The 129,161-nt window shown below is 37.9% G+C and overlaps 10 protein-coding genes across 16 annotated transcripts; 6 read left to right on the forward strand and 4 right to left on the reverse strand.

Moving 5' to 3' along the window:
• Positions 1 to 5,818: 5,818 nt before the first annotated feature.
• On the forward strand, positions 5,819 to 14,532 carry LOC121810037 (vesicle-fusing ATPase-like). Its single transcript, XM_042210927.1, has 21 exons — positions 5,819 to 6,094; positions 6,834 to 6,929; positions 7,008 to 7,089; positions 7,298 to 7,348; positions 8,288 to 8,458; positions 8,550 to 8,704; positions 8,838 to 8,946; positions 9,325 to 9,424; positions 9,496 to 9,551; positions 9,878 to 9,943; positions 10,035 to 10,117; positions 10,229 to 10,362; positions 10,669 to 10,879; positions 11,838 to 11,969; positions 12,037 to 12,097; positions 12,192 to 12,251; positions 12,671 to 12,729; positions 12,808 to 12,895; positions 13,610 to 13,732; positions 13,913 to 13,978; positions 14,100 to 14,532. Exons 1-21 carry the CDS (start codon positions 5,931 to 5,933, stop codon positions 14,241 to 14,243), a joined length of 2,211 nt encoding a protein of 736 aa, XP_042066861.1. The 5' UTR covers positions 5,819 to 5,930; the 3' UTR covers positions 14,244 to 14,532.
• Positions 14,533 to 44,913: 30,381 nt separating this feature from the next.
• On the reverse strand, positions 44,914 to 46,499 carry LOC121808353 (cytochrome c oxidase copper chaperone-like). Its single transcript, XM_042208783.1, has 2 exons — positions 46,195 to 46,499; positions 44,914 to 45,312 (listed from the first exon to the last, which is right to left on the reverse strand). The coding sequence occupies exons 1-2, from the start codon at positions 46,336 to 46,338 to the stop codon at positions 45,085 to 45,087; spliced, it is 372 nt and encodes a 123-aa protein (XP_042064717.1). The 5' UTR covers positions 46,339 to 46,499; the 3' UTR covers positions 44,914 to 45,084.
• Positions 46,500 to 51,492: 4,993 nt separating this feature from the next.
• LOC121809903 lies at positions 51,493 to 53,073 on the reverse strand. Its single transcript, XM_042210749.1, has 2 exons — positions 52,637 to 53,073; positions 51,493 to 52,387 (listed from the first exon to the last, which is right to left on the reverse strand). The coding sequence occupies exon 2, from the start codon at positions 52,317 to 52,319 to the stop codon at positions 51,885 to 51,887; it is 435 nt and encodes a 144-aa protein (XP_042066683.1). The 5' UTR covers positions 52,320 to 52,387; positions 52,637 to 53,073; the 3' UTR covers positions 51,493 to 51,884.
• A 1,344-nt stretch (positions 53,074 to 54,417) lies between these two features.
• Positions 54,418 to 59,244, reverse strand: LOC121806974 (probable hexosyltransferase MUCI70). 2 transcript variants are annotated; one of them, XM_042207156.1, is made up of 11 exons: positions 59,102 to 59,244; positions 58,734 to 58,841; positions 58,282 to 58,601; positions 57,754 to 58,035; positions 57,067 to 57,280; positions 56,844 to 56,953; positions 56,488 to 56,687; positions 56,069 to 56,172; positions 55,762 to 55,949; positions 55,484 to 55,683; positions 54,418 to 54,827 (listed from the first exon to the last, which is right to left on the reverse strand). In XM_042207156.1, exons 3-11 carry the CDS (start codon positions 58,538 to 58,540, stop codon positions 54,612 to 54,614), a joined length of 1,773 nt encoding a protein of 590 aa, XP_042063090.1. In that variant the 5' UTR covers positions 58,541 to 58,601; positions 58,734 to 58,841; positions 59,102 to 59,244; the 3' UTR covers positions 54,418 to 54,611. The 2 variants fall into 2 exon arrangements, with proteins under 2 accessions (XP_042063090.1, XP_042063091.1); XM_042207157.1 differs by having other exon boundaries at positions 58,282 to 58,604.
• A 7,647-nt stretch (positions 59,245 to 66,891) lies between these two features.
• On the forward strand, positions 66,892 to 72,588 carry LOC121807542 (probable serine/threonine-protein kinase At1g54610). The gene is made up of 8 exons (XM_042207802.1): positions 66,892 to 67,875; positions 69,285 to 69,569; positions 69,685 to 70,002; positions 70,280 to 70,507; positions 70,836 to 70,936; positions 71,048 to 71,159; positions 71,257 to 71,709; positions 72,106 to 72,588. Exons 1-8 carry the CDS (start codon positions 67,459 to 67,461, stop codon positions 72,310 to 72,312), a joined length of 2,121 nt encoding a protein of 706 aa, XP_042063736.1. The 5' UTR covers positions 66,892 to 67,458; the 3' UTR covers positions 72,313 to 72,588.
• A 4,287-nt stretch (positions 72,589 to 76,875) lies between these two features.
• Positions 76,876 to 82,350, forward strand: LOC121807541 (protein SPA1-RELATED 4-like). 2 transcript variants are annotated; one of them, XM_042207800.1, is made up of 7 exons: positions 76,879 to 78,381; positions 78,495 to 78,652; positions 79,663 to 80,611; positions 80,698 to 80,844; positions 80,977 to 81,288; positions 81,422 to 81,481; positions 81,976 to 82,350. In XM_042207800.1, exons 1-7 carry the CDS (start codon positions 77,515 to 77,517, stop codon positions 82,162 to 82,164), a joined length of 2,682 nt encoding a protein of 893 aa, XP_042063734.1. In that variant the 5' UTR covers positions 76,879 to 77,514; the 3' UTR covers positions 82,165 to 82,350. The 2 variants fall into 2 exon arrangements, with proteins under 2 accessions (XP_042063735.1, XP_042063734.1); XM_042207801.1 differs by lacking the exons at positions 81,422 to 81,481; positions 81,976 to 82,350 and having other exon boundaries at positions 76,876 to 78,381; positions 80,698 to 80,890; positions 80,977 to 81,125.
• Positions 82,351 to 82,575: 225 nt separating this feature from the next.
• On the reverse strand, positions 82,576 to 86,275 carry LOC121807543 (beta-glucuronosyltransferase GlcAT14A-like). Of its 4 annotated transcripts, none has more exons than XM_042207803.1 (5): positions 86,027 to 86,275; positions 84,596 to 85,396; positions 84,409 to 84,484; positions 84,202 to 84,317; positions 82,576 to 83,292 (listed from the first exon to the last, which is right to left on the reverse strand). In XM_042207803.1, exons 2-5 carry the CDS (start codon positions 85,158 to 85,160, stop codon positions 82,793 to 82,795), a joined length of 1,257 nt encoding a protein of 418 aa, XP_042063737.1. In that variant the 5' UTR covers positions 85,161 to 85,396; positions 86,027 to 86,275; the 3' UTR covers positions 82,576 to 82,792. The 4 variants fall into 4 exon arrangements, with proteins under 4 accessions (XP_042063737.1, XP_042063740.1, XP_042063739.1 ...); XM_042207806.1 differs by having other exon boundaries at positions 86,008 to 86,275; XM_042207805.1 differs by lacking the exon at positions 86,027 to 86,275 and adding an exon at positions 85,975 to 85,992.
• Positions 86,276 to 92,892: 6,617 nt separating this feature from the next.
• LOC121807604 lies at positions 92,893 to 93,634 on the forward strand. The gene is made up of 2 exons (XM_042207870.1): positions 92,893 to 93,381; positions 93,466 to 93,634. The coding sequence occupies exons 1-2, from the start codon at positions 93,056 to 93,058 to the stop codon at positions 93,632 to 93,634; spliced, it is 495 nt and encodes a 164-aa protein (XP_042063804.1). The 5' UTR covers positions 92,893 to 93,055.
• Positions 93,635 to 102,366: 8,732 nt separating this feature from the next.
• Positions 102,367 to 106,382, forward strand: LOC121809905 (proton pump-interactor 1-like). 2 transcript variants are annotated; one of them, XM_042210750.1, is made up of 8 exons: positions 102,367 to 102,475; positions 103,211 to 103,585; positions 103,850 to 104,044; positions 104,147 to 104,326; positions 104,434 to 104,628; positions 105,046 to 105,144; positions 105,333 to 105,836; positions 105,916 to 106,382. In XM_042210750.1, the coding sequence occupies exons 2-8, from the start codon at positions 103,250 to 103,252 to the stop codon at positions 106,225 to 106,227; spliced, it is 1,821 nt and encodes a 606-aa protein (XP_042066684.1). In that variant the 5' UTR covers positions 102,367 to 102,475; positions 103,211 to 103,249; the 3' UTR covers positions 106,228 to 106,382. The 2 variants fall into 2 exon arrangements, with proteins under 2 accessions (XP_042066684.1, XP_042066685.1); XM_042210751.1 differs by having other exon boundaries at positions 102,472 to 102,597.
• Positions 106,383 to 110,238: 3,856 nt separating this feature from the next.
• On the forward strand, positions 110,239 to 110,907 carry LOC121808887. The gene has a single exon (XM_042209450.1). The coding sequence runs from the start codon at positions 110,239 to 110,241 to the stop codon at positions 110,905 to 110,907; it is 669 nt and encodes a 222-aa protein (XP_042065384.1).
• The last annotated feature ends 18,254 nt before the right edge of the window (positions 110,908 to 129,161 follow it).

The following is a 129,161-nucleotide window of genomic DNA, read 5'->3' on the forward strand; positions in this document are numbered from 1 at the left end:
GTTCAATTAAGTTGAAACTTTCCAAAACGGAGGGAGTAGCTAAATGCATGACAACATTATAGGATGCACAAGTTAGTAGTAGTAACTTTTACCATGAGTAAAAATTTCATTTCCCATAATAAACCCTCAATGTCAACAGTAGTACCCAAGGTCGAGGATGTTATCTGCCCTAGACTAGGATTCATCCATTTTGAAAGTATGATGCATTCATATTTAGTTGCCTGGATAATTTTATTTTCAATTCGAAATCAAATCGTATCTAAAAGCATGGTAAAACATGTGTTTGTAACTAATTGAAGTAATTTAATAACAATTTCAAGATTCAAGAAGGTCCACATTATTCGATCCTCACCTAATTATAGTTCATCTGGAATTAGAATTTTGGTATTTGGAGGCTTTTTCAAACGGAGTGCAGATAAAAGAGAGAAATTTGTATCGATGGATTTGAGTTATGTTGGGCTGAAACAACTCCATCCATTTAACAAGTACATTGTGTTGGACTAGATCAACCTTATCCATTTAACAAGTTTGTATGTAGGTGGTAAAATATGAATCTATCAAACATACCATCCAAAGAATTTAAGCGAAGAAAAGATAATAGGGAAAGAAGATAATGTAATTGGGGGAGCACTAAGGTGCATCCTTAATTAGAGTGCTAACGTACATCCAATCACATGATGCCATGTGACACGAAAAATGCAATATTATAAACACAAAAATGCAATACATATTTGTGAAGTTGTACATGCATTTCCGCAGATTGCATTTTAGTTATAGGCAAATTGCATTTTATATTGTTAAGTTTTGCATTTTAACATAAACTGTCTACAATGCAAAATAAACTATATATAAATGCAATCCGTCTATATATAAAATGCAAATTGAATAGTCAATATCTAAAATGCAATTTGCCTAACTAAAATGCAATCTGCCAAAATTCATCTATCACTTCTACAAATGTATATTGCATTTTCGTGTTTACAATATTACATTTTTCATGCCACGTGGCAGCACGTGATTGAATGTACATTAGCACTTTAAAATTAGTTAGCATATTAGTATATCCCACTATGTAACTGATACAGAAATATATATTTAGGAATATATTATTCACTACCAAAAATACGACGTATCTAACCTCTATATTAAGAGGTATAAACCTTTCTACATATTCATTCAAATTTCAATATATTTCAATATAGTATCACGAGTAGGTGTGAACTAAAAAAGGTTCGTTATCGTCTGTAATATACCTTTTCCGACCCTTTGCAACCTGCAAACAACAAAGATGTCATGTTAGAATTTGAAAGTTTACAAACAACGAAGATGTCATGTTAGAATTCGAAAGTTTGCAAACAGAAACACCAAACTACACAGAAACATCAATCCCAACTCCAACAAATCCACCAATTTTCGAAGTTGATCTCGTTGCGCAATTCACCATGCTCTTGAGACAAATCCTCGACTACATACCAAAAAATAAACCACCCAAGAATCATCACCTCGAATCGTTGGGGAAAATCATCGTCAAGATCAAGCTCGATGCAGAAAACTACCCACTCTGGGCCAATCTTATGGATAGGGCGATCGGAGGGAAGAGACTTACATCTCACATAGATGGAGTTTCTGACCCTCCTCGATCCGACCTTACATATCAACGGTGGCAGCAACGAGACCATGAATGAGACATGGTTTAAGAAATTTGGTGACACAACCGCTGTTAAAATTGTACACCCTCCGGCCCAACTAAGTTGAGTCACAAGTTTTGGGCACGGAGATTAAGAAATTGTGTTGAAAAGTAAGAGAGATGAATAAAGTACTCCTATAAAGATAAAGAGGGAGTAAAGAAGGTGATTGAATAAAGTAAGAGTGAGTTGATATTTTGATTTTGTCAATAAAGGAAATGATTCAACTTAGTTGGGACAAAGGGAGTAGTTTTTTTTAGTATTTCGTGTTGTATTCTTTCTGCTTTTTTTGATAAAATGGAGTTTTTCATATAGTGGCCTTAATTAATGTATATTTTGCTATTTATTAGAGCATGTGCATCGGTGCTCGATGCGAAGGATGACATTCGTGCCGTCGGCGCGACACCCTGCTTGACGTTGTGCTCTTGCCGACGGCACGACCCTGCTTGATGCATCGAGCACGTCTGTGCCGCTAAGCAGGGCGACGTGGCGCGACGGTATTGGCCAACGGCATAGCCGTTGGCATTTTCCTTTTTATTAAAAAAATTTGAAATTAATTAAAAAATCATTTTTAAATTAAAAAAATATTTTTTCACTTCCCAATAAATTATATCTTTTTTCTCACAACTTATAATTTATTTTTCATTTTTTTCCCAAAAATTCACATTTTCATCTATAAATACGCTCATTTCCACACACAAAAATTCCCACCACACTACACAATTCTCGTCTAAATTCTCACTCTTTCACTCTTGCAAAAAAAATGTCCGGCTCCGGCGATTACCCCTCCGACTCCTGCGGATGGAACCACGAATGGTTCGGCCCAACACCATTCCCTAGTCCGGATATGGAATTCTCGCCCCCTCCTCAAACCCAAGGTTCTCAAATTCCGGGTGGCTACCGGCCTTACCCGGTTTGTCATTACAAACCATTCAAGTACCTCAACACTTGGCAGGAGGTGCGTACGTATCCGAAGTATAGGGGAGGCTTATCATCCTCCTCCAGCAAACGGTCAAGGTCGTTATCCCTATCCGACGCCGGCGAGGATGAGGTGGCTAGCCAGCTTGCCGGAGCTAACTTGGGTAGCCCCGACGCCGGCCTGAGCAGTTCCCAACGCCGACCGCAAGGAAGGAAACAGGCGACGGCCAACCGCCGTCGCGCCGCGACTCCATCCGCATCGCAATCCCCCGCTCCCGCTCCCTTTGTGCCACCTCAACCCCCCACCAACTCGTTGTGGGCCCTTTTGGCTCAACTCAATTTGGTCGGTACGTCTCACATGTCTCCCGAGCAACTTGATGCACATTGGGGATAGGGCCAGAGAACTAGTCTTCCACGGGGGTATTTTTTAGGCTTTAGAGCATCTCCAATGGCGGACGTCCGGTCGGACATCCGCGACGGGCGACCGGGACGTCCGCCATTGTGGCGTTTCAACTCGGATGCGGACGTCCCATAAGGACGTCGGATGTCCTCGGACGTTGCGGCGACGGGCGGGCGGACGTCCGCCATTGTGGCGTGGGTCGGACGTCCGGTATATTAATTTTTTTTTAAACTCTATATATACGGCTCGTTGAACTTCATTTCATTCGCACCACTATGAATTGGAGGTCGCTGTGGAAGGTGCGATAGATAGGCTGCTACACCAGAAGGAGCAGCAGCGGCAGCAGGCGGCGGTACATCGGCCGATCCGTCGTCGAACTATAATACCCCCGTGACCACATTACTCCACATATTCGGTTGTATCAGGACTACTTCGCTCCGCAGTCGCGTTTTGGGGATGCCTTATTCCGGCGACGTTTTAGGATGCATCGTCCGCTGTTTATGCATATCGTGGGTGTTTTAGAGAGAAGATACCTGTATTTTAGGATCTGGGAGGATGCAGCTGGCAAACCCGGACTCACGCCCTTACAGAAGTGCACTGTCGCAATCAGACAATTGGCGTACGGAGGCGCGGCCGACATGTTCGACGAGTACCTCCACATTGGCGAGTCGACAGCCGTCGAATGTCTGCAGAATTTTTGCGCGGGCGTGAGAGCGATATTCGGTGAGCGGTATCTTCGGAGTTCCAGCCCCGAAGACTGCCAGAGTCTGATAGATATGCATGGGTCGGTGCACGGGTTCCCTGGGATGTTGGGCAGCATAGATTGTATGCATTGGGAGTGGAAGAACTGCCCCGCCGCCTGGAAGGGGATGTACACTACTAGCTTCAAAGCCAAGCATCCCACGATGATCCTTGAAGCTGTAGCTGACTACCGGTTGTGGATATGGCATGCTTATTTTGGAGTCACCGGGTCGAACAACGACATCAACGTTCTCTAGTCGTCGCCCCTGTTCAATGCTCAGTGTAATGGCGTTGGTCCCGCCATCAGTTTCGTCGCCAACGGCAACCAGCACAATATGGGATACTATTTGACGGATGGGATATACCCAAAGTGGCCCGTCTTTGTGAAGACAATCAAGCATCCGCTCGGACAAAAGAAGTCATACTTTGCGAGCCGTCAAGAAGCAGCGCGCAAGGATGTGGAGCGGGCATTTGGTGTGCTCCAGGATCGATGGGCGGTAGTCAAGGGTCCTGCAAGGCAGTGGTATATTCCCAACATCGGTGATGTCATGTACGCATGTATCATAATGCACAACATGATTGTCGAAAATGAAGCTGCGGAACTGACTCAGTGGACCAATAAAGATGATACGGGTGCAGGTTCAAGTCACGGCGTGGCCACCGCGAATGTGAATATGGGGGTACCTCATGGAGAGGTCGAGCGGATGCGTGCATTTACCGACATGCGGCAAACAGATGCCCATGTTCGACTTTAGAACGATATTATCGAAGAGGTTTGGAAGGGTTGACGTTGATATTAGTATATTTTTTTGTTTTATTACTATGTAATTTTTTTTTCAAATCATTTATGTTTTTTTAAATGAAGTTGTTAATTTTTCCCGTTCGTATTCGTGTTGAAATTTTATTTCCGTAAACGTAAATTGCTTTATTTGTGAATTTGTGATTTTTTTTTATTGCGGGAAGTCCTAGTGGGAAGGGCGATGGGAAGGGCGGATTGTGAAGGGGATGTCCTAGTGACGTGGCAGTGGGATGGGAAGTCCTAGTGACGTGGCAGGAGGTGTTTTTAGGAAGTCCTAGTGGATGTCCGAGTGGGACATCCGCCCACTGGAGATGCTCTAAATTATGTTCCCTCCGTTCTTAATAATTCATCATCATTTGATCCGACACGAGTTTTTAGAAATGTAATAGAAAGTGAGTTGAAAAAGTTGGTGGCATGTGAGTCCTACTTTTATATACTCCCTTTGTCCCATCTCATGTTGTTTTTCGGCACGTATTTGTAGAAAATGATAATATATAGTTAAAATTAAGAGAAAGTAAAGTTAGTTAGAGAATAACGTAGATACGACTCTCTTCTATATTATTCGCTCTCTTACTTTACTTTCCCTTCACTTTAACTATTTATCATCATCTTCGCAAAACAATGAACAAAAAGAAATCAATCACTTGAGCTGGGACAGAGGGAGTACGTTTTATAATAAATTGTGAGTGTGAATGAGATAGTGGAATGTAGGGTCCACTAAAAAAATGGTAAAAGTGAAAGGTGACAAATTTTTAGGGACATATGAAAAAGAAAATAGGTGACAAATTTTCAGGGACAAGGTGGGTAATTTTAAATTTGTAGGATTTTAATTATGTAATTTTTATTTTTTAGGATTTTAAGTATGTAATTTTTATTTTTTAGGATTTAATTATGTAACTTTTATATATTTTAAATTTGTAATAGTAGTTCAAGTATTTTTAATGTATTTTTATATTGTGGAAATGTTTTTAGTAATTGAAGTATTTAAATTAAATAATGGAATGATGAGACCCATGAGCATGCTCTTGCAGAAGAACATGGATGTGAGTGTTGTGCTCTTGCGGAATAGCATGAAGTAAAAAATTAATAAATGTGGGTCTAGGCTCTCATCCGTGCTTTTTGAGAAGAGGATACACGTGGATGCTCTTATATTTGAAAATAAATGGATCTTTAATAAAAATATATACAAATATTGATGTAAAATTGACCGTGACGTGGCATTTAAGTAAAAAAATGCCACGATGATCCATGAATTCTTATTTGCCAAGTAAAAGAAAGATCGAAAATCATAAAACTGAAAAAGAGGGAAGAACAATAATCTTAAATCTTAAGAATTTCAAAACATTTACACAAGAAGGATCTCATTTTTTATTAGCGAATCGGAACAATGGTAGGGCGCTCGCCGACGATGATTGTGACGAATACCCCTGCGAAAGACCTCGCCTACACCAATTTCGCCTTCTGCTCCCCCGGCGATCTCCGGGATTTCGTTGTACCTGGATCGGGGAACGCCTACGCTTTGATCGGCGATGTGTTTGTTCTTTCTGTTTCATATCCTTTTTAACCGATCTCTTATTTCTTTTAATTCGAGCTGTTCATTGTGAAGATGTTTATAGTACGGCGGATGATTGTTTTTATTAGAAAATGTGATCTAATTTGACGTTGATCCGGGGTTATGTAGGTGTGTGTACTGGAAATTTGTGAGGGAGGTGATGTGATTGAATTAATCCGCTTTGAATTTGTGTTGCATTGTTTCAAATTTATGCTGGAAACTTAGTGGTTGGTGATTCGGATAAGGTGCTATTTCCTGGATAAAATATGGTTTTATGATTTGCTAATTGTTCAGGATTTAGAGTCTTGATTTTCCTGAACATTTTGTTTATTAATCTGGTGTTTTGTTGCTTCAACGTAGAGTTGCATGTGGTTCAACTGAGTGAGTGACTGGTATTGATTGCAATTTTCAGCTCATGAATTGCTTAGCTGGTTGCAGACTAGAAACTTTTTCATTGATATTAACTTGGATAATTCCACCATTTGGGTATTTTCCAATGCATAATAAATTTCCTAATGGCTAAAGGTCATTATTGTTTTGGAAGCTGTAGTGATAAGTGATGCAAATGTATGTTTTACTCTTTGATTACTTTTGCTGCTGCGACTGCTATTCTTACAGTTTAGCTTTGGATTATCTACTGCCACTGGTAGTTTGTTGAACATGGTAACTCTTTTTTGAATTATTATGATATGGCGGATATCTTCATAATCTAGACATGTAGCCTTAACTTCAATATACTGGACATGATGGCATTCCTGCGGGACACATTGGTTTAAATGCCATTCAACGCCGTCACGCAAAAGTCTCCACTGGGGATACAACGTCTGTCACCAGGTAATGGATTTAGCTTATTAAACTTATGGTGATTATTATCTATTCCACTTTTTTCTGATAGAATTCTGAATATTTTAGATTCACTCCTCCTGAAGATTTCAATATAGCAATGCTGACCCTTGAGTTAGAGTTTGTGAAGAAGGGGGCAAGAGATGAACAGGTATATTACCTTTTACAGGGAACGTTTAATTTTCTTTTCATTCTCTAGGCTGTGTCCACTGCGCTATGTCACTGCATCTATGAGATTTTGTAAATTTTGTTATTTTGATTATTGTATGTGGGTGCACTTGCGAAGAGTGGCTTTTAGTCCTTAGTCAATTTCAAATGGCTTTGGTGCATCCGATCAATGACACTATGTTACCATGTAGGTGGATGCTGTCCTATTATCCAAGCAGATCCAAAACAGATTCATGAACCAGGTAATAGCTTGCCCCGCATTTACAATATACATGCGTAGCTGTGTGTTTTTCTGATCTGCTAGTGTTTTATCATTTTGAAGTTGTAAGGTAAGTGGTCTTGAATTTCCTATTTTTATTATTGAACATTTGACTTGCACTTTTGTTTTCTTCATGTTTCCATTTAGAATGATCTTCTTTTGATGTTTCCTCACTGAAACCACAGTACTTTAACTCCAGTCTGTATAATATGTCACCTTAGATTAATCAATATATCCTGAACATTTGTTTTCTTGCCTTGGATCTTCAAGTCTTTTTGAGTTACATATCTTAGTAATGCAAAATGTGATGCTTGGTCTAACTCTTTCATATTAGAAATAAGCTATCCAACTGGTGCGATAAAATGATTGAGAACTACAATTTTCTAACTAGTTTTCAATGCCTAGGAATCGCTATTCATCGATTGGCCCCAGCAATCTTTCAACTCAAGAATTTAAGATACTACGGTGTCCTAGGCATAGAGGAACTGGACCAATCCATCCTGCATTCTACTTCATAAGAGATTTGTTTTCCTCCATTTAGAAAAAGTGAATTTAGTAGAAAAAATGTGTACACATGTCTGTCCCTAATCCCCTGCATCCCTTAAAATCCAAGAAAGGAAGAAGCCACTAAAATAATACATATACTGGTACTGATACAATTATTATTCACAGAATATCTGTGATATGGCTACAATATTGTCCTGGAACTTCTTTTAGTTGTCGTCAAAATATAACCCTATTAAACTGACATAGCTATAGATATAAGTTACACACGTGAGTAAGCATACACAAGCGAAATCAATATTGTTATCATGTAAGAGAGAAAAGGACATTTTGAAATCATATAAGTTTGAGGAGATCCACCTTATATGGTTGTCGACACCATTTACAATACTGTGAGAATATTTTTTCGTATATGCAGGTTATGACAACTGGGCAAAGGGTAACATTTGAGTATCATGGTAATGGATATATCTTCACTGTCAACCAAGCTACTCTTGAGGGGAAAGAAAAATCTCATGGTATGGAGAGGGGGATGATATCACCTGAGACATTCATTATATATGAAGCATCAAGTTCAAGTGGAATAAAGGTTTCCTTTTGATCTTTTGGGCTATGCTATTGCCGCTGTATGCTATGTAAAGTTCAATAGAGCTAATGATACTTTTGTGGAGATAATGCAGATTGTCAACCAGAGGGAAGGTGCTAACAGCAACATCTTCAGGCACAAAGAGTTCAATCTCCAGTCATTTGGTATAGGTGGTTTGAGTGCTGAGTTTGCTGATATATTCCGAAGAGCTTTTGCCTCAAGGGTCTTTCCTTCACATGTAACTTCTAAGTAATGTTCATATCTAGATTCTTTTGAAGCTGTGCATAATGTATAATCATGAGTGAGATGAAAAGGCTCAACTTGTGGTTGCTGTTGCCTTCAACTTTGTTTTACGGTTTTTATATTGATGCCTTTCTTTTAGACTTGGCATCAAGCATGTTAAGGGAATGTTGCTTTATGGACCTCCTGGTACTGGGAAGACTTTGATGGCTCGACAGATTGGAAAAATGTTGAATGGGAAAGAACCCAAGGTATAAGCACAGGTTCTATCTATATGTTCTGGTTTTGGTTCTTGCTGATTGTTCTTATTGGATGGGACTCCTTTTGTTCTATGCAAATTTCTATTTATTTTTCACACATTATTGGAATACACAAGAAGCAGAGTGGATTTGTAATTTTCTTTTTGCATCAAATAACCTAAGGTACCAATGAAGTATCTATTGGGAGAAGTAGATAACAAAATATGTTTCTTTCATAAATTTTGGATACCTAAGCTCCAAGCAGCTTTCCCTGGGATTGTCTATAAGGGCATGAGCTACCTTGATATAACTCTGAATCCGAATAAGTACCCTGCTTCCCTACATATTGTACTGATCACCTTTTGAAACTGGTTAAATCTGGAATTTTAGATTGTGAATGGTCCTGAAGTGTTGAGCAAATTTGTTGGTGAAACTGAGAAGAATGTCAGAGATCTATTTGCGGATGCTGAGCAAGACCAAAGAACCAAAGGTTGGTGACTCTTTGAGGGCAAAAGTCCATGAATTCTTTATTCTTGGCTCATTTATCTCTTCATCTTTCAGGTGATCAAAGTGAGTTGCATATCATCATCTTTGATGAGATTGATGCGATTTGTAAGGTGGGGATTCGAAGAAGTCATCTTAATACTTTATTGTGTTTTGTCTCCCTATTTGTATACTGATTTTCTGGTGGTGATATAAGTGCCTGTCTGTGTAATATTTCATGAGCTGTTTTGCAAACTTCAGCCCCCGCCCAAATTTGAATCTCATCCAGGACATCTACTCCTGATTTGAACACATGTGGCATATCAATTGGTTCTTTCTGGTGCTTAACGTTATTCACACCTCCCAATATGTGACATAATAGAATTTTAAGTTGCAAAGATCTTCCATTGTTGGTGCTTTATAGCATTTTGTTTCAACTTTTTTAGTTTGAATTTCTCAGTCTAGAGGCTCAACTAGAGATGGGACTGGCGTGCACGATAGTATTGTGAACCAACTTCTCACTAAGGTACCTATGGTTTTAGTTCAAGCTGTTAAGTCATTTCAGTTTTAATTGCTGCTAATATATTTGTCTGACTAAATCTCGCTTAATGTTTTAGATAGATGGTGTGGAATCTCTGAATAATGTCTTGCTCATTGGAATGACAAACAGGAAAGATTTGCTTGATGAAGCTCTTATGAGGTAAATAAATTTAGATTTTCGCACTCATTGTGTGTGTTATGAAAAAAAGCAGTGACCCGGTGCAAATAAATAGCATTTTCCAAGTTAAAAAGTCTGAATCATGATTTTCAGGCCTGGACGTTTGGAAGTCCAAGTGGAAATCAGCCTTCCTGATGAAAATGGTCGGTTACAGATTCTTCAAATTCACACAAGCAAGATGAAAGAAAGTTCTTTTATTGCTCCAGATGTAAACTTGGAAGAGCTTGGTATGTGATTGGCCTGCAAATCAGTAATTGTTTTCTATTCATTTACATGATTTTTGTTCCTAACATTCTAGCTCTGGTTTGTCCTATATCGATATCAATCGGTAATTGTGTGGATTCACTTGTGTATATTAGTAATATAAGGTTTCACCGCTCATGATCAAAGTGGTGATGAATGTTAAACTAACCATTCTTTGTCCAAAGCTGATGCAATGTAGTGTCTGATCTCAATTGACCCATGACTGTGTGATCAAATATGGGTAAATTATTGTTCCGTTTTTAGAACATTAATATTCTTCGTGGATGCAGCTGCTCGGACTAAGAATTACAGTGGAGCGGAGCTGGAAGGTGTAGTAAAGAGTGCAGTCTCATATGCTTTGAATAGGCAACTAAATATGGAGGACCTTACTAAACCCGTTGATGAAGAAAATATAAAAGTTACCATGGAAGATTTTCTGAATGCTGTTCATGAAGTGGTTCCAGCATTTGGAGCTTCAACAGATGACCTTGAACGTAGCAGGTATTTCCAGATACTTGGGGAAAGAGGTTGTTTCATGATTGAATTTACGGTGACAGAACTCCAAGGAGTTTAAATTTCTAGTAACATGGAACTTCAGTTATATGTGCTATTTGTGGTGATACTATGTCATTTCTAAACCATATACCATGTCCTAGACTGCCATCAAGTTATCTCCTATAATTTCCTTCGGTGATTGCCTGTGTTTAGTTATCGATGTTAGGGTATTTCCAGCCTGTCATCCAGCTAGTGGACTAAATACTGCCATTCCTGATATATCTATCTTGCCAGAATATTGTGTTATTACTACTATGTCTTGTGAGGCAGAAGCAACAAGTAATATTTTTTAATGTAAAAGTGATCCTTCTCAGCACAAAAGTAACACTATTGCAAAACTTTTACTTGTATAATTGTATTCAAAAAGTAGATAAATTTTGTGGTTATAGATATTACTTTCAAATTTTGTGGTTATAGATATTACTTTCAAACTTTTACTTACATACATTTGTCTTTTTTAAAAGGAAAAATCTAATTCTGTTTGATTCTAATATATTTAGTGTTCGTAACGAATTGATATTAATGGATAGTGATATTTCCTTCCCTAGAAAGGGAGAGAATACACTTAATTGAAATGAAGAAATAATTTCCTCCTGTAATTTTTTCAACATAGAATATTTTCATTATTTTTCCATCTTCCCGTTACCTAGAATTCAGTGCCTATGTGCAAGCTCTTTTAGTATGTTTGGATTAGATATGTGCTTTAATTGTTTCTGTATTATGTGCCACATGAGTGGTGTTGTTGTAACTCTGTTATCGTTCTTATTTATCTTTATCATCTGGATATATGAGTCTGTGATTCAACTATAAAAGAGTTTTTGTATTTTGTTTAAGTATCAGAACATGCATATGTGATAGGTACTTTTGGACATTTCTTCATCTGACAGCTGATTAATGTTTCCAGACTAAATGGCATTGTGGAATGTGGGACAAGGCATGAACATATATACCGAAGAACTATGCTTTTAGCCGAACAAGTTAAAGTTAGCGAAGGAAGTCCACTTGTTACTTGCCTTCTAGAAGGCCCAAGTGGCAGGTAATTTTCTTCTTCCGTTGATTTACCGAGTGTGAGTACTTTGTAAATTCTCTTTTCTTTTGGGCAGTGGTAAGACTGCAATGGCAGCAACAGTTGGTATTGAAAGCGACTTCCCTTATGTGAAGATTGTAAGTACTTCTACTCTGTGTTATACTTATCTAGTCATCAGTTAGTATGCTATGTGTCTTCATAACTCGTCTCCCTTTTCTGGTCAATTGCTAGATATCTGCTGAAACAATGATTGGACTCAGTGAGGCTACAAAATGTGCTCAAATTGTTAAGGTTTTATTCTATGCCCTCATATTTTGACTGCCTTTTGATATAAAATGTTAGCTATATGCAGGGACGGAGCCAGAAATTCTATGTAAGTGGGGCAAAATTCTATACAAATACATTTTAAGGTTTTGAGAAGGGGCATTTATAAAGGTATTTCAAAAAAAAAATAGTGATCAAAATAGCACAAATAAGTTTTTTTGAGGTGGGGCATTTGCCCCTTGTAGAGTGCATATAGATCCGTCCCTGGCTATATGTGAAGAACATTATTCCCGTAGCACATTCACCGCTGTGTCCTTTTTTATACCTCATGAGCGTGTGTAGCTTTCTTACTGGTGAAAGCATTTCATATATCACACTGTCCATTTATACAATATTACTTGTAATCATTCGGTTGAGGAGTATTTTATCTATGTTTTTCCTTATAGGTATTTGAAGATGCTTACAGATCGCCACTAAGCATAATTATCCTTGATGACATTGAAAGGTAAGTTTATAAAGTAGATGAATGATATTGGATCACTCCACACTCATTCATCCATCTATGTTTAATTGAAATTTATAGGTTATTGGAGTATGTTGCAATTGGCCCTCGCTTTTCGAATTTAATCTCTCAAACATTATTGGTGCTTCTGAAGCGGCTTCCTCCAAAGGTGTCTTCTTTTTTGGCCAACTTTTAATTATAATAATGCAGAACACAGTTACCATATTGCTCATATTTTCTTGATTTTCTCAAGATAGTGTCCACCTACTTTGTTAACTGAGAAATATAGGTGATGGAACCCATTCCAGTGAGGTGTCAACATAGCTGCTGAACTCAAAATTATATTTCTGAATAAATGAAACGTAGGAAATATAGCCCTATAAATAAGAAATCGATTGAACCCTAATAAAACCCTGAGCCCATATACTTATGGGCATGACCCAACAATAAACTATTAATAGAGGACTCGACTAATAAAATACGACTCAAAACCGCTAAAAAAATATCTAATTAATAAGATTAATACACTTCATCCCTATCAGATGCAATATTTTTTACTACTACTTCCGTCCCATTCAAGATGTCCACCTTTCCTTTTTAGTTTGTCTCATTCAAGATGGTCACTTTCTATATTTGGAATTAAATCTCTCTCTCCTCATTAAAATATTCAATTACTTTTTCCACTTTACTTTATCACAAACAACTATTCCACCTAAAACTCTGTGCCACTCAAGAATGTGGCCATCTTGAGTGGGACGGAGGGAGTATTAATTACTAGAGGGATTAGAGTAATAAAGTTGTCCTAGAAAATAAAAACGTGGAATGTAACTTCTATATAACCTTTTTAGACAGACTAATTCCGAGATTATCTTATACTTCTCAGGGGAAAAAAGTCCTTGTCATTGGGACTACAAGTGAAGTTCATTTTCTAGAATCAGTTGGTCTTCGAGATTCATTCTCAGTCACCTACAATGTTCCAACACTGAAGACAGAAGATGCCAAAAAGGTATGGTATTTGTTTGCTATCCCCTCTAGTAACGCTTCTAATTTGGTCTGCTATCAAGCATCTTCGCTGAATGGTGAAATTAAACATATTAAGACATTTACGTCATAAATTGTTGTCAGAAGTGCAGCTCCTACCTCTTTAAAGTGTATTATACCGTCTTCTTTGTGTCCTCCCTCACAGGTGTTACAACAGCTTAATGTTTTCTCTAGTGATGATGTTGAGTCTGCTGCAGAGGCACTGAATGATGTAAGTTTAACACGACATACTTTGTAATGAGATCATCCACGATGTAGCTACTTTCACCCAGCGTTGCTAGTAAAACTTGACCTGAGCCTTTCCGTTTAATTTTGGCTTGATGTGATTCCAGATGCCCCTCAAAAAGCTGTACATGGTTGTGGAAATGGCTGCTCAGGGAGAACAGGGTGGAAGTGCAGAAGCTATTTATTCTGGCAAAGAAAAGATCAATATTTCGCACTTCTACGATTGCCTTCAGGATATGGTGCGATATTAGTTTAACATTGCTATCTACACCAAGTAATATTGCAGTTCCGATTATTATTATTTTTTTCGTATTTTGTTTCCTCTGTATGTTTCTTTCGTCTATTTTTTCGTTTGATATTGAGGTTTATGCACGTGTTCACCCTATTATTTAGAATCACGGCTGTAGGCACGCATTTGATTTTGCTTCAAACTAAGTATGTAGCCATATTTTGTTTCCAGTAAATCAGATCTTGCGATCTGATATATTTTTGCAATTATGGTTTGCTGAACATAGTAGACGTAAAAATATGTTTGGACCATTGAACTTTTTACTCACACGCTGAAATTACTGTTTAAATAGTGTATGTAAGTATCTGCCGGTTTGCACACAGATTTTCTAGTAAATTTAACATTTTAAAATCGATGATGAACCGGCAAAGTTTTGGCTAGTACTCCCTCCATTCCATAGTAGCGTCTTTTTTCTATTTTTAGCGTAGTAGAGTCATTTTTCCTTTTTCGTAAAAGATGGAGTAACACATTTTTCCACTTTTAAAGAATACACAGTGATTATATTATGACAAGAACTAACTTTACTAAATTAAGAGAAAAACGAAACTTTATTAAATTTACAGCTTTAATTAAGGAGCAAGTGGTTTTACTTTTGCTGATTTTGAAACTTCTCTGATTTTATGCAGTCAATGTAATGTGAATGTTATTATATCTTTATTGTTTGAGTCAACGTAATGTAAACTATTTAAAATAAAATCATTATGCTCCTCAATTTATCAATTTCAGTAGGCATCTTGCTCTTCGAACCCTTAGCTCAGAACCATTTGATCAAACCAATTAAATAGCAAACAAATAGAATCTTTCAATCTCAGATTCGCAATTCCATTCATATTTAAAAGATGGCAAGAAGATAAAAGTAGGTGCGTGCCTTATTACAATTTTGAAAGAATATACTAGCTTTTTCAAATCCAAAAAATCTGTGTTAATGATTATGATAAGAAGAATTAAAACTAAGCTGCAAACTATGATAAGCTGGGATTAGAGTTTCTATACACATTTAATAAGTAGTAAAATGAAATGAAATACATCAACCAGAAATGGTGCGTGTTCCTATAGCAAAAAAGGGAGTACTACTCAAAAGATAATGTTGGAATAATTTTGGAAAAAAGAAAGATGAGAGGAGATGGGGTCCCATTATCATACAATCAAGATTCTTTGAGCACCTATAAATAGAAATAGAAGGAAAAAATAGCAATCAACTTATTTCATACCCCCTACGTCCCACAATAATTGTCATTCTTATTATGGGAACGAATTTTAAGAAATGTAAAGAAAAATTTATTGAAAAAATTTGTGAAATATGAGACCGACTTTCGTACATTGATTTTATAATAAAATGTGAGTGAAGTGAGTTAGTGGAATGTGGGACCTACTTACCATTTATAGTAAAAATGAAGTGTCACAATTTTGTGGGATGAGCCGAAATGAAAAGGAGTGACAATTATTGTGGGAGAGAGGGAGTACTATTGAATACTCCTATTATTTGTAGTTTGTACCAATCCAAAACCAAAACCAAAACCAAAACCATGCCTGACAAGTGCGGAAGCTGAGACTGCTCTGACAAATCCAACTACACGTATATATCCATTTCATTTTCTTCATCTTCATCTTCATCTTCATCTTCTTCTTCTTCTCTGTTTAGACTGCTTAACTATGCATGTATTTAATGAATAATTGCAGAAAGCAGGGGTAGTAATTATTCTGTTTCATATGCATGTATTTAATGAATAATTCTACAAAGCAGGGGTAGTAATTATTCTGTTTCATATGCATGTATTTAATGAATAATTGCAGAAAGCGGGGGTAGTAATTATTCTGTTTCATGTTACTCGCACTTTTCTGCTCTGGCTCATCCCAAACTACTTATACTATTTCTATTTTAAGTAAGAACTAAGGTATTTAATTAACACTGATAGTTAATTAAGTGTTCCCTTATTAAGTAATTTCTCATTAAACTTAAAATATAAATTTAATTATACTAAATAACATGGATTACAAATTTACGACCTAAAAAGGAAAATGGAATAACATGTGAGAGAGATACGTATAGAGAAATTGAATAAATTATGATGAAAAGACGAATTGATATCTACTGTATTATGCAGCTACGAGGTGACGATGGTTGCTCCGGCAGCGACCGAGCACGACGGCAAGTGTAAGTGCGGCAGTAGCTGCAGCTGCAGCTGCACTGAGACAACATATAAAGTGATGAGTAGTAAAGGGGGCTTCCATCCATCTTCATATCTTATCATGTAATCTAATGTTTCAATATTAAGGGCTCCTTGCTCTAATATCACTTCTCCTATTTTAAGTTTCTTTATCTCATCATTCCATTTTACAATTTTAATATTACAAACCAAAAGGTTATTACTACTTATATATAATGAATTCTAATTAACATTTAGTAAAAATGGAATTAAAACATGAGTCTAGAATAATCAACATGAGTAATTTTTTTATTCGCTTACGGTTAATCTCATATTGTTCAAAAGTAACGAAGTAAAGTACTACTCCCTCCGTCTCATAAAATATGTACATTTTTTTTTATTTTCGTCTGTCTCATAAAAATATAGGCATTCTAAGATTATTTTCTGATTTCGACGTTTTTGGTGTGATGGTTTATACAGATTGGGTATGTTATATATACATATTTCCTATGGCACATATATAGAATTTTGATGGTATATATACAGATTTAAATTTGTATAGATAAAGATTTTTGTAACTGATCAAATTTATTAAAAAAACCTTCTAACATGTATACTCGAATTTTCGTTAGAAACGTAATTAAAATTACCTTTATTTTGACATATGGTACATGAAAAATATTACTATAATGATAAAGTTACGAGAAATTTAATATTTTAAAGTACTGTAAAAGATAAATTAAAAATACAAAATGACATATATCTTTCATCGCATGTTTTGATAAATTTAAAACTACGAAGTGACATATGGTACACAAAAAATATGCGGTCAATATTAGTTACTCGGGTTAAGATATAAGAGTTTGATTTTTATTACATTTATGATTAATATAGAAATTACTCTATCCGATCTTTAATAAATGTCTCATATTTGACTAGTGTGAGTTATAAGAAACTATTCAACGTGGAATACATGTTGTAACGCTCCACTTTTCGAACCCTAGTTTTCGAACCCTAAGACGATTGTATTTATTACTTTGATTGCCGCAATTAAATGACGAATTGTTATGTGTTTGCTTTGGTGACCTAATTTTGATTTGACCGAGTCAAATCCGTTGATTTTATGACGTGGCTTAAATTAATTGATGTGGAATGAAATATATATTACGGTGAATTATATTTTAAGGGGGGTGAGATTTAATTAGAATCATAAATAATTACCTTGCCCTTTTATGGAGGAAATTTTTGACCACTATTGATTATTGGAGAGGAATTTTATTTCTTGGATTTAATTATTTGTTTTGGGATAATTATCCAAATTAAATCCTAAAGCCTAATTACCATATTTCCTATGGAAAAATCGACTCCCACTATTTTCCTAAGGGAGATTTCGAAATCTCCTAATTTTTGGGAGGAGAGAATTATTCATTATTTATTTTGATCACTTAATTATTTCTTTCCATGTTTTAATTGGAATGTCCTAGCAAATCTTTCCCTACTTTATTTTATTAAAGATTTGGAAATTATTCCTTGTGGGAGGAAAATTCCACACGCCTACTACCATATTATTTGGGAGGATTTTCATTAATTTTTTGCTCCGTATTATTTTACTCTGCTCCGTGGAAATACCAAATTAAATCATGGCTAATTAAATAGCCATGATTTTCGAAAATCCTCCTTATTTCTCCCTCAATATTCATGCCATTTCCTCCCATAAAATCTCCTCAAATCTCTCAAATCTTTATTTCAATTATCCCCCCAAATCTTGAATTATTGGAAAATATTATATTTTCCAACTCTATAAATAGGGATAACCCAAAACCCCCTAACCCTAGCCCCACTAATCACACGCCTACTCCACTCTCTCCCTCACGCCATTTTCTTCCCCTCCACATCTCCCACTTGTTCTTCTACTCTACTCAAGATCCTTTCGATTTGCCAAGAGTTTGTTGAAGAATCAAGAGTTATATTTGTTTCTACCGATTGTTTCGTTCAAGAAAGGTACAATCAAATCTCTATTCTTCATTCCTCTCCATCTAAACTTTCTTTGACTCCCTCATGCATATAGTGAGTGTAGGGGATTCAAATCTAAGGGTTTAATCGGTGGGAATTTGTGTTTGTATGCGTGTATGCTTCTTGAACGTAATTGTATGATGAATTTAAATGAATCTTTGGTGAATGATGTGTGATGTTATGAAAGCATGAGGGTGATGACTCTTTTAAGCATGTTTGTGTGTTAAAACCATGAAAAGGGTGTGTTTGAATGAATGGGGATGAAACCCTAATTCGAATTGTTGAAACATGCAAAACTGTGAGTTCGAACAGTAGGTTCCGACATGTTTTTTGACTGACAAAATGAACTCCGTGTCGATCGATTCTTTTTCCTGAGTAAACTTCATGATGTCTTCTGTGTTGTGTGTGAATTTCAACCCTTTTGGATAAAAGATGAATTTGTGGTGAATTTTTTAAGTTGACTGCGCAATTCTGCCAGAAAATGTTTTCTCGACCAGTAGGTTACGTTTTCTATTTGACCGACCAAAAAGGGGTATTTTGATATGAAATTTTAAACTGGAAGTTATTTGATGAGTCTACTGCATTGTGGTAAAGTTTTAGCCCCAACGGAAGTCGGGTGAATTTTTAATGACTTTTACAAAATGGTTGCGCAGTTCTGCCAGATTTTTATCTTTACAAGATGACTAGATTGTTATGTTATAAGTGATATACATGATTTATATATGGGTTAAAGAACCACTATATGATGAAGTGGTGTGTTATTCAAAGATGTGTGCTATGATGTGATTTCCATATGTTGATGGGGAAAAGGGAACCGCCGGGGACATGCATAATATTAAGTCAATGTTTGGGACTAATTGGTAATACACATCATATAAAGGTGATAACGCGTGCGCGAAGTGTGATAACAAAGGAAAACAGTACTTGAGATTCTAAACGGTCGAGGTGGGCTCTCTTTTAAATAAGGACTATGTCCTAATGTTTTATCGACGGAAATAACTATGATCATCATGCCTTGATTTGTTTTTTTACGTGCCTATCTGATGTGGCTTTTGCCACTGTTATATAAATCGAATTCGGGTCCTCGTAGGGCCGCAAACCCTACGTGGATTAGTGTACACCTATGGTAGACTGTGTGCTAGCGTACTGGCTGGCCGGTCTAGTGGCTGGGTTTGTGGCCACATTCCAAGTCATGTATAGGCAGATATGACTGACGTCTATGGGAAAATGACTGCGCAGTCGCTATTTTGAACAATGGAAAATATTTTGGGTGCCTCAGGCCTTTCTAAAGTAAAACCCCGATGGTTACTTACGTATGGCATGATAACATATACTTTTATTTAAAATGTTTTCGGCATGAGACACTGAGTATTATTTTATAGTACTCAGCCTTGCATATGTTTTCCCTATGTGCAGGTTGAGCGGCGACGAGCGGTTGGTGGTGTTGAGCAGGATAAAAATGAGAACCATGTTTGTTTTAAAACTCCGAGTGTTGTTGTGTCTTCACACATGACATCACTCTTCTCTTGGATGCTTCCGCTGTGATGTTTTCTTTACATAATTTCTTTTGTTTAACTTAAAACTGTTTTATTTGGGATGTTTGAAAACTCGTTACCTTTTTGAATAATGCTAAACCTTTAGTCTTTTATTAAACATAAATGCTCTTGGTCGTTTTACTCATTAAGCTTAAATTCTTGGTCAAACCCTTGTTGAAACCCTAGCCTTCTATGTCCGTTCATTAAGTCCTTTTAAATCACGATCGCCCGCATTCATTAACCCTAAAGTGCGGTCGTGACAGTTTGGTATCAGAGCCTCAGTTCTTTCCGCTCTGGACCCAAGAGTCTTGTTTGAGTCAAAATCCATTCATGTGTAATTGGCTAAATGATAAACATCGAAAGATCAGCACCACAACTCGTCCCTGCCCAACCACAAAGAATGAGGTAACAAGTATTTTGATAGTTTTTTATATGAACTGTGAAATGTTGGAAATTTCGATGGGAATATTTCTCTTGTGAGAATGGAAATACTTCTATGGGAATCGAGGTTGATATAATATTTTGAAAATTTTGCTTGGGGGTGAGATGATGAATATGCATGGGTATGAATTTGTGAATTGCGTTTATGCCAAAAATAATGAATGTCGTTATGAAAATGAACTTGTATTGGTTGATGTTGAGATTTGCTATTACGTCCACGAAACTGCAAAATTTACTCGAAGAAAATACATGTTGCTTCCATGAACGACAAAAAAATTTTTATGCCTAGGGAGTTAAAATTTCATGACTATGAAACTGTGAAATGCAAAGCATGATACGCGTATAGTTGCGAGTTGCGAGTTGCGATTGTGATACAGATGAGCATGAACTGCATGAATTAGGAAATGCGATTCCATGGATGATTGATTGACTGAGTGTTGCTATTCATATATATTAATGTACGATGTTTGTTATTCTATGGAACACCAAATGATTTATACGAATAAATGTGTTGATTGTGCAATATATGGATGACGTTTATGTGGTGAAGATTTATGACCGATGAATTACGAGGTATTGTATAGAACCACTATTAAAGTGAAATGTGGAACTTTTGAACTTTGTTGCGAACGTAGGAGCCATATGAAGCTTGAGTTAGGTAATGATCAAATATACGTTGAAGTACGAGACTTCAAGCTATGCTTGAAATTATAGAGTGCCTAAGAGGTAGGCCAGACTGAACGTGCTAGAACTTAGTTGTAAGTTGACAACTGCAATATCACTTTCCTGAGTGATAAAACCAACGAGAGTATTTTTTTCGAACTTTGGAGTATCCTCACAATGGCGAGATCACACCTAAGATCTAATAAAACTATGCAGCCTTGCATACCATGCCAAAGTGGCGATGCGACACAAATACGATGACGTTTACGACACTTTAAGACCACGTGTACAATGGCAATGCATTTCGAAAACCTACGTGGCACGGCAAGAACACTTTGAAGATGCGACCATCAAAAATAGTTATTATTTTCGACGATACGATGAATCGCAATTTGGAATCCACGAGTTCATAGAACGCTGTTACCATGTTCAGGCTCGTGAAAAATGTGCGAGGGAGTGCGACCCTCGTAGCTAGAATGAACGATTTTTAAATCAACAGTACTTACTTGGATTCTAAGTCCTTTTCGGGACGTTTGAAATAAACGTGAGCCCTTGTCTATTTAAACACCTTGGTTGACTCCCAATTTGCAAGTAATGTCCATTATTTTTCTTATATCGAGTCATGACTCACTTGTCTTGAAAGTTTGTGTTTGCCTTTGTAACGTTGGATAGCTTGATTGAGTAGTCTCCTTTGGTTCATTATTCATAAGGACAATATTTTGACCTTATGAGATTCAGTCATTGAACTTCATTCCTAAAGTTGTTTGCAGTTTTGACCTTCAGTATAATCACACCTCCAGACATGTTTTCTTCAAAGGATGGAATATTCTTCTTGGAACTATTGGTTCACCTCGTTATTTTGTAACCATATATGTGGCAAGTTCTTTCTTGCAGAAGTGAAATTCTTTTTAGCTCGGTTTCACTACATATATTGTTTCATACTCAATGATTTTTCTTTCTGCAACACCAAGTTAAGGCTATCATGTTCTCTTCTTCCTTAATGGGTTGATCGTGTTAAATTTCTTAAAATTCCATTCACTTTGAGTTGTCTTTAACAAACCAGCGAACCCATTGATGTGATTTCATCTTTTCCAATAACATGGTGTTGTTGAACCATCATTTGTACTACTTCATGACATTTGCCCATGTTTCTAAATCCTGTCGCGACTGATTGTTTTAGGCCTTGACATGTTAGAACGATATCATTCATTGCTGTCCGGAATTTTTGCAAATCGTGATCTAGCAGTCGGCTATAGAATTTGAGAATTTTTGCAGTTTCATCCTGTTTCCATGACCTATCTCATGTTCTTCCAAGCTCTCATCAGAAGTAAATTCTCAAATATCCATTTAATTCTCAGAGTGGACGGGTTGAGTCCCATGGAACTCAATCATTGCATTGTTGTTCTTGTTTCCTTGATTAATTTTGGAGTCTTCCCGACTAAAGACATCCTTAGCAATGTTGCAACAATTTGAAATCTGTTCATATCCAAGTAAGACTGTTTGGTCAAATTTCGAATCCTTGATACTAGACGGTAGGCAAATGCAGTAGTCGACTCGGATATACGCAAGGAATAAGTTTCTATAGTCAGACATGCTAAAAAATGACACACCACTCCCGGGAGAAAAGGAAGTGGGATGATTCTCGGACTCCATACAACGGAAAACGGTACCAGTCGAGTCAGCATCGATCTCAACACGGAGGAGGACAACATACTTCTAGTCAGAGAGGAGACTACCGATCCAGGGTACCACAGTGCAACGTGTGCTCTAAGTATCACTTCATAGAATGTCGGCATCAAAACGTTACCAATTGTTACAAATGCGGAGGGAATGGTCACTTCTCTAGGGAGTATCCGAGCAAGAAGGGAGGATTGGGATCGAGGCAGAACTATCAAGGATCCCGTCAGCAATCAAGGGCACCGCAGAGTGAATCAAGGGGAAATCGCGATCAACCTCCGCGACAACAACAACCTTACCGCCCAAGACTCCTTCCTCAGGCTAGAGCATATGCCTTGAGACAGAAACAACCCAAGACTGAACCAGGGAGTCACGAGAAGGGAAACCTGGCAGGTATGGGCAAAATCCTCGACACACCCATTGTTGTATTGTTTGATACGGGCGCATCGCATTCTTTCATATCTGAATTATGTGTGGACACATTAAGTTTGCCTGCTTACAAATCTGAACATACGATGATGGTGTCCTCACCAGTGGGAGGGACAATAGAAATCCCTCGAACATGCCCGAACGTAGAATTTGTTATGGGAGAACTTAAGTTAGTCGCTCACAACTTACAAGTCATGGCAATGGGGGATTTCGACATAATCCTGGGGATGGATCGGTTAGCTGCGAACTTTGCTACTATTCGTTGCATGGAGAGACAATTATCTCTGCAAGCCCCGGGGGAGGTACCCACCATATACTATGGAATCTCGATGAACCGGAGAACATCTATCATCTCCGCGCTTCAAGCTAGTATGATGGTGAGAAAGGGGCGTCCCGCCTATCTTGTCTATCTACCAGGAGAGGAGGTAGGAGAAAGGAAAGTGGAAGATGTTGCCGTTGTACAAGAATTTCCAGACGTTTTCCCCGAAACTTTGCCTGGACCACCGCCAGATCGACAACTGGAGTTCACAATCGACCTAGAGCCAGGGTCGGCGCCTGTGTCCAAGGCACCATACTGAATGGCGCCTAAAGAGTTAGAAGAACTCAAGATACAATTTCAGGAGCTTATGGACCTGGGTTTCATTAGGCCTAGTGTCTCACCCTGGGGCGCTCCTATGCTATTTGTTAAGAAGAAAGATGGGTCGATGAGGATGTGTATCGACTATAGAGAGTTGAACAAAATGACCCTAAAAAACAAATATCCACTGCCAAGGATAGAGGACCTATTCGACCAACTCCGAGGAGCCTGCGTGTTTTCAAAGCGGGACTTAAGGTCCGGATATCACCAATTGAGGGTCCGAAGGGAAGACATACCGAAGACCGCGTTCCGCACAAGATATGGTCACTATGAGTTTGTAGTAATGCCGTTCGGATTGACAAATGCACCCGCAGTATTCATGGATCTGATGAACCGAGTATTCCACCCATACTTGGATAAATTTGTCTTGATCTTCATAGATGACGTACTCGTCTACTCGAAGAATGAGAAAGAGCACGAGGAACATCTACGAATCACCTTGGAGACGTTGATGTAATACCCCGATTTTTTTCTACCTTTTTATTTATTCTTGAAATGACGTCGTTTGTACACCTGAAAATTTTTCGCCTTTGTTTCCTTATTGAAAAAAAATACACATGTGGACCTATTAAATTTATTCTTTTAAAAGTCCAACTTATTTTCTTGAGTAAGCCCATTTATTCTTTGGAGCTCTAATTCAACTTCATTATTTTCTGCAAATCAGCCCAATTAATTCCCTAATTTTTTGTCGTGTGTTTGTTTGTCAAATCTGTTCCACAAAATCTGGAATAAGAGAACAAATCGGCCTCTACTCCCCATTCCATGAAATCGGTTCCCCATGATCCCACGTTCATCAATTAAGGAGGCGTAGACGAACAAGCTGGAAGTGCCTCTATCTCTCTCTCTCTAAATTATATGTCTTGAGCATCTGGTGCATTTTTGCAGCAATTGAAGGAGAAAGCGTGGAAGCTCGATTTTGCTCAGAGGATTGTGAAATTGTTTGTATACTCCAATTGGATTTCTGATACGAATTCTTTTGACTCTAGAGGTGTTGGAGATATATGATTAGTTTCCTGCTTCATAAGATCTGAATTGGGAGCTGCGGTTTGTCCTTGTTCCACCGTCAATAGTCATGCGAACGTTTGGAGATTCTTTCAGCGTGACACACGGTGACTGAACGACGCGCTGAAGAAGAGGGCGGTGCGGCGCCGGCTCTGTTCACGCAGCAGCGACCATGGCGCGACCCGGCGTCGGTGTTGATGGAACAAAACGTGAGAGAGAGAGAGAACGGAGAGCAGAGTGAGATGGATTCGGTGATGTTTAGACAACTGTGGATGGCAATGGCGGCGTGGCTCGGGCTAGAGCAGCGGCATGACGAGATCACTGGCGAGCAACCTGGAGTTGATGGATCGAACAGGGACGGAGAGCGACGGTCGGGCTGGATAGCTACGAGCACGAACCGATGGGAGAGATGCGAACTGAGGAAGAGCAGAGAGGGAGTTGCTGTCAAAATTGGGAGGGAATTAGATGGCGAGGCAAATCGCGTGAGAGAAACGAGAGGGAAATGGAGTTCTCGAATAATTTTGAGGATATTCAGCTTCTGAGAGTATAGAGGGAGACGACTTGATGTTGTGCTTGTGTTGAGAGATGAGTTAGACGTAGTGTGTTAGTTCCAATTTTCAGTGGGGCAAGTAAATTAAGTGCTTTTTGGCCAATGATTTCCATAGCAGAGTGTGGCTGATGTGTTAATTGGGTTTAGGCCAGCAGAATTTATATATTAAGGAGAATGAATTTAGTAAGATGAAGTGGCTTGGGAGGCTTGGCTTAGTGGAAAATTTTTGGGGAAAGAAGAGCACTAACTTTCGAGATGAGCTCAGAATTTATACCTAAGAATGAAGGGTGAGTTTTATACCTGCATTGTTGACATTAAATTTATTACTCTTAAAGTCTAATTTTTAGCATTTTATGTTCTTTCAAAAAGGGAATGATTTTGCATGCTATTTGAGAACGGAATGAAAAGACGAGTTGGTGATTTAAGAGAACGAGGTGGGCTTTCTTTTTTAAATAAGGACTATGTCCTAAGTATATTTATTTTTGCGAAATATGTTTGTCATGCCATATTTTTGTGTTGATATGGGACCTATCTGAAGTGGCTTTTGCCATGTATGGTTAATCGAATTCGGGTCTGACTAGGGAGTGAGTCCCTACTCAAGCTAGTGTACACCCCGTAGATCGTGCGCTATCTCTTTGAGTTGGCCAGTCTAGTGACTTGGAATTTGGCCACATTCCTTGTCATGTATGTTCAGATATGGTATGGTGATGTTGAGGATGTTGAGGTTGATGATGATGATGTTGGTGAGATGTTTTAGTGACTCGGGCCCTTTCCAAGTTAAAACCCCGAGGTCACTCGTTAACGGCATGATAAATATTTTTATTGAAAATGATTTTCGGCATGAGTCCACTGAGTGCATCAAGTACTCAGCCCTGCATTTTTTTTTAAAAATGTGCAGGTTGAGCTGTGACGAGCGCAGTGGGTGTTGAGTAGAGCTGGTGAAGATTTGTGTTTGCTTTTAAATGTTCCGAATATATTATGTCTTCATACATAATATTATTCTTCTCTCGAATGCTTCCGCTGAATGTTGTTTCTTTTGAGTTCGTGTATTATTGAGATATTTTTCATTTGGAGTTGTTGGTTGTTGAAATGATACTCTGATTTTATTCGAGCTATTCCCATTTGTTTCGAGCTATGGTCGAGTTGTGTCGTTTTCCCCTTTCTTCCCCGCTTCTTTAACCCTCCCCTAGTCGCGATCAACCGTGTTTTCTATCCTTAGAAAATGCGGGCGTGACAAAGTGGTATCAGAGCAATTTTTCTTTCCGCTCTGGACCCGAGAGTCTTTTTCAGTCTTAGTCTAGACTTGTTTCGCTAGACTTAAAGAAGGTTAAATTTGGAAGGCTCAACATCCCGCTTCGCCACGCTCAACCAAGAAAGAGGTAATATATTTTTATGTGAAAATTTTTATGAGAAAGTTTCAGAGAAAGGACGACGAGAAAATTTTTGAGAAAGAAAGAGGAGAAATTTTTTATAAGAATGAGGAAGTAGAATCTTTCTGTGAGGGATTGATTTCGAGTTGAGAAGAGTGTTTGCTGATGTTTGAGAAAAGAACGAGTTTTGATGAGGGACGATGGATTGTTTGTTTTTACATGAAAGATGAAAGTTGATGTTCAAGTATGTTTTGAGTTTTGAGTCAAAACTTGTACTTTAAAGTTGAAAGTGAGATGTTGAATTTTTTTTTAGAAAAGTGGGAGTTTGAAGAAAATGTTTGTTTTGAAGGTAGATGTGAAATGTGAAAGCGTTGTGTTTTGGGAAGCGAAATGTTGTGTGTTATACTTGTTATTTGAAGTATGAATGACTTTAAAAGTGATATTTGTTGATCTATGAGGTGGTGATATGTGTTGTGAACTTAGAGTGCCTAAGACTAAGCTAGATGGAACGTGCGCGAACTATAGTTGTAAGTTGACAATTTATCTATCGCTTTCCCGAGCGATGAAAACGAACGAGAAAGGAAACGTGGGGCGAAATTCCTAGATTATTAAGATACAAGACAAGGAGATCGAGAGAGGAATGTTTGCCGGTGGACCATGGAACTTTTGCTATTTCTTTGGAATGGGGCGAAACGTTGGAGCAAGCTTAGTGTGTGAACCATTTTACTATTTTCTATCGTTTTCATGAATGATAAGGACAAAAAAAAATACGAGGAAGATCTCAAGAAGATGAGGATAGAGAAGACGAAATGAAGCTTTAAACACGAAAAGGGTGCGAAACAAGAAGAGCTGATGCTAAGCGATGTAGCTATGCAATCACAAGAGATCATACTCGCGATGCAAATCAATATAGCATTATCTCGCGTAATTTTGTTAAAAGTGGCGACAGGATGGAGACGACCTTTATAGCAGGCAAAGAAGCACAATGATTAAAATGTTTCACGGGAAACACGTTTACAACATGCCAAGAATATTATGAAGATATGGCTTTTGACTGACTACAATTATTTTCGTTGTAATGACGTGATGAATATCAACTTGGAATCCACGGTTTCTTAGAACGATATTACAATGTTTGGTCTCAGAAAGACAAGCGAACGAGTGCGACCTTCGTAGCTAGAATGAACGATTTTAAATCAACATTACTTACTTGGATTCGAAGTCCTTTTCGATATGCATTGAATAACCGTGAGCCCTTGTCTATTTAAACACCTTGGTTGACTCATGCTTTGCAAGTAGTGCCCATTTTTTTTCCTATATCGAGTCATGACTCACTTTCAGTTCTTGAAAATTGGTGCTTGCCTTTTTAACTTTGGACATCTTGATTAGTAGTCTTCTTTGATTCATCTTTTGTAAGGACAATATTTTGACCTTATGAGCTTCCGTCATTGAACTTCATTCCTAAAGTTGTTTGCAGTTATGACCTTCGGTATGATCACGTCTCCCATACATGTTTCTTCAAATGATGAAATATTCCTCTTGGAACTTGTGTACACCTTTTTATTTCGTAACTATGCATGCGGCAAGTTCTTTCTTGCAGAAGTGAAATTCTTTTTCGCTCAGTTTCACTACATATATTGTTTCATGCTCGATGATTTTTCTTTCTGCAACACCAAGTTAAGGCTGTCATGTTCTTTTTTCCTCGACGTTTTGATCTAGCTGACGTTCCTAAAAAGTTCAATTCACGTTGGTTGCATTTAACAAACTTGTGAATTCATTGATGTGATTCATTATTCAATAACATAATGTCATCGAACCACGATCAGTGCTACTGCATGACAATTGTCTCTGCTTCAAAACCCTCCCACGATTGATCATCTCATGTCATGACATGTTTGAGCATCATTCATTGATACCGAAATTTTGCACATTCGATTTGACAATTGAAATATCCTATTTGGCAGCCTACTATAGAATTTGAGACTTAATTCAGTTTCATCCTGTTTTCATGACCTATCTCATATTCTTTCGAGCTCTCATCAGAAGTAAATTCCCAAGCTCTATGGATTTTATTTGATACTGTTTAAACCATTTAATTCTCAGAATGGAAGTGTTAAGTTCAATGGGTTCAGTCCTTGCTTTGTTTACAAACCAATTTTTTTCAAGTTGGTGATGAGATCTAAAAGAGTCGAGCTGGAAATGGTGTTCTTGTTTTCTTGATTAATTCTGCAGCCTTTCTGATTAAGACACTTTCAGCAGTGTTGCTACAATTTTTTGAAATCAGTTCGTATCCAAGTAAGACTGCTTGATCAGTTTTCGAGTTCTTGATACTAGACTTGGAGGAAAGGGTGAGGTTGAGCTTTTCGAATGCACACGGGGGAAAAAGTTTCTATAACCAGATATGCGTAAAAGTGATACACCAACTAGAGGCATCAATATAACCAAGAACACGAGGTGTTAAACTTTCAGCTATGGTTATTAATTTTTTTTACGATACGAGGAAGATGCTTGGAAATTGGATTATGAGTTAATGGAGAAATATTTTATTCGAAGGATGTAAGCAAATTTCGGGACGAAATTTTTGTTAAGATGGTTAGATTGTATTTTTTCTACCTTTTTATTTATTCTTGAAATGACGTCGTTTGTACACCTGAAAATTTTTCGCCTTTGTTTCCTTATTGAAAAAAAATACACATGTGGACCTATTAAATTTATTCTTTTAAAAGTCCAACTTATTTTCTTGAGTAAGCCCATTTATTCTTTGGAGCTCTAATTCAACTTCATTATTTTCTGCAAATCAGCCCAATTAATTCCCTAATTTTTTGTCGTGTGTTTGTTTGTCAAATCTGTTCCACAAAATCTGAAATAAGAGAACAAATCGGCCTCTACTCCCCATTCCATGAAATCGGTTCCCCATGATCCCACGTTCATCAATTAAGGAGGCGTAGACGAACAAGCTGGAAGTGCCTCTATCTCTCTCTCTCTAAATTATATGTCTTGAGCATCTGGTGCATTTTTGCAGCAATTGAAGGAGAAAGCGTGGAAGCTCGATTTTGCTCAGAGGATTGTGAAATTGTTTGTATACTCCAATTGGATTTCTGATACGAATTCTTTTGACTCTAGAGGTGTTGGAGATATATGATTAGTTTCCTGCTTCATAAGATCTGAATTGGGAGCTGCGGTTTGTCCTTGTTCCACCGTCAATAGTCATGCGAACGTTTGGAGATTCTTTCAGCGTGACACACAGTGACTGAACGACGCGCTGAAGAAGAGGGCGGTGCGGCGCCGGCTCTGTTCACGCAGCAGCGACCATGGCGCGACCCGGCGTCGGTGTTGATGGAACAAAACGTGAGAGAGAGAGAGAACGGAGAGCAGAGTGAGATGGATTCGGTGATGTTTAGACAACTGTGGATGGCAATGGCAGCGTGGCTCGGGCTAGAGCAGCGGCATGACGAGATCACTGGCGAGCAACCTGGAGTTGATGGATCGAACAGGGACGGAGAGCGACGGTCGGGCTGGATAGCTACGAGCACGAACCGATGGGAGAGATGCGAACTGAGGAAGAGCAGAGAGGGAGTTGCTGTCAAAATTGGGAGGGAATTAGATGGCGAGGCAAATCGCGTGAGAGAAACGAGGGGGAAATGGAGTTCTCGAATAATTTTGAGGATATTCAGCTTCTGAGAGTATAGAGGGAGACGACTTGATGTTGTGCTTGTGTTGAGAGATGAGTTAGACGTAGTGTGTTAGTTCCAATTTTCAGTGGGGCAAGTAAATTAAGTGCTTTTTGGCCAATGATTTCCATAGCAGAGTGTGGCTGATGTGTTAATTGGGTTTAGGCCAGCAGAATTTATATATTAAGGAGAATGAATTTAGTAAGATGAAGTGGCTTGGGAGGCTTGGCTTAGTGGAAAATTTTTGGGGAAAGAAGAGCACTAACTTTCGAGATGAGCTCAGAATTTATACCTAAGAATGAAGGGTGAGTTTTATACCTGCATTGTTGACATTAAATTTATTACTCTTAAAGTCTAATTTTTAGTATTTTATGTTCTTTCAAAAAGGGAATGATTTTGCATGCTATTTGAGAACGGAATGAAAAGACGAGTTGGTGATTTAAGAGAACGAGGTGGGCTTTCTTTTTTAAATAAGGACTATGTCCTAAGTATATTTATTTTTGCGAAATATGTTTGTCATGCCATATTTTTGTGTTGATATGGGACCTATCTGAAGTGGCTTTTGCCATGTATGGTTAATCGAATTCGGGTCTGACTAGGGAGTGAGTCCCTACTCAGGCTAGTGTACACCCCGTAGATCGTGCGCTATCTCTTTGAGTTGGCCGGTCTAGTGACTTGGAATGTGGCCACATTCCTTGTCATGTATGTTCAGATATGGTATGGTGATGTTGAGGATGTTGAGGTTGATGATGATGATATTGGTGAGATGTTTTAGTGACTCGGGCCCTTTCCAAGTTAAAACCCCGAGGTCACTCGTTAACGGCATGATAAATATTTTTATTGAAAATGATTTTCGGCATGAGTCCACTGAGTGCATCAAGTACTCAGCCCTGCATTTTTTTTTAAAAATGTGCAGGTTGAGCTGTGACGAGCGCAGTGGGTGTTGAGTAGAGCTGGTGAAGATTTGTGTTTGCTTTTAAATGTTCCGAATATATTATGTCTTCATACATAATATTATTCTTCTCTCGAATGCTTCCGCTGAATGTTGTTTCTTTTGAGTTCGTGTATTATTGAGATATTTTTCATTTGGAGTTGTTGGTTGTTGAAATGATACTCTGATTTTATTCGAGCTATTCCCATTTGTTTCGAGCTATGGTCGAGTTGTGTCGTTTTCCCCTTTCTTCCCCGCTTCTTTAACCCTCCCCTAGTCGCGATCAACCGTGTTTTCTATCCTTAGAAAATGCGGGCGTGACAGTTGAGTACCGAGAAGCTATACGCTAAATTCAGCAAGTGTGAGTTTTGGCTGAACGAAGTTAATTTTCTCAGTCACATCGTGTCGGCAGAAGGAATCCGAGTGGATCCCGCCAAGGTTGAGGCGGTACAACAATGGAAGGCACCTTCGACACCAAACGAGATTCGGAGTTTCCTGGGTTTGGCAGGATATTACCGAAGGTTTATAGAAGTCCAAGATAGCGAGGCCAATGACCCAACAACTCAAGAAGGGGGTGAAAGTCAATTGGACCCCGAAGTGTGAGACAAGTTTTCAGCTTTTGAAGAAGAAACTGACCACTGCACCAATCTTAACTGTGCCAGAGCCTGGAATGAGTTACGTGGTCTACATTGACGCTTCGAAGGTGGGACTAGGATACGTGTTGATGCAGAACAACAAAGTGATCGCCCACGCATCACGACAATTTAGACCGCACGAGTTGAAATACCCAACCCACGACTTGGACCTAGTAGCAGCAGTACATGCCCTAAAGATTTGGAGGCACCATCTCTACGGAGTTCGATGTGAAATCTTTACGGGCCACAAGAGCCTGGAATATTTCTTCGAGCAGAGAGATTTGAACCTGCGGCAACGAAGATGGCTCGAATTAGTAAATGACTAAGTTGAGGCATCAACTACCACCCTGGCAAAGCCAATGTAGTGACAGATGCTTTTAGCCGAAGGAACCATTCGCAACTAGTTGTTTTTCTGACGGAAGAGGAAAGTCTAATACGAGAGTTTAGTAAAATGCATTTGGAAGTGGTAAGGGCACCTAAAACAGTGGAAGGCCGAATTGCCACCTTAGTGGTCGAACCTAATCTAAGAACGAGAATCGTTGCAGCACAACGGGTGGATACGAAACTTGAAGAAATTCGAATTGAAGCGAGAGCTGGCAAATCTGGAAGTTTTAGTGAGGAGTCCGACAACGCCCTCACTTTGGAAAGGATACTGTGCGTACCAAACGATGTGGAACTCAAGAATGAGATCATGAGTGAAGCTCATGAGACTCCATACACCGCCCACCCAGGAAGCACGAAGATGTATCAAGACTTGAAAAAAAAGTCCTTTTGGTGGAAAGGCATGAAGAGAGACATAGCGGCATTGTGGAGCGCTACTTAGCCTGCCAGCAAGTGAAGGCTCTACATCAACGACCATACGGAAAGTTGCAACCACTAGAAATTCCCGAGTGGAAATGGGAGCACATCGCCATGGATTTTGTGGCGGCATTGCCAAAGACGCAAAATGGGATTACTGCTATATGGGTAACTATAGACCGACTCACTAAGTGTGCGCATTTCATACCGATTCCCGTAATGCATGGATCGAGCAAGCTAACTCAGATCTACATAAAGGAAATAGTGCGACTACATGGAGTCCCAGTGACAATCACGTCCGACCGTGACTCGAAATTCACTTCAAGATTTTGGATGAGTCTGCAACGCGGGCTTGGAACTCGATTGAATTTTAGCACGACGCTTCACCCGCAGACCGATGGACAATCCGAGAGGGCGATCCAAACTCTAGAGGACATGTTGAGAACCGTGGTGCTCGACCGCGGAGGAAGTTGGGAATCAGTGCTACCGCTGATTGAATTCGCTTACAACAACAGTTTCCAAGCAACGATACACATGGCACCGTACGAAGCCTTGTATGGAAGAAAGCGTAGATCGCCGCTCTATTGGGACGAAGTTGGCGAACGAAGAGTACTTGGACCTGATGCAGTTAAAGAAATGATTAAAATTGTTAGACAAATTCGCAAAAAGATCAAAGAAGCTCAGGACAAAAAAAAATCGTACGCGGATGTCCGGCAAATCGACTGCAATTTCAAGCCGACGACAAAGTTTCCCTCAAAGTATCCCCGTCGAAAATGATAACGCGTTTTGGTATCAAGGGAAAGTTGAGACCACGATTTATCGGGCCTTATGAAATTCTAGAAGGAGTAGGACCCGTTGCGTACCGATTGGCGCTACCGCCAAGCCTTGGAAACATGCACAACGTCTTTCACGTGTCGCAATTGCGGAAATATGTGTTCGATCCGAAGCACGTGATTCACTCAGAAGAAGTTGCTTTAAACTCGGACTTGAGCTACAAGGAGAGACCCCAAATGATCCTGGACCGAAAGGTTCATAATTTGAGAAATAAGTCTATTGCTTGCGTAAAAGAACTATGGAGAAACCATGGGCACGAAGAAGCCACATGGGAGCTTGAGGACAAGATGATGGATTTGTACCCAGAACTCTTCCCATGAAGGTACCAAATTTCGGGACGAAATTTCTTTTAAGAGTGGTAGGATGTAACGCCCCACTTTTCGAACCCTAATTTTCGAACCCTAAGACGATTGTATTTATTACTTTGATTGCCGCAATTAAATGACGAATTGTTATGTGTTTGCTTTGGTGACCTAATTTTGATTTGACCGAGTCAAATCCGTTGATTTTATGACGTGCCTTAAATTAATTGATATGGAATGAAATATATATTGCGGTGAATTATATTTTAAGGGGGGTGAGATTTAATTAGAATCATAAATAATTACCCTGCCTTTTATGGAGGAAATTTTTGACCACTATTGATTATTGGAGAGGAATTTTATTTCTTGGATTTAATTATTTGTTTTGGAATAATTATCCAAATTAAATCCTAAAGCCTAATTACCTTATTTCCTATGGAAAAATTGACTCCCACTATTTTCCTAAGGGAGATTTCGAAATCTCCTAATTTTGGGAGGAGAGAATTATTCATTATTTATTTTGATCCCTTAATTATTTCTTTCCATGTTTTAATTGGAATGTCCTAGCAAATCTTTCCCTACTTTATTTTATTAAAGATTTGGAAATTATTCCTTGTGGGAGGAATATTCCACACGCCTACTACCATATTATTTGGGAGGATTTTCATTAATTTTCTGCTCCGTATTATTTTACTCTGCTCCGTGGAAATACCAAATTAAATCATGGCTAATTAAATAGCCATGATTTTCGAAAATCCTCCTTATTTCTCCCTCAATATTCATGCCATTTCCTCCCATAAAATCTCCTCAAATCTCTCAAATCTTTATTTCAATTATCCCCCCAAATCTTGAATTATTGGGAAATATTGTATTTTCCAACTCTATAAATAGGGATAACCCAAAACCCCCTAACCCTAGCCCCACTAATCACACGCCTACTCCACTCTCTCCCTCACGCCATTTTCTTCCCCTCCACATCTCCCACTTGTTCTTCTACTCTACTCAAGATCCTTTCGATTTGCCAAGAGTTTGTTGAAGAATCAAGAGTTATATTTGTTTCTACCGATTGTTTCGTTCAAGAAAGGTACAATCAAATCTCTATTCTTCATTCCTCTCCATCTAAACTTTCTTTGACTCCCTCATGCATATAGTGAGTGTAGGGGATTCAAATCTAAGGGTTTAATCGGTGGGAATTTGTGTTTGTATGCATGTATGCTTCTTGAACGTAATTGTATGATGAATTTAAATGAATCTTTGGTGAATGATGTGTGATGTTATGAAAGCATGAGGGTGATGACTCTTTTAAGCATGTTTGTGTGTTAAAACCATGAAAAGGGTGTGTTTGAATGAATGGGGATGAAACCCTAATTCGAATTGTTGAAACATGCAAAACTGTGAGTTCGAACAGTAGGTTCCGACATGTTTTTTGACTGACAAAATGAACTCCGTGTCGATCGATTCTTTTTCCTGAGTAAACTTCATGATGTCTTCTGTGTTGTGTGTGAATTTCAACCCTTTTGGATAAAAGATGAATTTGTGGTGAATTTTTTAAGTTGACTGCGCAATTCTGCCAGAAAATGTTTTCTCGACCAGTAGGTTACGTTTTCTATTTGACCGACCAAAAAGGGGTATTTTGATATGAAATTTTAAACTGGAAGTTATTTGATGAGTCTACTGCATTGTGGTAAAGTTTTAGCCCCAACGGAAGTCGGGTGAATTTTTAATGACTTTTACAAAATGGTTGCGCAGTTCTGCCAGATTTTTATCTTTACAAGATGACTAGATTGTTATGTTATAAGTGATATACATGATTTATATATGGGTTAAAGAACCACTATATGATGAAGTGGTGTGTTATTCAAAGATGTGTGCTATGATGTGATTTCCATATGTTGATGGGGAAAAGGGAACCGCCGGGGACATGCATAATATTAAGTCAATGTTTGGGACTAATTGGTAATACACATCATATAAAGGTGATAACGCGTGCGCGAAGTGTGATAACAAAGGAAAACAGTACTTGAGATTCTAAACGGTCGAGGTGGGCTCTCTTTTAAATAAGGACTATGTCCTAATGTTTTATCGACGGAAATAACTATGATCATCATGCCTTGATTTGTTTTTTTACGTGCCTATCTGATGTGGCTTTTGCCACTGTTATATAAATCGAATTCGGGTGTCCTCGTAGGGCCGCAAACCCTACGTGGATTAGCGTACACCTATGGTAGACTGTGTGCTAGCGTACGGGCTGGCCGGTCTAGTGGCTTGGTTTGTGGCCACATTCCAAGTCATGTATTGGCAGATATGGCTGACGTCTATGGGAAAATGACTGCGCAGTCGCTATTTTGAACAATGGAAAATATTTTGGGTGCCTCGGGCCTTTCTAAAGTAAAACCCCGATGGTTACTTACGTATGGCATGATAACATATACTTTTATTTAAAATGTTTTCGGCATGAGACACTGAGTATTACTCCCTCCGTCCCCTAATAGGAGTCGTTGTTTGACCGGGTACGAGTTTTAAGAAATGTAAAGAAAAGTTGGTTGAAAAAAGTTAGTGGAATGTGGGACCCACTTTTTTATATTGATTTTATAATAAAATGTGAGTGGAGTGAGTTAGTGGAATGTGGGACCTACTACCATTTATGGTAAAAATGAAGAGTGACTCTTAATGGGGGACGGCCCAAAAAGGAAATTAGCGACTCTTATTCGGGGACGGATGGAGTATTTTATAGTACTCAGCCCTGCATATGTTTTCCCTATGTGCAGGTTGAGCGGCGACGAGCGGTTGGTGGTGTTGAGCAGAATAAAAATGAGAACCATGTTTGTTTTAAAACTCCGAGTGTTGTTATGTCTTCACACATGACATCACTCTTCTCTTGGATGCTTCCGCTGTGATGTTTTCTCTACATAATTTCTTTTGTTTAACTATAAAACTGTTTTATTTGGGATGTTTGAAAACTCGTTACCTTTTTGAATAATGCTAAACCTTTAGTCTTTTTATTTATTAAACATAAATGCTCTTGGTTGTTTTACTCATTAAGCTTAAATTCTTGGTCAAACCCCTGTTGAAACCCTAGCCTTCTATGTCTGTTCATTAAGTCCTTTTAAATCACGATCGTCCGCATTCATTAACCCTAAAGTGCGGTAGTGACACATGTGGTGGCTGAAGAAGCACCATCACCTGACGGTGGAGCTGTGAAGCTTTGTCCACGAGCACCATCCAGAGAACGAGCTCGGTGTCCCCATCAAATATTATTTCTCAAACAACTTATTGAAGTTTTCTCTACATGAGATAATCTGATATAGTTATGCATTATAATTTGGTTATTTATTAATCACTAACCTATATACATGATGTCAATTTATTGGTCCGGGCACGCACATCGCACGAACGTTACACGTAAAAATATATAGTAATATAGCAATATAGAAAGCATTAGCATATACAATTGATAAAGATAGCATTATACCACAAATAAAAGACTCTCTAAAAGCATTAACTCAAAGAAACAATGTAGTATTACAAATCTCAAAATAGCATTAATTCTTGAATATGTCGAAGCATGCTTTCCTCTATTTGTCCGGTGAAGACACCTTACAAGAAGCTTGATTCCATGCTATTCTTCGCTTCACCTATAAATCACAATTCTCTTCTCTAACTCTAAGCACCTTATAATGCTAATCCTAAAATTGTACCAATGACTAGAAAAACCCTTACTTATATATTGCTTCGGCATACGTACATTTGAAGTGTAGGAAGCTTACTTCAGAGCTGCCTACGGTGTGCTCTGTGTCAAACAGTGCCGCACCTAGAAAATATGTGGAATCAATTAATTAATTAATTTAGTCAACCTTGAGAATCGAGATTAATGCCCCGTGCCACTTTTCCGGTGAAGAAAAAGTCATGCAACTGCAACCACGAACTAGGCACATGGTGAGATATATTTCTCATTTTTATATATTTTTAAATCTGAAAATCGTATACCTGGAGCTATGTTGGTTTAAGGGAGGGTTTGCTCTCCTGCATTCACACTATCTTCGCATTTCACTTGCACGATTATGTGCTTCACATATATTTTTACTATCATCACTTAATTCATAAAAAAAAATTATACTATTTTTTAGTACTTTATTTATTAAAACCCTAAAATCAAAAATTAAATCAGAAAGAAGGTGAAATCCAATTCCCAGTGTTCAAGTTTCACATGAATATTGGAGATGGGAAAATGGTCAAGATCTCATTTTCTCATACCTAGGGGTGAGCAAAAAAGCCGGAAACCGAATATCCGAACCGAACCAAACCGAAATTTTGAAATTCGGTTCGGTTTTTTCAGTTTTTGGTTCGGTTCGGTTTTAAAAATAAAAAAATTTCGGTTTTTCGGTTCGGTTCGGGCGAAGAAAAAACCGAAAAACCGAATTATATATATATTCTATTAATTTAATATATTATATTATATATAATATATATATTCTTTTAATATATTCTACTATATAATATATATTATATGTATTATTAATTTTATATTATATATAAATATTCTATTAGTATATATAAAATAAAATAAAATGCACATACATAAATATATATTTATATTATATTTAATTTTTTCAGGTTTTTCGGTTTTTTTCGGGTTTTTCGGTTTTGTTCGGGTTTTTCGGTTTTTTAAGTTCGATTTTCGTTTTTTCGGTTTCGGTTTTTTGGTTTTTCGGGTTCGGTTCGGTTTGGATTTTGAACTAAATTCGGTTTTTCGGTTTTGGTTCGATTTTGAAAAAAAACCGAACCGAAACCCGAATGCACACCCCTACTCATACCTCAACCTCATCTGTAGGCTGCTAGATAATCCGCCAATACTCTCCTTCAATTTCCTTATATGTGGGCCACCATCTCTTGCTATATTCGTATACGCATGTACATGTGCTCGTCCGTGCTACTTGCGTGTCAAGACCTATAAAATGAGATTTGGTAGATCTAGTACTCTTATATTTGCGTGTCAACATAACTCCACGTATAATATTTTCTTAATTATAAGAAAAAAAGATGAGAAATATATCCCATATCTATGTGCCTAGTGAGTTGCAGCAGCACGACTTTTTCTTTACCAGAAAAGTCACAGAAGGCATGAAACTCGAGGGTGTTGAATTAATTAATTAATTAATTAATTAATTTTGTGTATTTTCTAGGTGCGGCGCTTTTTGACATGACAGTGACTGGAGGAGCATCAACACCTGACGGTGGAGCTGAGGAGCACGGTCCGCAAGCTCCGGCCAGGAACGAGCTCAGTATCCCCATCGACAACTGGCTGGCCCATTACTAGCAGATCATCGACCTCAAGGACGTGGTAGTAAAGTCCGACATCTGGCATATGGAAGACACCGACTGAGATGAGAAATATATCCTACCCATGTGCCTAGTTGGTGAATTGACGCTGCGCAACCTTCTCTTCACCAGAAAAGTCTCACGAGACGTGAATCCTGAGGGTGATTAAATTAAATTAATTAATTAATTATTCTTGAGGGTGATTGTCACAGGGCCGTCCCGACAAAATCAGAGGCCCTGTGCAAAAATCTAAAATGAGGCCTACCACTTTAGAAAAAAAGACAATGCATTTTAAAGCTATATGATAATTAAAGAAAAAAAGACAATCCATTTTAAAGAAATATACTATAGAAAAAAAGACAAATTGATGCGTTTGCGCTGCTCCTAATCGCAATGGCCGACGATGACAGGCGCTGCAGAAGCGATCAACGATGGCTCTGGTGAGCTGGTCCCTGTTGCGGCGTTTGTCGATGAGGAACACTGAACACGAACAGGCGGCTCCCAGGTCTACGATCGGGAAAAGAAACCGATCAGAATTGGAGTCACGGTGCTAGAAAAAGGCATGGGCGTTGCTATACAAGAGAAATAGCTTTGTTGGGCTGAAAAAATAGGAATACATATATATGGGCTGAAATATTTCAGAGGCCCCTGAAAATTGGGGGCCATGTGCGGTCGCACAGGCCGCACGGGCCAAGGGACGGGCCTCATTGTCACTACCTAGTATATATAATGTCAATTTATTAGTCCGGGCACGCACATTGCATGAACGTGTTACACGTGTACATATGTAATATAGCAATAGAGAAAGCTTTAGCATGTAAAATTGTGTGCGACCGCACGGGCCAAGGGACGGGCCTCATTGTCACTACCTAGTATATATAATGTCAATTTATTGGTCCGGGCACGCACATTGCATGAACGTGTTACACGTGTACATATGTAATATAGCAATAGAGAAAGCTTTAGCATGTAAAATTGGTAAATATAGCATTATACCTCAAATTAAAGACTCTCCAAATGTATTACAAATCTCAAAGTTGCATGAATTCTGGGATATGTGAACCTAATAGGAGAGTTATGTCTGTGTAATCAAAGAAAACACCATACCCAAGGAGCGGGTGCTGTCACTGATTATGGAGTCGAATTTACAATTGCTTCTGTATCCACGTAAGAGCATTCACATCCGTGTTCTTGCCAACAAGCATGGTTGATGGCCCGGCCCCACTTTTTCTGTCTGCTTTTAGGCAAGAGCACAACACCCTCAGTCGTGCTCTTCCGCAAGGACGAGCACAAGGACCTCACTATTCCATTATTCAATTTAAATAAAAACATTTCCACAAAATTAAAATTCATTAAAAATAATCAAAATAATATTACATATTACAAAAAAAATTACATAATTAAAATCCTAAAAATTAAAAATTACATAATTAAAGTCTTAAAAATTAAAAATTACATAATTTAAATCCTAAAAATTAAAAATTACATAATTAAATTCAGAAAATTAAAAAAACCCACTACTCGTGGCCGAATTTCACCCAAATGGATGAGGAATGTGTGTATTTATAGATGATTTTGGGATTAATTTTTTTTTAAAAGTTTCAAAAAAATTCAAAAAAATGGTAATATAATCTGTATATTTTTGGGAATCCGAAAATATATTTTTTTTTGTATTATTTTTTATTTTAAAAAAAGGAAAAAAATGTCAACGGCCAATAGAAACGCGTCACGTCGCCCTGCTCGCTGGCACGGACGTGCTCTTAGCTAAGAGCACGTCCGTGCTAGCTGCAAGAGCGCAACGGCGGACAAGCGTGTCCTTGCCAGCGGCAAGGACAAACGGACGGCGTGTTGCCACCGTTGTGGATGCTCTAAGAGATTATCAATGACACGAGTCAAAACTATCTGAAATAGTTATTTAACAGAGTCCAAATTTCTCAATGATAAATTAAAGAAGTTTTTTTATATGAGCCTAAACTGTTATTTAAAATTGAAGAACTTCTAAATACAAGTGTAAATTATTTATCAAATTGAAGATTATTGCAAGTTAAGTATGAGTATGTCCACTACAACAAACTTATTTTATAAGGATACAAAATTAAATACGCAATTATTTACACTGGAAAAATTCAAAAAATAACCTAATTGAGGACACATAAAAAGCATCCGTAAGTTGAGAATATAATTGTCCACAAAATGTAAATATTTTTCTTTTCTGATATATTTTCGTTTGCATCTCTTAATTTTAGTTGGAACATCGTGATAAAGCGTTTTTAAAACATGAGTGATGTATTCAAAAACACAAATTAGAATAGACTTAAAATATCCTTAGGCATTTTTTTTAGTGCATCAACGACAGAATCAAGACGGGATAAGAAGAATTAAATCAAGAAGGGATTACTAAAATTGCAACAAATCAAGTTTTGTATCAATATAAATAAATCTTCCATATATATCTACAATTGGAGTTCAAAAATGAGGACTATATATTGATGTGTGGGAAAATTGAAATTTTGCCACCATTCACTTTTTTCATAGAAGTTTGAAATATTGAGTCACTTAGAGATAAAAATTTGTTTTCAAAAAGTATATTTAGATTAAAAGAATGGAATGCGAAAAAGAAACAACAAAGTAAAGAATTCGAAGACAATTTCAATTTCAATTTCATAAAGTTGAGATAAAGACACGATTGGCTTAAAATTAAGAAGAATTTGTTCCTTCTAAAAGTTGCGATACATATCACTATTGTCGATGTTTGCTCTCTCAACCGAATATTTAAAAGCAAAGTTGACAGAAGAACAATTGAAGAATTAGAATGCAAAAAAGTATCACATCAATTTCGACTTTTTTCAATAATATCACACTCTTCTTAAATTTTACCATCAAATTACACACAATATTTTCTTCGATAATATTATATGGATTGATGTATCAATAGCCTTTGTTGTATTTTCTTCTTGTAACTGATGCATAACTAAATATGGGGTCATTTTATTTACAAATTAGGTCGTTTTAGATTGATTTAGTTTACGATATGGAAGGTCATTTTTCAATCATGTTAGTTCATACGAGTTCATATTCTCCATCCCATAAAAATATGAGCAATGGATATGGCACGTGAATTAAGACAAAATTTGTAAAGTAAGATAGATGGGGTAAATGGTATGGTAAAATAAGAGAGAGGGGGAGAATGATAGTTAAAGTAAAGTTAAAAAAAAATTAACTCCTATATAAGGGAGGAAATTACAACTGATGTCAAGAGGCCTCGAACTCGGCACCTCATGCAATAATGTCTAAGCTCCTTGCCGCTATGACAAAGGCTCTGGACTAGTTAAAGTAAAGTTATTGGATAATGGAACCTATTTTTTCTCATTATTTAATTGATATAACTTTCCAAAAATGAAATGCACGTATTTTTATGGGACAGACGAAAATGAAAAGTGCACATATTTTTATGGGACGGGGTAACTTGAAGCGTCTTAAAATGACCTAATTCGAATCTGAAATTGACATCCATGTTTTTACTCTCATCCTTCCAATTTTTATATAATGATTGAAAAATTTGAACTCTAGCTATAATTCAAATTTAGTTATTTTTTAATCACTTATGTCCACAAATAGTAGTACTTAGTTTCTTTAGGATTATTTGCTTGTAAATATACAAACTTTCAATATTTTTTTATTTTTCTCTCGAACTTTAGTTTTTGAAATTAATACATGAACTTTGAGTTTTTCTGATTTTCACAAAACTATTTTTAAAAATTGAAGCTGACATATTCGTCGAAAGTGCAAACTTTTTTTAGGAAAAAGAAAAAGTTCAAGGAAAAAATTAGAAAATATCAAAATTTCGTATTTGCATGCTAATAATAACATGTCATATTAATTTGTCGCATTTCTTTATGTGGATGGTATTATGTCAATTGTACTCCACATCAGCTTTAATTTGATTGGAACTGTTTGGCGAGAAAAAAAAATCAGAAAAATTTAAAAGTTCATATATTACATTCAAAACAATATTGAAAGTTCGCAGACAAATAACTCTTTCTTTTATCCATTTTGGTCCATTTTTAATAATAATTGATCACTTCTCCTCATTCTTTTTCTTAATTTTACTTTTTTCTTTTTTTATTTATTCATATTCAACTAACAATACTCTAATTACTCACTTCGTCCCTAAAATTTTGTCACATTTTTCCATTTCCGTCCGTCCCACAAAATTTGTCACATTTCACTTTTTTACCATTTTTGGTAATGGACTCCACATCCCACTAACTTATTCACACTCACATTTTATTATAAAACTAATACTTTATAAGTGGGACTCACATTCTACTAATTTTTCAACCACTTTCCATTACATTTCTAAAAATCCATGCCCGATCAAACTGTGACAAAATTTGAGGGACGAATGGAGTATTATTTTACCTCTCATATTTTATCAATTTTACATTAAAACTCAGGTATTCCATTGCTAGAATCATTGATAATGAACAAAAGTAGTAATGATATTTTTCATGTCTTTTAGTTTATTTTCTACCGTGATTAAAATGTGGGACAACTAAAATGTGATAATTTTCTCAATCTTTTTTTAATAAATTTGCAACAGAAATAACACAATCTCGTAAGTTATTTAATCAAACAGTCAAAAGTTTGGAATATAAAAATTTATATGTTTATCCTAAAAGCATAAAACTAAAGGAAACCAATGTAGAATAAGTAATGATGTTGAAATTTCCAAAAAAGAAAAATAAGATGAGACAGAGGCCCTCCCATTCCAACTCCCATAACCAAGATTCTTTCAACTTTTTCACCTCTCATCTCCTCCAGCTATAAATAGACAGCTCCTCCACAAACAAGAATATATAGCAAACCAGACTTCATACATACAAACTCCATATCTACTCAGTTTCCTCTTCAACCTCACTAAACATGTCTGACAAGTGCGGAAGCTGCGACTGCTCAGACAAATCCCAGTGCACGTACGTAAAAACTCTCTCTTTTACACCTCGAATAAGTTTTCAGCAATCGACCAGTTTTAACATCTATTTTTTCTTCGACATATTGCAGGAAGCAGGGGTACACAGCCGACATCATTGAGACCGAGAAGAGGTATGGTTGATCAAAACCAAAACTTTAATCTACCATAGATGATATTGAGTTGGACTAACTAGGATTGTTTCCCTTATTGTGGTTGCAGCTATGTCGTGGCGATGGATGCTGCTGAGCATGACGGCAAGTGCAAGTGCGGCAGCAGCTGCAGCTGCAGCGACTGCACCTGCGGCCACTGAGAGCATGACCTAATATTGGGATGGGGGCACTAGACTTCTTATCTTATTATGCAATCCTCTATAGCACTAAATAAGTTTGTCTGTGTCCCTTTCTCCTATCCTCAATGAATTAAATTACACTATTCTGTCTCTCTCACACAACACCAATGGATATGGAGGATTGCTATATTCTGATTCGTATATCGTACAAACTAGAAGCCGTAATTCAAATACAAATATACTTCAAAGGCTTCGCATTTCCATATATGATCATCTTATTTTTCTATAACGAAACAACTCTAGAGCATCCTAGTTACATAAACATTGGACGAGAAACGAAAATTACCTGCAAATTTCCTCTCTTCCCCCGCATCAGCCAACAATTGCAGGAATCCAAATACAACAGAGACGAGATGAGCAATATTGCTTCATAAATTTCTCAATATCAGAGAATGGAACAGTTGTTTTTACATTGTTTCTTATTTTCAAAACAAGTTAATTTTTCCGATCTCTATAACTTCAAAAAATGTACTCCATAATAATGTTTTCAACTATCCAAGTTGATTATGAAAGCTATCTAACATTTCAAACATTAAACCCTTCTGCACGAAGGCATTTGCGGTGAGCCTCAATCCATTTTTCACAAGCAGATTCGCCATGCTCCACAATGCATTCATCCCTCAACTTCTTAGTGTCGGGGCAAGCACAACAGATCTTCTTCTTTGGCTTTACATCGGGCGCAGAACCTTGGTCATCCAACGATTTTATGGATACAACAGGAGAGGAGTTCTGACTTGAAGATCCGGCACCCATCTACAAGCAAGTAAAAGGCATAGAAATTAACCTATGTGTTACATTGTAGAGACATTATCCAATGAGAGAAATAACAAAAAAGAAACAAAGGCAGCAGAAACTGAAAATTAAAGGAAGAACTGCAACTAATATGTGCAATTATTATTGCCATAATATATTAACTGAATCATGTTGGTCAATGGTCATTCCCACCAAATTAAAGGTATTTATATGATCCCTTTTGAAAATCAAGAGAATTGTATCCATGCTCCTACTAACTAAGTAAAAGAGCAGATAACTGATTCATCAAACGACAATTGCATTCTTAAACGTAGAATAGAGCAAGGACCTGTGTGGAGTTGCATGACAAAGAAATTTCTTTAATGATCCGAGTAACTTATCCAATACTCCAATTAACAAATACCTCAAACAGCTTTCAGATATAACAAGAACCAAACATAAACAAGGAAAGGAGCATTGCTTCCTTGCATCAACGGGATTGCACACAGAATCAAATATATCTAATCGCCAATAATATTCCCTTAAGTCAAATACCCCATCTAACCATTTTCCCTTCAAACTGCTAAAAGATTGATCATCGCAAACACAACTTAATTCTGAATCTGTTACACAAACCTCTGTAGTAGAAAGATTAACATAAATTACATAACTATTAATAGAAAACTCTTCATACCTAAAACCTAATTCAAATGCTTGATTTCACATTACTTCGGAAATCAGAATATTTTCTACAGTTGATTATGATGGGCGATCCTTTCATCAGCTTTCCTCAACAAAAGATCCAATTTTTCGCATACTCTTCACGTTTTACTAAGCTATTTTCTACTTTTAGTCACAATAACAAATCTCCGCTGTGCAACTCAATCCGGTGAAGAAGCCTACCAGCTGAATTCTCCCCAAGGAAAATTTCCAAAACCAAATCCAATTCGAAAACATGTTAAATATGTTTAGTGGGGGGATCAATAGTATTTCTAATCGAATCCAAAGAGAAAAATGCTCAAACTTTTTGAAGATATAAGACGGCATATAAAAATAAAGCCACGATGTAAAACCATGAGCAAAAGTGGCAAAAGGAGATGGAGAAAAATCGAAAAAGAATTTGAGAGAAAGATATCACCTTTGATCTCGAAGAAGGAAGGTTGTGAGTTGAAGAAAAAAAAGCGAAGGGAAGGGTTTAGGAAATGGGGTTAGGCCATCCACAACGCTGTCTCTATACCGTCTCTTAAACCGTCTCTTAACTACTATTTGAGCACTATTTGAGGGCCCCACTGTCCTTTTTTCCTCCATCTCTTAACTAAGAGACGGAGGCTGCAACGCTCCGTCTCTTAACCGTCTCTATACCGTCTCTTAATTACTATTCATTCAATTTAATTTATAATTTTTTTTAAAACCCAATTCAATTTAAACAAACACACTTTATTAAAATTAAAACAATATTACAACTTAACATTAAAAAAACGAAGACATAATTAAAATTCTAAAAAAATAAAAATGACATAATTTAATATTCTCCGCCAAAGTTTTCCCAAATGTGCTCAATTAGATCCTCTTGGAGTTGGGTGTGGGCGCTAGAGTCGCGTGTCCTTGCCCGAATAGCCAACCGTTCTTGTATAGATGGATGCGCTCCACTTCGCGGCGGACTACTTGCAGTTGAGCTTCCGGGGGATTCGGGGTCGAACCAATTTCCGGCATCGGGTCCTTCGTCTCGGACAATCATGTTGTGCAAGATTATGCACGTATACATGATGTCGACCATGCTCTCCATGAACCACGAACGAGCCGGGGCTTTGATGATGTTGAAGCGCGCTTGGAGAACCCCGAACGCCCTCTCCACATCCTTGCGCGCAGCCTCCTGCTTCTGCGCAAAAAGAGCCTGCTTTGGGTTCGCTGGCCTGCCGCACGTCTTCACGAAGGTCGGCCACTTCGGGTAGATGCCGTCGGCGAGATAGTACCCCATTTTATACCGTCGGTTGTTGGCGACGAAGTTGATGGCCGGCGCTTTACCATCCAAAACTTCGGTAAAGAGGTCGGACTGTTGGAGCACGTTTACGTCGTTGTTCGAGCCAGGGACCCCGAAGTACGCGTGCCAGATCCAAAGTCGGTAGTCGGCAACGGCCTCGAGTACAACGGTTGGGTGGGTGCCTTTGTGGCCGCTCGTGTAGGAACCCCTCCAAGCCACCGGGCAATTCTTCCATTGCCAGTGCATGCAATCGACACTGCCAAGCATCCCGGGGAATCCGTGCACTTGTTCGTGCAGGTTGAGGAGGAACTGACAATCCTCCGTGGTTGGCCTCCGGAGAAATTCGTCACTGAAGGCTGCCCGGACGCCTCTGCAGAAGTTGAGCAAGCACAAGCGCCCAGTACTGTCTCCGATGTGCAGGTATTCGTCGAATATGTCGGCCGTTTGTCCATTCGCAAGCTGCCGGATGGCTGCAGTACATTTCTGCAGCGTCGTGTGGCTGGGACGACCGACCGCGTCGAACCCTTCTCGGAAGAACTCCTCCCTGGCCGCCAAAGTATTCGCTATGTGGAGAAATAGCGGTTTCCGCATGCGGAAACGGCGACGGAAATAGGTATCTCCCCAAATCGGGTTATCGCAGAAGTAGTCGCGTACTAACCGTGCGGCGGCTTCCTCCCGGTTCCGATTGATGTACTTCCGGGAGCGTCGTGGGGGTGGTGCGGCTTCCTCCGCCTCTCGTCGTCGATCTTCTTCGAGTGATTGTTCCATTAATTGACGCATTTGCTCAAAAGGATCCATTTGTTTGAGTTGATTGAAGATGGAAATTGGAGTGATAGAGAGGATTTGAGAGGAATAGATGTGTGTTTGTGTTTGAAATGAGTATGGAATAGAATTATTTATAGAGTAAAAAAATTAAAAATTTAAAATATGAAAATAAATATTTAACGGTAATATTACCGTTTGAAAAAAAAAAAAAATTTATTAAAAATCGATTTTTTTTTTAAAAAAAATGAATTATTGCGTCATCAGTGACGACGCCCACTCGCGGGCCAGCGAGTGGGCGTCACGCACGCATGGGGACGTGCCACGTGTCTCGGGCGCGTGGCGAGACAGCTCGTCTCGTGTCTCTCCGAGACGAGCTACGCGACGAGCCGGTCGCGAGCTGGAGACGAGACGGCCGCTGCAATGCGTCTCGCGGGGGTCTCGTCTCTCCGAGACGAGACGCGAGCCCGGCGCGAGACGCGTTGTGGATGGTCTTATGCTCGGTGGTTTTTCAGTGTAAATCGTGGCTTGTCCAGGAAGCTTGGTTTTTCTTTCTTTCTTAAAAATTCTTTTATTATTATATGAATAAATCTTACAACATTTATTAATCATTTTTCAGTAATCACACATAACCAAAACTCATTTCTTAAAGTAAACCTGACTGCCGAGAGAGAGAGAGAGAGATTTCTAAATCGGGCTTCTTTATTTAATTCGAATGCTCACTAAATCATGCAAAGTAAAGCCCAATTAGTGGCACAAATGGGCTCAAGTATTTTTTACATTGGGGTTTAATTAATTTGTTGATTAGTGTTTAGTACTTGTTTAATCAATAATTTCATTTTTAGATTGGAGTTTGATTAACTTATGGAATGGCCGGAAAAAAAAACTTATGGAATGACCTTCCAACTAAATTTCAATTTATCCATTTTATTAATAATGTAGTAACTTTTATTGAAAATAATCAGAAAAATCACTTTTGTTCAAAAGAAAAATAACTATTGTATGTTATAGTACTCCTTCCGTCCCTTAATAATTGTCCATTTTGATTTTGGCACGGACTTTAAGAAATATAAATGGAAGTTGATTGAAAAAGTTAATGGAATATAACTTTCACTTTTATATACTCCCTCTGTCTCACATTATTTGATGCACTCTTTTTCACAGTTGTTTTGGAAAGAGTAAAATAAGAGAGAGATTAATATAGAGAACAGTCTTCTCGATATTATTATCTCTCTTACATTACTCTCTCTCCGTTTTAACTATTTATTACTCACTCTCTTCCATAGTAGTTGAGTCATTTTGTCATTTTGGTATGTTCCATAGCAGTGTGAAGCCATATCTTTTTAGTAAAAGTCAACACATTTCTTCTCATTTACTTTACACTCTTTTACTTATCTCACCTAACTCAATGTTTCTTAAATCACATGCCGAAAAGTTCTACTGCGAAACGGAGGAAGTATCGTTTTCCCAAAAAAGTGCTAAAAGGAAGTTACTCAACTAACGTGGGACGGATGAAGTATAAGTTTTATAATAAAATGTGAGTGAAATGTATTAGTAGAATGTGGATGGAGCCTACTTACTATTTTCTAGTAAAAAGTGAAAGTGAGCAATTAATAGAGGACGGATGAAAAAAAAAACAAAGATGGACAATTATTGGAGAATTTTTTCAATTAGAACAATAACTTTTCTTGAAATTCGTAGTAACTTTTATTCATTAAAAAATAATAATTTTGTGTCCAAGAACAATCACTACTATGAGTTGAATATTCTAGAATATAAACTTTTGAGCAGAATATTATTGAAAAATGGATTGTATTAGATATGTTTAAGGGAAAATGTGTTTAGTTTTGAAAGAATTTGCATATGGGGAAAACAAAAATTCCAAAATTAAATTTTAATTTTGGGGTTAAAATTCTTTTAGCAAAATTCTTATTTATTCCCTTAGCAATTTCAAACTTCTCCCAAGTAACTTTTTTAGAAATTACAATGGTTTGCAATTTTGAATTAATCCCCCTTCCTCTCTTTTAATCTTTTGTCTATTTTACAAAGCAGTTGTTGAAATGAAAACGTCAAGAGAGTTGAAAAGGTAAATGAAATGAGATGTTGTCTATAATTAGAAGGACCGTTATGGCAGGGATGAATGATCACGAGCTAATATATGGTAGAAAAGAAGGTGAAATAGGATTAAATTGTTTTCTATAAATTTGGATTAAATTTAAAATTGTGAAGCAACAAGAGTGACAAGTACCAATCAAGATATTAATAAAAATTTGAAACTAACATGATGTGTTTGAGTTAGTAAATAAATGCGGCATGATATATGAAACTTAATTATCAAGTCTATTTTGATTGATCCAACACTAGCCTATGTGAATGTAGATAATAAAGAAAACAACATGAATATGCCATCTCTTTCCACATCAAATAGAGGAGCAAAACCAATCATCTAAAAGATTTCCAAAATCAAAGATCAACATGTATCTCAAAATGCCATCATTTCAAAATTTGATCATGACATCATTTAACAGAAGCAAAAGACCAACTATATGTATCAAAGAAGATGAAGAAATTGTAACACAAGGCATATGGTACTCATGGATCCAACCAGAGACCATCATTCATCAATCATCAAAGAAAAAAGGGGCATAGTGACAAATTCTCAAGAATCGGGATACTCGGGGGATTACATAATCCGACAAGTGCAGAACCACAAGTAAGCGCCCCTTAGAAGACTAAGATGAAAATATCATTACCGAACACTGCTGAATAACTTGCTGCTTCTTAGCTCTCTTGTTTCGATAGTTTCTATAATCTAAACAGCTAACCAACTGGTGAATTTTGATCTTTCAACTATCCTAGCAGCCTTAAAATCAACAACTAAAGACTAATGATAATAGTGCATGATTTAGGAGTGCAAGAAAAAACCAAATATGATTGTGCCATGCTACCAATATAACCTCTGCAAATCACATCAGGGTTCGATCTCAAAAGCATATAAATACATTTGTTGCATAAGCATTTAACAAAATTAACAGCACAAAAACATTCAGTATGTTGTTACTAACATTAAAACAGCAAACTTTTTGCAACTAATGAAGACACAAAAAATATAAACGAAAACCAAAATTAGAGGATAGATTTGACTGAGGAACGCACCTCTAGATATTAGTAAAGAGGAGCATGTCGTAAGAAACAAGCTTGAGGAGGGGCACCATAGCTTGCTGGGGGAGCATAAGACAATACGATGGGACATAATAATTCCATCTCAAGTATGTTATCAATGATAAAAATGTGTGTGTGACCAATATAAAGCAAGTCTGGTTGCAGTATCGTGGATATTCAGTAATCTATTTTTCGGTTGCAAGACATTTTTATGTCTTGCAACCAGAAAGACTTAAGGCAAGTGACAATCACAAGCATGTCAAGGATATTATCAAGACTTGAGTGGAACTCAGATCTCACAAATCATTGCCTTTTCAAGGAAATTTACAACAACGATGATCAACAATCAAAGAAGGAAAACATTGTATAAAAAACAGAGAAAAAAAGGAGAAGAAATTATTCACAGTCTTATCAGATTCAAGTGTCCATCAGATTTAGTTTGTAAATATTGAAGTTTTCTCTCTGAAGCACATCTAATCCCAGTCAAACCCCTAACTTACAAACACGGGGTGGACCACATCTCCGTAGAAACATTTAATCCTCTTCCTCCCTTTCCGACACAAACATGTAGATCAAGCTTGCAAAACCAAATTCCACATCCACACCAGTAAAAGACATTGCAGTTCCCAATTCCATCTGTGCCCACCAAATCCAGTATGATGAAGAACAACGACGGCTACAACAAACATCAATCATATTTCTCCCTCCACGAATACACAAGAAAGAAAACCCATGAAAGCCCTAGAATAATGTCCCCAAAAACCAGCCTCAGCCAGTCATGCCCGAGATCCTCCACCTTCCTCTCAAAGTAAATCCTCCAAATGGCCATAGCAACATGGAGAACCACACAGCCCCTAGCAAAGAAGCCATGGAACTCCTTCTCCTTAACAAATGCCACCATGAACAGCAACATCCCAACAGCGAACAAAAGCAAGCCCGAAAACGAATCAGAGGTCCGAATCAAGAGCTGATCATGAGGTGTTGAGCCCAAAATCTTACTAGCATGGTCCTTACCATGGCTAAACACAAACACCTCATCCCTATAGAACATCATCATGGCTCCACATGACAAGGCCACCAAAGAATGGAGCATACAGATTAGGAAAAACCCAGATGACACCATAGATCAACCAACAAGATTTCTCCTTATCTTTATTAACTCAGTCGAGGATCAAGATTTGATTTTTATGCCTGAAACGATAATCAACAAAAACTACATTTAAGTTTTTAATCAACCTAGTTTTAACTTACTCACACCCCTTTTTGCAATTTTCAGAGAAACCCCTTATTATTATACTTCAAATAATAATAAAAGAACACACACACACAATCCCACACAACATAATTGAATAAAGCCAGCCAAAATCATGAAACTAAATTCAAATTCAAAAATCAAGATTGAGATGGCAAAGTAATCGGATTCAAAAGATCAAAGATTACCTCTTCCACGAGCTTTCTGGAGATGGAATTCGAAAAGGAAGAAATGTTTTGGGGCCCAAAACCTTGAGAGTTATGGTATGTGAACGGATAATTGATGAAATAAGGAAAATCTTCTGACCCAAAAAAAATGTAATCCTTTGCTTTTTTACAGCTAATTAGCAGCTATATTTCGATTAGCAATTGACCTTGCGTGCCCAAAACAGAAGACAAAAAGATCCAAAATCAATCGGAATACTACAAAAGAACTCAACAATCATAAATAAATTTGTTAATGGGGCCAGCTCTTTTTAATTTTTCTGTACAGATTATTGAATTGCAGATCTCGATTTCTTGCTATTATAAATGGAGTAGCTGCGAGGTGAGCGGGTCTAACCCGATTTGGATCCGAATAGAGTAGTCGGCCCGCGATTATTACACTGCCGACATGTATCGCTGTAATCGTGTTTCTCTCAAATTATATCCCAAACCTTTTTCTTGAATAATGACTTACTGTTCTTACATTGGGCGTCATAACATTATAAATTTAGAAACTTCATTTTTTAAAATATAATCCATCCATCATAAAAATAAAAATTTTGAGATGCATAGATTGTAATTCAAAACTAATAAAAGTAAGTTAATGAGAGAAAAAAAATTGTAATTGGAGTTAATTTTGGGAGACGGACCGAAATCTCATAAAATAAAATAAAAATTAACTATTTGAGGATGTGTACATCCTAAATATACCGGACATGCCCGACAACCAGACATTGTCATTGGAGGGAATTCCAGAGTCCAATGGCCCAAGATGCAATTCGATGTTGACGCAGCCTGCCCGAGATGCGGAATATGTTTGAAGTGTGGATTGGCACTTCAGATGATCCGATCTTCGACAACCAACAAAAGTCGAAAGTATTTTGGTAGAAGGTTGCTAAAACGTACAACACTGACACGCTAGTTGGAGCTCCCCGTCGTAAATACACTATGCTTCGGGCTAACTTCGAACGAGTGAGCCCGAAATTTTTGAAGTTCTATGATATCTTTGTTAACAAGGAGAGCGATGTGACAGTAGAGGCCAAGAAGCCTTTCAAGTACTCCATTCGCCCGCCATTATGAGTTTCATTTCTTGCCGGCACGGGTTTTAAGAAATATTAAGAAAAGTGGATGGAAATAAGTTAGTGAAATATGGGTCCCGCTTGTAGATATTAGTTTTAAATGAAATGTGAGTGAAATGAGTTAGTGGAAGGTGAGACCCTATTATCATTTATGGTAAAAGTGAACCGAGACTCCTATTCGCGGACAGAAGGAGGATTTACCAACTTTGGAGAAGGTTTGTTGTTTTTATTGACAAGTGGGCGGGTGAACTTGAGTCAAGTTCGGGCTCGAGTTAGAAATGCGTGAAGACGATTGGTGACGATCCGAGCACGTGTAATTTGAACGAAGGCGGCAAAGGCAAGGACCTATGAATAGATTAGTGAAGGAATTATGAATTCTGGGTGCTATTTGTTTAGTAAAAGATGAGGTAAAGTGTTGTGATGAGCTTAACAATGTGTGGCCACGAGAGCAACCTGCAAACAGATTCAAATCGTGCTCCCAACGACATGGACAGATTGTCAATGGTTTCATTGTCCTCGTCAGCTGTAGTTGCGATCATTAAATGCTCTGCAAAAATCAATTCTACAAGTGAAAACAACCATCTATTTACAACAAATTCAATAAGAGATGTATGAAAAATAAAGAATAAGAGTCCATTACTGTTATAGAGCCGAGCCACCTTGCTTGAAAACGATATTCAGAATAAATTATAGTAAAATTCAGCTAAATTATTGGCAGAATAGTACTTGCAACAAATATGTTTGAGAATTCGAACAATGTTGGAGCAAAATTTCTCTCTAAACGTATCTATCCGTAACTTCAAACTATCCTGTACGTGCCGGATAACAGACTAAAAACACTATACAGTTCGTCGTCTATGGTGAAACACGTGAAAAGTCAATCAAAGAAAATTTCCGATAGTTTTGGGGTTTCTGCGTCGCCTCCTTGTACTGGGTCTCTTGTCTTTTCCTCGTCGGACAACACCTTTAATAGGAAGGCCTTTCTCGTGGGACATAGTTGGCGGAGGATGAGGAAGAGGCCGAGGACGAGTCTTGGGTGCTCGAGGTCTTGAAAGAGCCAAATGCGCTCTTTGCTCCAAAATATCTCTGTGATATGCCTGTAAACAAACAGACAAACATGGAATGCAAGCTTAAACTAGGTAAATTGGTGAAAATGTTGGAGAAGCAATATAAGCTCAATCAAATCAACTTAAAAATGGCAAGATTCAAGTTTAATCTATATCAGGCTATCCGTATGAAAACAGCAACCAAGCATTGACCTCACTAATTCAATAGTCCAAACTAATTGTTGAAGAAATGGTATTGAGGCCCTTCCTTCACCAGCACAACTAAACCACAGACAATCTCCCTATTACTCCCAAAATCCGCTCGCATTGACAACCATTTAATATGCATAAGAAGAAAACTTCCAAATCTCACGATGTAAGGATGATCTATATCAGTCTACCCATATATCAGAACTGGCTATATACTTTTATCGTTTTATCGCGAAAGTTCTAATTAATTGCCCATAACGGCATAATTGGTATTCCAGCCCTCCCTTCCCAACTAAAAAAACCTACCAGGCTCAGGCTATTATCCTCTGTTCATTCCAGAATTACCTCTTTTGTATCTTTTCATTAAATCAATAAGCAGATGCATTATATCTGCCATCAACACTCTCAGAGTAAATACAGAACTCTCTTCCCCTCCATAAGAATATAAAGAAAATATATGTCAGCATGCTTCCATTTGGTGAGGGTGAAACGGCTACCTGTATTACAAAATTGCGTCTTTCACAATCTAGAAACATATCAACACTCCAATTAACCTTGGCTGCAACTTTGTCCCTCACGGTTGAAAAGCTCAGCTGATCCCTTGAAGTGAATCTATCAACTTCATTGAACCACAGACAGCTAAGAAGATTTGTGATGGGGATGTGCTCTCTTATTATTACACATCCTTCAGGAACATCTGAAGAAGGTCCAGTTCTCATTAGTTTTGATACATAAGTGAGCGAAACATACAAATATAGGCTGGTCACAAGCATACCACTAGTTATAGGAAGCTTAGCAGTCGTATACGGTGTCAAACCCTCCCGTTTATAAAATTCAATTTGACGATCAATAGAAGTATTATCATATTTCATCCCAGCTTTATTTGCCTCAGCTTCTTCAAACACATCAAAGCGTCTATAGTGCCTCGATATAGCAAAAGTAGCATTCTGGCGCCACAAGAACCTAGTGAGGGCATACAGGATGAGTAGTAGAGCAAGAATGATGCATAATGAGTCATTGAATAACTTACATTGATAAAATAGTAGTTAAGCATATGCTGATAGAGAAATAATAGACAATACCTCTCAAGAACCTGGTATGGATCCACGACAAGCTGAAGCTTTCCATCGATCCAGACTGAGTATCGAGTTTTTGGTAGCAGCCTATGCAACAAGAGCTTTGGCACCTGTCACAATCAAGTATTCATTTATTTATATATGAAATTAGAACTATTCATATCATCTCGGAGTACAATATTATAGTTTGATGCTAAAACCAGACACCAAGAGTAAGAAACCTTAGGCAAACAAAAATATAAAGCGCCAATATCTGCAAAATTGGATGAACCATTAAAAAGTCAAGCACAATATCTACATGTGCCATTAAATGGAAAAAGTGTAATCAAATGAGACTAATTCAGATTGGCTCATCCACAAAACAATCTATATGTTGGTTCTGCTAGTAAAGAGATAGGGGAAACAACAAAAACAAACAAACAGACCTTTCCATTTCTTCTGGAGTCAGTGTAAGGAAGATTGTGTACAACTATAACCCTCCATAACCCGACCATCTTGTCACTGCCCAAGGTGCTTACATTTTTCAAATATGTTTCGGTCTCTTCATCAACGAACATAAAAAAGGGAACATTTCTTTTTGCAATTTCACCAATATTACGTGGTTGCTGAATTACGTCATAGTTTCCTGTACACACATAAACAATATGTTTTAAAGGAAAATGTTAAGGAAACAGTTACATCCATGCAGATCACGGCTCTGTAGTAATAATATTCAAATGCATACTGGAACCTGAAAAGGAAAATTCATGAATTTTAAATTTGAACTCATATGCAGCTTTACCAAATATAGCAGAGGCAACAATGACCTCGTGGAACTGCTCCAACAACTCAAGGTCAGCCACATCAATGTCAAAAGCAGTTTTATAACCAGGTCTGCATCCCTTGACAAATCTGCCAAATATGCAACTAAAATAAATAAATATGTAAATAAATAAGCCAAGAAAGAAAGAAAAAATATAGGAACAAGCACGTACACATGAAGGGAAAATGGTAAGTACACCTACCCACAGTGAACAGTCATCGACTCTTTAATCTCAAAAGATTCATTCCTCTGTTTTAAAGAAGGATAACCACCAAACTCAGAGCCTCCATTTGGTTTGGTTTTCAGTGAATTCTCCTCAGAAAAATAAGTTATATGATGAAGAACAGGAGATGGTGATGGAAATTTGGGCATACGACCTATGGCCTGCTCCACAGGGACATAGCATACCGGGCATGCTGGGGACAAAAGCCCAGATCAAATTAACTAAATCTAGGGTGAACGGTCATTTATATAAAACATGTGACACAATAATGGAAAGAACATAAACCCCTGAACATTACTTTGATACAGTTGGTTAAGAAATTATATTTTGAAAGCAATTTAATTGTTGCTCTCTTTTCCAGGAGCTGGGTGTCAGATACAATAAACAAAAAAAAAAGTATCACGAAAATAGTTTATCACTACATGCAGAGGACATTCTAGTTGTAAACAATGATACTCCAGTCTTAAATATCATGGCAAACCAAAATTCGTAAGACACTCGTATCTTTAAAAATGGCAATTGCAACTTTAGTTTCCAGCTTTCAAATATATCCATTTAATCCTCCAATATATCCTAAAAAACTATTCTATTCCTTTCCAACTACACTGCAATTCAGCTTTTATAATATCAAATGTGCAAAGACATAACAGAAGGTTCAAAACTTACGGCGTGGACCAATTCGCCTTGTATCACCAGGAGGAGGGGGCGGGAATGCAAAGTCTTTGCATGGATTGGTAAAATCAGTAACTGAGCTGGAGGAATCACTCATAACTGAAGCATTATAGAGACTACCCCAACTGGTGTTATCATTACATACAAAAACTTTATGGGTCATAGAATAACTATTATATGTGAATGCTCCTTTTCCAGGCAATAGCCACGGTGCAACATAAGAATTTTTAAGATATCTGGCATCAAAAGGCAAACCAAAGCTCTCGAAATCATCCTCTGTAAAAAAAATCAAAGTACACATATGTTAAATACCCCCCATAGAGGTACTATTAACTGAAGCACTAAATATTATACTGTACTAAACATTTATAACTTTGTTACGCACTTAAGCTATAGGTTACAAAGGAAGTGAAGCAGGAAGGAAGACACTTAAACTATAGGTTATAAAGGAAGTGAAGCAGGAAGTAGATATCAGATCAAATAATCATAAGACGAAAATAGCTAAGAACAAATTGTCTCTACCTTTATTGATTGTGAAAAACCCTGTCAAAAATGCCAAGACTGTAAGCACAGAAAAAATCAGCATTGCAACTTTTTTTCGACTCAAATATCTGATAGTAGCAGGCAGAAACTTCTCCTTCTCCCTGTAACCGGCAAGGCATGTCTTCGAAGACCTACGAGGTAGATACAAATCCTGCAGCTGGAACCCTCCATTCTGTGCCTGTAGCTGCAAGGATCCACAACTTCCTGACTGTCTTAATCCCAATGACCCTCCAGTCATTGTACCTCCAGCCCCTCAAAAACAACTATCATCTCTCTTATCTCTCAAATTCCTCCTTCATCTACTGTAGAGAAAATCAAACAAGGTAATTAGCCACACCAATCCACAAAACAACATCAACATTATAGAATCTATCATAACAAAATTGATCCCTGAAATAGAAATAAAGCAATGCGGTTTCAGATTCCATTACCTATCAATTTCGAAGTTACAGTGGAATCAATTCCCAAATATTGAGAATCCACTCTCGAATTCACCGCGAGCGTGATATAATAAACAGATTCAACCGAACCACTCCTTACTGGAAAATACCCGAAAACATACATCATCATCATCACTACCTCAACATAAACACAAATCCATTACTTGATCTTACTCGATCCTTTTATCCGAAATACACAAAATCAACCTCTGAATTAATTTATCCATATCCAGTCAATAAACAAATCAGGATTTAAGATTTGAGCAGTTGGTTACATTTCTAGCCGATTAAGAAACCTAAATCTCAGATAAACAAATCATTTATATTAAATTGAGCGGAATTTGGGTTTAGCAGCTTACCTTTTTGGATTCTACTCTTTCACTCAACGAAACAGAGATTTTTCATCTTCCTTGTAAAAATATTGCAACGAATTTTCGAAGAACGAGATTTGAAAAAATAGCAATGTGCTCTGTTTTTCCCTTCGTCAAATAGTATTATTTATTAATTTATTTTGACTATTTTTATTTATGTTTGGTGTGCGCGCCATTTTTATTAACGCAAAATTCAAGAAATATTCTCTAATAAATAATAATTACCAGCAATTATTTTGGAAAGAATACGCTTGCTTAGATAAATAAACTTATGAAATACGCCTATTTAACTTTTGTTATTTTGAATTCTGTAAAAGCAATTGTTTATTTTTTTTTAAGAAGTTTTTTCATCTTTGTTCGATTTTGTGCGTTGAACCTAACTACTTCTATTTAACATCGAAATTTCCTCGTCACATGAAATTGTCTTCTATTTAACATCGAAATTTCCTCGTCACATGAAATTGTCGTTTCATAGTATTATTTTCGTCCAATTATTACTTTATTAATAATGTCAATAGTTTTTAGCCTGAGTTTTAATATAAAATAAAAGAGCTTTTGGAAAAAAAAGATATCAAACGGAAATTTTACGTATGCGACGTATTAATATGTAACCAAAAATTATATTCCTATTTATCCACAACGGATATACGTGAAAGTATCCCGAGTCCCGAAGAGGATCACCTAAAACAAACCCTAAAATAAATCCTAAAACACACGTGAAAGTATCCCGAGTCCCGAAGAGGATCACCTAAAACAAACCCTAAAATAAATCCTAAAACACACTTACAAATATGTGTAATAGATCACTTATTAAAACCGTTCATGTTTTAGGATTTGTTTCTAGGATTTTGTTTTAGGTGATCCCTTTCGCCCAAATCCCACCTAACAAAAAGGTTATTGAGCCAAAAGATACGAATAATCATTAGAGCATCCACGATAGTGGACGAGCGCGACGGACGAGCGGTTATTCACAATTTCAAAAGATACGAATAATCATTAGAGCATCCACAATAGTGGACGAGCCGGCGGACGAGCGACCGGCGAGCCGCTCGTCCACTATTGCGACCGGCGAGCGAGTCGCGGACGACCCCTCGTCTGTCGGGTTTGCCACTCGTCCGCGGTCTCGTTCGTTATTGCGGGCACCCGACGGACGAGAACAATTTTCAATTTTTTTTTACTTTTTAATTTTTTTTAAAAATTTCAACTCTATATATCGGCTCGTTGCACTTCATTTCATGTGCACTTCATATCATGCACAATGATCGTCGAAAATGAAAGCCTAAAACATAAACATATCATACCTCGTTCGGCTAGCGGCAAACTATAAAGACTAGCGGCAAGCTATAAAGATTCAAGGCATACTAACTTTGTTTAAATTGTTGTTTTTTTTTGTTGCATTGTATTATTTTAATTTTTTATTTAATAAAATTATTATTGCACTTTCTCCGCCCGTATTCGTGTCAGAATTTTAATCCCGTAATTGCGTATTTGCGAATTTGTGAATTTTTACTATTGTACTTGTCCGCCAGGATGTCCTAGTGCTTGTCCACTATTGTGTAGTGGGATGTCCTAGTGATGTGGTAGTGAGGTGGGAAGTCATAGTGAAGTGACAGAAGGTGTTTTTGGGAAGTCTTAGTGCTAGTCCGTGGGGAAGTCCTTCCTATTGTGGATGCTCTTATAGGACCATTTATAAAACAAGGTGTATAAAATTTTACTTTATTTTAGAGGAATGTATTCATTTTAGTTTCGAGCTAAATTTCTTTCACATAAATCGTAATGAAGTAAATTTGTTGCACTCCTTATCTATACATCTATACAAGTCCAGAGCATTTGTCCTATCGGCAAGGAGCTTAGACATTATTATAAGAGGTGCTGAGTTCAAGCCCACATTACATCATTTGTAATTTCCTCCTTTATTAGGAGTTTATTTTAAAAAATCTATACAATATATAAAAGGGGAGTTTTTGAGAAATTTACAATATTGCCAATTAATTTAAAAAATTATACTCTCTCCGTCCACGAAAAATAGGTCTATTCCATTTTTATCCCTTGTTTTGGAAAAATGATAATAAATAGTTAAAGTGGAGAGAAAGAAAAGTAAGAGAGAGAATAATATTGACAATAGACTTCTCTATATTATTTTCTCTCTTACTTTTCTTTCTATCCACTCTAACTATTTATTATCATTTTTTCAAAACGAGGATAAAAATGGAATAGCCCTATTTTTCGTGGACGGGGGAGTATTAAATTAAAAATGTATAAACATAGGTCATTTAAACGTTTGATTAAAAGCTAAAAACGTGTGATTAAGTGGAGTGGGTGGGAGGTTTTACTATGTCATTTAAATTTGGAGAAATTTACAAGATTAATTAAATTAAAAATGTATAATTGACGGCCATTTAAACGTTTGATTAAAAGCTAAAAACGTTTGATTAAGTGGAGCCTCTAAATTAAGTGGAGTGGGGGGATGGTTTTACAAGGGTTACATACATAATATTTTAGTATATAAATATATAATTTAAAGGCTGATGACAATTATACAGATCAATTTCACACATCAAATACATCTAACCAAGTATGCAAAGAAATTAAGAAGGCAATTAAATGTGGGAATAATGGCGTGAGTAGGGGAAGGTGACCATGGCCATGAGAAGACTTTTTGGCTTTTCATTTCATATAAGTAACATTTTTTATCTTAATTTTGTGGTTTATAGTGTGTTAATTCCATGACTTTTCATATCCTTATTTTGTGGCTATAAAAGTTATAGACTTGCCTTTTACAGACTTGCGGATGGATTACATACCAACAAAAGCATTTTCTCTTATCTCTATAGCTCTCTACAGTTTTGTGCACATTTTAGGTTACTGGATTCTCGAAGCTCAATCAATTTCGTCGGTCCCTAGCGAGTTTGTGGTGCTTCTATATGCTAGGAGAGTCGTTTTATCTTTGGAACAATACGTCAATTGAAGAGCACTAGCCGAGACATAATTTGTCTTGCTGAAAGAGGGATGTCATCGACTCGACTAATCATAGTGTTGGGGATTGGTACCCCTTGCACAACGTAAGTCATGCATTCACAAATAAATCATACATATGGATTTATTTGACCGATTATGGGATCAATTAATCACATGTTAAACATTGAATTGCATGCAAGAACGCATATAAATCATGTTTAAGGAATTAAAACCTAATTTATGATATTCTACGGTCTAGGGTTACCGATCTAATTCTCCAAAGAATCTATTATTGCTTGCTCCTTCTCCACATGAAGATCTTCATACTCGACCACGAATCTTCTAATCTGTATCCCAAACTCAGATAATGACATTTGGGTGGGCAAAGCTTGTCAGAATCGAAAATGACTTGACTAAATAGAAGATAGAATTCCCACCAGAAGGGAATGATTTCCGTGTCCTGTGGAGAGAGGGGGCACGAATTTCTAAGCTAAAAAATCATTAAATTAGTCTTCTATTTAGTCTCCTTTATATAGAGTTATGATGAGCCAGATTAGGGATCCATGGAGATTGGACTTGAGCCAAACTTGTTGGACTTTTACTAATTAAATTGAGTCTCAATTTAATACAAGTCCAAACAAAATATTATTATCATCCACTATAGTATAAATAATATTGATTGTCCGTCCAATCCCAAATTACGAGTAATTCAGGCTTTACCTCTTTAATTTATTATTTCCCGTGTTTAAGATATAAATATCTGTTAATTAATTTAAGTCTGCTATTTGACTTTAATTAATTAATATCTTTTTCCAAGAGTTGTCTAGTTCAAAATCTTTATTTATTATTCTGGAATAAATTCCAACTGACCGGGTTTCTGAATAATAAATCTTTTTCGAACACCTCTTGAGGATATTATCAAACTGGACTCACCCAGCACACGATTCATTGCAATAATAATACTAGCACATGTAGACATTGATCACCACTACCCAAGATATCAGGATTCTTAGATTACGAAAAATCCGCACCTTTTGATAAATCAAAGTAGTGCATAATCAATATCGTATGCTCAATGTTATATCAACAATGATTAAGAAATAACAATCACCGAGACCTCGTCTTTCAGTAAATAGCAAGAAAGACTTATCTCAACTGTTAGATCCTTCAGTGCTATACCACACCAGTGTCGTTTATTTTCTAAGGCAAGGAAACATGCAGACTGACACTGCAACCTTTCACGATTGATAGCCAAAGCTTATCTAGGTTGTGAAATTCTATTTCTCTTCTACAAAGGACCGACTGCGTCACCTTCTTTGAACGTCGTTCACGACCAGTCTACTATGCGGAAGAATTAGACTTGTTTGCTTCTTATACATTTAAATGTTTGAGAAACATCTTATAAATGCATAAACAAACACAAATGCGATAAAATTACTATTCTGGTCTTGGGTTAAAAGTGGATTGTAGAGTTTATTATATACAAACTAATCTGGCCTTGGGTTAAAAGTGGATTGTAGAGTTTATTATATACAAACTAATTCTTTAAATAATCGAAGATTGCTTGTGACTTTTCCATACATAATTCCTTTCAAAAGAGAGGAGAGAATTCGAAATTTCTATGCTTTGGAATTTTTTAAATAATGAATTATGAGAGACTTATTATGTAAGCCTCCTTATATAGATTTATAAAGTGCTCATATATGAGATTTATAAAGGTTGGACTTGGCCAAATCTATTTAATCTTTCACTGATTAAATTGAGCCACAATTTAATTCAATACCAAACTGAATATTGCTATCATTAGCCACTACAACAAAATAATATTGAATGCTCATCCAATCCGAAATTATGAGTAATCCGGACTTTCCTATTTAATTTAATATTTGTAATGTTTAACTTTGGTACTCCTTTCGTCCCAAGCTAGTTGAGTCATTTTTTTGCACTCATTTTAAAGAAGTAAATTAAGAGAGAATAATATAGTAGTAGATAAGACTTTTCACTACATTATTCTCTTTCTTACTTTACTTTGTCTCTACTTCAACTATTTATTTTCATTTTTTCAAAACAAGTGCATAAAAGAAATGACTCAACTATCTTGGGACGGAAGAAGTATTCGATTTTAATTAATGATAGTAGAAATTCAAAATCAGTACTCCCTCCATCCCAACGAGTAGTGAAAAATGCAAACTCTAAATATTGCACAAACTCCAAACTATGATTTGGACCGTTAGAAAATGTCAACGGATGATAAAATAATACAAACAGAAAATGTCAACACAATGTCAACGGTTATAAATAACGTGTATAAAACTTTACCTTATTTTAGAGGAATGTATTAATTTTTGTTTCGAGCTAAATTTGTTTCATGTAATAAAGTAAATTTGTTGCATTGCCTGATTGTTTTTTACTACTTCCTCTACTCTATATTGAAACTTAAGTGGAAAATTCTCTTTATTTTTTCGTTCATATATGGTTAAGACGTTTCATTTCAATTATGGAGTTGAGTCAAATTTCATGTGATTCATTAAAAAGAATAGAAATTCCATCAGTGGATGAACCAGATATGAACACTTCCAATAAGATTTCAGTCTTAGAACAAAAATCTATTTTTTAACTTATTTAATCTATTCCATGAAGTGATCAATTTTTTATTTGAGTTGTCATATTTCAAATACTTGATCTTATTTTTTAGCATAAAACAACTTTTTACTTTCTTATTTATTCTTACTCTTATGTTTTTTTCTCTTTCTACTTTTTTATTTTATCCACTTATCATCATTTTCTTAAATCTCGTACTGAAAACAAATTATTACTTGCAACGGGACCGAGAGAGTATCACTTTTACTTTATTCATTCGCATGCAATGTTCTTCCGTAGTTGATCACATGATCAACGAACTGTTGCCACCATCTCCTCAGCCGGTGTAGTGGGGTGCTCCCACTCAGCTGCCAAGGACAAGCCCTAGGCGTAGTGTGCTAGAGCTTTTCGGCCAGCCACCGGTCGTTCTCTACCCGCGACATCGAGGCTTGCACGTTCGGCGACGTGCAGGCCTGGCGCGAGCGCAAGCTGCACGTACTCACTAAATGTGTCAGCGTTGTCATTATTGTCGTTCAACCTTTCTTCGTGTTCTTGATGTCCAAACTATGTTTGCATTTATAAAACATACAAACAACTAATAGCAACGAAAAACTCTTACACTCATGCAATTCAAATAACATGAAATTAATGAGCCGACATAGAACATCAAAGAGGTTGAATGTCGATGTCACTCAACTCTAACCGACTAGATATGGAGGTTGACTGCTTATAAAGTAGTGTTTATGGATATTGTTTTTTATCCAGAAAATTGTCACTGAAATTCAAACCTAATTAATTTTTAGTCAACCCCACCTGATTTTTTAATTAGTTCCAACCAAATATTTTCAATACTGTTGGAAATTAGTTGCTTTGCTGCCATCGTTCGGTACAATAAATTGCAAAGCCTATCCTTTTATTGGGTTTATGTTAAACTTAATAGTAGTGCTAAAACTACCTGAGTCGTGAATATGAAATCTTTCGTAGTAGTACTTCTTGAATTCAATATTGGGACACCTAAGAATTTCCTTAATCTTTTTATACTAAAATGTTAACACTAAACTTCCTTTGTCCAATGGTAATTGATGGATTTCTTTTAGACACATAATTTTAAAAATTGATGTGTAAAAGTTAGAGTTGAGAAAAAATAAAATATGAGAGATAGAAAAGAGAATAAAGTAAAAAATGGAATACAATTTTTTGCCAAAAAAGAAACAATTGAACTACATTGGGACAACCCAAAAAAGAATAGACAAGCTACTTGCAATTCTTAACATTAAAAGATTTAGCACATTGCTATTTTTCCTATTTCCTATTTTCTATTTTTTTCCTTTTTAATAAAAATTTATAATTGAAATAAAAATACACCTAAAAGTCAATTTGGCCTCGTGCATAGCCAAATTTTTTGGTGCTTCGCCTTCCTTCGTCCTTCCCTTGGTGGTGCACCTTCTCCCAGAAGGTACTTGAAGGTCTGTTTGTTCTCTTGTCGATGCATATTATACGCCTCTATGTCTCACTCCAGTTGCTCTTCCATTGTGACTCAATTTGGTGGCAGAGAATGTATATCATTTTTGGACTTGCGGGGTTCACCCTCTTGAAGTGAACTCGAAGCATAAGAGTTGTGCGATCAATTATGCCTTTGGAACATATGTCATTGTATCTATCAAGTATCAACCACCTTATGTCAGCTAAATCAATATCAACGAAAATATTGTATGAGCTACTACTTGCCTGATGTCATATACAAGATGACCGATGTTCATGAAATTGATATTTTTCTGTCTAGCCTAAAGACAACATTATTTGCTCAAATGCATGAGGCATCATGAAAGGACATTGGTGAACTTTCAATGTACGACAAGCACGTTAGACGATAGTGAAATATTCAATACGCGTGTTGTATCAATAATGCATTGTCGACATCATGTATACATATTATCCTACATAATCTATTAATATGACAATCGAGGATGAAGTAGAAATTGCAATCGGATGGACCGATGATGAAGCCGGAACTAGCTCTAGCTCGAGAGTCACCTACGACTACTCATCTCAAGGTGAATTGCACCAATTTCAGAATTGCTCCAATAATTTGGAATATACAATTTCTTTTATAAAAATTCAAACTTTGTAGTACAGTAGTATTATTTTAATTTGGCAAAATTATTTAAACATAAAAAGGAAATCGGTAGCACTTGGTTGGAGGGGGAGGTGTGAAGTAATAATGGCGAATGAATATAACGGAAGAGCACACCGTTGCTTCTGATCTACGTGGGTGTGAGGTAAGGAGCTCAATTAAAAAAAATCTGCTCAACCGTTAGAAATGAAATCCGCCATAAATCTGCTGCATTTACACTTTCCCTAAAAATTAAAACAATTATTGAAGGATTATAACCCTCTGTTATCCCTCTCCGCGTCCACTTTTTTACTACCCGTGCCCTAGATCCACCCGTTTCTATCCATAAATCGCTCGAGCTACTTCAGCTCGCGGCCCATTGTCGATTTCAGGTACAATTCGCCTTCAGTTTCCTCCGAAATCTCGAATTTGTTTGAGCAAAATGCGTTCTTGAGATTTATCGGTGGAAAGTTAATTTCTTGGGGATTTCTGGGTGTTCTGTTGAGGAATTGCGGTGGCGGGTTTGTGGGCTGGTTGAATCTCGGGTTGAAATTAGTTTTCTTGGGGGAATGCCTGATTCTTTTGAGCAATGGAAGAGGAGGAGTTTTTGAGGAAGTGAAAAGGGGAACAGAAGAAATAAAGAAATCTGGTTTTTTTTTGGGGGTGAATTGAATTGCGGTGTAAGAGGCATATAATGGGTTGTGTTTGTGGTAAGCCTTATGCTCTTGATGATAACAAGGATAGCCCTGAGGAGAGGCTGTCGAGTAAAGCAACGTCAGATTTGCGGGCCTCGAGGTCTGTGTCGTCGAGGAGGGAGGAGAGTTACTCAGTGAAGGATCGGTTGGATAATGGTGGCAATGAGGAAAGGGTCACATTGATAGATAAACAAGTCAATGGCTCGGCTAGATTGCAGGGGGAGCGTTATGAGAGGAAGAGGGAGAAAGCCGAGTATGCTTCGGCTGGGCCACATCCGAGGGCGGGACTAGTGCCTAGAGCAACTGAGGGGGAACAGGTCGCAGCTGGATGGCCGCCTTGGCTGGCAGCGGTGGCCGGTGAGGCTATTAAAGGATGGGTGCCGAGGAGGGCAGATTCATTTGAAAAGCTGGATAAGGTATGGTTTTCATCGTTTCCTTCGCTGGCATTGCTTCAGTGGTAGTGGATAGTGCTATTGTGTGCTTTTAGAGTGTTTTTTGTATCCATGTGGTGTCTTTGGGATGTCTTTACTTTTGCCTCTGCCTAGCAAGCTTGCCACAGATTATGTGACAAATAATATTTAAATTCATGGAAACTCGAATGAAGACCGATTAAATGATTAACTGCAGTCCAATGGTGAATGTCCCCTGGTATGGTTGTCTGAATGCGATTGATTTTTGCCAATAGATTAGACATTGCTCTGATTCCATGCTATTCCAGTCTTAAATAAATCTCAAAATTTCAGATTACAACTAACTATATATATATTTTTAGATTTTATCTAGGGTTATTTGCAATGTTATGATGGTAGCAAGAGCAACACACTCAAACTCGCGTGCAACTTACCTTTACGACCTCCAGCACCTTTATTTTCTCAACACATTATTAATTGCTTTGATGCTCGTTAATTAAAGAGAACATGGCTTCGTGTTGGTTTCGAAGAAATAAACCCAATATCATTCTTTCTCCTAATTACCTGTTCCCCTGCCCCCTGCCACTAATTTTGCTTGGTGCTTTGTGTGTATGTATGTTTGCTTTTGCCTATGTATTGGCAATTCAACTATATCTTTATAAATACTCTTATGTTGGTGCTCCTGCTTCACCTTTTTGTGCTGAATTTTCATTGTTTGACTAGTGTAGATTATGTGTACTTCAGGCATTAGTGTTTCTTCTTTAGGCAGCCGGACAATTATCATTTTTTGAAACACCAATGTCATAAAGAATACGGAAACTCTAACTTATGTGATCAACAGGTTAAGAAAAATCAAATGGCTATTTCACTTAGTGTTTTGTTTCATGAGTTTCATATATGTAGTTCCCATTTAAGATTGCATGCCTTGCACCACATTTTTTGAACAATCAGTCATGGTTTGATGCTGGTTTTTTAGTTCCATCATGATAACAAATGAACAAGTTGGCTAAATTATCACTATATGTCGATGATGGCTAACTTTTTACGTGTAATTACCAATTAATAGTACAAGGTTTCTTACAACTGATGGTTTTTCTTAGTTGCACATCACATGAACTTTTGAATTCACCATCACTCATCGCAATGAAAATATAAGTGATTATTTAGCTAATCAATTTGTTGAAGTAGGATATCTGCAGTTCACAGACCTTAATACATGCATCATTAATCCTTATTACAGGTGTTATTTTCATAAAAAGTTTAAAGTGCTTTGATGCCATCTTCTGTTTGTGATTCTTTCAAGGAAGAGTTGTTATATCTCTCTCGTGTAGATAGAGATTTGATTTGTATGCTAATATATTTCCTTCAACATCATAAGTTTGGTAATCCTTATTCTTTGTGCTTTCGTTCTCTAGATCGGTCAGGGTACTTACAGTAATGTTTACCGCGCCCGAGATCTCGATGAAGGGAAAATTGTTGCTTTGAAGAAAGTAAGGTTTGATAACCTGGAGCCTGAAAGTGTTCGTTTTATGGCAAGGGAAATTCTTATTTTGCGTAGGCTCAACCATCCAAATGTAATCAAATTGGAAGGTCTAGTTACGTCACGAATGTCTTGCAGCTTATACCTAGTTTTTGAGTATATGGAGCATGATTTGGCTGGACTTGCATCTCACCCTGGCCTTAAGTTTACTGAACCTCAGGTAGCTAAAATAGTTATATACCTGTCAGTTAGATTCAATTGTCGGACCTGATTTTAAGCTGGGATTCCAGATTAAATTAATGATGCAAGTATTTTTTTTCTCCCATCTACTTCAGGTTAAATGCTACATGAAACAACTTCTATGTGGACTCGATCACTGCCATAATTGTGGCGTGCTTCATCGAGACATAAAAGGTTCCAACCTTTTAATCGACAATAGGGGCATTCTCAAGATTGCCGACTTTGGCCTGGCTAGTTTGTATGATCCTCATCATAGTCAACCACTAACCAGCCGTGTTGTAACCCTGTGGTATCGGCCACCTGAACTTCTGCTTGGTGCAACATATTACGGTACTGCCGTCGATTTATGGAGCACAGGTTGCATACTTGCAGAATTATATGCCGGCAAGCCTATAATGCCTGGAAGAACAGAGGTTTCCTATTATTTACTTCTCTTAAAAAGGGTTTCAAAGCCTTGTCTTCAAATTTCTCCCCTATCAGTGATAGCTCTCTGCTCGAGCTTTTGATTTGTCTGTATATGTCTATTTCATGTAATTATCACTTTCTTGTTTCTTATGTATTTACTTGCTGTATGTGTTTCTGAATTGAAAAGTGAAACAATTAAAGCAGACAGATCTCTTCGTCTTCCCTTCCAAAGAACTTCAAGAAAATGATACATGAATTTAAATCTGAAATCTTGGTTCTCCGTAGGTTGAGCAGTTGCATAAAATATTCAAACTTTGTGGATCGCCCTCGGAGGAGTATTGGAGGAAATCAAAGTTGCCTCATGCAACAATTTTCAAGCCCCAGCAGCCTTACAAGCGCCGGGTTGTTGAAACATTTAAAGATTTTCCAGCACCAGCATTAGCACTTATGGAGATTTTGCTATCCATAGATCCTGCAGACCGCGGATCTGCATCATCTGCTTTGAAGAGTGAGGTATAGACATTCTCAACATACGTGTCTTTTGTTTTTCTTCAGATCGTGGTTTTTCATATCTATCGTTTGAAAGGCTTCTGTACCTGGTTCGTACTTGCTTTCTACTTGTAAATTTTTATCTTATTCCATATATGAGAAGATTAGTGTTTATTTCTTGCTTGACGAGCAGGCAAAGCATTTAAGAAGCCCTCTCGACTATTGTTATTTAAGACTGAAACATACTTCTCCCCACATCCTTGCATAATATGAGAGGGTTTCTCTTACGCTCTACTCTCAAGATTTACCAGAAATTGAGGAATTTTATATTTTTGCTAACCCTTTCTCACAGTTCTTTACAGCGAGGCCACATCCTTGTGATCCCTCAAGTTTGCCTGAGTATCCTCCCAGCAAAGAGTTCGACGCTAAAGTACGAGAGGAAGAAGCAAGGAGGTCAACTTTTAACCCAGCATATATCTCGTGCAAATCTTGCATAAAGCGGTAGCTTATTTTTCAGTACTACTGCTGTTTGCCTAAACATACCTCGATGGGTGAAATTTGCAGAGTGGCAGCTGGTAGCAAAGGTCAACGGTACGACATTGAAAGGAGAGGATCGAAGGAATCTCGTGCAGTTCCAGCTCCTGAAGCCAATGCTGAGTTGATCTCCTCTATGCAGGTAACTGTTTTCTTAGCATGTAAAGGAATTTCACACTCTGATGATGTTTGGAAGAGTTGCAATGATTAGACTTCTAACTGCTGGGGTGGGGTTGCAGAAACGACACGGTCAGCCTAACTCCAAGAGCAGGAGTGAGATGTTCAGTTCTCATCCCGAAGAAGTGGCTTCGGGTTTTCCTATCGATCCACCAAGACCATCGCAATCCATGGAGGGAGATAATAACGATCCCCAGGGAAATGTCCACAAGAGGGCGTCCCATTCCGGGCCTTTGGTAAACCGGGCTGCCTGGACGAAGGCTGGAAAGAATATTGAAGACGCTCCAAGGAATCTCGGCGTGTCCGACCTATCAGCCATGTCAGGTTTGGTTGCTGCTAGGAGGAGCATGCTGTCTGAAGAGCACAGAGATAGATCTTACTCTCACCAGGAAGCACCAAAGCTCATCGCCCGGTTTCCAGGTTCATTTAAAGAGGGTTCACATTCGATGATGAGGCAGGACCTAAAGAACAATGGCCAGCATGAAGATGATAAAGCAAGCAACAGCTCTGTTTCTGTAAGTAAAACTACTACATAATATTGCAGCAATGCCTATTTCTATTTTATGCATATAGATATTACTCATTATGGTGTATTTAAGATGAGAATTTATTTGTATCTAAAAATTGTTCAATATTAGATACTACTCCCTCCGTCCCCTAAAAATAGGAACGTTTGAAATGGCGTGGATTTTAAAGCAAAATTGGGAAAGTAAGAGAGATAGAAAGAAAAGGGTGTTAGTGGAAAATGGGTCCTACCCCATAAGAGAGAGAGAAATTTCCTTAAGTAGAAAGTTTCTATTTTTAGGGTACGGAAAGAAAAAAGAAAAGAGTTTATATTTTTAGGGGACGGAGGGAGTACTTCATATGTACTATATTTATTGACATGGGTAACTTTTAAATGGGATTTGCAGCTGGGTAAAGGGCCAAGGGGGAACAAGATCCACTACTCGGGGCCGCTGCTTGTGCCTTCGGGCAAAGTGGAGCAGGTGTTGAAGGATCACGATCGTCAAATCCAAGAGGCCGTGAGACGTGCACGCTTGGACAAGGAGAGGATGCGGAAACTGCAGGGGGAAGGGAACCAGGTATCGATGAACACACTATTCGTTTCAGGGCGATAACCGGGTCATTGGTGATTAGCGTGTTGTTGTTTTCTTGTATGGGGGAGGAGAAATGTTGTATAGGGGCTCTAGAGTTAGGTTGCTGGGGGCAACGTGTAGTAGAGTTTAACCTGAATTCTCAGTGGTATCGATCTGTATTTTTTTTATCAGGAAATGCAATTCCTCTGAATATGGAGGCATCAATTTGAATACATATATATAAATTCTGTTTCTGTAAATTCTTCTTCACTATACGCTTTAAAATGAGTACACTACCATTACTAATAATTTGTGCAACTTGGCCTCCATAGTTTGTGTTGTGTTAATTTTGATTTTATCTACTTCATCCAACCATCCACGTTATCCCAATAATTTGCTTAAACTATATGTCATTATAGATAGAGATATTGGTCCATAAAATTATGAACTTTGCCATAAATTTGCTATTTTCCACAAATTTTGAAATTGGTCTAAAATGTCATAAACTTTACATTCCGTGTGTTATTCCACATAGCGGGTCAGTTGTCATATCCGACTAATGTGCGTGGCTTTTTTTATTTTTTACTTTTTTATTACACTAGGCACAATTAAATCAATTTGTTTTTTTATCCTAGTTGCTACGAACTTAAAAGATAGTCTAAGATATCATCATATATGTTTCACAACAATCCACATAGAATAAGTTTTTGTCGAGCTATTTGGATCGGTTGGGAACACAAAATTTAAAACTGATTGTTTTAGGAACCAATATCTCCTATATGTAAAATATTTCAAAGATTATCATCCTTCAATACTGAAGCTTGAGTACTCCATAAAATAAGTGTGAGTTGATTTGATATATATTGAAGAGAATAGGTCCTATCAGGTTGCTAACTATGTCAATAACCTATATTATATATGTCAGTATGAAGATAGGAAGTACTCTCTCTATTTATCATTAATATAATCATGCTCCCTCCGTCCCAAAATAGTTGAACTGTAATTTTTTTTGTCCCAAGATAGTCAAGTTATTTTCTTTTTAAGCAAAAACTTTGTCTGTTTATTCTCTTCATTCCTTTACTTGATTCTCCTTCCTATTTTGTCAATAACCTTCCCTCCAGATTATTTTGTTTCTATTGAAAAATAATCTCTTTAATTGTTTATTCTCTTCATTTCTTTTACTTTAATCTCCTTTTAGTTTCCCTCTACTTAGGAGTATATGTATATTAAAAATCTATTCATATTTGTTAATATCTGTGTCGAAATGATGTGCTTTTATTATCATAAAACAGAAAAGAGTAATAAAATTAAATTAATTAGTGATAAAGGATTGAGTTAGCAAGTGAAAAGTTAAAAGGGAATCTCTATGCGGTGGGCAATCAATTCCCAAAATTGCATGATCGCCACACACAATTTTAAAATGCTCATTTACTTGAAAAAACGTAATTATATATATTAACGGTAGGGATTTTGTATATTTCGAGATTAGGTGAAGTAAACTATACTCTTAATTATAAAAGAAAAAAAAAACACAGGATGGAAACGAGACTCTTATTGCATATCACATATAGGACAGACGAAAAAAAATCGCTATTTATATAAGATTATTTTTATGGGACATACGAAAAATGAAAAAAAATCCCTATTTATATAGGATTATAATATATAAGTACATTCAAACTTAAGCATCAATATATTGTGTGTGATAGTTTGGTTTACTAATGCAATAGTAACTGAATTTTACGAATTTTTCTTGTTTAAAAATTAGTTCAAGTAGAAGAAACTTGTAGAGTTCTTCTACCTTTACCTCGAAAAAGTTGCAGAATTTTACGTAAAAAAAGACTTAAATACTTTAGTATACACCTATTTAAGTGTTAAAATTGAAAGAAAAGCTATTTATTTCTTAATGTTTGAATATTTAACATTGGCTTATAAGAAATGATAACAATTTTATTTTATAAGATACACCTTAGGTCTTTAGAGCATCCATAATGGGACGCCCTATAGCCCGTCGTATAGGGCGCCCTATCCTCCGCCACATTAGCATTTTATCCCTATAGTTTTAACTACTACTACTATTTTGTATTTTTTTATGTTTGTAAATATGCCAATTAGCAAAATAAATATAAAAACACGACAAATTAAAGGCAAACCCTATTGTTAGTATTTATTTTTTATTTTTTTATATTTTATGTTTGCAAATATGGAAAATCGCCGGAATTCATTCTTGAATTTAGAGAAAAATTGAGATGGGGGAAGAGAGTAGGGGTGGGGAAACGGTTCTCGGTTCTTGGTTAACCGAGAACCGAAAAAATAAGGTTAAGGTTCGGTCCCGGTTAGTGGGTTTAGGATTTAGGCGGTTCTCGGTTCTAACCGAGAACCGAAAGGTTAGAACCGAAGAACCGATTAGTGTGTTTAATTTTGATTTTTAATAGATTCATTTTAATTTCATAAACTCTATCTTTCAAGTTTCAAAGATCTTGATAGAAACCAAATTCTATGTCCCTATAATTTGTCTGCATTTTAAACAAGAGAATACACAAATCAGAGAGATAGCCAATCTCATGACAACTACTTTGTTTATTAAAATTTGGAACTTCAACGTATTAGATAAATACGGAGCATTAGCAAATAATTAGTTAAATATCCCATAAGGATATAGGTATATTGACTTATTCTTCCATGAAAAAATTACTAAGTGTTTACAATAAAGTCAATTCAAATATCTCGTGAGCTCTCTCATATAAATTCTCGTAGCACACTGACACCGCTGCTCTTTCCCACACCGACGACGACGAGGCTACTGCTTTCTCCTCGTTGCACTGCTCTCTCCAACGAGGCAACGAGAGGCTGCTGCTCTCTCTCGCGCCGGGGACGACGTGGCTGCTGCCCTCTCAACACCGCTGCTCTCTCTGACGATGCTGTTATCCAACTCTCCACGCCGATGTTCCCTCATTCGGTTCCTTCAGTGGAACCGAAGAACCTGTCGGTTAGGACCGATTGGTTCCTCAAGGAACCAAACCGACTAAAGCTTCTGTTACTGTTCTTGTATTTGGAAAAAAAAGGAGTCGATTAACCGACTAATCGGTTCGGTTAGAACCGAACCGACAGTTTCCCCGCCCCTAGAAGAGAGTGGAGTGAAAGATGTGAAATGAAGTAAAAAATAGTGATATATATTGAAGAAAATATTTAAAAAATAAAAAAAATAGGAAAATGTGTTGCATCGTCTGAACCCACCCCGCAATGGGGCGGAGGATAGGCCGGAGGATTCGAAAATTGGCTGATAGGGCGCGGAGGATGGGGGAACATCGTCCGCCCACCTACAATAGCGAACGATAAGGTGGAGGATGCATCGGGCTGACTATTTTCCGCTCCATTGTGAATGCTCTAGTTATAGCATCTCCAGCGAGTGTAGTTTGTTACCACTCCACTAGATAATTAAAAATAGGTGATGTCAAGTTAAGTGGATAGATAGAGTTATCTTTATCACATTTAGTTAGAATAAACGCATTTATTTAGTAGTGTCATCAAAAAGTCTGCTTTCGTACTCATATTTTATTATTATAAATAAATTTAATATTCTTTCTGAATATTACTTGTATTTTTTATTTTAGATCATAAATTTAAAATTAAAATTTAATATAATTAAATTAATATTTTAATTTTAATAAAAAATTATTTAATAATGAATGCTTAGTTAAATTTAATAGGTTAATTAAATACCTTAATTCTTACTTAAAATAAAAATAATTTAAATGACTTAGAGCATCAGCAATGGCGCCCGTCCCTGCGGAATTCTGACCGGCATGCCGGAATTCCGCGACGGGCGTCCGCCATTGTGCATGATATGCACGGATACGGAATTCCGCCGAGGACGGGCGTGCGGACGTCCGCACGAAACGTTGACTCCACGGACGTCCGCGCGGAATTCCCGTTTATTGCATTAAATTTTTTTCTCTATTTGTGTCAAAATTTTAATTCCGTAAATTGTTTAATTCTGGAAATTATTTAATTCTCGAAATTGTTTAATTTGTGAATTTGTGGTTTTTTTAATTGTGAGAAGTCCTTCGGGAAGTCCTTGCGGATGTCCGCCACTGTGCAGTGGGAAGTCCTTATGATGTGGCAGTGCAATGGAAAGTCCGTATAACGTGGCAGGAGATGTTTTTGGGAATTCCGCGCGATGCTCTTGTAACGAACCAAAACAAAATAGGGTGAATAGTTGATAGAAGAAATATATAAATAGAATTCATGTTCTATTTTTTTTTATCCTGTTTCGATTATACTTCAATAGGAAAATTTATCCAACAAAATGTCATGCCGATTCTACAATCTTAGTACGCCGTAATTGGGTTTCAAGTTCAAATTCTACAATGGAAAAAATTATTTTAATCAAAAAAATGTTATAGAACAAAAAGGGCAAGAACGAATTTTTTTAATAGGTTAAGATCAAGTTAAGTTAAAACGATTCCGCATTAGGTAATGAGAGAATATTTTAATAGCATGTTGCAATTTAATATTTACGATTTGGGATTTCTGTGTCCGACATTGGTATTTGAAGAGTGAAATCTTGATTTTTCGGAACAAAAAAATGCAGCCGAATAAAAAGAAATGATTTTTTATGACTACACAAGCTCTTGTGTGGAAAAGGACAAATCTTTGAGGTTGAAGACGAGGATGAGACACGTCGCCAGTTTACATGAATGGAAGCTGCAGTTGCGGATAATAATTCCTTTTAGGGTTTCTTAATAAATTATCTCAGAAATCTGCTTTAAAATGACAATTAATTGCAATTTACTATGTGAATTTGTAGTCGTCACAGTTGAGGATCCTTGACATCTTGTTTTTTGTATTTTTTTGTGAGGCAGTGGTGTTTTTAATCAGGGAAAAAAGCATTCTTTCTTGTTGGGATGTGAGTAAAAAAAAAGTAGAGTATCAGTTTGTGTGGTTCGTGTTGTTTTGTATTGCTCGGGCTAGACTCTCTCTCATCCCCCTCTCTTCTCTTCTACCGCTCATAATCTCTGATACTGCTTCTTGCCGCTCTCTCAACTCAAATTTCTCTCTCTAGGTATATGCATACTGTGATTTTGTGTATGGTTTTGTGGGCGATCTGAATCTTTCCAAGCCCAAAAGGATCAATTTTGAGAGGTTTTTATGCTAACTTTTTGTGGGGATGATGTTTTCTTGATTCTGAATGGCTAAAGAAATTGTTGAAATATTGTGGATCAAGTCATTGTGGACTTGTTTATGTGTGTGTTTGTGTTTGTGTCTGTGTTTGTATCATGGGATTCATGTAAGCATACTGATAGTGAGAGGTGGATAGCTATGGAGGGCTCATCTGAGTCTGGTTGGGAGAGGTCTGATAGCTCTAGGGGTTTGAATTCATCATTCTTGGTCAGGAATTCAAGAATTTTGAGGGGAGGTGCTGTCAGATTTTCAGGAGATAATAGTAGCCATGATTCTGTAAGGAAAGGGAGGCCTTGGGCTCATGTCACTAGCCATGGGGGTGGGGGGGGGGGTGGGGGCGGGGCAGTGGCGTGTCCGGTGGAATGCAATGATGTGAGTTTGAGGAAGTGGTTGGATAACCCGGACAGGGCTGTGGATGCCCTTGAGTGCCTGCATATATTCTCTCAGATTGTGGATGTGGTGAACTTGGCTCATTCTCAAGGAATTGTACTTCACAATGTTAGGCCTTCGTGTTTTGTTATGTCCTCATACAACCGGGTGTCGTTCATTGAGTCTGCCTCTTGCTCGGACTCTGGCTCGGATTCCCCCGAGTATGGATCAAACAGCCAAATGGCTGAGTTCAAGGGCTCGCCCTCGGTTGTGCCTCCTGAGTCGCAGCACTCTAGGAGCCAGTATGCTCGTCTTGCTAGGAATCCGGCCTCACAGATTAACTCCGAGAGCAGCTGTTTGCAGTCAAGTTCAGGTCAGGCTGTGCATGGTCCGGATGAGGCTGCCAATGAGCGAACAGCGGGGGATAAGAAGCAGTCTTTCCCGATGAAGCAGATACTGCTCATGGAGTCCAATTGGTACACCACACCAGAAGATGTTTCTGGTGATCCAACTTCGTGTGCTTCGGATATATATCAGCTTGGTGTCTTACTATTTGAGGTCAGTTGGAGTTTTCTTCGATGAATGTAGTGTGAGTTAGAATTAGCTTGTGTGTTCAGTTAAATGCAGTTTTCGAGAAGCTTACTGATATGTATATGTACACATATGAGCAGTTGTTTTGCACTTTTGATTCCCTGGAAGAGAAAAGCTCGACTATGGCAAGCCTGAGACACCGTGTCCTCCCTCCACAGCTGCTTCTTAAGTGGCCTAAAGAAGCTTCGTTTTGCTTGTGGTTGCTGCATCCGGAGCCAAGTAGTCGGCCTAAAATGAGGTGTGTGTTTGTAAATATCATGTGTATTGATTGTTGAATCAGATAATATAGCATTTCTGCTAAGTTGTCTGTTGTTGTGTCGTGTTGAACTCTTTATCTTATATGCACCGTGAAATTCTTGAATTTGTCATGTCACTTTTAAACTGCCGGAAAATTATGCTTTGTGAAATATGAGAAAGCTCTCGCGTCAAACTTTGTAAATAGTGATGTGCAATTCACGACCCAATGACCACTACCTTTGCTCCTGTGTAACGGAATGCAGGTGGATGGTGTATTTACTGCCATGATATTTTTCATTCAATTCCTACCAATTAACTATGATTTCTTCGTGCTTGCTAATATCTTCTCTTGGTTGTGTGCGCTTTCATTCACCTCATTAATGGCTGTTAAGAATATTAGTATTTTGTCCCACATCGTTGATGTGACATAGCCTAGCTTAGTCTCTTGTAGTACCACCACCACCACCAGTACCACCACCACCACCACCACCACCACTACCACCACCACTACCACCACCACCACCACCACCACCACCACCACCACTACCACCACCACCACCACCACCACCACCACCACCACTACCACTACCACTACTACTACTACTACTACTACTACTACTCTGCCTTGCAGCTCTACTTATGCAACAACTGCAACTACTACTACCACCCTATAGTTTCGGCTACTACTATTGCTGCCGATGTTTGAGGAAAAACATTTTTGAGAACTTTGTACCAAGCTGGACAATATAGATGTTCCAGCTTGAGGGGGGTGTTAAGAATATTAGTATTTTGTCCCACATTGGTGATGTGACATAGCCTAGCTTAGTCTATTGTACTATATATATGTGGGCTGTGTTGAGTAATAAGATACACCAAATACACTACTACCTTTTCTACTATGTCTATTTACTTTTCCGCTTATATCTGTATTTTACTGTTCTACAATGGCCTTGTCCAGCTCTTGTTCCTAAATCTTTACCAACTCTTATTTTTCTTTCATGATATGCACAGCGAACTGTTGCAAAGTGAGTTCTTGAGCGAACCTAGGAATGAGATAAAAGAACGTGAAGCTGCCATAGACCTTCGAGAAATGATAGAGGAGCAGGAGCTATTGCTGGAATTTCTCTTGATACTGCAACAGATGAAGCAAGAAGCAGTTGATAACTTGAATGAAACAGTATCACTTATATCCTCCGACATAGACGAAGTCACGAAGCTGCATACTTCTCTCAGGATGAAAGGTGGACTGAGCATAGATTTTGGTAAGGGTTCAGGGTCGGGTCCCAACAATGCAGATGATGATGATTCTGGTAGCTCAGGATCAAGAAAGAGAATCAGGCAGGGCCTTGATACGAGTGCCCTCGATGAATCAGAAGAACATGCAGATATACATCAGAAACCAGAGACTCATGGAAGCTTTCTCTCCAAAAGTTCTCGGCTGATGAAGAATTTCCGGAAATTGGAATCAGCTTACTTTGTAACCAGACGCAGATCTCTAAAAACAGCGTCTCGGTCATTGGCAAGACATTCTCAAGTTAGTAGTGATGGTAGAGGGGGGTCTAATGTAGCAACTGAAAGAAGTTCCATCAGTAACCCATCGTCAAGAGATCGAAACATTGAGCAAAAGCCAAATGGATGGATAAATACATTCCTAGAAGGATTGTGTAAATATCTTTCATTTAGCAAGCTAAAAGTTAAGGCAGATTTAAAGCAAGGAGATCTCTTAAATTCATCAAATCTGGTATGCTCCCTTAGTTTTGACCGTGACGGGGAGTTTTTCGCAAGTGCTGGTGTAAATAAGAAAATCAAAGTTTTTGAGTACAATTCAATCTTGAATGAAGATCGTGATATACATTATCCAGTTGTTGAAATGGCAAGTAGATCGAAGCTTAGCAGCATATGTTGGAATAGCTACATTAAAGGCCAGATTGCTTCAAGTAACTTTGAAGGCGTGGTACAGGTAAACTGACATCTGTAAGCCCAAAATATGCGTATACATATGCTCCATTCTCCGATCATCACTGTTTTGCTTGGTATATTTTACAGGTATGGGATGTCACTAGGAGTCAGACTTTCATGGAAATGAGAGAACATGAACGGCGTGTGTGGTCTGTTGATTTCTCAGTGGCAGATCCAACAATGCTGGCCAGCGGTAGCGACGATGGTTCTGTTAAGCTCTGGAACATCAATCAGGCAATTCTACTTTTGCACTTGGTGGATGTCAGCTTTGAAACTAAACGTACTAAAGCACCTAGTTATTGTTGCTTGTGGATTTAATTCTGGATGTGTAATAAGTTGTCTTTCTTACATGGGCTGCTACTGCAGGGAGTAAGTGTTGATACCATTAAGACGAAGGCCAACGTCTGCTGTGTTCAATTCCCCTCAGATTCCGGTCGTACTCTTGCATTTGGTTCGGCAGATCATAAGATATACTACTATGATCTTCGCACCTCCAAAATGCCTCTATGTACTCTCGTTGGGCACAAAAAGACAGTGAGCTACGTGAAATTCATTGATTCAACAACTCTTGTGTCAGCCTCCACCGATAACACTCTAAAGCTGTGGGATCTGTCGATGTGTACGTCAAGAGTTCTTGATTGTCCCTTGCAGTCATTCACAGGCCATCTGAATGTAAAGGTATCTTCCATCTCCCGCATTTGGTGTTGTTGTGGCATCTAGATATATTTGTGTCCATTTTTTTCCCGTGAAATGTCCAAATGTACAAGCACGTGTAAACATAAAATACTGATAGTGTATCATTTCATTGCAGAATTTCGTTGGCTTGTCTGTAGCAGATGGTTATATTGCAACTGGCTCAGAAACAAACGAGGTAATTATTTTTACCACATAAGTATTTGCTAATCCTGTGCAGTATTCCCCGTGTTTATATATAATATATCCATTGGAATTTTTGCTTCGTGACACTTTAAATTGTTTTAGAGCTCAAACTAAATTGCCTCTGATGCACATCTCGATAGTATTTCTGATCGCTGTTTCTTAACTTAAAGGGGCACGTTAAAAGGATAACTCCTCCTGCTTATCCTAGTCGAAGGGAGGTGACTGTAGACTAGAAAGTAGGCATAACTCCCAGCCTACCAATTACCATTGAAGTCCAATTTTCGGTCGTGATCAATCTCTTCGTATATCAAAATAAGTACGATATAAGAAAGGAGCTGAGAATTGTGAAAATTGAGATTGGATGGCTATGCTGATGTTAATTTCAACCATCTCTTCATCATAACATATGTCTCAATTTCAACCATCTGATTGTTTAATGTACAAAGTCTTCATTTATTTTCTCTGATTGCTGCGCTTGTTGCATAGGTTTTTGTCTACCACAAGGCCCTCCCAATGCCTGCATTGTCGTTCAAATTCAACAGCACGGACCCACTCTCAGGCGATGAAGTGGATGACACGGCACAGTTCATCTCATCCGTGTGTTGGCGCGGTCAGTCCTCCACCTTAGTAGCTGCAAACTCCATGGGAAATATCAAGCTATTGGAGATGGCTTGATTTCCTTAGTGCCAAATAGTCCAAGTAGAATATTCGTTGGGTCAAACATTTTTTTTGCCTTAGTTTTGTAGTGGGATAAATATATTATATATACATATACGTTGGCTTGACAATGCGATTCATGTTTTGGAAAAGTATATTGTAGATAAAGAGGTTAAGTGAAGAAAGAGGTTATTATTGTTGATATATTTTTGTACATTTTTCATCCCTTTCATGTAAACTCTTAATTCTTCATCTTCCAAACTAGTTATGTATTTCCATTGCAGCTCTATATTTGGCAATATATGGTGAAATCTAACTATTTTTTCTTACTTATTCAGCAGTTGAAAAGGGAAAAAAAGAGAACACATTGCATTTCCAGGGATTAAAAACAAAAATACAAAAAAATTAAATTAAAAATTAAACGTGTGATAGTATGAATTATGACTTTATAACAGTATTATGTGGAAAAAGGGACCTACAATTACATGGCCGAAAGAAGCAATTCTCTTTTTGTATATATGCACTAAATCTAGTTCATTATTGGTGCTTGTGGAAATGCCTAATGATTTACTGACACGTAAACTCTCGCCTCTCGTCGATTTCTCCCGCCTTCTTCCCCATTTCATATAGCAATGGAAGAGGTAATCTAGAAACATTGAGCTTTGGTAAAATTTTCTGAAAATACTATATTACCGATGAGGCGTTGCAGCCTTTGAGCACCGGGACTCGGCCTAAGCTTGTTCCGGTTCCCCACCCTCGAGCAACGAGGTTTGCCTCCACACCAGCCACCGGGCGTGAAGCCTCCCTTTTTCCTCCCGAGTAAATGAATGTCAATCTGGTCCAACACCGGATCGTCCATTCTGAATTTACGCGCAAATGGAGCATAGCTTGCAATCATGTTTGCTGTGTCATTGACGGATAGCGTGTGAGGATGCTGTTGTGGAGGGTTGTCCCAGGATATATAGTGCATGTCGTGGTTGACAACAGTCGGCACAAACTGTGGAGCATTGCAGATGACGGTTTGGAAATAGCCTTCCGGGGAGGAAACAAAGTTTGAGTAGTACATCAGCAGGGTTCTTGGGAGATTATCCCAGCCCCATATGCAGTACTCCACAAACGCACGTGATAAGATCATCCAAGCTGAACCTGAAAATTGCATTGCTACTCATTAATGAAAACTCTGATGGTAGAATGTAGTTGTGTTGACTATCTCAAGACAAAGAAATCCCCTCGTTCGCCCAAGCAAACTTCATGTTGGGGGAAAAGAAACTAGGAAAATCTAATTCTTTTCAAGTATATACATGAGATTTAGAAATTATGGGAGGTTTTGGGATGCCCCTCTTTATATCACAAGCCCTGCTTAATACCAATAACCTTCTCCAAACCAAAGAAAATATTAGAATAAAAACTTCATATGAAGCAGATGAGCGTAAAATATTATACTCCCTCCGTCCCATAAAAATAGTCCACTTCTACCTTTGGTAACTTCTTTCTCTCTAATGAGGTGGACCCCATTCATCACTAACATACTCCAATAACCTTTTCTTTCTATATCTCTCTTACTTTACCAATTATGCATTAAAACCTATGCCAACCCAAATGTCTTTATTTTTATGGGATGTGGGGAGTATTATGTGCATGAACAGAAAGCATTCAGAAAATAAAAACAAAAAAGATTTGGTTTTCTTTCAGCAACCCCAACAACAGTAGCAGGGTGGAAATAGTTGCAAATTCAGACATCAATAACTTTAACAGATAGGCTGCAAACAAGCAAATTGACAAGATGTTCTGCTGCTGCAAACAAGCAAATTAGCCTATCATATTTGCTGCTACAAGAGAATGTCCCTCAAGAAGTCAGTTAGGTGAATTATGCAAAACTAATTTTTTGAAAGAGTAGACAGTTAAATTGTTTCCTACAATATGTTAGTATTTCACAACAATCAGAATGGACCCAAAAAAGACTTAGTGTCAAGGAAGCCAATGAAGGTGAGGAGGACACAGGACCACTGAGCACCATTAAATTTGAGTTGATAGAATGATGATGAATAAACTAACCAGTAAACAATTTGAATGCTGTTGGTAAATTTCTTTTGGGTCCAACAGCAAATATGTCAGATTTGGTTGTCTGATAAAGTCCAGGATCTATAATCAATGGCATTGCCCTTTGAGCACTGTAAGAAAACCAAATAAGCAGGATTAGACTTAAGCAGTCTTTTCTGACCAATAAAAGATAAGCTGAAATAAGTGCACAATAGAACTTACGCTTTCCAACCTAAGTCGCTAGTGTGTTCTATAAAGTTCAGATCTCTTTTCAAATCAGCGAATGTATCAAGAAGATCTGCAAGAGGGAATCATCATGTGCATGAATATCTACTGTTCAGGTATGTGAACTCCCAAATTCACAAATGCCTAGCAATGAAACAGGGAATAAAAGAAAAGATAAACTCACCATCCTGAGTCACCAAAGGATAATCTGAAGCACTAAGGTTTATAAACCAATCCCAATCTTTATATCTCTTTAGAAGAATGGCACATGCGTGAAGAGTATTTGCGACCATCGTGGGACCCCTATAAGTGACCATATTTGATCTGTTATTTACAATAACATTCCCAACCTTCGTAAAAAGCGTGTGGTTTGCCACGCGAGATGTGAGTTCCCATCTCTCCTCTAAGGGCGACTCAAGATCCAAATGAACAATGTAATAGTTCCATGGATGATACAAAGCATGAAGAGTCCTCCAAAGTTTGTCTACATCACCTTTTGATCCAGAAATCAAATAAGCAAATTTTGGAAGAGGAGGAGGAGCAAGAGGCGGAGCTTGATTCATTTTTGACTCAACAAAGCTAGAGCCATTGGAAGTGAGACGAGAAGGGAATTTTGAAAGGATAGAATTGATGGTGTGCAATGAGGACACAAGGCCCATATTAAAGGAGGTTGCCAGGAGGAAAACACATACTAATGAACTTATAACTAGAGGGAACAACCACTTCTTCTCCATACTAAAGTACCCCATTGCAAAAACTTATGATCATGAAATCCAGTGAGAAATTCTCATCAGACTTGGTTGGTTATCTATAATCTGATGGATTCAACTATTTGCACACCAGAGGATTAAATAATAATGTGCGGATAGCTGATTCCGATAGTATTGTGCAGCGAAGGTTCAAAGAAGGACCAACATCTACTTTGACTGAAATCCACTGAAGGTTCTTCAATGTTTATGAGAAAAGCTGTTGAATTTGAAACCTCCTTTACCAGAAAAAAATAACAAATCAGTAAGTTGGGATCATTAATTTGATACTGTTTACCATAAATATCAAAAGAGGACAGCTTAAACAACTAATCACTAAACTAGCACATTACAAAAAATATACTCCTCCTATTACATTTTTATTCATCCTCGCATAATTCGTAGATTAGATGAGTGTTCGCCTAAATATAGTTATCCATGCATCAGAAATGCGACATCCGAACCTTCAAATTTAAGCCAAATCATAAGCAAACAAACAATACAGCATATCTATGTACTTGCGGATTTCGAAGGTAACCCCAAAAATTTGAAGTGAAAGATTAGTACATGATCTCCAAAATCACAGGAACTAAATATAAACAAGTTATTAAATTTACACAAAATTATGACCAAATAAAACAATGGAGCACCAGATCACTAAAATCCAAACCAAAATCCCAATCACACGAGGCATAAAAGGCAGTCACCGCAACAATTGCATGGAGCTGAAACGATTTTAGGTCAAAAACACAGATTTCATAGAAATGAAACAACAAAAAATTCAAATCGCGAATACATAATACAGAAATCCACGCACAAATTCATGATAGCGACAACATGCGCGCCCTACCAAGGAGAGAATCGCGGACCTGTTTTTTTTTATTGCGATGGCGGAGATCGCGTCCGCCTTGGAAAAGCCGCTGCCCAGGAGAGAGAGAGAGCGATGTATATGTACGCAGCTTAATCAGTGGCAAAAGCAGCACCAAAATGCAAAAGTCTGGTGAGTTTTCAATTGCGAAGGTGAAAATAATCTCAAAATTTCAAAATTGTGATGAGTGTGTGTGTGTGTGTTTTCTGTTGCCGCTTTGTTGGGGCAAAGAATGGAAGAGAAATTCGATAGAGGTGAGTGAATAAATATTTATAATATATAAAATGCTTAAAAAAGAAATAAATAAAATACTAATAAATATGCGTAACTGATCTGTATTATTAGATTGGGGAATGACAATATTAATGGCGGATTATGCATTAAACCGGCCACGCCTTTCTATTAATGGTTTCTTTAATTATGATTATCGCCTAACTGCGTGCCTACGTGGCGAGCTGTGTAATAATCACCCAATTTATATCTTTATTTATTTATGGAATATAGCCGTACCATTTCTTTATTCTTTCACACACTGTCGGCGAAGGACTGTGCTAGTATATTTAATCACATAATTATCTATCTTGAAAATATATAACTAAAAATGATCTAAAATTTATATAAATTAACGACAAATATTGGATTAGCCGGACCTTTTTACTAATGCTACTTTCGTTATTTACTCAAATTTATAGTGGTTATTTTAATAATTGTACTCCCTTATTTATGATGTTACAGACTTACAGAGTGTATAGCTTGGCTTAGTAATAAACTAATAGGTCATTTATTAATGATATGGGTGGACGGAAATTATTAAGTTTGGTACTACTCACTCTCGATATTAAGTACACCAACTGAATATTCACATTATAAAATATTATTGTAAAAGGTCACCAAAAAGAAAAAAGGAACTATGCCCCCCAATCATGAAAGTGAGAGTTCACAATAATGTCCTTTTTAGCTCGCAGAGGCAATATTTGATTTCGGAGGGGTAGAATTGTAAGAAGAGAATTCACTCAGCAAAAGGCAATTTCAACGCCTTAGCAGTCCTTATACTCTGGCCTGATATTATGTGACGAGATTCAGTCAGGATACGCAGTAGCCCGTTAAGGGAAGATCTAACCCACTAGCTGCTAGAAGCCCATCTCGCAAGGTTTCATACTTGTGACTGGGAGATGGAAGCAACTACACGACCGTACGCAGTAGTGCAAGAAGAGAATTCACAGCATATGTTGTGTGTTGTAACGTGTGAGTTGTATGCAAAATCTAGAAGTAGCATTGAGTTGGGGTAGATCTATTTAGATCTTATAGTTTTAGTTGATTAGTTATCTTATTTGTTGTATTTGGTTTGTTGTATGAAATGTTGACCATCATCGATAAAAAAAATATTGTTTCTTAGTAAATATTTGATTACTTAGTTGTATTTGGTTTATTGTATGAAATATTGATCATCTTTCATTGCTTCGATAAAAAAAATCTTGTTTCTTAGTAAATTTTTGATGGTCTAATATTAATCTCCTCAGTAATCAAGAAAATTGCTTTATTACCTACGTAACCAAGAATTGTTAGACATGAGCCTTGTGATAACTCGTGTAAACAAAACCAGTGGTGTATTCAGACATTTTAAATTGGGGGTACAAATTGTACTTATGAAACATTATATCAAAAAATAATTTATTAAAATGTAAATTAGATAAAATAAATTATGTATATATAAACTACCACAAAATAATAAAAAGGAAAGAACATAGAAAAAACTTATTATGTACTACTAATATACTCCATTCATCCGCGAATATGAGTCATGTTTTGCCATTTTTGTCCGTTCACAAATAGGAGTCTGGGTTCATTAACGAAATTAATATAACAAATAGACACAGAATAATAATTTACAACTATAGAATCTAAGTAAATAAGCATGCAAAAGCAGAGAACATAGAAAATAGAAACAGAATAATAATAAGTATACAAAAATATGGAACACAAATGGGATAATGAAGAGTCAAACTCGGGTCTCCAGCGATAGAATACAACTCGGCAACCACTCCACCACGGATGACTTTTGTATTATTGATCTCAATACTATATTACATAAACAATAATTTGGGGTACAGTGGTACCCCTTGTTCTATGCTGGCTCCGCCAGTGAACAAAACTATTGTAAGATAATAATAACATTAATTATTTTTTTTATTAAGAGAGAAAGCAATGTGTTGAATGAAGAATAGATTGGTAATTAATGAAAATAACCAAGGCTAGCTAACATTAAAATCTAAGAAAGGAATAAATCAATCTATAATCATCTTGATTAATATAAAAAAGTTATAGTCAAGCATATATACTACTCCTTAGTTTCCTTGTTTACAAAGGAAACCAAATTTGAAATGCCCATCTTTGGTCATCTACAAAACAAACACAATACTACTATATCTTTTACTTATTTGCTATTATTAAAGTAAATAAAGGCATACAGCTATAGAAATTAAAATTTTGGTAGATAAGTAATTATATCACCAATTATGTACTAATCAGTTGCCAAAGTTCCTTCTACTCTACTAGTAAGCTAAATTATACTCTTTAATTAAACAATTATATGTCCAACTAAAAAAAACAAATAATAATTTTAACTTGTAATTGTACAATAATTCATATGCAACTTCCCTCTACAGCCTTTAGTAACGGAACTAACTTTTTAATTATACTTTCTCAAATACTTCCTTCGTAACGCATCAAAGTAAACATAAAATGCTTTAATTAATCAACTTAATGTTTCTGACTTTACTTCATTAGGTTAATTAGGATTGGTGTTTGCTTGGATGTATTGGTTAGTAATCTTTTGTAACTTTTCAATCTTGTAAGATATGTGTGTCTTTAGGTTAGGGTATTTTACTTGAACATCAAGGTGCTAAAGAATGATTTTTTTAAGGAACATATTTAATTGAAAATTAAGAAAGTCATTCTCTTGACAAATCAGCAAAGTTACTGTCAATATATTTTGATTTGTACTGAATTTAACATTCTTAAATTTTATTTAGCTTTAGAATAGAGTAAAAATTCTCTACTCTAAGCATACTATGGTGGTAATATGATATGGTGTGACTTACCAATAACTCTTTGACACGTGTGATATTCATAAAGGGTCCACATTAAGCTAAATTAACATTAAATGTTATAAATTCTCATATTAATAGATTCCATCTTGCCATATTGGAGTCCATTTCCAATATTAATGATCGAATAATTAATTAATTACAAAATTATCTCCAATCTAATAGTAATATTTTCACAACTGCATCCTTTTGACCAAGTTAATTTGTTTTCTAACATCTAATGAATTTGATATGCAGGTTGATAGAAGTCAATTTACAGATGATTTCATAGTTATAATTAAAGAGAGGTGGGAGTTGGTTATTTATCTTATGGATTGGGCCATCAATTTAAGTTAATTGTTTGGGCTGCAATTAGAATTGTTGGGGCCTATAAATACCACAAGGAGTTTTGGTTAATAAGTTAATTGATGCGATAAATTAGTAAGTCCCAAATAAAATAAGTTAATTAGTTCTGAAATTATTTAAATCTCGGAATAACTATTTTGAGAAATTAATTACGGAAATTTAATCAAGGAGGAATTTTGGAGATGTGAGCGGTCGTCCAAGGCGTCGCGTAGTCGAAAATACGCTAATACGAGCCTTCATAATTTTTCCTAAGGTAGAATAATAAATAAAGGAACTTAATTGGAGTTCATGCATTCTAATAAGATATGTTCTCGATCTGATAAATGTGTTATTACTTTTATTTTAAAATTAGAATTTTCCCGCGAGACATTTAAGGTCGAAGTACGGAAATCCGAGTTAAGAAAATTAAGCGAATGATGTGGACTTTCTTTTAAATAAAGAAATACCTTTAAAGTATTATTTTGAGCTTTGTTCCCAACTATGCGTATTGCTTTGAGCTTGTTCTTACTTGAAATAATATTAAATGATTTGTCTCGTTGTGTTTTAATTTTTTGGATTACCTATCTGCCTGGCTCTTTGCCGGTTGTTAAAAATGAATTCGGGTATCATCAAGGACCGCAAACCATGCTTAGACTACTAGTGCACACTTATGGGGGAATTGGGTGCCATCTTTCGAGTTAGCCGGTCCAGTGACCGCCGTGGAATAAGGCCACATTTCCGATTCACCTGGTTCAGATATGGTATTGACAACGGAAAATGGTTGATCAACTTACTTTGATGAAAATGATATGTTTTAGTATAGTCGGGCTTTTTAAAGTAAAATTCCGAGATCACTCAACAGTTGTCTTGACAAATCTGTTTTTATGAAATGTTATTTCGGCATGTGTTTACTGAATATATCAAGTACTCAATCCTACATATGTTTTAAGAATGTATAGGTTGGGCGGCGACAGACGTGGTGGGTGTTGAGTATAACTTTTGGAGTTTGTGCTTATTTAATGTACCGAATGAGTCATGTCTTCATACATGACGTCATTCTTACTATGAAATACTTCCGCTAAGACTATACTTTTTTCTTTTGAAATTCTGTTCATTTATGTATTTCTGAGTTTTCGTACTCACAAATGATACTCTGATATTAATAAGTCAGTTCTTTTCAAGAATTGCCCGAGAGTATATTATTTTTTTATTTTTCTCTTTCTTCCCCGTTTCTTTAATCCTCCCATAGTCACGATCAACCGTGCTTTTTATCCCTAAAATGTATGGTCTTGACATTTTGTCACCGTTCTGTCGAGTCGAGTTGGGGGGGATGGATGGAGATGAAGATGGCGAGAAGTAACGATGTTGGTAATGAAGATGAAATTTCCGCCATTAACATAGGTGGAGGGAGATGAAGAGATGATAAGGGCGGGATTTCAATTAGATTAAAAACATTAACCCACGATTTCACTCCAATATTTTACGAATGGGTCTGCTTGCATAATGTGTTAGGACTTAATTGCCAATGGGTTGAAGTAAATTGGTCCTGACTCCTGATGAATGACATAAATAATTTTCAAAACCATTCAAAATCATCTCGTCTTATCCAAACAAAACTAGATCCAATGACTATAATTTGGTTTCTATTTCTATACTAAGGGGGCATTTTACATATAATGGGATCCTAACAATCTGCAAACTGCATATTTTCTACAAACTCGAAACTATGATTATGACCGTTTTGACGTCATGTTCACATTTTCTATTGACGTTATTTATCATCCGTTGACATCAAATATTGAAATCTTTTGTCCAAATCTTAATTTTGACTTTTGAGTTTGTGTAAATATATAATTTTTTTATTTAATTATACATAGTATATTACTATATGTTTGTTTTATCTTTAAGTGATATTAGTAATGAAATATGTTCGGAGACGTGCAAAATCACTATCTTAAAGTCAAATCTAGATCTAAAGATCCCAACTCTCTCCTCCTAGAAATACGTGTTCAAGTGATCATTTTTTATACAATTAACTTGAAAGTGATGTAGAAATACAAATGCCTATCATTTTGACTACTACTTCCACCGAAAAGAAAAAAAAATGAATGTTACCAGTGTGGTTTGAGAATTTGTCTCACTAGAATTTTTCTCACTAGAATTTTTCTCTAGCTTCTCTCTAGAAACCTCTAGCGCCTCACACACTCTCTCTAGCTTTTCTTCATTTCCGGCGACTTTCTTCCAAATCCACTCCGATTAAACACTTCATCTAATCAAGAGCAACCTATTGAATATCATATCAATTGGTGGAGTTCGTTTTTTGCGGTGGTGGCGAAGTTTTGAACTTCCGGCAGTAGCTCCGGCGGGAAGTTTTTGAAGAATAAGACCGTTCATCTCCACTGTATCTCCTCCATATCCCTCGCTGCACTCCTGATTTGAATTATATCATCTTCAAGCGGTGGGATTGTGAGTTGTGGTGGAAGAGAGTGAAGCTTTGAAGCCACGGCCGAAACTGTGAAAGAAATTCTATTGGAAAAGCCTCCCAACATCAACGCTCTACACCGTTCAAAACATCCGGTATAGCCGTGATTTTACCGTGTGATTTAATTTTAGCAATCTAGTTTGGATTAGCAATGGTGTTTACAGGACGGAACGTAGGAAAAGGTATCGTAAAACAGATTCCGGCAAGGTCTCCAGCACCGACGACTGCCCCATCACCATCTCAGGCTCCCACCAACGTCAACCGTTCATCTTCCCAACAATTCAAATTTGAATTTCAAATTTGGCGGCTGCTTCCTTGAGCCTCGGAAAAGTTGTTTGGGGAGGAGGTGGAATCCTTGAAATTGGCTGAGTCATTATTCTTGGAGGCGGTTGGAACCTTGGAAGTTGTAAGAGCCGTTAGGTGGTCGGCTGGATTCATAGGAATTGGAGAATATTAATCCTTGGGAGTTGGTGAATTTCTCGAAGTTGGCTAAGCCATTAATCTTGGCGGCTGACGCTTGGGGAGTGAGTAGCCACTTAATCTGGGTGGCGGACTCCTAGGATTCTGGAGGACTTTAAATTTTAATTAGAAGGCGGCTGCTTTGGATTTTGTAGAGGTTTTTTTTTGGGTGGCTGCTTTGGAATTAGTAGCGGCTTTTCCAAGAGGTTGGCGGCTAGATTTTTGAGAGAACCCGTGAATCATTATACACGTGGAAGCCTACTCAGCAGCCACGTGGACCGTGACTCATCATCCACGAGGGACGTGACTCAGCAGCCACTTCAGCCTGACTCATCCTCCACATTGGACGTGACTCAGCAGCCACATTAGCCTGACTCATCTGCCACGGTGGACATGATTTAGTTGCCACATCACCCTGAGCCATCAAACACATCGGACGTTTTTCGGTTGCCACATCAGTCTTGTCTGGGCCACGTCCCGCGCACACCACACCGAGTCACGGCCACCGGGAAAGCTCCCACCCTCGGTCAACCCCTTCGGCCAGGCTCGCAACGCCGGAGCACCGAGATCCGACGACTAACACTTAGCCTTGTTCTCGGCTATTCAGGAAGTTCTCGTCCTGTAACCGTGTTATACCTTGGTTCCTTTTACCTTTTCTATGGCCTCGCAGGAGAAGAATTGGAGCACGGTTATCTCAAAGAAGAACAAGAAGAAGGAAAACGACAAAGAGATCAAAGCGGCTATGAAGCAACAATACGCCGACTACCTCCACACAAACAAAGGCGGGCTGGACGAGTTCAGCGACTATGACGACACTGAGTCTGTACCAGAGACCCCTTCGGAGCCGCCGAATGCACCTATGGAAATGCGCAATCAAGCTGTGGAGACGCCAGCTGAAGTTTCACGAGGCATGGAGGCGCTACCGGCCTACCAAGCGTGGCTCAAGAGGGCCACCCAGTTCGACCTGGACCCGAGATACCAAAAAGAAGATCTTAATCTTATTAAATATGAAATGATTAAAACTGATCTTCTTGTACTCGATGAGCCTGACATTACCCCCGTCCCTAGGGGATGGGGAGCTTGTTTACTTGGCAGGTTCACAGGACGTTTCCCCGGGAAGGAGGCCATTTTCGACCTCATGAGAAGATGGAAGCATAAATCCCGAGTCAACTTTCATCGGAAAGGGTGGCTCTGCTTCCAATTCGGAAGTGAAGAAGCAATGGAGAAAATCTGCTAACAAGGACTGTTCGATATATTCGGTATCCCATTGGTGCTCCAGCCAATGCCTAAAAAGTTCGACCCTGATATGGAGCCTGAGGTTATGGTTCCGATTTTGCTGAGACTTGTGGATCTACCGCTGGAACTTTGGAATCTCACAGCGGTGAGTAAAATTGCATCGTGCTTTGGTACACCGCTCTCAACGGATTTCAACACACTTAGGCGAGAGTCATTGGATGGACCACGCATCCAAGTCATAATCGACACAGCGAGGTGGCCCAAGGAGTCACTCACAATCCAGTTGCCTAATGGGAACTTCGTGGAACAGAAAGTTGAGTACGAGTTCTTTCCAAAATTCTGCAATGCTTGCAAAGTTTATGGACATTTCGCGGATGAGTGCCGAGGTAGAAAAGAGGGGTGGAACCAGGTGCACCGTACCGGGTCCGTCCCACGACCAAAGAGCCGAGGCTGGGAAACAAGTGTACCGAGAGACCAAGTGCAGCAATCGCACAAGCGGAACCAACCGAACCAACAGCTGGGAGCAAATGCCCCAGCCATCGGGGCTAAGGCGCGGGACCGCCTGGCAGGACTGGGCAACGGGAGCGATCCAGATCCAGACCGTGACCACAAAAACATTGGAAGCCAACGGGTAATGTTTACTCGACGGAGCTGAAGTAACTGAGGCCTAGAGACAAGGTGCTGGACAATTGGAGGAAAAAGCCAGTTATCACAAAGATCCCTGCATCCCCGAACAAGTTCACACCCTTAGCCGAGGACACCAGCTCCGGCCCGGTTAAGATTTCAGAGACTTCGACGGTTGACCACCGGAACCTAGTGAAAGACATACTCGCAGCCGTCCTCTCGCCTATCCTGGCAGCCATACACGGGAATGCACCACTAGAGCAGCCTACCCCCTTTGTCAACACAGATAGGAGACACAGAAGCAGAAGCCGAGAACCGAGGACCTAAAGGGAGACGGCTCAGAGAGAAAACAACGGAGAGGAGGCTGACCCTAAAAATAACAAAGGGAAAGAAGTGGAAATTGAGGAAGTGGAAGAAATGGCCCCGGTACAACATCAAGCCCAATCTGTTACAACCGGCAAGGAGGACATCGGGAGCAAAAAGAAAAACAAGAAGCTACCGAAGGTCATAACGGAAGCCCTTGAACCGATGGTCGTTACTAGCGAGGGGACAGAGTCGCATAACGAAGAGGCCGACTGCCCTGCGAAGGAGACGGTTGATACCGAGGCCCAACCCACCTATACTGGTACCCGACGAAGCCGTCCCGACACCCGACTGAGCCGTGCCGACAAAGATAGGGACCACAGTAGAACAAGGAAATCTAAGTCCAGATCCAGGTCTCGGCCAAAGAAGACGGATGATATCCCCACCCATTGGGAGGATGGTCTTGAAGACAATCCCGAGGTGGTCCAATGATTATTGCAACTTGGAACATAAGGGGATTGCAGCAACTCCCCACCCAAGCTGCAATCGTCGATTTTGTGAGAACACATAAGATCGACGTCATGGGTCTTTTGGAAACTAAATTGAAGAAAGAGAACTACACCTTCTTCCTTGAGAACACCTTCAGAGATTGGAAAGCCGTGGACAACTTTGAGTTGATTGAAAACAGTCGAATGCTTCTAATCTGGAATCCAAGCAAAGTGGAACTCGAGTCGATCAGAGTGGAAAAACAAGCCATCTACGCCAAAATCAGGTGCTTGACTTCCAATAATGTGTTTTAATTTGTTTTTGTTTATGGTTTGCATACTATTCCGGATAGACGCCCACTATGGGACTCGTTAATTGAGAATGTGATGCAGGACGAGCCGACACTTGTTAGCGGTGACTTTAACAATGTGCTTGCTTGGTTTGGAAGATGTCATGTCTACGTGATGCAAGTACATTTGGACAAACCATGCTATATCAAACAAGATTGATAGGGCCATGATCAATGACGCTTGGTTCACCAAAGGATACTTGGCTAGTACGGAGTTTCTACCATCGGGAGCGTACACGGACCACTCACCGGCCGTCACCACCCTCTTTGGTAACATCGTATCGTACCCAAATCCATTTAAATTCTTTAATTTTTGGCTCAAGCATGCAGGATTCAATAAGCTCGTGGAAGAAAATTGGGCTACCAATGTCCAAGGGAAGGCACAATTTGTGCTCGCCGTACGTGGAAAAGAATTTAAGAAGCACCTCAAGGAGTTCAACTTCAAGGAGTTCAGTGAACTATCAAAGAGGGCCAAGGAGGCCAGGGAAAAGCTTGAGGCGCTACAAAAACTGGCGGACAGGGACACTACAGACCGAGCCCTTCAGGTCTAGATCACCAATCAGAAGAAGAAGACTGCCTACCTTGAGAATTCTGAAAGGGAGTATTATAAGGAAAAAACTAAATTCAAACATTTACTCCTTAGTGATCGCAGTACTTCATTCTTCCATTCTCTTGTTAATAGGAACAACTCACGCAATTATATCGCATTCCTCTACAGGAGAGACAGCACCATCATGAGGGATAAAGAAGAAATCATTAGTGAGTTTGTGGAATTCTACTCTACACTCCTGGGAACCAAGAAGGAGCCGGAACCCATCAAGGGGGACGTCATTAGACAAGGCCCTCTTGTGAGTGAGAAGGACAGCAGGGACTTGGTACGAGCCATCACGGTCGAGGAGATCAAAGAAGCCTTATTTGACATCGGGAACGACAAGGCACCGGGCCCCGATGGCTACTGCTCGGCATTCTTCAAGAAACAATGGGAGAGAGTTGGCAAAGACGTGGTTGATGCAGTTAAGGAGTTCTTTGAAACAGGCCAGTTGTTGAAGAACTTCAACACAGCGGTGATTTCCCTGATTCCGAAGACTTCAATCAACCGACAGTGGGCGACTATAGGCTTATCTCCTGCTGCAACGTCTTCTACAAGATCATCACGAAGATCCTTTTGAGGAGGATGACACTGTTACTGAACAAGCTTGTGAACATGGCACAGTCGACATTCATCCCGGGGAGGCATATCATGGACAACATCCATCTCGCGCAAGAGCTTATGCGAGGATATGCGGACAAGAAGAATGCTCTTAAGTGTACGGTCAAGATCGATCTCCAAAAGGCGTATGACACTGTGGATTGGGACTTCCTCAGATCCATCCTACATGGCTGAACTTCCACCCGAAGTTCGTCTATTGGGTGATGCAGTGTGTCACGACACCTAGGTTCTCGATCGCGATCAACGGGAGCCCGCATAGATTCTTCCCCGGCAAAAGGGGTCTTCGACAGGGAGATCCTATGTCTCCTACTCTTTTTATTTTTTGCATGGAATACTTATCTCGTTTTCTTGCAGCCCGAACGACGAACTCCAACTTTAATTTCCATGCAAAATGTGCGAGACAAAAGATTACTCACTTAGCCTTCGCAGATGACCTTATGCTTTTCAGCAGGGGCGACTAGATGTCCATAGAGATCTTGGCGAATGCTATGGAGGAATTCTCAGGCTGCTCGGGCTGCTCGGGCTTGGAGATCAACAAAGATAAATCTAACCTTTTTTCAGGTGGCAAGCTACCAACCCGGGACCCAGAGGAGATCAAGAGCATTTTCGACTTCCCGTTGGGTTCCCTGCCGGTGAAGTACCTAGTAGTGCCCCTCGCATCGAGCAAGCTCAACATTATGCACTACACGCCGTTGATCGAGAAGATTGCATCCCTCACCTACAAAATGGACAGGTAAGAATCTTTCGTATGCCGGTAAAACTGAACTTGTGCGCTCGGTTGTGCAGGGAGTCGAGTGCTACTGGCTACAAGTCTTTCCCCTGCCGGAAAACGTGAGGGACAGGATCATTTCTATTTGCCGTGAGTTCCTTTGGGGTACGAAATACCCTCCGGTGGCTTGGAAGGATCTCTGCCTACCGAAGGATGAAGGGGGACTCGGCTTTCGGGACCTCGGGGCGTGGAACAAGGCTCTACTTGCGCGGAACTTATGGAACATTCACGTGAAGAAGGACTCCCTGTGGATCAAATGGATCCATAGTGAGTTTCTCAAGAACAGGAACCTGTGGGAATGGACGGCTAGATTGCGGGACTTACCACTTTTCAAGAGGCTACTTGAAATCCGAGACGAATTGCTTGTCGACCGGCCGAGAAGAGAAGTGGAGAAGATGCTGGGACAATGGTACGGGAGCAAGGGAGCGGTCGAGGCATACGAGTGGTTCCGGCCAAAAGGAGAACGGCGACTGTGGCACAGATTTGTGTGGAAGGAGTTTGTCCCACCAAAGTACTCCTTCACTACTTGGCAAGCTCTCAAAGGACGACTTCCAACGAGGGACAGACTGGGCTACATGAACATCGATCAACGCTGCCCCTTGTGCATGGCGCACACGGAGTCCGTGGACCGCCCTTTCTTTAAATGCCACAAGACTTGGGCAGTTTGGAAGGAGATCAAATCTTGACTGAGAATACGGAGGAACATCACCACCATACCGAGCGCCATCAAGTGGATGATCAAGGAAAGAAGTGGCGCGGCAATCATCCGCAAGGCTAGAAGGCTAGCCCTCATCGCAATGGTCAGCCTAATGTGGAGAGACATGAATGCCTTGATTTTTGACGGATCAGCATTCGAACCTAAGCACTTGGTGTTCGAAGTGAAGAAGGTAACATATGCAGTGTTATACTCCTTTTATCCGCATGAAGAAGGTATATTGGTCCTGACTCCTGATGAATGACATAAATAATTTTCAAAACCATTCAAAACCATCTCATTTCATCCAAACAAAACTAGATTCAATGACTATAATTTGGTTTCTATTTCTATACTAAGGGGGCATTTTACATATAATGGGATCCTAACAATCTGCAAACTGCATATTTTCTACAAACTCGAAACTATGATTATGACCGTTTTGACGTCATGTTCACATTTTCTGTTGATTTTATTTATCATCCGTTGACATCAAATATTGAAATCTAAAAGTCCAAATCATAATTTTGACTTTTGAGTTTGTATAAATATATAAATTTTTTATTTAATTATACGTAGTATATTACTATATGTTTGGTTTATCTTTAAGTGATAATAGTAATGAAATATGTTCGGAGACGTGCAAAATCACTATCTTAAAGTCAAATCTAGATCTAAGATCCCAACTCTCTCCTCCTAGAAATACAACGTGTTCAAGTGATCATTTTTTATACAATTAACTTGAAAGTGACGTAGAAATACAAATGCCTATCATTTTGACTACTACTTCCACCGAAAAGAAAAAAAATGAATGTTACCTGCCGTCCAATGAGTGATTTGAATTAATTGAGTCGTATTACATTTTTCACTATGCAAAAATTATATACTTCCTTCTATTTAACTTTTTCTTATATTTTAACATTATTTTATTTATATTTAATTACTCAAATAAACACTTCAAGTATCTTAGGCCTATGACTATAATAATGGCCTTCGTGCAATGCAAACTACTTCCTCCTTCCTAAATAAAGTGAAGTATTTCTTTTCTTTCAAATTTATGGAATAATATTATTCTGGGTATTAAGTGGAGAAGAATGACGTAAAAAAGAGAATAAAATAGAGATAACAATATTTCATTTTTTTAGAAACATAAGTATCATTTTGAATAAAGCATCCCAAAAAGAAAAACGTGCACATGCTATATTTGTGAAACTTAGCTTTGTAGCCTATATATTTGAGGTTGAGGCCATGAACCCTGTACTCAAATCATTTAACTTTTTTTTAGAAATGTATCATTAGAAAAACAGTCATACTCTATATTTGAGGTTGAGGCCATAAACTCATCTTCCACAAATCTTAGTGCTTTTTTCAGTGTATATTCACAAAATCTTAGTGCAATAGATAAAATGATGAGAGAGCATTCTTTGTTATCTACAACTTTACAAGCCATGATAGATGAGACACGCATTATTTTAGGTGTCACCATGCTATATAACTTATTTCTGAAACACAATCCAGATCATATACGTGGATATTTACGTCTTTTCAAAATGAAGCACTCACTTTGTTGTTTAGCAAAAGGAAACATTTTTAAAGTTATACCATTTCACAAATCCAACACATGCTTATAATTTATTGAGAAAAATAATGTAAATTTGAATGCTATGTGCATAAAAGTTGTTCATAGCATATAAAAATTATAATTACTCCTATAGTAATATTTAATTAAAGAGAAACTCTCGAAGCATTTTTTTTTCACAAACTTTAAACTTAAATAGTTGTTGAATTTTTCTACCAGCAATAAAATCTGACTACGTTTCATTTATTATTACATCACATAATATATGATTACCACTAAAAAATTATAGTGATGTGATTACAATGTCCTTAGAAGCTAGATATGTTTATCTATTTCATTTTAATGTAGTTGAATTATGTAGTCGGTAGAAAAATTTTCAACTATATATAATTTTTTAAAGAATTCTTGATGTTATGTGCCAACCTCCTTTAATTAAAAAGACCTTGATCTTTGGATGTGAACAATGAGATCACACTTTAATCCAAACATTTAGTATTCCTTTAATTAAAAAGACCTTGATCTTTGGATATGAACAATGAGATCACACTTTAATCCAAACATTTAGTATGACTAAAAGTATCAAAATTTAATAATAGTATTCAGATAAATCTTACAAGAACGGCAATTCTTAATTTTTCCATTTATGAACATCTCCTCTTTTGAATTATACTTGCGATAAAACAGGAAAACACATTAACTGGAAAATTCCATTAAAATTTAAATTTAGTAGTGTCAAAAATAAATATCCAATTTAGCCTCTAAGAGAATCCACAGTGGTGCGGATGTCCCGGCGGACATCTCGTGGACATCCCAAAAACACCTCCTGCCACGTCATAAGGACTTCGCACTGCACAGTGGCGAACATCCCCAAGGACTTCCCACAATAATAAAAATTCACAAATTCACCAAATTAAACAATTTACGGAATTAAAATTTCGCCACGATTACGGAATTAAAATTTCATTAAATAAAAAAAAGAAAAGTACATTTCAACAAAAAAAACTAAAAAAAGTACACTTCAATAAACTCAAATTCTATCAACGACGACCCCTCCGCTGCCATACTTCTTCAATTATATCGTTCTATAGTCGAATATGAGCTTATTTTTTGCGCATGTCGGCAAATGTACGGACTCGCTCGACCTCGTCATGTGGTATCCTCATACGTACATTGCCGGTGGCCACGCCGTGGCTTGGACCCGCAGCATCAGCATCAGCATCATCATTGGCCCAATCCGTCAGTGCCGGACCTTCATCTTCGACAATCATGTTATGCATGATAATACACGCGTACATCATATCGGCGATGCTGTCAACATACCATAGCCGCGATGGACCCTTCACTGCCGCCCATCGAGCCTGGAGCACCCCAAATGCCCGCTACACATCCTTGCGCGCTGCCTCCTGACGACCTGCAAAATATACATTCTTTTATTCTGTTGGGCATCTGATCGTCTTCACAAAGACGGGCCACATATGGTATATCCCATCAGCCAAATAATAGCCCATGTTGTGCTGGTTGTCGTTGGCGACGAAATTGACTGTCGGACCGACGCCCATGCACTGGTCGTTGAAAAGGGGCGACGACTAGAGGACGTTGATGTTGCTGTTGACCCGGCTACTCAAAAATAGGCATGCCAAATTCACAGCCGGTAGTCAGCTACCGCTTCAAGGATCATCGTGGGATTCTTGCCCTTGAAACCCGTAGTGTACACCCCTTTCCAGGCAGCGGGGCAGTTCTTCCACTCCCAATGTATACAATCTATGCTGCCTAGCATCCCCGGAAACCCGTGCTGAGTCCCGTACATATCCAGCAGAGCCTGAAAAACTTCAGGGGTAGGCTTCCGAAGATACCTATCCCCGAATATCTCCCTAACGCCATGACAAAAATACTTTAGGCAATCGCGGGCAGTCGTCTCACCGATGTGGAGGTACTCATCGAACATGTCAGTCGCGCCTCTGTATGCCAGCTGCCTGATTGCGGCAGTGCACTTCTGAATCGGAGTGTGGCCGGGCTTACCAGCCGCATCCTCCCGCACCCTGAAATACCCGTATCGACGCTTTAAAGCCCCCACGATACGCAGAAAGAGCGGATGATACATCCTAAAATGTTGCCGAAACATGTTCCCCCCAAATCGTGCCTCCGGAGCGAAGTAATCATCGGACAACCGACGGTGTGCAGCGATGTGGTCCCGGGGTACTATAGATCGACGATGGATGGGTCGAGGTACCGCCGGCGCCAAGGCCGCCTGTATCTCCCTCTCCGCTGCCTCCCGCACACGTGCATGAATTCGCCTCATTATGTCATCATACCCCCCACCACTACCACCTGCACCGCTACCGCCCGCACCAAAGCCACTACCACTACCACTACCAGCCAGTCTGGATATATAAAAGAAACGTAGAGAGAGATACTCGTTAATACAAGTGGTGCGAATGAAATGAAATTCAACGAGCCGTATTTATAGAATTTTTGAAAAAAAAAATTAAAATAATCAGGACGTCCGCGCGGACGTCCGTGGAGTCAACATAATGGCGGACGTCCCGAGAACGCCGCGGAACTCCGCTGTTCGCAGCGGACGTCCGTATCCGCGTCATCGCTGCGCAATGGCGGACGTCCCGCACAGAACTTCGGTACGCCGTACGTCCGCCGGGACCTGCGCCATTATGGATGCTCTAAAATCAAGATTTTCTCTCTCTCTCACTCTCTCTCTCACACACACACACACACACACACACAAAACTCTCCAGCATAAAAGATCTGTGGAGAGTCCTTTTCTCCACACCGCCCCATTCGAATTCTCCGCCCAGTTTCTGTGCCATTTCCAGGTATGTTAGTTTTCTCAATTCCACACTCCACTTCAATCTCCCCACCTCTCTAATCAGCCTTCAATCCTTTTTTATCCACGTTTTTATTGCATTCTGATCCACCGATCTCGATCCGTTTTGAGGTGAATTGGGGTTTTTGTTATTTGATCATGAAAAAGTTTGTAGCTTTTTTGTTTATTTTGCCTTCTGCTATTGTTTTATATCGATTTCATTTAGAGTCAATATACTTAGGTTTTTCGGTTTTCGTTTTCTAAATCAATTGGGACTTTCAACTTCAATTTACTGCGTGATTTCAATGATTGCTTATGTGGGGATGGTTAATTGTTACTGAAGATTGAATTTTGGTTCCCTGATCTGTTGTGCGGATGTGTTTGTTGAGTAAAAATTGCATCTTTTTGGTGCTGCGTTGACGAGCTCGAGTGAGGTTGTGGCTTAATGCTGTTTGCTTTCCGATTTGAAGTATTAACTAAAAATAGGAATTTTTTTATTTCTATTTCTCATCAGACATTTGTGCAGGAAGAAATTTGCAGTTTAAGTCTGAAAAATTGACCCTTGAAAAAACTCAATTCTTTAAATCTGTTGTCGTTTTCCAATCAGAAGCAATTCTGAACAACACACTTGTGACTGCGAATACTCGATGTTTGCTGATCTATGTTTCATATGCTGAATTCCTAATTGGTGGTGTACAGGATTTATTAGGAAAAATTTGCTTAAGCTTCTTGTCTTCTGCTTCAGGAATCGAGATCTGTTTTCTACCTTTGGACGGTGCGTATCATGGGTATGGAGGTTGTAGACTCGAAATTAGCCTTGGATGCTCTGAGTGAGACCGATGTCTCGGCTGAAGTTGGAAAGGTTGACATAAAGTTTGGCTCTCATGGTGCTGAGGAGCCGGCAAAAGGTGTGGAAATGAATAAAGTTGCCGAGTCCAATTTCCCCAAGGATGTGGTCGATGAGTGGCCTGAGCCCACACAGATTCACTCCTTTTACATTGTTAGATACCGAGCATTTGAAGACCAGAATCTGAAGGCCAAACTTGATATGGCTGATAAAGATCTGCAGAAAAAGAACCAGGCGCGCTCACAGATTTTTGAGAAACTGAAGACCAAAAGGGTAAAGCCTCACACTATGTGTTTTGTGCGTGAATGGTTCCGTGTATAATGCAAAATGGAATATGATTTGAGTAGGCTGCTATGTATTTAGATTACAACGTGAAGTCCTAAAGTCGAATTGCTAACTATAATGCTTATAATTGGCATCGTTTTTATCCTGGCTATCTGCTCTCTCTGGGATGCAATCCATGTATCTGCATTGATGTAGGTTCCCAATTGTTTAGATAATGACAGCGGTGCTATTTTGATTGAACGTGTTTTGCAGGCCGAAAGGGCGGAGGTCAGAACTCAAATACATTCTTTAAGTGTTGAGAACAAACAGTTTAGGTCTGTATTGGATGAAAAGAGAAAAGAAATGGAACCTCTTCAGCACGCTCTGGGCAAGTTGAGAGGTTCGTCTGGTTCTAGAGATAATAGGGGTGCGGGTGTATGTTCATCCGAGGCGGAACTCAATGATGTTGTAAGTCTTCATGGAAATATATTTTATCCAGAATTTTTTGTTTGTCTAAATGCGACTATTGGAATCTAATATCTTCTTCATCACTGACCTTACCTTACTCAGATAAAAAGCTTGCAATACCGTATTCAGCACGAAAGTATTCCTCTCAGTGAAGAGAAGCAGATTCTCAGAGAAATTAAACTACTCGAGGGAACAAGGGAGAAGGTTATTGCTTATGCTTCTGAGAGGGCAAGGATTCAGGATTCGTTGGGGCAAAAGGAAGATATCCAAGACCAGGTCAAAGTAAGAAGAACCAAGTCATGATTTTTATTTTTTATAATTTTCAGTGATCTACAGATCAGCATTCCCTTGAATTATCTGATCATTTTCTTACAACTGTACAATTTTAGTCGATAGGAGTGGATCTCGATGGAGTTAGGAAGGAGAAACAGGTGGTCTTTGCCAAGATCAAACAACTAGATGAAGAAAAGTTGGATCTTGAGAAAGACATAAATGCCTTAGAAGAGGAACTTACTGCAGTCACCGAAAAGAGGGATAAGATTTTTCAGAGCATTACTGAAATGAGGAAAAAACGAGACGAAGGGGTATGTTTCTGTATGCATTATTTTGACAATCCTCATAACTTTGGTTCGATCTACTTGTTTTATTTTACCATCTATCTTGTACTACTGATTCTGGCATGCTTGTGAATTTTTCAGTTATCTAGCTGATTCGAATATCTAGATTATATTTCATGAAGTGATCAGTGTGGGAGTACTTCTCATCTAGAGATTAAACATTCTCTTTTTTTCCAAGTTATACTTCCTCAATATGCTATAGTTACATACTTTACTCAATTCTTGAATCTTGTTTTCTTTGTGTTTGTGTCTGTGTATTAAGGGATTATTTTAGATATCGGTTTATAGTCAACCTATTATGAGTCTTCAAGGATTCTCCTAGTCTTGACTCGTGCATGAATTTACATTTTGAATTTGATCATGGAGTTGCTGTTTGACTTGCAGAATTCCCCCTTCTACAATAACCGTAACCTCTTGGCAAAGGCTAAAGTACTTGCATCAAAAAAGGATATCGATGCTGTGAAGGAGCTTTCAAATACAGAGGTATGATAAATACTCTTCGGGCTTAAGTAACAAATCACTTATGTTGCATTTTGATATAAAAGTTTTGGTAGATAGTTGAGGAAGTTTTGATGAGTTCAGTTTTTTGTTGTACTTGAAATCTTACCTTCATCTCGGAAAAACTACATTTGGAACGATCAATTTTCTTACGCGAACTTTTTCCCTGCTAGGTTGAGAATTTCATGACCCTCTGGAATGGTAACAAGGCTTTCCGGACCGACTACGAAAGTAGAATCTTGCAATCACTCGATTCAAGGCAGTTGAGCAAGGACGGCCGCTTGAGGAACTTTGACGAGAAACCACTAGTTGTGGTTGAGAGACCAGTTCCGTCGGAGGCTGAGGTTGTCCAGACAAAAGTCAAGGAAGCCTCCAGGGTGGAAGCTGCTCCCCTCGAGAAGAAAGTAGCTGGGAAAGCCAAGAGCGGTAAAAACCATAAAGAAGAAACCAAGGCCGAATCCGCCTTGGAGAAAACCGAACAAGAGGCCCCTCCTGTGGAAAAGCCACAGAAGGATTCCCGTCAAGTTGCTGTTGACGAGAAGAAGCTGAAGGAGCTTAAGAGAGCGGAAGAGATCGCCAAGCGCAATCAGGCGGAAGAGAGGAAGAAGAAGCTGGCAGAGAAGGCGGCCACCAAAGCAGCGATAAAAGCTCAGAAGGAAGCCGAGAAGAAACTCAAAGAATGTTCTCGATCTTTATCTCTTCTCGTTTCATGCCATATCCCTTTATACTTATAGTCTTTCGACACTGTCTATGCAGGAGCGCGAGAAGAGGGCGAGGAAGAAGATCGGTGGCGGTGGGGCTGCTGCAGCGGAGTCTGAGGAAGGCGGCGAGGCTGCTGCGGAGGATGCTGAGGCGGAGGAAAAGGTCGAGGTGGCAGTGGCTCAGAAGAGCAAGGAGCGGAAGGAACACTCGGTGAGGCAGAGGGGGCGCGCCAGGGGCGGGGATTCGCTGCCCAAGGCGATACTGAAACGCAAGAAGGCGACGAACTACTGGATGTGGGGCGCCGCGGCTGCGGTGGTGGTGATTTTGCTTGCGGTGGTTGGCTATAGCTATCTCTATCTGAATTGAGGCAGCAATATATGATAGAGAAGACAATGAGAATTGAGAAACACTCCCCAGTTTTTGAGTCCATGTTTTTTTGCTTATGGTTTGTAGAGTGATGAGACACTTGAGTTTGTAGAACAGTTGGTCTAAAACAGATATATTACACACTTGCTTTTATATTTTTGTTTTTTTAAAAGAAGTATAGATCTTAAATTTTGTATTGGAAAAGGTAGAAAAGAGAGAAGAAATTATGTTAATTTAAAGTTGAGAGTTTAAAAAAGTGAAAGTGATAGATAGTCTTAATTTCATCTCTGTGTTTAACAAAATTGATATTGATACTATGAATAGTATAAATCTTCCACATTTAAATTTGAATTAATACATACATTTACACTATCAAAACAACGACATTTACACTATCAAAACAACGACATTTCTACCCACGTTTATTCAATGTCGCAAACTTGCTAAACATGGGAAAATACCACAACATTTAAATTTTTTCATAATTGTGTGTGTGTAGTAGTACAAATTAATACATACATCTACACTATCAAAACAACGACATTTCTACCCACGTTTATTCTCTTCTCATTTTTCTTTCATTTGTAATTGACGTGCGCAGACAGTGTGATTCGACAGAACTCAGCTGTCTGGAAATTGAGTTATAAAATATACTAATCATTTTAGAAGGGATAAGATATTATTGTTGACAACATATTTATGGGTAATTATCATTTAGATATACTTAATCATTGTTTCATGTTAATACAAAAAGTTTAAAGTTTTCATAAAAAATACTCTCCATCCTCGATAAAGAGTTCATTTTACACAAATTTTAAGAAAGGTTAAAGAAACTGGGTGAAAAATACTAGTTGAATGTGAATCTCATTTTTAATATTAATTTTTTACTAATAAAATGTGAATATAATTAGTTAGTGGAATATGAGACTATTTATAGTAATAAGTGAATCATGACTCCTAATCATAGATAGACCGAAAAGAAAAATCAGGACTCTTATTAGCGGCAAAAGGAGTACAAAAAGGTTCATTCGGGTTTAAATAGTGACTAAAGTTCAAAATTAGACCTTTATATTAGTCCGAAATATTTTTTAGTCTTACACATTATGTGTGATAACTTACAATCTAAACAATATGTTTGAATCTATATTTAACGATTTCATCAAAAGTTGACGGTTAACAACATTTTGACCAAATTAGTGAGTAAAATTTCATTCTAATTATAAAAATTAACAAATATTTATATATATATATAAATATTAAAGAAAAAAAAGAGAATATTTTTCTCCTTTTAATTTTTAAATTTAATGCAAATAAGGTACTACTTTGGTCAATATTGTTCTTAGTTAACTTTTAATAGAATCGTTACATATAAACTAAAACAGAGTACTAGAACCATAAGTTATCACATTTAATATGTAATCTCAAATTTTTTTTATCTAAATAATTAAGCCATGACAAATATAATATGGTCATATAATTAAAAAATTCAACACTATAGAGGATAACTATGTAGTATATCCATTCTCTATTACAAAATTCTCACTTTTCTATTATATATATATATATATATATATATATATATATATATATATATATATATATATATTTGTTTATGTGTAATCAATTACTTATCAAGACTTAATTAGTACTCATGTGGCGATAATCTCAAGTCTCAACAACAAACAAACAACTCGACAAAGTTTGATGTTGAAAAGTGACGCAATAAGTAAACATAAATTATTCAACAAATCCCTACCTCTTGTTTGATTAGTTTAATCATGTAGTCAATTAAATACAAACCTAAGCAAGAATCTTAGACTAGTTCAGTACACCTTAATTAATGGAGTATAATAATATACAGTAACATCTCTTGTCCGTTGCTGATTATAATGCTAAAGAATAGTCTTTGTCTCATTATATTAGCATTTAATTGCAATTAAAAATTAAAATTAAAATCACTATAAATTTATAGTGTGACACCCTGTAAGAACTTGGAACTGAAAGGAAATGTGCAAGAATTAGATTAATATGGATTAAGTAATTATAGTTGGGCTACAATTATATTAGTTCTTAGTTCAACAATCATGGAACCCTAAAATATGTAAATCTTTGTAGAGAGAATTCCTAGCATTCTTCTACGGAGCAATTGTACGGGATAGTTCCTGCATCGGATTGGATTGCACGTGGACCTCGATAGTAGTGGATTCAACTTGCAGGATTCAATCGTAGAAGAAAGCAACACAACAAGTAAGATTTAGTTCCGTTGTGTTTTACATGCTCAACTTGCAATATGATTATAAATCTAGATCTGTTATTCTTGTATGCAATTTCTGCTGCGCTCATTAGATGAATACACGAATTACTAACAGTGGTATTAGAGCCCGGGGCTTGATTCATAGTTATTTTGTAATTTAATCATACGTGGATTGATTTTCGAAATCAGAATTTTGAAATTGGATTTCGAAAAGAAATTAGGTTGAAAATTGTTTTCATCCACAATGCTTAAAATATTGGTTTTGGAATCCAATCTTAGCCGCCGACGAGAAATTGGAAATGAAATTTCAATCACTTTTCAAAGAATGATTTTGGAAACTAGTAACTGACCATCAGCGTGAAATCGGAAATTCAAATTTGATTCAATTGAAGTTCAATCCAAGCATGTTTCGAACATGTTTTGAATAATCACGCATAAACCCTGTTCGGCGTCCGACGTCTTGGAGACATTGACGTGACAACGGTGCCGAAGAATGAAATGTGGTACAATTTCGGCGGTCAGAGGTGTGATAGAAGTCGTGGTGGCAACGGGAGGGGAAAGAAGGGTGGAAGGCGGCGGTTGTTTTTCTTTGGCAAGAAACCCTATCGGGTCTTGGACTCAGTCGGGTATCACATTGGTGATCAACCGTTGCCGAAAACTTTACCTGCCCAATTTCTTTGCTCACTGGAGTTATAATTTGGGATTAATTTTATTTAATAGCCTAATTCGGCTGTTACTTGAATGGATTTAGAATTAATGAAATATATCCCAATAAGTAATTATTAATTGGATTAATAGACTTATGAACTACTCGTGAGCAATATTATATTAATTGGTTTAGACTACTTATATAACTAATTTTGAATTGGTTATATAAATTCCAATTATATTGATTAATTTATTAAATATACTAATAAATTATAATTTATATTAATTTAGAATTAATAATAAATTGTTGAGTCCACGTTTAACTAGAGAATAAAATTTGATTTTGATTTTATATGTGATAAGCATGCTATTTGATTTTTATGTTTATTTATTTAACTATAGTAGTTAGAGACTGTTTTATTGTCTGGGTAGGCGGTGCCCAGTATGCGTAGTCCGTGTTATACTATGTCTGGGTAGGCGGCGCCCAGTATTTATAGTCCGTGTTATACTATGTCTGGGTAGGCGACGCCCAGTAATTGTTTGAAATTTAATATTGGATATTATATTCACATAACTAGTATCACATTTTTTCCCATAAAATATAAGTCTTGTTTTTGAAACAAACGCATCGTCCATCATAATTGTTTGATGTTCCTAGCCTTTTCGACCATGAGTTTTACGCCAAAGTGTTTACTCTAAATCTACAAGGCCTAGGCTCATTCATTGATACATGGTTGGCATCGTGTGATGGGGTTGACTTGCTTAAATTGTTTAGTGACGCCAAAGCGACCTAAATAGTTTAAGGATGCATATTAATTGGATTAATAAACCAAGAATTGCAAAATAGTTGTTGCAATTGGCTTGGAGGCCTATCTTGTGATATTATTGTAGTGATCAGCCAAATCAGAGGCTGCAATAATATAGACTTGGATCTTGGACCACTAAAATTTATATTTGATATAAATTCATATTTTATGTTTGGAGACATAATATATGTTAAAATTAGTGGGAGCTAATCAATACAATAAACCTTTGCTTGATTAGTGATACAAATGTGATCTTTATATGCTTTTCTGATTTGCTTTCAGTTTATTTTCTGTTCAGATAAAATGTCAAACTTGGCTTACAAATATTTGATGGAAACAAACAAGTTGAGTGGGTCAAATTTCACGGATTGGCTCCGTTGTTTGCGCTTGGTGCTAAGGCATGACAAGGTTGAGTATTTCCTAGACAAACCAATCAGTGTCATCCCCAATAAGGAATCTCTTGAGTTTGCTACGTTTGACGTTGAAGCTCATAAAAAACACATTGATAATGCATCTGATGCTCAGTGTGTCATGTTGTCATCTATGAGTTTGGAACTGCAAAGACAACATGAACACATGTTTCCATATGAAATGCTTAAGCACTTGGAGAGTTTGTATGCTTCACAAGCTCAAACTATGGAGTATAAGATACTTCGCGATCTCTTCAAGTGCAAGCTTCATGATGGAGGCAAAGTTTCTGAGCATGTGCTGAAAATGATTGGTTTGATTGAGAGGTTAGCATCGATTGGAACGGTGCTCCCCGCAAATGGCTCAACAAATCTAATTTTGCAGTCTCTTCCTAGCAGTTTTAACAATTTCATTGTGAATTTTAACATGAACAACACGAAGGTTGGGCTGCCAGAGCTGCACAATATGCTTAAGACTTATGAGTCTTCCGCTGCTAAGGTAAAATCTGTGCTCATAGTGAGCTCTTCTGCAAAGTCTTCGAAATGGAAGAATAAGCAGCAATAGAAGAAGAAAGCATCTAAGGATGTTGTTCTAAAGCCTAAGAGTGGAGGGGCCAAGAAGAAGTCGAAATTATCAATGGATGAGTGTCTATTCTGTCATGAGAAGGGACACTGGAAGAGAGATTGCCCAAAATTCAAGGCACAAGGTGCAGAAAGTGGGAGCTCAGGTATGTTTGTCATTAAGATAAATATGTCTATGAATAATTCACAATCTTGGGTATTAGATACAGCTTGTGGCTCACACATTTGTAATAATGTGCAGGGTCTAAGTGACTGCAGGAAAGTAAGACCTAGGGAAGTTGATTTGTGTAGGGGTGGCACGATACGGATAACGCACCGAAAATGTCATACCGCATACCGTACCGCAAATTGCGGTATGAGAAAATGTTATACCTATACCTTACCGAATTTTTCGGTATACTCGGTATGTCAATATTTGAAAACCTTTACCTTACCGACATTGCGGTATACCGTACCGTGTTGCGGTATACCGCGGTATACCGCAAATCATACTTGTTTGATTTATAAAATATTGAAAATAACATTTTATCTATCTAGAAAATGTCCAAAATATAAAATTCCATCACAATCAAACATAATTCATGTCATTCAAAAATCAAAACATAGTTCATACATTTAAAACATAGTTCATCAATATTCATACAACTTCCAAAAGGTTAAATAACATGGTTTGAGTAGATAAAGTGATGCTTGAGCTTCAAAGAAGATGCCATTCGATTATGCATCAATCATCAATTCATCATCAACACCTGTTCGAGATTAAACAACAAACATGGAAAGCTCATATCAGAAAGATAAATACCAAAGCATTGATAGAAAACATGAAGCATAACATACTACTCTTCTCAAGCTCATATCAGAAAGATAAATTGGCTTTTCTCAAGCTCATTCAAGACCTATCTCTTCATTTTTAGCACAAGATCCTGGTCAGTTCCTTGGAACTAATATCCATTTAACGAAAAATCAAGACCAACTCACAAAGATCATCACCCATCTAATTGCAAGTTGATTTCAGACTGTAACAACTCACAAAGGCTGATTTCAAATTTCAGTTATTAATCAAAATCATCAGATTTCAGTTATGATTTAAAATTGCAGAAATACCTTGACAAACCATAAGTGCTTGTGAATTGTAATAGGCAAAGGATTAGCTCAAGTAGGAGGTGTTACTTGAGAAGCATCTTGGCCCATATTTTGATCTACAAAAGAAACACAAAAGGATAATTAACATCTATAAGGATATAAAGCTAATAATTTATACTAAAGAGTAAAGCAACATACTCTTTTCAATTTCTTCAATATCTCCAGGCGTAACTAAAATGGAAGAAACAATAAATAAAGCACACACTGCCATTAAATCAACTACAAAAAAAAGTTTTTTGCTCTTCCATTCAATAAACCTTGTCTACAAAACTGAAGAATCATTAAATCAAGTACAAAAGGAGAAATTTTGTACAAGTTTATAGCAGCAACAACCAACACATACCCACTTCACACCCATTAATTCATTCCTAAATCCCAACAAACAACCCATTGAATTAGACAAAATTGCCAAAAGGGATAAAAATTAAATTCACTATCAATTATGTATAATACTTACCAATTAGGGCGCGGACGGCGGTGGACAGAGTGGTGCGGCGGAGTGGTGTGGCGGTGTAGTGCGGCGGAGTGGTGGTGGTGGAGTGCTGCTGCGGCGTGAATGGAGAATTGAGAATCTGAGATTAAGAATTAGGGTTAATGAATAATGCTTTACACCTCTAATGACTAATCTTTCTTTAGTTTTGAAAATATAAATATTATAATTTTATAAATAATAAATATATTAAATATTATAATTTTATAAATAATAAATATATTAAATATATATAATTATTAACGGTATATACCGCAAAATTACGATACCGTAATTTTGCGGTATATACCATAATTGCGGTATGATGCGGTATACCACGGTATATGCAAAATTCATACCTTTGTCGTACCTTAATCTAACGGTAAGGTATCATACCGTACCGAAAAATACGGTATACCGAAAATGCGTATTTTTGGTATTTTTTCGGTATGGTAAGTACGGTAATTCGGTATATTTTGCCAGCCCTAGATTTGTGTGTTGGAAATGGAGCAAGAGTTGCTGCCGAATGCGTGGGAACTTATAGATTAGATCTTCCCTCAGGACATAGACTAGATTTACATAATTGTTATTTTGTTCCAGTTATTTCAAAGAATATTATTTCCATTCCGATGTTAGACATTGAAGGTTTTTCCTTCCATTTTGCAAACAGCAGATGCTCGTTTTCTTTTAATGGATTGTTTTATGGAAATGCTACTCTTGAAATTGGATTATATATGCTTGAATACAAACGAAATATTCTCAATGTGCAAAACAAAAGACCTAAGCTATGTAATACGAATAATGCAACTTATCTTTGGCATTGTAGACTTGGTCATATTAATGAGAAAAGAATAACAAGATTGAGAAAGTTAGACTATCTCACTTCATTTGATTTAGAATCATATGGAGCTTGTGAATTCTGTCTCAAAGGAAAAATGACAAGTAAACCATTTTCTGGGGAAAGGGGTGCGTGCCAAGGATTTGCTAGAGTTGATTCACACAGATGTGTGTGGACCGTTTCCAACTCAAGCAAGAGGTGGTTATTCGTACTTCATAACTTTTACTGATGATTTATCAAGGTATGAATATGTGTATCTTATGAAACATAAATCTGAGGCATTCGAGAAATTTAAAAAGTTTAAGTGTGAAGTTGAGAAACAACTTGGGAAAAGTATCAAGACTCTTCGATCAGATCGAGGAGGAGAATACTTGAGCCGAGAATTTCTTGATTACTTGAAGTCACATGGAACCCAGTCAGACTGGACATCTCCTGGTACACCTTAAATGAACGGAGTATCTGAAAGGAGAAATCAAACATTATTAGATATGGTTCGAATCATGATCAGCTTCGCCAGTCTCCCTTTATTCTTATGGGGTCATGCCTTAGTAACGTCTACTTATATTCTAAATAAGGTTCCTTCTAAATCAGTCGAGAAAACACCATATGTGTTATGGTGTGGCAAGAAAGAAAGTCTTAACCATATCCGGACCTGGGGATGTCCAGCTTTTGTTAAGAAAATGATGACTGATAAATTAGAAACTAAAAGTGAGAAATGTTATTTTGTGGGATATCCTAAAAAAATTAAAGGATATGATTTCTACTGCCCTGAAAATCACAAGGTGATAACATCAAGGAATGTGACGTTCCTTGAAGACAGTTATGTCTGCAAGGAACAAGGTCAAAATATAGTAGATCTTGAAGAAATTCAAGAACCACAAGTTAACAATGAGGATGAGGTATTATTCACTGGATTGGACAATAATTCAGTGGGAGTTTTTGATGATCTATTGGGAGGGGAAATTACTCTTAGAGAGGACCTTAGAGAGACTCTCGAAGGACCACCTCAAGACAATGAGATGCATCAAAGACAAGATGATGCAATAGTTGCATCACCTCCACCTTAAGAAAATCACAGTGATATTCCTGAATATTCTCACATACGGAATGAACAGCCAGAAGCAGAGCAAAACTAACTCGATAGGCCTAGAAGGATTCGTCGTGCACCTGAGAGACTGAATCTAATGGTTGAGAACCAGGATGATGAAGTTGATTTAGATGATGATGAGCCTAAGACCTATACCGAGGCGGTGTCAGACACCGATCGAGAGAAGTGGCTTGAAGCCTTGATACCTGAAATGGACTCGATGTACTTCAACTTAGTCTGGGAACTAGTTGACTTGCCAGATGTGGTTTACCCCATAGGTTGCAAATGGATCTTCAAAAAGAAGAGAGATGCAGATGAAAAAGTACAAACCTACAAGGCTAGGTTAGTGGCAAATGGTTATAGTCAGCGCAAAGGCATTGACTATGATGAAACCTTTTCGCTAGTTGCTAAGATCAAGTCCATTAGGATATTACTTGCAATTGCTGCATACTACAATTTTGACATTTGACAAATGGATGTCAAAATCGCATTTCTCAATGGAGAATTAGAAGATGATGTCTATATGACACAGCCTGAAGGTTTTGTATCGAAAGAAAGGCCGAATGCAGTGTGCAAACTAAAGAAGTCCATCTATGGACTTAAGCAAGCTTCGAGGAGTTGGAGTTTTTGTTTTGACAGAACAATCAAATCGTTTGGTTTTGTCAGAAGCATAGAGGACCCATGTGTTTATAGTAAACGCGAGAATGGTAACGTTGTCTTCCTTATCATATATGTTGATGACATCCTGATTATGGGAAGCGATCGTTCCATGATTCAATCCGTGAAAGAGTAGTTGTCTAGTTCCTTTATGATGAATGATCTAGGTGATGCTTCCTATATCCTTGGAATTAAGATCTATCGAGATAGACTAAATAGGATGTTAGGATTATCACAATCCACTTACATAGACAAGTTGCTATGGCGCTTCTCAATGGAGAATTCGAAGAAAGGTTTTCTTCCTATGAGACATGGCATTGTATTGTCAAAGAAGGATTGTCCTTCTAATGACAAAGAAAGAGACAACATGAAAAGGATCCCGTATGCTTCGGCTATATGATCTATTATGTATGTCATGATCTCTACTAGGCCAGATGGCCTATGTGCTTAGCATGACAGACAGATTTCAGCAAAATCCCGGTGAGGAACATTGGAAAACTGTTAAGACTATTCTTAAGTACCTTAGAAGGACTAAAGAATATTTCTTAGTCTATGGTGGACAACCAGAGTTATCAGTTGCTAGGTACACTGATGCTAGTTTCCAAACAGACCATGACGACTATATGTCTCAGTCTGGATATGTTTTTGTCCTCAATGGTGGAGCAATGAGTTGGAATAGTTCCAAACAAGGTACAACTGTCGATTCCACCACCGAAGCCGAGTATATTGCTGCATCTGAAGCTGCCAAAGAAGTTGTTGCTTTGTTAGAGTTCGTTAAAGAACTGGGTGTCACTCCGAGTGCCATTGGTGCAATACCTTTGTACTATGACAACACCGGTGTTGTTGCGCAAGCAAAAGAACCCAGAGCTACGAACAGGAACAAGCATGTTCCCAGAAAATGTCATCTGATTAGAGAAATAATTGAAAGAGACGACATAAAATTAGAAAGAGTACTCATTGATGATAATTTGGCTGATCCTTTCACCAAACCGTTATGTATAGCAAAACACAACAAGCACTTTGAGAGCTTAGGTGTTAAGCATGTTGGTAGATGGCTTTGAATCAGTGGGAGTTACAGTTTTATATGTCTTAGAAACATTTTGTGTTTAGACAATATTGCTTGATCACATTATATGAAAATTGTATTTCCTATGGGTTTTGTGCACTTATTGGAATAATTGTTTAAAATGTTTGTATTTATTCTAAATTTTTGTTCTCTTGAATTATGACTGTCGTTAATGGTGTGAGACATTAATGATGTAGTATAATTCTAAAACAACCCTAACCAATGATCATCAAGAATGATATATTGATGATATGTTATAGGTTAGCATGGGGTTTGCATCACATTCTTCGAGAATATAGTTGTTCTCACAACTATGAGATATTAGATACTCGTGATGGATACATGGTATACTTTGGAGAGTATTGGTATACCCTACTATTAAATTGTTTTGTTAAGTGTCTACAATTTATTAGTACCTGAAGTATGTAATAGTCCTTAGATCTGAGGTCATTACACATTTTGTTTGTTGAGTGGTGTGTTTTGATCTTGTCCAACGCTTTGTCTCCCAAAGGAGGATTGAGACACGGAAATGGTAGTTGAGCCAAGAATGGGATTCATTCCTCGATTAGAATTTCGACAGAACACTCAAATTCTCTATATTACTTGACCATTAAGTCATTTGCCAATGCAAATATATATTCAATTAAAGTAATTGAATATGATCGAATGAGTCATTTAATAAAGATGAGACAAATTGATTGAGCTATTTGGATGACACATAACAAATCTTAGGCTCAATCGGGTGGTTCGTGAATGAAATGATATTACTATAAACTTTGTGTAAAGACTTGTTTACCGAATTCACGTAAATGTCCTTCATATATCGAGCTACGCTGCCAACGCGGTCTAGGAGTTTTTTGCAGACTTCGATTAGATTGTCGTCGATAATGAGGGCCTAAAGGGTCACACTATTTGTGTATTTTTATCCGCTCAAAGGTACAAAGTTGGAACTGCGTATTATATCTAATGCTAGTCCAAGTGGGAGATTGAAAGGAAATGTGCTAGAATTAGATTAATATGGATTAAATAATTATAGTTGGGCTATAATTATATTAGTCCATAAGCCCAACAATCATGGAACCCTAGTGACTCTTTATCTATATAATGGTTATTTATTCTCCATTGTGAGGCATGGAAAATAACGTAACAGTAGAGAGAAAATACGTAAAGCTTTGTAGAGAGAATTCCTAGCATTCTTCTACGGAGCAATTGTACCGGGATAGTTCCTGCATCGGATTGGATTGCACGTGGACCTCGATAGTAGTGGATTCAACTTGCAGGATTCAATCGTAGAAGAAAACAACACAACAACTAAGATTTAGTTTCATTGTGTTTTACATGCTCAACTTGCAATATGATTATGAATCTAGATCTGTTATTCTTATATGTAATTTCCACTGCAGTGATTAGATGATAGAAGAATTACTAACCGGAACTATTCATGAACCTCTCTTTCTGTTTGATCATCACAAATCCCTAGTGCTGTGGGTCCAACCAAATTTAATTTATAACTTCATTTATTATAAAAAAAATTCTACAAGTCAAAAACCGCCGTCTTTGTCGGACTTGGCCGCAAATAATGTTTATTTTCTAGCAATAAAATTAATTTTTTTTAACTTTTGTGATTTGTTGTATGCAACCTTGCTAATCTGCAATAATACTCGCAACAAATTAATATTTATTAATGATTTTTACAATCTCTTTTGGTTGTAAAAGGTAACAAAAGATTATTTCTGAATTTTAACATACAATTCCAAGGAATGATAAAATTGTATTTCAATGATTGCGATAAGAAATACCAAAGAAAGGATAACGCAAAAGTCAAGCTTAAATCGTGTAATTGCTACTAAAGTTGATTAAGCTTAATAGTCAAACCAACTTTAATTGCAGACAGGGACAACTCCACATCCAACAGATGTATTTCCGGATAACACTCTTTCTTGTCTGAATCAATGATAATGATATATTGACTCGATTAAATAATTTTTACTCTTTGAAAGTTAATACTAGTAGTTAATCTAAGATAATCTGATTAGATGTTGAGTACAAATCCATCTCACATTAGGAAAGATGTAGAGGGAAGTAGGAAGGTGTATATAATTCTTGTCTAATCTCAATTAATTTGAGGCCTTTTAGGGAGGAACTAAAAAACAAATCCGTGCAGGTTTAACCAAAAGCGGACAAAATGTCAAACGTCTATTGCAATCAACAATCCGAAAATTAGAGATGGCTTGAATGTTGGTTTCTGGAATTACAAGAGATAACAACAGGGCATAATACAACTCAAAAGAAGGAATACAGAATGGAAAACTGAAACTGAATTAAAATGAAAGAATCAAAACAAAGAACCGTGAACAGTGTTTAGTCGAGTCGAGGAGTCCTCTTCCCGCAAGACGAGATACGCCCCGGTAGTGCTCTCGGTTTGGCGTGTCGTCCCCAAAGGTAAAACGGCTACGTCTCTGGTGAAGCAGCACCGCAATCAGCAGAGCTCCGGCAAACTGGATGGAAGAGAGGGCAGAGCTTTCGACAGAAAAACAATGCAGAGAGAGGGAGAGAGCTTATGCTTGTAAATGGTGTAATGTGTGTCTAATGTAGTGGAATGACTAGCCTATTTATAGGCCAAGCCACCATGCAGGGTCAACCAAGCCATGAAGGCTCATCATGGCAGATTCGTAACCGTCTGCGGTTACAAGCGTGTGGCAGGAGTGTGTCATTCGCGTGTGGAGCGTGTGCTTTTCTCACGTGGCAGCTTTGACTGTGCCACGCTTGACGACGTGTCAAGCCACTTGGATTGCTGACTCAGCGGTGGTCTAAAAAGATTATTACGGGTCCAGACCCGAGCCCAAAGACCAATTGTCAAGATCCAAGTCCAAGTCCAAGATCGAGATCGTGATCGGGACCGGGACCGGGGCCGAGCCCGGGGCCCGCGGCCCGCGACCACGTGCACGGGCTCAGGCGGGCGGGCGGCGGCGGCGGTGAGCGCGTGTGGGCTCTTTCACCCATCTTGGTCCACTATAATTATTAAGTAACATAAAGTCACTTAATTTAAACACATTAAAAGATGTGTCACTTCTCCAATGTGGGATAATTAACACTAGTTAATTATTCCCTAAGCTCAAGCTTCAAGCTTTAATTAAAAGCTAATTACGCCCAACTTTAATCCACTATTTCTCACTCACCGGAAATCGGATTTGAGAAAGTGAATATACTACATTTATCTACGTAAAATGTAGATCGACGCTATGTAGATCGACGCTATATCATTTAATTTCACAAAATTAAATGTCTCGTCATATTTATTATTTGGTCAAAATCCATTGACCGGGCATATTTAATCCATGATTTTTATAATCCCCCACATGAGTGGAAATAGCCGAATGCATATGCATGCAGACACAAGCTCAACCCTCGAGAGGTATATAAGCATAAGGATAGGTAGTTGTTGGCTTTGAACCCTCCATAGTCGCCACCATCGGATACACATGAGGCTTAGTAGCGCGATGCTTTGAACTAATCCCCCACAACGTGCACCGAGACAATGGTGTTAACGCTTAAACACCTCAACCTCTTCCGTTCTCACGTTTTGTGTCCATTGCGGTCTTGGACATCACTTTGGATTCATAAGTGCGTTTTATTAAGCGACCACACTTCGCACTTATATAGGTGATTCTTAGTCAAGTACCTTGCCATACTTGGTCTCTTTGAGAACTCCATCTCTTTGAGATCCTTAAGAACCATTAAAAGTCATAGACTTAGCCTTTACCACTAGGCAAGTTCTCCAACACTCTATTGCTCTCTAGGGAATAGATATAGTTGAGTGTTTCTCATGAACTCTCATAGCTTAGTTGTCCCTTTGAATCAAGTTCTTGGGATCTCCAGTCATCATGGTTGGGTTACCACTATGATAATTCTTTAGTTTGTGGATTTCAAACCCATTCCCTCTAGCAACTTATTCATTTGATCACGGTTTAACCCTTTGGTTAGCGGATCCGTTAGATTATCTACTGACTTCACGTAGTCAATTGTAATCACCCTTGTTATGATCAAATGTATCACGGTGTTGTGTCGTCGACGTATATGTCGAGACTTACCATTATAGAAGCCATTGTTTGCCCTTCCAATAGCTGCTTGGCTATCGCAGTGGATCAGCACTGGTGGCACTGGCTTAGACCAACATGGAATATCTTCAAGGAAGTTCTTAAGCCACTCGGCTTCCTCACCAGCCTTATCTAAGGCAATGAACTCCGATTCCATTGTTGATCGGGCTATACATGTCTGTTTTGTGGATTTCCACGATACAGCACCACCCCCAATAGTAAAGACGTATCCACTTGTTGAAAGTGAGTCTCTATTGTCGGATATCCAATTTGCATCATAGTACCCTTCAAGTACCGGGGGTATCTCGAGAACTGTAGCCCATGATTTTGAGTATGTTTTAAATATATCAAAACCCTTACAAGAGCTCTCCAATGCTTTTTGCTTGGATTGCTCGTGTAACGACTCAACTTGTTCACGACACAAGCAATGTCAGGTCGAGTGCAATAAGTTAAGTACATAATGCATCCGATGACCAGTGCATACTCTTCTTGTGCAACGGGCTCGCCCTTGTTCTTGCTCAAGTGAACGTCGAGTTCAATTGGAGTCTTAACCGGCGCGCCATCATAGGCTTTGAATTTATTCAATATCTTCTCAACATAATGTGATTGTGTTAAGATGATTCCATCAGACGTTCTTAGAATCTTCATTCCAAGAATTACATCGGCTAGACCCATGTCTTTCATGTCAAAGTTTCTCTTTAACATGACCTTTGTGTCGTTAATTACTTGAGTGTTGCTACCCAAGATTAACATATCATCAACGTATAGACACACTATAACATGGTCGTTATTAGTGCTCTTGATGTAGACACATTTGTCGCACTCGTTGATCTTGAATCCATTTGATAACATCACATTATCAAACTTCAAGTGCCATTGCAATGACGCTTGTTTCAATCCATATAGAGACTTTACGAGCTTGCATACCTTTTTTCTCTTGTCCAGGTACTACAAACCCTTCGGGTTGTTCCATATAGATTTCATCTTCTAGTTCACCATTTAGAAACGCGGTCTTTACATCCATTTGATGAATCTCAAGATTGTGCAATGTAGCAATAGCGAGAAGCACTCGGATATATGTAATCCTTGTTACAGGTGAATAGGTATCGAAGAAGTCATGTTCTTCTTTGTGTTTAAAACCCATTTACTACTAATCGGGCTTTATATTTATCCACTGTTTCATCGGCCTTAAATTTCCTTTTAAGTACCCATTTACAACCTAGAGGTTTCGCACCTTCAGGTAGATCTACGAACACCCAAGTGTGGTTTAGCAAAATTGAATCAATTTCGCTTTGAACAGCTTCTCTCCAATGTAACCCGTCTGGGCAATCGAAGGCTACTTTTATAGATGTTGGTTCTTCATCTAACATAAAAGCAATGTAGTAAGGACCAAATGTTTTTGGTTTTCTGACTCTATTACCACGTCTTAGTACTGTATCCTTTGGATCGGGCCTTGCACGCTTGCGCGATTCACGTTCCTCATCCACTGATTTAGAACTAGTGGCTTCAATCTCCACTGGTTTAGAACTGGTAGCTTCTTCTTCAATTCTTGTCCCAGAATTGGTTACGACTTTTTCTTTGTCTTTGCAAGGAAATGTATTTTCGAGAAATACGACATTCCTCAACTCAATTGTTGTTCCTACAGTAATAGTCGATATTTCAGACTTGTGAACAACAAATCGATATGCACTACTATTAAGTGCATATCCAATGAAGATGCAATCAACCGTTTTAGGTCCGATTGTAACTTCTTTGGGCGGAGGAACCATCATCTTAGCCAAACACCCCCTACACTTTGAGGTATTTGTAGGATGGCTTCCTTCCCTTCCACAACTCATAAGGAGTAACATTTTTTCCTTTGAGAGGATTTTATTCAAGATATAGTTGGCTGTCAATACAACTTCCCCCCACATGTTATGTGGTAATCCTGAAGTCAGAAGCAGTGCATTCATCATCTCTTTTCGAGTTCGATTTTTGCGTTCTGCAACACCATTAGATTGTGGTGAATATGGTGCAGTCGTTTGATGGATTATACCACTTGCGTTGCATAACTCCTCAAACGGGGCTACATATTCGCCTCCTCTATCGTTTCGAATCGTTTTGATTTTACAACCAAGTTGATTCTCAACTTCGTTCTTATAATTTTTGAACGCTTCTATTGCTTCATCTTTACTTCTTAAAAGATAAATGTAGCAATACCTTGTGCAATCATCTATGAAAGTGATAAAGTACTTTTTACCACCTCTAGTTTGCACCATCTTTAAATCACATACATCCGTGTGAATTAATTCAAGGGGTTTTGTGCTTCGTTCTACCGAGTGAAACGACAACTTAGTCATTTTTGCTTCAAGACAAATTTCACAATTATTTTGAGTACCCACTTCATTAGCCTTTAGTAAATCTAAATTTACTAATCTTTTGATGGCTTTTGAATTTACATGTCCCAATCTACAATACCATAAATTTGAACACTCAGTCAAATAAGATGAAGTAGATGTTTTATTATTATTAGCCAATGGCTTTGCAACACTGCGAGTTGCTACACTAAGCTTGAAAAGTCCATCGGTTACATAACCTTTTCCGAGTGACTTTCTAAACTTGTACAATGCAAACCTATCAGACTCAAATACAAGTTTAAACCCCTTATTAACTAGTATTGATCCTGACACTAGGTTCTTGCGGATGTCCGGGACATGCAGCACATCCTTCAAAGTGATTGTGACGTCAGACGTCATCATGAGAATCACGTTGCCAACGCCGAGGATTTCGGACGATGCTTGATTCCCCATATTGATCTTCCTCCCTTCAACAGCAGTGTAGGAGGCAAACTTGCTCCTATCTGAGCAAACATGAGCAGTAGCGCTGGTGTCGATGTACCAGCCACCCTTGTTATCAACAAGGTTAACCTCTTCAGTGACCACAGCAATGAGGTCATTTTCATCCCAATCCTTGAACTCCTTCTCAACGACGTGAGCAGTCGGCTTCTTCTTGCTGCGGCAGTCCTTTGCAAAGTGGCCCGATTTGCCACATTTGTAGCAATCGCCTTCAAACTTCTTTGTAGGCTGCTTTCCCTTCCCTTTGTCATTTGGACGATTTGGGCGAGGACGTTTATTGGAGGGACCGCCCCGCTCCAACAGATTGGCTTTGGCTTCAAGTGGGGTGAAGCCCTTAGCCTTTTGGTCGCTTTTGCGCACATCAGCCTCAATGCGCAATTTCACGATCAAGTCTTCAAGGGTCATCTGCTTTCGCTTGTGCTTGAGATAGCTCTTGAAGTCCTTCCAACTGGGAGGAAGCTTGTCAATGATCGTGCACCTTAGGAATTTGTCGGGCAAGGTCATCCCTTCAGCCACTAATGTGTGGATGATCATTTGGAGCTCTTGGACTTGCTCCATGATAGATCGAGAGTCGACCATCTTGTAGTCCATAAACTTGGATGCTACAACTTGTTCAGTACCTGCAGCATTATCTATGCTATACTTCTTTTCTAGGCTTTCCCACATTTGTTTAGATGTGGTTACATGGAGTATACATTGTAGAGGCTATCATCTAACGCACTTAAAATAAAAATTTTACATAGATAATCCCCGTTTCTCCAAGCTTCATAGTCCGCCATGACTTCGAGCCTAGTCTCTTGGTCGCTTGGCGCGGGCGGCTCATTTTCCGTGAGGAAGTTCGCGATGCCCAATGTTGTCAAGTAGAACAACATCTTTTGGTACCACCGCTTGAAGTCAGATCCTCCAAACTTGGGTGGCTTCTCGGCAGGTGGCATCATTCTTGGTGCCAAAGGTATCGCACTTGGTCCATGGAAGGAACCAATTCCGTTGCCCCCAAAAGAGCCAACCACATGGTTGGGCATAGAGCCCCCACCATTCATGTTGGGCATAGAGCCCGCCATGATCGTACTATCCCCGAAGGGACTAGCACCCGCATGAGACCCGAAGGCCCTAGCATTCGTGTGAGACCCGAAGGCCCCAGCACTCGATCCATTAAAGGATCCGAAGGAACCACTAAAAGTGGAACCAACCGATCCACTCGAGGTGGATCCACCCGTGTGCCCAAGGGGTTTAACGAACTCCCAAGGGGTTGTTGAAGAAGATGGGTAGCGCCCTGGAGTGGGCATCATCGTCGGAATGGACGAAGTGTTGACCGGTCAAGTGGTCGCCATGGTGGAGGGAATGGCGGCGGTGGAGGTGGCAGCAGCGGTGTTGGATTCAGTCGACATCTCCAGTAAAATGTGTTTTAAGTTTCGAAAGTTTTAGTTCAGTTTATAGGTCCAAATTCCTTCAAAGGCAAGCTATCTCGTCTTGCGATTGTTGGTTTCTGGAGTTACAAGAGATAACAACAGGGCGTAATACAACCCAAAAGAAGGAATGCATAATGGAAAACTGAAACTGAATTACAATGAAAGAATCGAAACAAAGAACCGTGAACAGTGTTTAGCCGAGTCGAGGAGTCCTCTTCCCGCAAGACGAGATACGCCCCGGTAGTGCTCTCGGTTTGGCGTGTCGTCCCCAAAGGTAAAACGGCTACGTCTCTGGTGAAGCAGCACCACAATCAACAGAGCTCCGGCGAACTGGATGGAGGAGATGGCAGAGCTTTCGACAGAAAAATAATGCAGAGAGAAGGAGAGAGCTTATGCTTGTGAATGGTGTAATGTGTGTCTAATATAGTGGAATGGCTAGCCTATTTATAGGCCAAGCCACCATGCAGGGTCAACCAAGCCATGAAGGCTCATCATGGCAGATTCGTAACCGATGGCGGTTACAAGCGTGTGGCAAGAGTGTGTCATTCGCGTGTGGAGCGTGTGCTTTTCTCACGTGGCAGCTTTGACTGTGCCACGCTTGACGACGTGTCAAGTCACTTGGATTGCTGACTCAGCGGTGGTCTAAAAAGATTATTGTGGGTCCAGACCCGAGCCCAAAGACCAATTGCCAAGTCCAAGTCCAAGATCGAGATCGGGCCCGAGGCCCGCGACCGCGACCACTAGCACGGGCTCGAGCGGGCGGGCGGCGGCGGCGGTGAGCGCGTGTGGGCTCTTTCACCCATCTTGGTCCACTATAATTATTAAGTAACATAAAGTCACTTAATTTAAACACATTAAAAGATGTGTCACTTCTCCAATGTGGGATAATTAACACTAGTTAATTATTCCCTAATCTCAAGCTCCAAGCTTTAATTAAAAGCTAATTACGCCTAACTTTAATCCACTATTTCTCACTCACCGAAAATCGGATTTGAGAAAGTGAATATACTACGTTTATCGACGTAAAATGTAGATCGACGCTATATCATTTAATTTCACAAAATTAAATGTCTTGTCATATTTATTATTTGGTCAAAATCCATTGACCGGGCATATTTAATCCATGATTTTTACATTGAATGCACAGTAAGATTTCCAAAATTGTTTGATAAGTACTATTAAAGATGAGTTTAAAATGTTGTGTGTAACTACAACTATCAGTGTCTATGCGAATTGTGCACGCGCGTTTTTATTATTATTAATATTTTTATATTATATCTCTTAAAAAAATAGTTATATTTTTCTATTTTGGATCGTCCATTAAATTTAGTTTATGAAAGGCAGTAGTAAGTTTTTTCTTGAGGTGGGTCTTATTTCTAATAATATGTCAATCACTTTTTTCATGTCTTTTTTATTTTATTTTAGTAAGTTGGGGATGTATATATGGATAAAAGAGAAATGAGTATCTTATGAAAAAGTTAATTGGGGTTGGGTTGGGGTCACATATGAGGATAGTATGATAGAGCTGACATCGTCGTGTCGCGGATGACGAGGATGAAGGTAATTACGACGCGACTCTGAAACTCGTCGGAGATGTTCTCGCTCTTGTCTATGAATCTCGATAGCAAGTCTTCGTCTTCAATTTTCTCATCTCTTCAACAAGATAGTTGTGGTTCGAGCATTCATTTTCCGGTGAGAGAATAAAAAATTAGGGGTTGCGAAAGGGCAGGGAGGAAGTTGTCGTTGGTGGCGGCGAGGACGACAAGCTTGTCGACAACTGCAATGGCGGTGCTCCACGGTGGAATGTTAGGGCTTTGATCTTTTAGCGACGACAATTTGATGTTGGACAGTTGTGGCGGAGATGGAATTGCTCATTGGTGAGGTGAGTCAAATGTCGCTTAATTACTAATTAATTTTACTAATCCAGTCAAAAGCACATTTAATTGGCGTTGTCCATCAATTTTTTATGGTTCTGTATGAAAGAACGACTCCGGTGACGTTTTAGTTTGTTTCGGACTTGATTTTCAAAAAATGAATATTTTGGATCAATTTCATAATATAACTATATGTTTAAGACAAAAAAAAGACTTTAGTCTTTTACAAAATTCCATATTACTACTTAACTTATTCGATAGTCACTTTTAAAATTATTTCAACCATACGAATTGCTAAACTATTTCATATTTGCTATATTAATTATAACCTCTAGAAGCTTTTTCAAATTAATCAATGATTATACATGTAATTGTGCTTATCTAATTTGAGTCCACTTTACATGGTTTTCATTAGGCATCTCCACGATCCACATAGCAAAAGAACCTACGTTATATTCTGGTTTTCAAGTGGAAACATTTCACGCAATTATTACATTTTGATTCCTTTATTTATATAAAAATATAGCAATGACATATTAATGTTCTCGTAATGAAGTAGTATAAGAATATAATGAAATATAGAATTTGAACAGATTCCTACCTTATGACAATTATTAATGGGAATTCGATTCTTTTTCTTTTTTACTTTCTTATCAGCCATTATATTATTATAGTAAAATAACTTTGTTAAATTAACACTCGTGTTAAGGTGTAAAAAACCTTCTTTAATTACGGAACAACTTTTTTCCTTAAATCCTTATTCAACCAATTTTAGTTAATATTAACTGCAATTTTTTAGTTTTACGGAATATAGTTGCAACAAAAAAAAATTGTTAAGAACACTTTTTAATGCAATTAAGAATGCTAATTTGTGTTTCTAAATATGTGACAACTCTTCAAAAAATGTCATTATTATTGATGTGCCAACTAAAATTAAAGAATGCAAATGAAAGTATCCAAACAAAAATAAAATAAAAAAAAGATTAATTTAATTTTCAAAGAGTGGGAACTATTTTACACTCTTTAATAAATCTGAATATGATGGCAACTATTTTTTCAATGATTGAAATTTCTATTTTGCAATATCACGGTCATACTTTGAATGAACATGATTCTTATTTAATCCATATTTGTATACATGGAGTATTGGTTTAATGGATACAAAGTCAGGTTAGTGATAAGATATAACTAATTTTAAGTGTATAACTAGAGAATAAATCTTAGCCACACAAATAAATAGAACAAATATTATTTATTTTAATAATGTAAAATAGGCCAAGGGTATTTTTGGAAATTACATTATGAAATTCAAAACCAATAGCTCGAAACCACAATGCCACCTTTCTCGGCCTTCTCCTCCAGCGACTCGTTGTTCTTCACCGATGAAGGCGGCGACGATGTAGGCTCCGCCGCCGAACTCATCATCCGCCTCCACCCTACCAATACCGCGCTCAAACCTTCAACCTGTGCAGCGGGCGCAGGCCTCCCCAGCGCAGTCGCCACGTAGCAGCGGTTGTTAGCGCCGGTAACCGCGCGCCGCATCAGTGATCTAGCGAACAAGTGGTTCATTCTTCACAGGTGACACACACGTGTTTCGCAAATGATTTATTTTCCTATACAAGTCGTGGCGGTCCCTACAGTCGTCATTTCATTTAATTATGGGTCAGGACGTCAGGTTGTATTGTAACAAATTACTACAGTAATATTTTCTTTGCTTGTATATGTAATATGATCCCTGTTTTCACTCTTACAATGTATTTATAATCTTGAACCTTTGTAGGGCAATAAAGTTTTAGGAGTTTGCAAATTTACATTTCTGAAATGTTGGGTTGTATAGAATCCAAGTGCAGGCATATTCATTCTACAACTAAGGGAGTACACGAATTTCATATCAACTCTAGACATTCTATTATTACTTCACTGTTGTTAACAAAACACATCACTATTAGAATGATTTTACTTCACTGTTGTTAATAAAACACATCACTATTAGCATGATTTTACTTCACTATTGTTAATAAAACACATCACTATTAGCATGATTTTACTTCACTGTTGTTAACAAAACACACCACTATTAAAACGATTTTACTTCACTGTTGTTAAAAAAACACATCACTATTAGCATGATTTTTCTTCACTATTGTTAACAAAACACATCACTATTAGCATGATTTTACTTCACTGTTGTTAACAAAACACATCACTATTAGAATGATTTTTACTTCACTATTGTTAACAAAACACATCACTATTAGCATGATTTTACTTCAATGTTGTTAACAAAACATATCACTATTAGCATGATTTTACTTCACTGTTGTTAACAAAACACATCACTATTAGAATGATTTTACTTCACTGTTGTTAACAAAACACATCACTATTAGAATGATTTTACTTCATTGTTGTTAACAAAACACATCACTATTAACATGATTTTACTTCATTGTTGTTAACAAATTACATCACTATTAGCATGATTTTACTTCACTGTTGTTAACAAAACACATCACTATTAGCATGATTTTACTTCACTGTTGTTAATAAAACACATCACTATTAGCATGATTTTACTTCACTGTTGTTAACAAAACGCATCACTATTAGAACGATTTTACTTCACTGTTGTTAATAAAATACATCACTATTAGCATGATTTTACTTCACTGTTGTTAACAAAACACATCACTATTAGCATGATTTTACTTCACTGTTGTTAACAAAACACATCACTATTAGAATGATTTTTACTTCACTATT

The sequence above is a fragment of the Salvia splendens genome, chromosome 6, assembly GCF_004379255.2.
Source record: "Salvia splendens isolate huo1 chromosome 6, SspV2, whole genome shotgun sequence".
In the NCBI taxonomy this organism is placed as follows: Eukaryota; Viridiplantae; Streptophyta; class Magnoliopsida; order Lamiales; family Lamiaceae; genus Salvia; species Salvia splendens.

Bases quoted from the DNA above. Each gene is read 5' to 3' on its own strand.
- LOC121810037 (XM_042210927.1), top strand. From the start codon at position 5,931: ATGGTAGGGCGCTCGCCGACGATGATTGTGACGAATACCCCTGCGAAA. The intron at 7,090-7,297 runs GTATATTACCTT...GTTACCATGTAG, and splicing joins AGGGGGCAAGAGATGAACAG to GTGGATGCTGTCCTATTATC. The intron at 7,349-8,287 runs GTAATAGCTTGC...TCGTATATGCAG, and splicing joins AAAACAGATTCATGAACCAG to GTTATGACAACTGGGCAAAG.
- LOC121808353 (XM_042208783.1), bottom strand. From the start codon at position 46,338: ATGCCGTCTTATATCTTCAAAAAGTTTGAGCATTTTTCTCTTTGGATT. The intron at 45,313-46,194 runs GTAGGCTTCTTC...ACTTGCTTGTAG, and splicing joins CCTTGGGGAGAATTCAGCTG to ATGGGTGCCGGATCTTCAAG.
- LOC121809903 (XM_042210749.1), bottom strand. From the start codon at position 52,319: ATGGTGTCATCTGGGTTTTTCCTAATCTGTATGCTCCATTCTTTGGTG.
- LOC121806974 (XM_042207156.1), bottom strand. From the start codon at position 58,540: ATGACTGGAGGGTCATTGGGATTAAGACAGTCAGGAAGTTGTGGATCC. The intron at 58,036-58,281 runs GTAGAGACAATT...TTTTTTTTACAG, and splicing joins GTTTTTCACAATCAATAAAG to AGGATGATTTCGAGAGCTTT. The intron at 56,173-56,487 runs GTCTGTTTGTTT...TGATTGTGACAG, and splicing joins ACTCCAGAAGAAATGGAAAG to GTGCCAAAGCTCTTGTTGCA.
- LOC121807542 (XM_042207802.1), top strand. From the start codon at position 67,459: ATGGGTTGTGTTTGTGGTAAGCCTTATGCTCTTGATGATAACAAGGAT. The intron at 67,876-69,284 runs GTATGGTTTTCA...TTCGTTCTCTAG, and splicing joins CATTTGAAAAGCTGGATAAG to ATCGGTCAGGGTACTTACAG. The intron at 71,160-71,256 runs GTAACTGTTTTC...GTGGGGTTGCAG, and splicing joins AGTTGATCTCCTCTATGCAG to AAACGACACGGTCAGCCTAA.
- LOC121807541 (XM_042207800.1), top strand. From the start codon at position 77,515: ATGTGTGTGTTTGTGTTTGTGTCTGTGTTTGTATCATGGGATTCATGT. The intron at 78,382-78,494 runs GTCAGTTGGAGT...ACATATGAGCAG, and splicing joins TTGGTGTCTTACTATTTGAG to TTGTTTTGCACTTTTGATTC. The intron at 80,612-80,697 runs GTAAACTGACAT...TATATTTTACAG, and splicing joins ACTTTGAAGGCGTGGTACAG to GTATGGGATGTCACTAGGAG.
- LOC121807543 (XM_042207803.1), bottom strand. From the start codon at position 85,160: ATGGGGTACTTTAGTATGGAGAAGAAGTGGTTGTTCCCTCTAGTTATA. The intron at 84,318-84,408 runs GTAAGTTCTATT...GTTTTCTTACAG, and splicing joins AGCGACTTAGGTTGGAAAGC to TGCTCAAAGGGCAATGCCAT. The intron at 83,293-84,201 runs GTTAGTTTATTC...TGCAATTTTCAG, and splicing joins AGCATTCAAATTGTTTACTG to GTTCAGCTTGGATGATCTTA.
- LOC121807604 (XM_042207870.1), top strand. From the start codon at position 93,056: ATGGCCTCGCAGGAGAAGAATTGGAGCACGGTTATCTCAAAGAAGAAC. The intron at 93,382-93,465 runs AGAAGATCTTAA...CCCCGTCCCTAG, and splicing joins CTGGACCCGAGATACCAAAA to GGGATGGGGAGCTTGTTTAC.
- LOC121809905 (XM_042210750.1), top strand. From the start codon at position 103,250: ATGGGTATGGAGGTTGTAGACTCGAAATTAGCCTTGGATGCTCTGAGT. The intron at 104,629-105,045 runs GTATGTTTCTGT...TTTGACTTGCAG, and splicing joins GGAAAAAACGAGACGAAGGG to AATTCCCCCTTCTACAATAA. The intron at 105,837-105,915 runs GAATGTTCTCGA...CTGTCTATGCAG, and splicing joins AAGCCGAGAAGAAACTCAAA to GAGCGCGAGAAGAGGGCGAG.
- LOC121808887 (XM_042209450.1), top strand. From the start codon at position 110,239: ATGTCAAACTTGGCTTACAAATATTTGATGGAAACAAACAAGTTGAGT.